The sequence below is a fragment of the Myripristis murdjan genome, chromosome 21 (assembly GCF_902150065.1).
Source record: "Myripristis murdjan chromosome 21, fMyrMur1.1, whole genome shotgun sequence".
NCBI lineage: Eukaryota > Metazoa > Chordata > Actinopteri > Holocentriformes > Holocentridae > Myripristis > Myripristis murdjan.
The window spans coordinates 16,273,843-16,395,738 of NC_044000.1; the positions used below are offsets into that span (position 1 = coordinate 16,273,843).

A 121,896-nucleotide genomic window follows, 5' to 3' on the forward strand; every position below is an offset into this window, starting at 1 on the left:
ACAGCATAGCAGTTAGTAATGCAAATTGCTTGTTCTGTTTGCTCTCTTTTTAGAAACGTCACAAAAGGCTACTGGCTGTTTTGAACATTTCTTAAAGCTGTCAATACAGCAAACATGCAGTGTGAATGAAAGAATTAGTGTGGGCCCCATTGAGGTCAAATGATTCTACACTGGGACATCTGTCCTGACAGAAAACGACAGAGCCACCCCCGATGATGTGGTCTTCAACTGGTGGTCGTGGGGGAAAGTGACACGACTTGTAGCACAGAGGGAGTCAGGGTTTCTGCAGTAGTGTTCAAATTTTAAATGATCCAGTAAAGCAGTTGGGTTGGTTTCTTCTGAAAAGGTGATAAGCACAAAATCACTTCCATCTCTGGTAGCTTGAAAATGCAAAGGCAAGACGACGCCAGCAACTGTTTCACCGTGTTCAAAAGTAGAGCGCCACTGTAGGAACATAGTTTGCAGAATCACTGATATTCAAACTGAAATGTGATGGCTGGCTTACTGTCTGTGTGCCACTACTTACTGTTCTGTGTTGACCCCTGAGTGTTCACCTTGTTAAGGGTTTGAGTGCAGCTGGCGTAGAGGTAGAGAGTTAGGGAGCAGCAGAGTTCAGGCTGCATCTGAAGAGTGTTTGTCTCTGAGTGCATGTGGACTGTCTGGGTGCAGTGCAGCTGGTGAGAGAAGAGAGCTAGAGACAAGGGGAGGGAGAGATAGAGTTCATGCAGCTGCCACTTTGATACGAGACTCTCATCAAAAATCACCTTCTCCCCTCCAAATTAGTCAAAAACACTATATTGCTGGACTTCTCACAGTTAGCGTTGTTTTAGGCCCAGTGCTGCTGCGCAAACTCTAGAGTGTAGTGGGAAAAGCCTGTTGTTGTTGTTGTTGTTGTTGTTGTTGTAACCTACAATCATTTATTAGATGCATAAACTGTATAGATTTGCTAGTATTTATTTAACTTGTTAAAATCAACTTCAGAAAGAATGTCTACAGTTGTTGGTCGCATTTTCATTTTAGCATGGCCTTTGTAGTGAATTGATTAATTAAATAATTACCTGAAATATTTCAATTACAGCATATTAGATAGTTTATGCTCTCTTTGTATTCATTCTCAGAAATCAAAGAAATTTAACAAAATGTTCTTAAAAGTATATTGTTAAGTGACATTCATGCTAGACTAAGGCATCTATTCTTGAAGGTTGTGCAATTCAAAGTGTAGTATGTCGGAGAGTGCCTGGGACAATGTGACGTGTTTGTCCATGGTCTTTTAAGCATGCTCCTTGTTCCTTAGAAATGTGGCTGAACAATTACAATGGTTAAGTGGCATTCAGCTGCAGGTGCATTACTTCCAGTTGGATATTAGCTGATGTCTGAAAGGGGGGGAATTAGCAGTATGTTGTATTAGCCTTTTGTAGTGCATTTTGCTCAGACCTTCTTCATTTCCCAGTTTTCAATGCTGAGCAGCAAGGGTCTCTGTACCGAAATAATGCCCATCACGCATGTAAATGGTGTGAAAGGGCTGCTTAGCAAAGTGTTCTCATGTCAATCCTTCTGGAAATGGATACAATGCAAACATTACAGCTGAACTAACCACACGTTGTACTGAGTAAAAAGTCCAAGGGTAGGGCCTCTTTGTCTCCGAGGCTCTTTGAAAACGCAGGGGCAAATTCATTTGATTGAGTTCGCTTGGCAGGATTAGAGGAGAGGCCTCTATTATGGATGCCCAAGGTTTGTTAAGTTGAGATCAATTCATAAGATTTTATTGCCTAGTGAGAAGCAGAAATGCGTCATTGTGGCAACTTCATCACATATTCATGGTTTAACATAAGTAGTAAATGTATTGAATGAAGTGTTCTTTCACCAGAGGAGGGGGAGGGTGCTGCGGTCTCTGCTCAGCTGACAGTTTTAATTGCCTAATGGTTTTCTTTTCACTGGCACAAAAACATGTATGCTTCCACTTTTATTTTTTGTGTTCTGTCAGTCAGCGCTGCAGTCTTGCCTAATTTAAGGACAAAAATAACTGTGTTGATGCACATTTTGTGACTGAATGTTCAAGCTAAGGATACTGTGGCTGAAAATTAATGAAATTTACTGCTGCAACTAACCTAAGCTATTTATTTGAGGTGTCTTTTTAATGGTGAATGCTTCACTGGTCACTGGTCATTAATCACAGAAAAACCTCTTGAAACTTTGTATTAAATATTTTCCCTCTTCGTCTAAATATTGCTTGTTTGTGCCAGTACTAAACTGACGTTTCATTCTCCAGCCTGATGATGTTGAAGGGAAGATCAGGGAAATCATCCCTGCTGGGTTCAGCTGCAACACTGACGACTTCATCTCACTGTTGGAGAAGGAGGCCAATTTCAAGCCTTTTGGCACCCTGCTTCACACTTACAAAGTCCACAATGAGGAAGCAGGAGAACTCACATACCAGATTCACAAGGTACACATATTTCCTTTTTAATCTGATCTCGCCTTGTTCCTTCACTTGTGCAATTCTTGAAACCTAACAGTGTCTTGTGGAGAGGATGCTTGCTTCAGTTTTAATCCTTTTTTATGTTGCTGTCACCCAGCTTGTATGCGCTTTACACAGCACCTAAACCATCCAAAACAATGGCACAACAGCTTGCAACAATGAACCTAATCAGATGTTGATGTTTGGTGTTTCTGCTTAAGGTTGACATGACCTGCCCGGGATTCCGAGAGTACCACGAGCGCCTGCAGACCTTCCTCATGTGGTTCATAGAGACGGCCAGCTTCATCGACGCAGACGACGATCGTTGGGACTTCTTTCTCGTGTGAGTGTCCTCCTTAATCGACATCAAACTCCCCCCACCCCGGAGTCTTTATTGTGTCAGTGAAAAACAAAGCCCCTCCTTTGGCCGCTTGTGACCAATTACCAGGCCAGTTTGATTATATTTCCCCCATTGGAGAATTGTTGATCAGGCAAGAGCTCCCTTTGTGCCCAAAGCCCTTTTCATTTTTTCAGGGGCAAGAGCTGAATTGAATACTGTTGTCTTTTGAAACACTGAACAATGTCTAAACAGTAAAAAGAGCCTCTGCCAGTGTTTTCTTTACCCTGGCACCTATTAATACTGACAATGGGGAAAATGGACTGAAGTGATTTTGAGGAGCTCAATCCCTCCTCCAACCCCTTCTCTTGCTCTAAGTTGCAGTACTCCAATTAAGTGCATAATGTATTCAGGTTGTAGCAGGTGTACCAATCGGGCCTGGCTGCTCCAGCATGCTGACATTGGGGAATAAGGGGGGCAGGAGAATGGAGAGGCTAAAATGGACGCTGCATGGGAGTGTGCCTGTAATTGACCTGTTTGCCTTTGTGTTTTATCTGCAGATTTGAAAAGTACAATAAAGATGGGGAGACTCTCTACGCAACTGTTGGCTACATGACAGTTTATAATTACTACGTGTACCCAGACAAAACCCGACCACGTGTAAGGTAATTGCTAGGGTAGCACGTGCCTTCCCATTCTTTTGTATAAAAAAGGAGAGGAAAATTATACATTTCTTTATCCTTTCCCAGAAGAGCCCAAATTACTGGCTTATATAGCCATGCATTCAGCTAGATTTAGTTTTATTACAAAACCGAAGTGATTTGTATCTCAAAACAACTGTATAGATAAGCATTTTATTTGATCAATTAATGGATATCTATAACAATCCATTATTTGCTCTTCTCAGTTAAAGAATTCTTCTTGTATGCTGAGTTGTTGCATAGATTCCAGATCCAGTTTCTTATAGGAGAGAAATTATTTTAAACAAACCTATCTCATATTCTATTGTGCACTAAAACAAGACTGTCTGTCCTCTAACTAACCAGCCAAATGCTGATTCTGCCACCATTCCAAGGAGAGGGGCATGGGGCTCAGCTTCTGGAGGCGGTGCACAGATTCTACTGCACTCTGCCCAAAGTACAAGACATAACAGGTAATCATCTGAATTTATCCTATTTGTGCTTGTGCTGCTGCAGAAATGGGTAACCACTAAATCTTTGTTTGAGGTCATTGTGTGACCCACAAAAACTATTTTCAGGATTCTTCTCTGGTCGTTTCTAATGACCCGTGTCCCACAGCATTACATTGCAGTGGAGTGGGTGCATCCCAGGCAGGATTTGTTTGAAGGGACAGCATGTATGGCAGTATGTGCTGAGGCTCTATTGAAACTAGTTGGACAGAAATACTTGCTTTGCATCAAGACAGAGGCTGAATACTAAACAGGCATCCCAGGTTTTTTTTCCTTTCAGAGAGGAAGCCTTTCTAAGAATGGATTCCACTTTCAATTTGACAATTGAATGGGGAGGGAGTTTCTGCCAGCGAGGTCATATGCCCTCGATTAATATTTCCTCATTGTTATTTCGAAGCGAATACTTGGAAAAGTGAAGATTGCAAATATGTAAATTCCAACCATTTTAGCAGCTCCAAAAACCCTCAAGTCCTTTCACTGCACCCCTGGCACACACACAGAATAACACTTACCGTGTCAAAAAGAGTTAACCATGGAGTGAAATGTGCCATGTTTTTGAGGGATTTGAAGAAATATATTATGACTCATTTGAAACCGAACAGGCTTATAATAACCTCATCTTCATAGTTGTCTCATTTGAACTCTTTTGTGCTGTGATGCCTGTTTCCAGCTGAAGACCCCTCTGAGAACTACGTGAAGCTGAGAGACTACGTCCTGGTCAAGCTCTGTCAAGGCCTGCCGTCCTTCAAGCCTGACAAGCTGCACCTTGGTTTCTCTGACGACATGGTCAAAGAGGCTCAAGACAAGTTGAAAATCAATAAGGTGCTGCACCGTGCATCACAGTCCAACGCCAAAACAACACACAACATGACATTGTTAGTGACTGTGTATAAATCCTGTCCATTTCCCTGAAACATTAGTTGTCAAAAGCCTGTCATCAGCAGCTTGACATTCAAAGGGGGAAAATGTCAGTGACATCTAAATACACATGAGCGCTTGTCCGTATGTGCTCTTTAAAGTGGCCCTTGCTCGTAGCAGTCCAAAGGGGTTTGAAAATGGAAACTTTTCCAAATGACTACAGTCTGACTGAAGGTCTCCAGAGATGCTGATATTCGGTATAGAATGATTCCTTCATATCAATACAAAACATTGGAGGATACTTGTAAAATTCCTTACCATCAAAGCTGTTTGAGAGGGGCGCCCCGGTAGTTCACCGGAGAGCACGTGCCTCATGTTAAGGCTGAGTCCTGATCGCACCATCCGCCCTTCGAATCCGACCTCAGGCCATTTGCTGCATGTCATCCCCTCTCTCTCTCCCCTGCCTTTCCTTTCTCTCCTGACTGTGACTGTCAAATAAATTAGAGATGCCAAAAAAATCTTTTAAAAAACTGTTTGAAAGAACAAGTAATGCCTGTCACACCTCTAAAATTAAAGATTCATTCTCTAAAGCGCTGGGTACTATACTAGATATACTAGAGATTTTGAAAATTGCAATAAGACAAAAGTTTTTTGTAGTTGTGGGGAGGGGTGCTCCTTTATTACACAGACACAGGAAAGACAGGGTAGAGATAGGCGATGGCATGCAGCAAAGGTCCTGGGCTGATATTTTTAAAAAAGTAAATTATTAAAATGGTCTGTTATTTGCCTCGACCTCCTTCATCGTCATATCCACATTACAGTAACTTTTTTTAATCACAAATCTCTTGTGTGTAAATATCTAATGAAAGTACTACTAGTAATCCCTACAATACCATCATAATATTGATATTGACATATTCAGTCAGATAGTGTAATCTTTGATTTTGTCCATATATTAATGTGCATAAGATGGGCACATGGGGGAAAAATCATTTGAACAGGGAGTGTTGCATTTCCAGGTTCTGATAGTACTATGTCATCAAAATCAGTGACTTAAAAAATTGACAATAGTAGTTCATTATAGGTCAGTATATTGTTTGTGTCTCTCCAAATATTGACCATTTGTCCACCGATTTAAAACAAAAGTGGGATTTGCCTGATTAATGATACAATCATACAATCATTTTACTACTGGCAGCTATTTGTCCTAAAATTCTGCAAAAACTTTGCCTTGCCAGTTTCCCTCCTTGATATACACCTCCCAGTCATTTTGAATGGGCGGTTACTTTTTTCTGCTTTCTTTATATTTTGTCACATTTCTACTGACATAAATCTGCCCCTGTCCTAGTCCATCATAAATGAAGCTGTAGACTCTATTCCTAATTAAAAGATTCCTTTCTGCTCCTAACTATAATAAAAATACATTGTTGACGAAATACTCACTCCACAACGATGCCATTTTATTTTTGCATGCAGCTTTTCTGACCAAAATAGGGATTGATTCAATTTCTGACTTGTTTACACTTTACTAACATCATCATAGAGTCATAGGCTTTAAATTTATCAATTCCTGTAAAGGAGGGAGGAGCTGGGAGAATCAATAAGTTTTAGTTAGAAAGTTTAGTTTAGTAACTTTTATGTATCACTTTTTGACAGCAGAGACGTCACAAAGTGCTTCACAGATGAAATGAGCAGAAACATACAGACATTAATAAAAACAGAAATAAATAAAAACAGAAAATAAATAGAAAGATTACTCAAAGCCAAGTCTAAAGTCATGGGACGTAAGCTGCTTTTTAAATGCGTTCCCAGTTCCAGTGTTTAGGAGCCACAACCTCAAAAGCATGGTCTCCTTTAGTTTTAAGTCTAGATCGAGGAGCAGCCAGCAAAGTGATCAGAGAAACTTTGAGACCTGCTGGTGACACGGGGCTGCAGCAGATCTCGGATGAAGGCAGGTGGCTGACCATGCGCAGCTCTGTAGGTGGTCACAAGAATTTTGAATTGGATTCAGAAAAATGGGGAGCCAACGCAGAGCCATCAGAGTCAGTGTCACAAGAGGATCTCGTCAAGAGTTTAGCAGCAGCATTTTGAACCACTTCACAATGGGCCTGAGCTTTTCAGTATTTCTCATCTGGGGGGAAAAAAAAACAAAAAAAAAAACGAGTGGATCAGATGATTACCATGCTGGTCCAAGTCAGATCTTGGTCCATAGTGAAACCTAGACTTCTTATTGTGGACTTAACCAACAAGGAAATTGACCAAGAGTGTAGAATCAAGAATTTCCACATGAGCCAGTTTGAATTTCCTTTAGTTTGATGGTCTCCTCTCTCCTGCGATACAATTCCACCTTCCTGGCCTTCTGTGGCAGTTTCCTGAGCAGATGAAGCCATAATTGCAGTGAGCGACTGAATTTTCTCACTGTTGTCTGTCTTAAACTGTAGTTTGATTGGCTGGAATTTTTTTTATCATTATCTCTGCATCTTAAAAAAATCTCTGAGATCAAACAAAAAGTAAGTATTGTTTTGGATGCTTTTAGAGTTATGACCATCCTCTTTATTTGAATCTGTTTATTGTCATCGTCATAGTCGTCATTCTAGGTATGTAAATAGGCCTCAAGCATCACATGTTGAAAATTTTTCTCAGAAATTTCAGTATTTCCTCACTGATCAAACCCAGTTACAGTTGTGTCCATATATTGTCCTTGTATTTTTCATGCACCTTCCATAAAGCTAATTATCACAGCCTGATGTCTGTGGCATAAATGGACTAAATGGTGATTTTTTTCATCACACCTTGGCTCTCTCAGCAAACAGACCCCTGTAGGCCTGGAATCAGCAAGTGCTGAATAGCTCTAGCAGACCTGGAGCCGTCCTGCTGGGATGTGTTTCAGATCCCTCTTGAGACAAACCAATGACTTCCAAAGTAAAAAAGAAAAAAAAAAAAAAAAAGCACTAACGACTGGGTCTTTTATTTTTCTTTCACCACAGAAACATGCACGGCGAGTGTATGAAATTCTGCGTCTGAGAGCAACAGATATGAGCGATGAAGCAAAAGCAAGAGAATACCGTTTGGAGGTCAAGAAGAGGCTATTTGGACCATACAAGGTGCGTTGTCAAAATCACAGCATGAATGTAGTATACTTGCAAGTCGCTGTGGAGGCAAAATGTGCTTGCAGAATGAAATAAAATGGCAACGCGATTTCCTTATGTTACTCGCACACAAAGCAAAATGCCGACTTGTCACTATTGCTGTCCAACAAGAAGCCAGATGTAGTGTTCAACCTTTTGTCAACAGCTGCTCAGTGCTGGAGGCAAAATGGCCCATGTGCAGTGTACACTTTATCTGCTTACAGCTCCGTATTGTCACTGTTTATTATGTTACCTATCAAAACTAGGAGAAAAATTGATCTTCAGTCCTGTGAAAATTGATAGAATACCAATGCCTTATTGTTGTAGCCACAATACGGCACACCAGGCATCTGTGGTTTTGCTACTGCGGGGGCTTTTTCTATTCAGGCAAATGCCATTAGTCAGGATTTGCATTTCTTTGGGAGAAATAATTTTCATGAAAGTATGTTTGAAGCTCTTAGTCAAAAAGCTGTTTCTTTCTTTTTCAAAGTTTCATATTTTTACTAGTGTTTGCTGTCCTTTTCAAACTTCATCAGGCAAATGGCGCAATTTCATCCAATCGTCTGCTATTTTCTCATGTTTTTTACTTGGCAAGTTGTCTTGAGTTTCAGAAATTCAGTCTAACCGACTTGAGTCTGGTGAAACAGTATCATCGTCTACAGTGGACAGGCATACAGTGTATGAACCCATATAACACCCTACAACCTGTTTGCTTGTGACATTTTATATTTGAGCAGCTCGCTGAAACTCTGCATACCAACAATTAGAGGATTTGCTGTCAGCAGTGTAACCACATGTCTTGAAACTGGCAGTATGTGATGGGGGGGAAAATAGACCTATGCGGTGAAAAGGGAAGTAGGAATTCCTTGGGAGAATGGCAAGGAAAGATCTGGTGGCCAGATGCAGACCGTTGGTGTTTCTTTCTTTTTCTTTTTTTTTTCCCTCCCTGAGGAGGTTTGGTTTGTAGTGAGTTGAATGGCAGAGGCTGTTGCTCTGCGAATGCGAGGGGGATTATACATTTCTGCTCAACCCTGGGTTCTCTTACCTCCAGTTCCCCAGTGGCCATGTCCACGCACGTCTGTGAGTGCAGGTTTTTGAATGTAGCAGAAAGCACAAGACTTAAGGTGTATGTATATGTACTTTTTGTCCACATGTTTACATGTCTAATTACATTCTGTTGTATTTGTTTGCTAAATTTGATCAAACATTTTGGCCTAGTTGACATTGTTGCTGGATGCCTACTGTGTTATTATGTAACCTACCAGAGTTCTGGGCAAGATCTGTCCACAGGGTTAAGATTAGGGTCTGGTTCTGGTTATTTCTGGGCTTATGTCAAGCCTGTTTAAGCAAATGGGCAAGAGGCCAACATTTTATGACCAACTGCAGTCAATGTGGGCGTATCTTGCCCAGAACACTGGTGGGATCCATAATAAGGCTTTAAAGACATGTTGTGGAAATGTAATTTATGGCTTATTGATATTCTACTGAAGTCTTGTTGATATTTAACAAGTGTTACCAAAATTAACACCCTAACCAGTGTGTGTATTTGTGTTGTGTTCGCGCCATGCAGAAGAATCAGAGGGAGCTGACAAAGATGATGAAGTGCTTGCGGCCGGAGGAGCTGGTGTCCCACATCCGTCAAATGGACACTCAGATGCAGCACGAGGAGCTGGAGAAGAGCTATCAGGACGTCGTGGGAGAGTACAGGAGAATCATAGAGAGGCTTGCAGCGCAGGCCTGATCAAACTTTGACACGCCGCCTGCCTGCTGGCCCGGAGCCCGCCACCCTCCACAGCCATACGGGTGGTCTGCTCCGTCTGTACAAAATCCACATAGCCACAGACTTTGGTTCCAACTGAAAAGAAACTCCTCTGATGTGACTAATCACAGTTTTAATTGAGGAGTATCACGGATTTATGTTAGTGAGTCAGGTGTACCAACTCTAGGTTGTAGTGGAAAAGGCCGATGTCTCCCAGCTGACACTGATGCAGTTCAAGGATGAGCATGGTGCAGCTGGTGGGGAAGACTTGCTCTTTGTCCCATGTGTTTAATCACACTTTCTGAGATTCAGTGATTTATAATCATTCACAGGTGATATGAGTTCCACCACCTTGCAAAGAAATGTTTCCTCTTCATAATTGACAGGTTTTTTTTCTTAAAGATCTTTTGTCAAAAAAAAAATCTCGAATGTCTGTTTTGAAGCACTTCATACTGAAAATAAAAATGGTTTTGTATATTGCTCAAACTGTTTGATTTCATTGTCATTTAAGAGCCACTTAGAGGAATATATTATTGCAGTATATCTGCCTCTTTCTATTTGCACAGAGGATAATGGACTGGGTTACCAAGAGTGTTTCTAATTGTGTATTATATATTCAAATCATCTGTAAACTTTGTGGTTACCTCCAATTGACAAAAAGGTGATTCTTTTTTCATTTTTCAAACAGTTTCTCAAGGTTTTGGAATTGAACAAAGAACTTCAGCAACATCTATCAGCTTAGCCCAGCCCAGTCTAGTACAGCATGCACTCTACATCACTTTCTGATATAACTACTTAAGATTATTTTAGTACTTAATTGCGTAGTAAAGCTCTGAACTGGGTCGACTCCTGCATTTTTCCAGTATGCGTTGCTGTTTTTATTTTACCCATTTTAGGGATGTAATTTTTGTTGAGGCACCCTCTTGTGGGTAATGCAGCTTCTGATTGCCATTGACGTTGAGTGTTGGGCTAATGAGCATTATGGTTTTCAATTTAAAACCTTTGTGCTGCTGTATTGCCCCGCTTGTACAGATCACTGTGATGAATAGCCATCATTCGATACTTTAGCGCATTGTCACTAAATGAAGGCTGCCAGGTTAATTTTCAATTTTTTTTCTCTGCACTTGAAACAAGACAAAACCTTGGAACCCTTCACCAGCTCTAATTCAGATTGATTGAATCCACTCATGGCCACAAGGGGAGTCATCTCACTGTAGTTTTTTCTGTTTTATATGCTGTGAGTGCACACTTTGAATAGCACTGTACATGCTGAACTGACTGACACCGCTGATGAAAGTTGCTTTATTTTTATTAAGCACATGGCATTGCATATGGTGTCATGAGGTCCACCACGGGTGCAGAGGTGTTAATATAGTCGTGGACAGAATGCCATGCCGGTGCATCTGTCCGGTCCTGTGGATTAGGAGGGTAAAGGGTGTGGAAAGGGTCTGGACACTCTGCAGGCCTCAGTCTAGTTGTCAGGAGGTTGTGGAAGCCCATGCGTTCCTGCAGACCACACAGTTGTGTTTACAGAGGCTTAATTATTCCCCCCACTGCATGACTGCCCCACAGTTCACTCTGAGTCTACCATGAGCCCTCACATCCCACTGCACCTGTCTGCAAATACTCACACAATACAGAGCAGATCAGGGATTCTCAAACTTTTTTTTCATGTCGACGACCCCCAAGGCACATATGGCAGGCCGCAGACCCACATGACTTTAACCCAGGGGACCCCATGTCAGAAGAATTTTGCTATTAATTTAGTATTGGGTTATCTCTCTACACCGCATCGATAAAGTCATTGTTATACACTGAGATCAGGATCATTTTTAGTGAACTAAATTGTAAAATTAAACATTCCTAATTTTGGTGGAGACCACCTAGAATCCCCCCTGGGACCCCTGTAAGTTCCTTCAACCTCACTTGTAGCACCACTGGGCTAGATTAATCCAATGTCTATTTAAAAAAAAAAAAAATTTTATCCCAGGTATGTGGCTCCACAGTTTTTAAGAATGTGAGAAAACATGATACATACTTGAATGGCCCTCACTGCAAGATTGTGATCTCATGTGAAACATTATTACAATGCTATTCATTCGATTTTTTTCTCATTAACGTTAGGATTTCTCTGTTTTTATTTACTATAATTAGGCCCTGCCTTAGTTCAATGTGTGCTCTTCACTTCCGACATGAATGCCCATTACAAGAAGCATCAATAGTGATCTTATGTTCGAATGACTGTGCATGACGCCGAGTGACAAAATAAGCGTTTCCACATCAGCTGACCCATGAGGTAGATTTTTTCCAACGATTTCTGAGAGGCCATTTTTCATGGGCTACTTGAGTGTGCATTTCTGATGAATAAAACAAAATAGTTTCCTGCGATTTAAATATTTCTGTCCACCCTCTTGTGCTTTCAGTCCACCTCAGACATTATGAAAAAGCGCCCCGCTGTAGATGAAAGGTACGTGATACTTGAGGTCAAAAAGAAACAATTATGATGTCATCACGGCTTATTGTATCACCTGGCGTTACAGTGACACGTGTTCCCCCGGTCCACTGTGTTAAAATTGATCTGTTCTCTACATTCACGCTGGCGAACAAGCACAGATTGAAAAAGCTGCGTGTGGACTGTAAAACTAATATGCTCTGCGACTTGTCTATTGCAGGTTATTCTCTCTCCGCAGTCAGTCAACTATTCAGATGCAGTGAATTGAAATCTAAAGAAAGCAGTGCCGTTTCTCCCGGAGTCCAGGCTATTGCAGTGGACCCCAGCAGTCATTTGCCGTGCCTCTGCACAGGGGACCCAGGTTGTCTATTATGTAGAGTCAGGGTAGAGATTGACTGCAGGAGGCTGATTTATACCCGAAATTTGGATTTCAGTCTCAGCCCCGGTGCACGTTTGATATTTTGCAGCGTGCATGTGCATATAGGACATGGTTATTGCCAATATTCTGCGAAATGACAACAGTGTCCAATTTGACTTGAATATTTGGTTTCACCTGTTGGCATGTGTGTGCTACTGTTACCTTATGGCGCCTCCCCAGCGCTGCACGGAGACAGACAGACAGGGGGGTTTGGACTCGGGCCCAGCTGTACTGAAGGACCCGCCGAACATGATCCCTGTGTGGAGGAACTGCAGCGTCTTAGCCGCCGGGTTCCCAGGAGGGAGCGGGGCAGGGAAGCCGGAGTGGCCCACCACTGTTCTTCTTATCGTGTTCCCATTTCTTTTGTGCTCCCTGGTTACCCACATACCCCGCGGCTACTGAGCTCTCCTCCGCCATCAATGAACCTGGCCGCTCCCTTTCTCTGCTAAATGAGTCCTCTTTAAGATAATGTTTGATGCGCTGACAGCCAGAACCAAAACACTGTAAGAGAAACCGAGTTTGACATCTTTTAATTGTGTGTCAGAAAAGTAGTGATTGTGAGTCATGAACTGGTTCGAGATCATGCTGCTGATATGGTAATTTGCTTAAGTGAAGGATGTGATGAAAGTGGTGGTGTTGAGAGCTTAGTGGTAGGAATCCCAGGAGAGCAGCGTGTTAGTGGTTCCCCTCTTCCATAAACATGTCAAGATTCCTCACAGCAGTGCACATTTCAAGAACTATTTGTTTCGGTCAGTTGCATTCAGTGGAGAAGAAGCAACAATTAGCCACAATATGAAAAATTAAACCCTTTCTCTCTTTTTTTTTTGAACAAAATACTTTTCCCCTACAGAAAATATTTAGTCTCCTGCTATAAAAAAAGACATGGTTCTTCATCATGTTGTAGAATAGATGGCAGATGTGCATAAAATGAATAAGTGTTGGGGATGAATGTGCCAATGTTTTGCAATATTCATGGTAATTGATTTCCATCTGTGTATGAACAGAGCTTGTTGTTGTGATTGCATCTGTCGGCTAAATGATTTAGGACCGTGGAGCATTTTGAAATCAAACATGTATTAAGCTGGATTTCTATTTGGATGACATGAAAATAGATTAGTGGTGCACATAATGCACTGGATTTTGTTATAGTGATTGACAGTGAGTGAACAGCCCCAGTACAAGACTTGTTATTTTTGTCACAAGTGATGCGTGTTGGTATGGCTAAACATAGAAATTAAGCTTTCCTTTACTACAGCTCAGTAAATATCCGATTTTATAGCCACAAACAATACTTTGATGTTGAGAGACTTCAGTTCTTTGTCATGTTAATCTGATTAATTTATTGTGTCTTTTTGACCTTTCCTCCTTGTTTTATGTTCTGTTTTTTTTTTTTTAATTGGCTTGAACAAATGCAAATGACCACATGCTATTCGAGTGAACATATGTGATTATTAATGACTGCAACCTGCAGTGACATTTGGTTTTGATTTGCTCGATGTGGAGTACACACTGTACTGCAGCGTGACCTAAGAACATTTATCAGGGTGCTGGGGTTTTTTTGTTGCTGAAATTTAAGCGGGCCTGGATTGACTTAATGTGTACTGTAAATAAAAGTGGGGTTGTGGAAAATTATTAGGTGCATGAATGTGAAATGTGCACCATTCAGGATACTGTAGAGGTGCATGGAGGCTTTGATGGCAACCTAGTTGTGAGTTTTGGTGAGAAATCAGCAGAAAACACTGAGGATGGGGCTGCACATGAATGGCTCCCTTGACCAGCCGCCGTTTATCAGGACCTGCTTTCCTGTGCAGGGCCTGCCTGAATATTAATCTCTTAAATGAGCCATGCTTTGGACTTGGATGAACACGTACTCACTAGATGTAGTTTTCTAATTAAAACTGTCCCATTGGGCTGTAATTGGTGCCATGCTATCTGTGGTTGCGATGGAGCCGTATGGGAGGGGAGCGAGGAGGGGTTGGTGTGAGATGGTATCAGGCCGAGGAGACAGGAAGCCTCTGTGTAATCTTGTCAGGTTGGAGATCGCTGCTGTGATCAGGCTGACTGGGGTCTTCTTGTCTGCTGCAGCTGGAGCTTTACGACGGCTACAGTGAACTGCTGTGAACCTCTCTCATTTGACAAGTTTATCTAACGTTGTTTCCACCGCAGCCCCAACTTCACCTGGCTGCTCACATCTCGGTGTATATTCAACCTTGAGCAGAAAGAGAGCACAGTGGATCGCCTGTTATGGTTTTGATCAATTCATACTGTGTGTCTGAGCACATAAAAAATACAGGGATATGTTTGTTTTGCTTTATGTCAGACCTCAGGGGTGGGTGGTTTAGGGCAGTGGTTCTCAAAATGTGGTCCAGAAACCCTCAGACGTCCCCGGGGGGCTTCTAGCCGTCCTCAGCAAAATGAGGAATAGTTTAATTTCCCTATAAATTAATTTACTAGAAATTCATACAAAACCCAAAAAAACTCAGTAGTGATTATTTTAACATATGCTTTAATCTCAAACCTTGCCAGTGTACAAGCATGGTATCTCAATAATTTAATACTTAACACAAAGCAAATAATCTTTTCCTATCAGGACCCCTGCAGCAAAATCACTTCAAATGAAGGCCTGCAGCTTAACAAAAATCAACATGGGGGGCCTGGACCTTGAAAAAGTGTGAACACACCCCTGGTTTAGGGCCTCACAGGATAGCATTAGGTACGTCTGAATACAACGTTTTTTCTCTGCTATGGCCACAGGAGCAAGAATTCAGTTAGATCAGATAGTTTGCACAGTTTTAAATTCTGTTTTTCCTCTTTGTCCGATGTTGTCAGTTTCATGCGAAACCCTGAACCACAAGAAACGATTCCAATGTTAGAACTGGCCAGAGGGAAGTCTGACTGAGAAGATTATCTTTTCTATGCTGATCGTCTGAACAAGTGAAGTAACACAGTTAGACAGCGGCGGTATTGAGACTTTTAAGCCGGTGTGCCTTTATGCTTCATGCTTTACACCAAGCTGGATAATTATGAGAACATCCAAATCGGTAGCAAGGATCGAGAAAAATTAAACAAATCCACAAGAGGAGTAGTTTCTCCCCTACAACAACAGTAATAGTTGTGTAAGGGGGCGTGTATGTGACCATCAGAAAATGACAAATGCTCAGTAAACCTGAACTGTATATAAGAATCAGGGGACAGTGAGAAGAGTACTATTACATTACACATATGTCACTCACAATACAATAACAAAACACTCGCAGGACCCCAGTCTGAAAAGCTGTGAAGCTCTCCCAGTGTATTTTCCAGCTGAACCCAAGCTTAGTAAGTAAATAGGAATGTTGCATACAGACACACACTGACATTTGCCAGATGCTCTGTGCTAATTAGGGCCAAGTATTCCCTCTTGTATGGAGTGTGTGAGAAACCATAAGAGCACCGCTGCCCGACCTATCAGACCTGACTCGGGTGGAGTTCTGTGTTTGCACTCCAAACATTTGAGCATAACAAACTCTGCTTTGTTATTTGCTTTGTGGACCAGGACTGTTGTTCTGTGCAGGAATTTGTCATTTGACTTTTCCGACGTGGGAAGTGCATATGTTGCAATTTTCTTTTGGTTTTATGGCTTGTTAAGTAAGGATCCCCTTTAATTGGGGTTTGAATGAACAAAAGCACTGTGATAGCTGTAAATGAATGTGCCTTACTTAAAAAAAAATACAAGTTGTTATTACATTCTGTCTTAAAATCTTGTTTTTCGCAAAACAGTGGAAAGAAATTTGCCGATGAGATGAGATAATCCCACTTGTTTCCAATGCTAATCAACTTGCTTTCAAAATTTCCTTGAATCAGGAGTCATTTTCTTTATCAGTAGAGTGATCTGACTTTTTCTGCTTTATTTCAACATATTTATCCTTTTTCCCCAGAAAAAATCCTGAAACAAGTGATACTGCACTGGAAACATATGTGATTATCTCATCCCACTGTCAGATTTTTTTTTCACTTGTTTGAAGAAAAACAAGATTTTCAACACTTAATATGAGAGACTAAACAGCTTGTTAAGATGACATTTTTGCAGCGGGGCGGTCTGTCTTGGTCTGAAAATCTCCCTATGATGACTGGAACAGAGACTGGGTCCTCCTCGAAGCTACGATGCATAAGCAGTTATTGCTCTGCCTCCTGCTGTATGCACAGCCAGACTGTGTGATTAAAGATCCTTCACGGCTTTAAAGATGAACTGTTCAGCAGGTTCTTGCTGTAGACCGCTGTGCCTTTGTGGATGAGGCACAAACAAATGCAGCAACATGTGCTGAGCAGCAATAAGCCATCGCTCCTCTGGTGAACAGTTGAACATCCCTCCCACATATGAAATTTGATCATTCGTCAGCCAACCTGCAGGTGTTCAAATCTAAGCCCTCATACCACCTTCAGGTTTACCAATATAATCTATGCAAAGAATCGGCCCACTTGTCAGCGTAACGACCCTAAGCCCCCTCTGCAAGGTTGTGGTGGTGGGTGGGTGGGTGGGGATGTGGAGGCACAGAGCAGGAAGTGAAAGGAGACCTGAAAGCTCCAGCCACCCACAGACCCACCCTCCCTCCTCACCCTCCCAGGCTACAGCGTGGCTCTGTGTCCTGGCTCCTGTCCAGGTTCTGGCGCTGTGATGGGGAGGGTCATGCTTGTGTCTGACCCCAGCCCTGCATGTTGGATGTTGTTATTATTAGTGCTCCATGCCCCCCGGGCTGGCAGTCACCAAAAGCAGGAGGAACTGCTGGGCTCTGGAGAGGCTCTAGACCTGGGGAGCAGCTGTGTGGGTTAGAGGCTGAGGGGGCCCCCTACACCCCCTCGGTCCCATGGGAGCGCTGCACCGACCCGCCAGGAGGTAGAACTTGGAGGAACTGTTTTTTATACATACTCACAGCATAACCTCATCATGCACCTCTGCACACCAGCACCAGACTTTTTCTTGCTAGGAGGACCAACATGAACAAACTCCACTTTGTGGGCACATTGCACAAGTCCCTTTACCAGTGACGGCTCCAAGTCAGTACATTTATTTATAAATGTATTTCTGAATGTACCTGTGGATTTTAGTCTCAACCCTGAGGCATATAGGCTGAACAGTGCATATGCTGTAGACTTTTTTTTAATTTGTGCAGGCCATTGGAGGCTTTGTCAATGAATTATAATCATAGGATGGAAAATTCCTCACTCCCGTAACACTCCAGTCTTTAAAAGCCTACCTTACAGTTGTACTATCTTAATTCTGCCTATTCTTGGCAGTTCTCGAGGGGGCCTTCTAACTGTGTAAATAGCTCTGGAAATTGTGCGTGGCCTTTGACTGTCTCTGTAATTGCAAGCCTCTTGCAGTATTTTGCTTGGCAGTCTGAGAGGTTAACCCCTGAGGGCTGCAGGCCTGGAGCTCTCAGTCTGACTGGCAGAGGGCTCCTCAAAGCCCTGCTTGTTCACCTCCCAGCCTGGGCAGCACTAAGCCGCTGCTGATCCTCTGCTGGGCGAGAGCTAGAGTGGGAGGCTGTTACATTCAGAGGCTCTGCAGGGTGAGCGTTAAAGCATCGCCGGCCCACACAGAAACCACGCTTGGGCTCCCTGTGAGTCTATTGCTACACCTGGACAGTCAATAGCTCTCATAGCATTATCACCTCTGCCAGAGAGCGCCAGCAGTCAGCCTGGGTTTGAGCCATAATCAGTTTATATGTACACGGCTGCAATAAGTGGTTGATGACCAGCTTCCCTGACAACCTTTTTGCCATATTCCCATGAAATTGAAAAGGTGGGCTGTTGCTCTGCTTAATGACATGCAGATGGATACACTTAGTTCAGTTATATTCAATTTGTGTTTGATGTAATTGTGCACTTCTGTTTAACCCAAGTATTTCAAATGTCAGCCCATCAATTCAACAATGTATCATTGTAAATTTACAGTAACACTCATTACAGATTTGCAAAAATTTACATGGCTGCACAAAACATGAAGATGAAAGATTAGGCGACCAAATGCAGAGCATGTAAAAGGAGCCAAAAATAACGCGCTATGCGAAACTGATTTGTCTGACAGAAAAAAAAAAACAGCTTAATCCTGCACATTAATACTGCATTCCAAAGTTTTTTCTATCTGATTTTCAATGTCTTCACCCTCAGAAGAATTCAAGGGTCAAATTTGGGATGTATAGTGAAGGAATGGGGTAGAAGGTGCAGTCTGGCCTGTCTGTTGTGATTGATGATGTTGCCATATGAAATGGTCTATAAAGATGCAGCCTCTTTTGGAGTCACAGCAGAAACTGTGGAGAAAAAGGCAACATGTGCAGTTTCCTACTTGGATTCCCACATTTTTCTCCCCAGCTCTGCTCCCCTGGGCCTGAGAACTACTCTCTACACCCCAGACAAAAGTACACAGGCAGAAAAGAAATCTCAAGGCACAAAAGCTCTTTATGTAATGCTGTCAAGTGGTATTGATTTTTTCATATGTTTGACAGACAACATAAAATCGTTGCTTCATGTCATGTCAAGCTAGGCCTCAGAGATAGCATTCGCGCTGCCAGTATCATTCAATTCTTTGGTACAACCGTTTCTTGGACTAGACATCTTGGAGAGACATTTACTGTTGGTAATTGATTTGTGTAAACTGTGAACATTTTTAAGCAGGCCTCTGCAAAAAAAGCAGGCCTTTATACAATAACACAAAAACAAAATGTTCCGTAGAGATAGTCAACTTCAAGTTCAAATTAGTTTGGTTTGGTTCATTCTCAAGTTTGTGTCATCGACCAGAAAGCAACATGAGTTACAGGCTCCAAGAACTGTTTTTTTTTTTTTTTTTTGTAGCAGTGGGACAAAGGTTGGATAGATTCAGTGACTGGACAGACAGTAATGAGGTACTGGTTTGTCTCTAGGTGCTTTTAGAGGATCAGCAGCTGTGTAATCAGACCTGGCTGTGACCCTACCTGCCCGGAAGTTCCTCCACACCCTCCATCATGTCTGTGTGTCACACAGCCACTGATGAACTGGTGGTCGCGTGCAGCCGCCAAGCAGACTTGACCTTGAGTCTCATTTAGGGAGGATGTGCCACAACAGCCAGCACTGTAGGAACTTTAGCCTCTTCATCCTTGCTGCTCTCCATTTGTCATGATTACAAATGCATGCTGCACAGCTGATCTTTGTTCAAACGCACATAACTTTATTTTAAATTCCACAGGAAATCCCCAGGTTTCCAAAGATACCTAACATGTCATGCTGAATTACTGGGAAATGTGTATAAAATGGTGCTCAAGACATCCAGATATTTTCTGTTTGATTTTATGGAGCAGCTATAAAACAATGACATGTTGAGTTTGAATATTCCACTCATATACGTGTGATGTATAGCTTCAGTGAAGCGTTGCAACCAGCAGATACATAATATGTACATAACATTGTCTTACAATTTGGAAAAACATTTTCCATACCTTTGGAGGACCCTTAAGGCAAAATCAAGTGGTCAAGGATGTATATTTTGCTTTGTCTTAATCATTCACTATAGCTTTATTTAGACTCCCTGTAATTTAGTGTTAAACTGTGCAATAACTCAAACAGATAGATAACACATCATCATGACAACACATTGGCTCCATTCATCATTGAAATAAAGCATATTGTCCTTTTCATATTCCCCACTGAGGTTGTATATTGGATAATTTAGCTGGATTTGAGACAACAGAATAAGCAGCCGGTGTTGCCCATGTGTGGATATGTGGATGCTCTGTGGTCCCCATTGAGAACACTAAGCTCTGTATTTGCACTCCTCTTGCTGAGGATAACAGCCTCTCCAGCCTAGGTTAGGAGTGGGGCTCCCTGCAGCTGCTGCCTCTGAGGCTGATTAGTGTGGTGATGAGCGAATGAGGGCCAGGGGAGCCGCGCACACACTCTGAAAGGGTTAAGCAGGCGGTTAGGGAGGAGACCTGCTCTATGTCCAGGATGTTGAGTGCCACAGTGCAATGGTGTGCTGTTACACTGCATGAGGCCTCGGCTCCACTTGGGTTCTGATTGGGCCTGTAAGATCACAGCCTCCCCCCCCAGCACCCACCGGTGCCCCTCCACCCCTTCCACCCCCTCTCCTCCCCGAGGGTTTCTCTCTCCACATCCTCCCTGCTGATTATCACCACTGCCAGAGCTGCCTCTCGCACTCCAGCTGCTGTCCACACTCTGGCTCTGGGGCTAATTTAACCAGGCTGCATGGAGGGAGAAAACTTTCTCACACGGCCCAGAAAAGACGATGCTGCTACACCGTGTAGCTCCTCCCAGGCTTTAGCTGCTTGCCCTCTGCAGCACCCTCCAGAGCAGCTTCACAAACAGTACATGCCTTTCCGTCAGGCTTTCCCTAGTGGTGTGTTAAAACAATGTCCAGAGCTACAGCAGTGAAGATCAAGGTCACAGTCCTCTTTGCTTGGAAATAGTTCATCAGTGAAAAATAGACAGTGGAGGTTTCCTTGCAGATGAGGATTAGCCCCAACATGTGGTGCTCTCTGCAGGTGTTTCCTCTGGATGGGGTCGAGCAAAGCCAGGGCAGAGTAGCTGCCTCCGCTGTCCAAAAGGTGACTATCAGCAGTTGTCTCCAATGTGAAGTGCAACCTATGTGCTCCCAATAAAAAAGACACTAACCTTCTCACTGTCCTGTTTTGTCAAAGTGTTGTGCTTTTATCACTAAAAAGCCATGAATAACCGAGGTGAATAGTATGTGCAATGTCTGGAAGACGTCGTTACCTCAGATAAATGAAGGAAACCGAAAAGGTTTTGAGTTTGTCCATAAATTGATATTTCCGCCTTATGTTATTTCAAGTTTCATTGATAATATTCACCCTGTTATCTGATAAAGGCAAGACTGACGAATCCCAACAAACATTGTCATAAGACAAATGTGAAAACATCTATTTGACTTTGTAAGGGTGTGAAGGAGGAAAACATAGTAATTGACGAGTCGGACAAGTGACTTTGGAATAGGACAAAAGAGATGGATCTCTAAGAAGACGTGGATCAGAATAAATCTTTGTTTTAAGATTTGTGAGAAAATTTGAATTTGAAATGTGCCGTGCAGAACTTTTTTACTTATATCGGAACTGACTTGTCAAATCCCTGATCGGTTTCTCAACGACAGATTTTCCACCGTAATGACAGATTTGCACTGAAAAAAAAAAAAACAACAAAAAACAGATCATTCTTGTCAGTGGGGAAATAACTATAATTTTCATCTGTTTTTAATTCTGTTCGACAGTCAACAATTAATACAATATGTATACCATAAACATTAGATCTATCCTCTTCACTGGCAGATATCCATACTGCCATTTGGACAAATGCCAGCATTGTTGGAGCTTGGAGTAAAGTCTTGTCTTATTTGTGTTTCTGTGCCAGAGCAGCATTATGTGCGGAGCAGGGAGTGCTGGTGGGGAGAGTCCTCTGTGTGCCTGCAGGGCTCCGGTGTCTCTCTGGGCTGGGCTATAGGACAGAAAGGGCAAGACGCTGCTCGGGCTCCACAATCCCAGTCCCCCCCCTCTATATTAAATGGGTGCATTGTGACTGCAGACCTGCTCTCATCTTCATGTACAGTTTCTTTTCTTCTTCTTCTCCCAGTACATAATGACCCCAGACTATGTGACGACAGGCATTGTATCCGACTGGGCCGACCACATAGAAATTAAAGATGAGGATCTGATTCTGAGGCTGCTGCAGGTCTTTTTGCTGGTATGCTGTATTCTTTCACTGGGCTCAATGATTTGTCAGGGGTGTGTGTGTGTGTGTGTGTTTCTGCGTGTGCGCACGTCTGTGTACATGTGTGTTTGTGCGCATGCATGTGAGAATATGTACGAGTAAAGATTTCTTGCACTGTCTGTTATATGTAAATCAAATTTTCTGCCCAGAGCTACAAATCAATTATGTCATTAGAGCTGTAATTTGATGCATTTTTTCACTCGGGGGTTGTGTAAATGTTGCCATTGTGATACATCCACAATAATAATCCCTGTAATTTAAGTTATTCGTGGTAGCTTAAAGCATCAAAAAGATGCAAGGAGGTGGTGCAGAGATCAGGCCAGCTGTTAAATGGACAGATAATCTCCCTTGAAAGGATTAAGATTTTATTATCACATGCATAATGGCTTCAGCATGCATTGTTTGGACACAACAGGAGCCTGATCATAAACGATACAATTAAGAGGGCACAAGGATTTAAAAAACATGTTTCCGTTTGTTAATCTTCAAGACATGGTATGACACTTGTTCAAACAGACTTTGCCCACAAAAAAAGGAATCAGAGAAAGCTGTATGCCTTCCCAAAATCAATCTTTACCTCAGTGAACAATGTGGTCACAGTACACCTGACAGGTATTTACCCTCTTTTAGCCATGCTATCTGGGAATCCCCTCTCTTTCAATTATGGAGGTGCAATTTAGAAATCAAACCCAGGAACACTGATGGTTGGCAGAAGAGTTATGAGAAGATCCTTTTTCATTCAACTAAAACGTTCTGAGTAGTGAAACAACGAACACACAAGCCATTGTGTAAAGCAGTTGTATAGATAAGTCTTGGAACTGTTCCCCATAGATAGGGATGATGTTTTCCTTTGAAAAAGGTCATTGATCTTCTGTCCACCAGATGCAAAAGATTACAAATTACAAACAGACGGGGTGTATGTGGATTTGTATAAATAAAGTATCCCAATAAAAGCTGCCTAGCATATGAGGAATTTATGATTTCTTATATGAGATGGAATATGTTACAATATTTTGCTGAAACCAAACCATGCTCAGTCTAATCCTGACATCTTTGAATGCCCTATTACATTAAATGGAGTTCTACTACGCAAAAAAATCCTGTCTCTTTGTCCCATTTTCATATTTTTTCACTCTGATAGCTTATTTGTTGTTTTAAAAAAATGATTCTCCTTGGGTTTGTTTGGTGAGGATAAAACACTTCAGCTTTGGGCATGAATTTAACATAGTGCTTCTTTGCATTTCTACCCTTTTTGTTGATTTTCCTGCTAAGTCATGCTGCCCTGAGAGATAGCATCTCAGGTCTCAGAGGGCAATTAAAAAGAAATTAAGTCAAATTGTGGCTAATTTTGTGTTGTCTGCTATTTTCTGTGTTTATTTTCAGGATGGTTTCTTGGAAACTCCCACTTTTTTAATTGCAACAAATGTTTTTCTTTTTTTTTTAACTTTTGGATTTCCACTGGGCCGCTTAAAGCCCTAGATGCTATCAACAGTGATGTCATTCTGTCTTAAACATTCATATACATGCTGCTCGGGTGCATGTATAAATAATTCACACAGGTCAAGCTTTGATCCGCTTTGATACAGCCTTGTGGATTGCAAGTAGTGGCAGGAAAAACAGTAGATTGAAAATGAGGAATGCACCGAGGGGAGTGCTGTTTACTTGTAGTGCGGCAGCTGGTTAGCTGCCCCCTCTGCCATTTTACACCCCCTCCCTCTCTTTTCAATTCCAGCCAGACCCCAGGCTTAGCTACTAACTGGGGGCTGGAATATTGTGCACTGGGGATCAATGCAGTCCTGAGTGAAATGTCAACTGTGGCCCTGCTATGTGTCAGGCTGTGAAGGAGTTGTAATGGCTATTGATCCACTGTGCGCTTAATGCAGAGCCGCCTCGCCACGGTGTGGGCCAGCTGCAGCAGAAAGATATATGTATGAGATGAGCTAAAACTGAGAAAATAGAAAAGAAAGAGCCCACAGTTTTCCCCTGCTTCCATCCCTCCCTCTCTGGCTGCAGATTGATCTTCCTCTTCCTGCTGATTCTAACTGGGGTCTGTCATTATCTTACTCTGTCATTAGGGGCTCCATTGACAGCCTTGGCCTGTCTGTGTCACTCCATTGAGACAGCAACACTTTTCCCATGCCGTGTTCCCTACATTTATTAAAATCTCTGACAGCCTTGCTGTGGCTTTCCCCATAGATGGCTGAGCTTTAGGCGATGGTGCTGCAGTATAATTGGAAGACAAGGCGTTGTTCCCGGCTAGTAATATTTGTGAGGTGTAGCTGTGGGTCAGACTGGTTTAAATCAGGTGTCTGGCTATGGAGATCAAAATCAGACCACCTGTGTCGAAGGGTCAGTGCCGTCTGTGGCTTGCACCGTCCTGTTGGGGTCAGGGAGGTACAAGGATTCCCAGAGATGGTTGCACGGTTACATGCCCGTCGGTGGATTGTGTATGCATCAACATGGTGTTTTCATATCAAAACTATTATCTTCAAAAAGTCAACTTTTATGAAACTGAGAAAAACAGGGCTTTATTTAACTTGACCACCATGCACTTTGAGATCATCCAGTGGGCTTTTGAAAAGGTTGCATAAGGCAAAGGGTGGTAGAATTTTCTCATCCCATACATGAACATGTACTGAAAACAGACTGAAATGAAAATCGTGAGGTTTTCACATGACTACAAGGCAATATTATTTAGCATGGCTTTTTTCCCAGTATACAAGAACCCACTGTGAAATCTGAAACCAAACCGTCAGTGTTTATCTCTGTCAAACTGAATAAACTTGCAATGCCTGCATTTTGTAAAATCATGTTGCCGACAAATATCACAACAGCTGTTGCAATTACAAAGCAAAATATTTTGTGAATTTGTTTTACCATCACAGTGATCAAACAGCAAAAAGACTGTGACAGCTCTCAACCTAAAGCGAAGTCAAAGCAGCAAAAGAAGCAGTGTTGGAAGCCTGAGAGAAGCAACCTAAACAGTCGAATTTTGCCGTTCCTGTGCTCAAATATCTCAATTTCTGATTAGTATAGCTATTGTGTTGTAGTATTCTCTGTTCCCGACCTATTACCATGGTGACTTGACAACTTGAAAACATTTCTGGTGGCTGTCAGGAAGTGCACAGTGGGGTGCGGCGAGATTGGAGGTGGTTGTGTGTGTGTGTCACACAAAGCATCGCTGAGTATGGGTTGGTGGTTGGACCAGGCTATTGGTGCCCACAAGCTGCCTCTCCATGTTACAGGAGGCACAATCAGGTAGGACCAGGGGGTCTCTGACTGTCTGGCCTCGTAACACACAGCCTGCTCAATGGGACGGAAGTTATTGGGGGTTGGGGTGAAGCTGATGACATGGTGTGTGACAGAGACTCATCATTTGAGTGTGATACAAGTATTTGAGCAGCAAGGCTGTAATGTTGCTCGCCTTGTCTGGAGAGATTTATTCCAGATTGCAGGGCCTAACAGGTCAGCAGCCGTACATGTGGGAGCCTTCGAAGGTTTGCCTGAATAAATTGCACTTTTAGCACAGGGTTTCAAAATTGACAACATCCAAGTATCAGTTAGTTAAGGGGGAAATGGCTAATCACCGCTTATAAAACGTGCTATTGAAAGATAGATAGATAGATACTTCAATATCTATCTATCTATCTATCTATCTATCTATCTATCTATCTATCTATCTATCTATCTATCGATCTAAAACATCATACTGACTAAGTACCCATTGTAAAAAGTCCTGTAATAATTCTTCTTAACATTTTAATAATCTTTTCACCAAAACTGGTGTATCAAAGCATATGGTAAATAGTGAATTTAGAATTTACTTTTATGCAGATGTATGTCGGACACTTACTAGAATACAATGAATTTCTGTCTCTACAAAGGCTGAAATTATAGGCTGGCTCCTGCCTGGTAGAAAAGAGGCTTTTCTTTTTTTTTCAGTGAGAAGGAAATGTTTAATCCAACACCCACTGTGAAACGAAAAAGTAATGCATATCTCACTATCTCTCCTGTCTCCCAGCGAGATGAAATTGAAATTTTAATGCATTTCAGAGTTTTTTTTCCCCCCAAATGGAAGAGCTGATAGACACAGGGACATCATATTTATGAACACCCATGGTTTAATGCACTCTACAATACTGCCATCTCTAAGTTCCATTGAACAAAACATGTTCTTGAACATAAAGGAAAGGCAAAGAACAAAATTATTCCTCAAGCTTTCTATCAAGCTTCTGCATTCATGGCAAAGTCTAAAGGGCATGTCAGTCCTCCTGCCTCTGAGAGAGGTAATTATCCTTTTCCTGTCAGAGAACAACAAATGATAGCCAACTACTGGGGTGCATTTGCAGGAGCTGAAATTTGTCAATAGGAAGGAGAAGGAGGTTTAATTTTCTGGCAGCTGCATATCTGCTTTTATCATGTTGTTATTTTCAATGGTCATTTGTTGCGTATTTTTTTGTATATACATGTGCTTGCGCAGGGGAGCGGTGTTTATTTATGTCTTTGTGAGCTTCTGAGGGTGTATTTATGTGCCCTGCATTAACATATCTATTTATAGTCCTACACTTTCTTACAGTCATCTTTTTTTTTTGTTGTGGCCATTTCACACATTATATATTGTCCAAGTAATTTCCCTTTCAGCATCTCTGTTTTTTACCTTTCAGAAAGAGCAGTGAATGGAGGGAAAATTATCACAATTACTCATATAATTGAGCCGTCTTTGTAGCAAGTGCAGCTTCAGTAGCCTTTTTTCCATCAACCAAAATGGTTTCATTATATGGGTTTTTCATATTCCCTGACACGGGGCTCTGCTGAGGGCCTGGCGCGTGGATGAGATGCAGGGGGAACAGAGCGAATCATTAAGGTCACAGTAGGAATAATTATCCCAGCTATGGAAAGAGCATCTACAGCCTTTTCTCTCCCCCAGCACAAATGCAATGTCCACGGCTTTTAGTCACAAAGAACTTTGTAACAAATGGAGCTTCCACCTACTACTTATACAAAGAAGAGAGGGGGAGAGCAAGACTTGTATCAACATGACAATTTTCCATCATTAAGACTAATGACAGGCACGGACTGTGGGGATCAAGGGGAGCACAAAAAAGAGAGGCACATTCAGGTGTTGGCTGAGTGCTGACCTCCTTCCTGTCTTTGTTGGCGACTTAACTCTTAACAAAAACTAGAAAGGGGTTCCAGACTAAAGGCGCAGTGGCAGCTGAACTTCAAGCAGCCAAGCTCTCCATGGGCAAATGACTTAATTGGCAAATTTGCATGTTTTCCATTTGCAAGGAAATTAATTCAATGAGACCTACATCCAAAGATGTTTAATCAATCATTGTTTCCACATAGGTCAAATAATTACATAGCTTATAGCTGCAGTGCATTGACTGGATTTCTACAATACAGTTCTCCCGCATCAGGATACAGTCGACAGTTTATTAAATTTCGATTATAGTTGTATTTTTACAATTGATTTTCTGATTAGATGACAATTTGATGCCCAGTTCTGCACTCCGCACTACTATATAGCATCAAAACGTATGAAGTGTCAATGTAACACTGGTTTCTTTTACAGTTTAGCTGAATTAAGTAAAAGCCATATTTTTCAAAGTCCTTTCTCCCCAGCCTTCACTCAGGTAATTGGTCATTTTGCAGCCAATTTCAGGCAGGTTGGAGGCTTGCTGCCACGTCCTGACCCCTGCTGCTGCTGCTGTAATGGGGACAGCATTTCTACCAGTCCACTGGGGGCTTTCCACACCGTGACCCCTGCTTTCTGAGGGGAGAGCTTCTCTGATCAGGGAAGGGAAAAAGGGAGTTGAAATATAACTTCACAAGTCTACGCTGGCTGGTTTGGAGCCCACCGCAGATGTGTTAGTATTAGCTTTTTCTTATTTTCAACTTTTTGTAGTTTGTTTCAGCTGTGGTGAAATGTTCTTAGAACAGTCCATGTTCAAGGAGAAAAAAAAAACAAAAAACAAATGTGCAAAAAAATACATATATTTTATTTGTATATATTTTTTTCTCTCATCCATTGTCTCTTTTTTCCTAATACCATCAGGCCTCCACATCGATGAGGGACATGTCACGTCGTCTAAAGAGCAACAAGTCCAGCTTGGGATCTCAGGTGCATTTGGTCAGTACTGCCCTCAAAGCCTGAAATTAAATAAATACATAAAAATTAAATTAAGTAAACATTATATCCAACAACATTACCCCCCACCCAGACAGTTTCAGTGATCAGTATTGTTGCATTGTTTAACTGCACTGCATTACATTTAAAATATTTTGTATCAAAAGAAGGAAATTATTATATCTATTTCCTAGTGTGCACTTGGAAAAACATTAATTCTTATTATACTTTAATTCCAAAGAAACCCCATATGTGGCACCTAATGATTATATGTAGTTAATAATATCCAGTGGGCCTAATTACTGCCTGATTATTACGCAGAAAGACACACACAAACTTAGTTAAATTATTGTGAGGCAAACTTACAGGCAGAAAATTTGTCTTTTGCTGTCCACTCCATTAACAGAGAGGACTTGTGGTAATTTGTGAAAAACAGTTAGTTGTTGTTGTTGTTGTTGTTGTTGTTGTTGTTGTTTTTTAAAATATTGTTTCTTCCAAAAACAATAACAACTTAAAATAATTAAAAAATTTCCCTCTAGGCTTTTTGACCTTCATGATAATCAATTAATCTGTATCACAGTTTTGTTTTCCAGCTATCATGATTTGCTTTTTGTTTACATATTCCACTTAGTAAACAAAATCAATGCTCATTTTGATGCTACATTGAACGTGAAAATAGACATTGAATTGAGTTAATTGTAATGCATCTCGTTTGCGTTCAGTGAAGCTGCAAATTGCAAGATAGCAACAACGAGCAGCAAAGTCAGAGAGGAAGCAGAACAAAAGGGGAATCTTTGAGCATTTCAGCTCATTATTGTGAAGCAAGCCTCAGTGTTTCAGTCACTACAATTGATGATATCTCTGTTAAATATAACTCAGCAAATTATTTATTTAGTTTGAATTTTTATGTTTGGAGGTAATAGTGTCCATACAGGTTGAACTACAAACCTAAAAAAGAGTATCATACATAAGAACAATTTATTTCCTAAGTGTGATGCATTTGTGAATTGAAATGGATTTTGCAGCATTGTGATATTGAATGCACATTTCTCCTAACTAAAAATCTTTTTTTTTTTTTTTTAACCCCATGAAGATGAAGCAGTAGCCTACATCTTAAACCGAAAATGTGAACTCATTTGATGCATGATGAGAGATGTGGGAACTGAACGCAATTTAAATAAAATTAGCCTGTTGTTTCTGTAAATTCTCATGAGCAAATATTTGTAATTGTGTCAGTCATTTCCTATCAAAATGCTCAAACTTGAACCTGGAGACGAAGAGAGAGGGGGAAAAATCAGCTTCAAACAGTGTAGATGTTGTATACACCAGACTTGGGTAGTTAGTCTCACTTCTTGTAAGGAAATGAAACCAAACACAGTATATCCTGTGCCACCAATAACAATAATTAATCACTGGCATGCACTCCCTCATGCACTGTCTAGCCTTTCTCAGAGTGGGTGCACGGAGGGGATTATTGTTGGAAACACCTCACCCATACATGGACCCACTAATATTTTGGGTGACTGTTAAAATGTAGGTTGGCATGGCAATCGAGGAGGGCTTTTCTATCACTGCACTAAAAGTGAAGTCTGTGACATCTTGGCCCGTGCACCCCACCCCACCCCACCGCACCCCTCTCCCGCCACCCTCCACCCTGCAGCCCTCCCCCCACCCCACCACCCCTCTCCACCTCTGCACTGGCTGCTAACCCTCAGGTGAAGAGCAGCAGGTGTTAAAACACTCTCAGCCACAGAGCTACTCACTCCTAATGAGTCCTGCCTCCGCACTCCATCCATGCGTGGAGGGCTTTATTTTTAGTGTTGGCTAGTTAGAGCCCTGCCAGGATTCAGTCAGAGGATGTCTGCAAGATGGACCAAGGTGGTGCCATCCTACCAGGCGTGACATCTGAGCGTGAATTTAGGTGGCAGGAGTCAAATTATATGAATTAAATCCCCATTTTGAATAGGAAATACACAAGCGCATCAGACGCCTTGGTCCATCACCGCTTGTGGCAGAGGAGTCCCTCATGCGAGCAGCTCGTCTTTTTTGTTGCAACAAAACAACTCAAATTAATTTTTTTTTTTTTTTTTTTTTTTTGGAACAAGATTAAAATAAATAAATAAATCAAATGAAACCTGATGTATGCATGGCTACATTTCAGAGGTCAAATAAAAAAAGATGTTCAGACTTAAATTATACTCTCTTCAGCAAAACGGCTCTGATTATTATTGCTATTTTTATTTTTATTTTACCCCCCACCCCCACCCCCCCTTGCAAATTCACCCTTTATTCTGTTAATGGTTTTGCTCACAGCCGCGTTTCAGTTTGCAGATACTATAATCGTGAGAAAATAATGACAGTTATCAGTCGCACCCACCAAGTACCCATAAAAATCTGTCCTCTGTTCTGGAAGATGATAATTATTGGTTGTACTACCATTATCATTGTCATTGTTGATAGAGGAAATCTTGAAGCATTTTTCGAAAGTAATTCCAGATAAATCACTTCAAATTGGCCTATTTCAGGGGACAAGGGAACAGCTTTCCTTATAAGCTAATATTTTACAGAAATCTTCAAATTCCCAGAGCCACAGTCGGTTGGCACACTTGATATTGCGCACAGTGATGTCAGCGCCTGCATTTTGATAACACATTTCGCAACTTGCTTGTTCTGTTTTGAGTTCAATTATGTAATTACATTGATAATCACAGTGACGGAATTTAACTGCCTTTAATTTGTTATTCAGGTGGAGATTGTGCGAGCAGCGGATGGAGCAGCCTGGCTGTGTCTCTGCTCAGCACAGACACCAGAGCAGGGACAGCAGCCTGCAAATGAATCCTAAAAACGAAGAAGTGGACACTTTCTTCTCCGGCGAGCTGCATCCTGTGGACAGTTTCCCACATCAGCTGTGGATTTATTTTCTTCTTTTTTCCCCATCACGTGGTGTTTTGAAGTAAGTGCACACACGTTGTTGTCAGTCTTCTGTCTAGCTGCTGATTGAACCTGGGATCCCTTTTTTTACTTGAACTAGTTGCTGTGATCCTGTGCGGGCTGTTGTCTCAGATCAGAGTCTGTCTTTTAAGCCCAAAGCTATAGGAAACTGTCTCTTGTTTAGTCACTCGTCAGTTCAATTAAACCAAACGTCCAGGGATAATTATTCTTGTTAGGCTGTGGGAGACTGGCCGCACCCCCATCCACACTTAGATCCATGCTAATCAAAGGAGCCAGTGTTTAACAAAACTTACTATTAATTGATTACTATAGAATAAGGCGGGTAAAGTCGTTTGAAAAGTATCCCAGTATGACAAAAAAAAAATAATAATTACAACCTATAGGCTACTGGCTCCATGATAAAAGATGCAGCAGCTCTTTGACTATGGCAGTAAATGGGAAAATCCGTCTGAACAATAAAATAATAGGATAAAGTGACCGCCAACACTGGTCTTAGAATAATATTGGAAATAAACAAACAGCAAAAAAAGCTTCTGTATTATTAAAAAAAATAGCCTATTGATTTAAATATATTGGCCTGTTGAAACTCGGTTTGGCCTACTTACAAATTATGACATTTGACTGTCCAGTTTCTCATGTTTTTGTCTGCATCGTCACACAGTTACAGTGATCAATTAGCCTAATAATAATGATAATAATAAAAAAAAATCTGTATAATTCTTTGTGATGTTTCAAGTCGGAGTCGTGGCTGCATAAAGTTGGTAATGTGCCATAAATGATCACCAGGCCTCCATGAATCTACAAACCTTTTCATGTCGCTGTGGTTCGTGTTGTTTTACATCCCCACTGCCAGCTGTAAGTGAGACCGCAAGTGTTAAATATATGGCTAATTACACTTTTTCAACTGAACGCCAGTGTTATGCTAATAAACCTCGCCTCAGAGAAAGCGCGTTAGGATTTAATAAATAAAAAAAGGGGCCAGTGAACATTATAATAACCATGTGAGCCCGGAAACACTCAATTGTGTTTCCGGGCTGGTTTTAACCGTACAGCCCGTCCACCGTGTTCAGGGTTTTAGCCATAAACAAGGCAGATGTTTTCTAGAAAGTTACATGACCTTTGCATGACATGCGGCAGGTTTTACCTCCAAGACAACAGGCCTGATTTTTATTTATTTTATATTTTTTTTACTGCAATATAATCGAACGCTGCCAATAAGAATATTAATAATAACGTTAACACCAGCAACAAAAACAATAACAGTGACAATTAGCCCAGATTAAATAACAGAGCTGCTACTGAGAAGAAGAGGTGGGTCAGCACTTATGTAACGAGCCTGTTTACTGCAAACCAGTTAACAAGTAACTGATAAAGTTAATAACAACAACAGCACTGATAATAATAATAATAATAATAATAATAATAATAATAATAATAATAATAATAATAATGAACATTTTAATAAAAGTTACGTTTTTTTCTAACCCTTTCCAAACTTCCTATGGCCAGAGGAAATCTGAGGTTTTGTGGTTTTTCTTGAGTTTATCAGGTTCTTCGGACCCAGCCCCAGCGTCGCCAATCGGCTTCACTCTTGGAGAGAGTGGACCAATCAGCGACAGTCTTTGATGAATATTCATGAGTCCACGATTCAAACCTTTGAGCGAGTTTGTCTTGATCCACAGCATCATACCTAGGACTTTTCACAGAGACAAACTACATTTTCTTATGAATGGAAAGAGAAAAAATCAGTTCGGCTTAAATTGGGACCCATCCTTCACTGAGATCATAGAAGGAAAACAAAAAAAGCAAGAGAGGGGGAACCGCCAGAAGAGATGACAATGACTACAATACCAGAAAGTCTTAATAGCCCTGTCTCAGGAAAAACCGTTTTCATGGAGTTTGGACCCCCAAGTCAACAAATGTCGCCTTCCTCAATGTCTCACGGACACTATCCCATGCACTGTTTACATTCTGCAGGTCATACCCAGCACGACAGCTCCTACAGCCCAGCCTCGTCGTTTCCCAGATCTTTGGCTTATCCATACGTAAACTCCGTCGGCAGCCATTCCACCAGTCCATATCTCAGCACAGTACAGACCTACCAAAACAGCTCGGCACTCGCACAAACACGGTTAGAAGATACAGGTAAGTGTGGAACAACGTCCCCATGGTTTAATATTGACATTAATGCTTGCCAGGTTGTCTTTTTGTCGCTGCTTGCATGCATATAGTTCTCCTTGCATTGAAAAGCCGTCCCAGATGTTGGGGAATTAGGCTTGGTAATTATTTATTGCGTAATGCTATAAACAATGTATGCAATTAAGGGTAATTATACCTAAACTACAGCCTGTAAAACTTGCGCTGGAGTACTCATTGCTGCGCAGCACTGTTGGCTGGAACTATCTCCTCAGCCCTTTTCTCTCTCTTTTTTCTCATTCTTGTTTTTTTTTTCTCTCTCTCTTTTCTCTTTTTTCCCCCAGCACCAGAAGCGGAGAAAAACACAGTAGTGGAAGGCGGAGAGGTTCGGTTCAACGGAAAAGGGAAAAAGATTAGGAAACCAAGGACTATCTATTCGAGTTTACAACTTCAAGCTCTGAACAGAAGATTTCAACAAACTCAGTATTTGGCGTTACCGGAGAGAGCTGAGCTCGCAGCGTCTCTCGGTCTCACCCAGACACAGGCAAGTCCGCCCAGAGGTGCAGCCTGCAGCTCAACTGCTCCTCTGCCTCCCTACGAGAACTATTATTATTATAATTATTATAATTATTGTTATTATTATTATTATTATTGTTATTATTATTATTATTGTCTGTTTTTCTTTTTTTCTAACAAATGTTGTGGAACATCATTCATCACATTTGAGTTCAGTGTTAGACATCCAATCAAAAAAGCATTTCCTTCTTCAAATGAACAATCTGTGAATGTTAATTTACTCACTTCAACGTTAATAGCCTTACCCTGACTGCTCTTGACTTTGTGTACTCTAACTCACACAGCAGTTTATGGCGTCTTCCTCATGCGTAAAGCTTTTTTTTTTTTTTTAATTATTATTATTATTTAAATAAATGTCATCGACTTTGTCACCCGGCACCTGTCATGCATTCCAGTTTTCTAACCCCAACATGTTCCCCCTGCGTTTTCAGGTGAAGATTTGGTTTCAGAATAAGAGATCCAAGTTCAAGAAACTGATGAAGCAAGGCGGTGGCACGATTGATAGCAACGCTTTAGCTAATGGCCGCGGACTTTCCACCGGTTCCCCCTCGGTGGCACCTGTTTGGAGCTCGCCGACCACCGTGAAAACTTCAGTGGGGACGCCGGGGTCTTACATTCCCAGCTACACCTCATGGTATCCAACCACACACCAAGAGTCTATGCAACAGTCACAGCTCATGTGAACAGAGACTTGAGCGTCCGGCCTCAGCTCCGCCATGGCTCCTATCAGGAACGCAAAGGGCCAGCAGCGGCCCTGCACTGCTAATGCACACAAAGTATCCCGGAGTTTGCTCCCATGTTGCCAGCTGACACAATGGCCTCCTCATACCGGATGACGGCAGGCAGTGAATCAGGGAGCCGAGAGACTGAAAAGGCACCCTGTATGCGCCCAAGGGCACCCAGTCCTTTGAGTCCATGACAGTCAGCGGAAATCGTAAACAAATGGATCCTTTTTGGCTGCTGTTTATCATTTCTGTGGCATTTTTTTAAAAGGCTAGCGTATTTGTGAAAGCAGATCTATTGAGCTGTACAATATCTCTAAGAAAACCCACGTGTTAGATTTATTTACGTGTTACACTAGCCTGGCTGTCACGTGCAGTGTCAACAGAGCCCTGCAGACACCACGGGCCTCACAGGCACATATGGGCTTAGTGTGATGAGACCTAAAACTCCTGATCAGCAGCTAAACATCACTCATAGAGCTGTTTCCTTAACCAAATAAATACTAATAAATCGAAGCAAGCCTCGCCCAACAGGCTGTTTTGCTCACATTCTAGTAGAGAGCCATTGTGCAAAGCCTCAAAATGCTAATATGTTGTTTAATGTGTGTTTGCTATTTAAGTTAAATTATTCAGACTAGTTTTTTTCTGTTGAAGTCAGTATGTGTTCAATTTTTCTAAGTGTATTTGAGATAACAACAAAGTGTTGTTAATGCTGCACTGACGCAAGCAGAGCTTTTCTATCACCGTGCCCCGATGTTATGTGAACATGTAAAAGGCCTGACGATTTGCTGCTTTAGACAAGAAGATGATGAGGAAAAAAAGGAAAAAAAGAAGAAAAAAAAAACATCCCGAGGGTGAACAGCTCAGTTGTCACTGTATTTTTGTACATAAATAGACATTTCCAGATTTGGTTTGTGCTGTACTCGATACGCTGTGAAACAGGGTTTTAGGCTTTCTGTATTCGTCCAGATGTGTTTAGTCAACATAGAAATATTTAGTTTTGTATTGACCACTTTAATTTATTTCTTTGTTTCTGAAGTTTATGTACATAATGTGCAGTTTCAAAAGCAGTAAAATAATGATTTAAATGATGTCAAGAAAGGTGTCTGATTGAAAATCATTTCCCACCCTCATGAGAAAAAAAAAAAAAAAAAAAAACATGGTGCACCTATAATTCGAGCTGACTGCTGCTGGAAATTAATAGTAATAGAATGAGCCGGTTTTGTACATGTGCAAAAGGTCCTTCAAAGATTTGTTTTAAATTTATTTTTATTTTTATTAATTAATTTATTTAGCATTTATTTACATTTTGTGCTACTCCCTATAGGTTTCAAACCCACTGAAAGGACTATGGAATTAAAAATTAGGGGTTACATCAGATATTTTTGGTTTATAATGACTCATTCATATATACAGCTGTGCAGAAAAATCTTTTAATGTGGCTGAGTTAAATTTAATTATAAGGCTTACATGTAAAGAATTTTGAAACGGTTATAGTATTAGGCTACTTTTTCGTACTTGAGGTAAAATCGCATTATTTCCAATAAGTCTCTATAATGCTCTTTTTTCTTTATATTTCCAGCGTGGCTGTGCGGGAGCCGCCTCAGTAACATCACAGCTCATTCAGCAATAACGCTTAGCCTGTTTCTTTTCACTTTGCCGCTATAAGACTAATCTTCTTTCTTCTTGTCTTCCAACAAAACCAGTTTTCCTCCATGAATAGAGCGCAGTAATTGTGTGGGTTAAGTGAATAATTGGGGAAGAGGCAGGTGCTGCAAAAAGACTGCGAGAGCCAACCGGACACAAGGCGGATCAGATACACACAAGTGAAAAGTTCAAAGGCCTTAAAGTTTGCTGCAAAAATAAAATATTCATCTCCGCAAGTCATAATTCTTAATTTACTTCGTTCAGTCCTGTGACAACAATTTCCGTATTTAACCAAGTTTTTTTTTTAATTACATTGTTATCGTTTTATTGTTAGTATTATTATTATTATTTTGTCCACCACAGATTATTTCAACAATTTATTTGAATCGTGTCATTTACTTTGCCCTGGAGTGCTTTTTTTTTTTTTTTTTTTTTTTTTTTTTAATGAGACTGCATTAGAAACAAGTCAAATTATAATTTCACTCGTCGAAATTTTTATTTTTAGGAGAAATGACATTTTAAGATTGAAATGGTTTGTTAAGATGTGCGTTTTATCAGAGCTGATGTTGTGAACAAATCCAACAAATTGGCTGCAAGACAAAGCAGAGCAGGGACAAACATGAGAAGACAGCAAACACTTAATAGTTAATATTTTCATTCATCATTAATATTATCAGCCTATGCGCGCGTGCCTGTGAGAAACCGAAAGCAAGTGTACATGCTCGCGCATACGCGTGCGAGCGCGCTCTCCTCCAGCTGCAATATCTCCATGAATATACAAACGTTTTGCAATTAAAATGACAAATTTGATGCAATTTGTGTGGCCTGCACGGCATTATTTTAAAACCGACTTAAGCAAACAAGACGTCAGCTTTGCGACAAGGGAGAAAAAAAAAAAAAAAAAAAACTAAGCGAATAAACCAAAACATCCAGTTATTGAATTCATGAGCTGAGCCAGGCTTATAATGTATTGTTTTCATGGTACAGGCCTACAATACCGTCATAATAACCGTGATTGAAATGGAAAACCAACCTATCACAAGTAATTTATAACCTCAAAATCTCCACTATCATGTCCACTGAATTTATTATCATTATCATTAGGCTATTATTATTATTGTTATTATTGCTGCTGCCGTTATTAATATTTTTCTTCTTTTATTTCTTATTGCAAAACAGTTATTCCCCTTGCTGTGTTCTTACAGCCACCATCACACATCAAAAAATGAATTATCTTCAGAGTGAGTAAAATGGTGACGCCCTGCCCTTGTTAACTGGTTTGCTCCTTGCAGACTCCTTGTATAACATCTTCTGCTGACCTACTTTTGTCTCAGAAACATCTTACACTGCTAACGTTAAAGCCAACAGGAAAACAGCCTGTATATAGCCATTTGAAAAAGGAAAAGTACAATGGAAATATGTGTATTTCCATACATCGAGAAAGAATAGGAATTGTGTGCTGTTGTAGCAAACATAAATCCGTCATCTCTCTCTCCCTTGGAAAGGCGCAGCTGCACATCCAAGAGGGTCAGTGTTATTTCGCTGTATTCTCCCCTTGATTACGAGCTGAGCCCATCAAACCCAACATAATTACAGTAATTTCGCCCTTATTTATTCTAATGCAGTTTCCTATCTCTGCGGTAATTATGAGCAATTTTTTTCGCACAGAGAATCTTTCTGCGTTAACAAAAGAGATAGTGCTCTGAAAGAAATTTGCTGCTGCAATAGAAAAAAAAGTGAAATAGGTGAGCTGCCATTTCGTCACTGTTCCCTTAGACTTAGCCTATGTAAGGCTGGCAAATTGCTTGCAGGTGTACATCACGGAGCTGTCAATGCGAAGAGGCTTCAAAATTAGCAAAGCACAATGTAAGAGTAATGAAAGCAGCGACTAAATTACAGAACAAGTTTTGTGTCGGCTCCATCCTTACATTTCCTCTCCGTATAAACGTAGATATCTGAGCTATAGGACTATTTCAAAAACACATTACAAGATGATAAGCTCTCGGGTTCGCCTGGGTGGAAGATAGAGAAATGCGCTCTTCCTGCTTTTTTACCAGAGTTTCAAGGTAAAATGAGAATTCATGTGTGAGGAAGTAGAGCTGAAATTAGCTTGAATGGACGCACAACCGGACACTGACACCGCAGCACTGACCGTCTTAAACTGACAACAAGTCAAAACAAACACGTGTTGATGGGCTGCTATAGCCTGGAGAGAATAGGAAATTAATCCTACATATACTGGGAAAAATAACCAGCTTGCTGTCTTTAACGATCTTCTGGTGCACTCAGACTGCACATGTCAGTCTATTTTATTGAAAATGAACAAACAAATGAGAAGACATACCTTTGCCTCCAAAGGGAACAGGCAGCCTCTCTCCCTGGGTTTAAAAAAAAAAAAAAAATCCCCATAGACGCAGATGAGCAGCATCCTGAAGCAGGGACACAAGCTGAGCGCTTAAATCCCATAAAATGCATCCCATGTGTTGGTCTGAGCTATAACAGCAGAGTTCAGAATATGACTGAAAATGTCTGCTTTATTTCCCCTCTTTATAGCTGATGGAAAAAAAAATGTAGATTATTAGCATAAATGTTTACTCCTCATTACGCTGATGACATTGTGCACTCGAGATCTTGGTAATCTTTGGGGAAATTATGAGTAATTTTTTAAAATTTAAAGCAGCAGTTACCATGCAATTCAGGCTAATTCTGCGTAGGCTCCACACGGATATAATTATCGTTGAGTCAAGATGTTATGCTAAAAACTATGCATTGATATTCCCATTTATTATGTACATACAACTTTGACAATGTTGATGCTTGAAATAGCGGGAAATTGTCTTGCGTAAAAATTACAGCCCATATTAGGACATCTAAAATTGCGAAGAATTATATAGTAATTGCAGGCTTTCAGATTTGAAAGCCAGAATGCTCAAACCAGAGCAAATGTGGATGAAATTACAGATCAGGGTATAAATTAGGATAGGGGGGTATGGCATTTACAAGTTGCCGAGAGAAATCCGGAAGTATAAAACCACATCATTTCTAATCCATGTAAGACACACAGGCACATGGAGTAATATGGGAAATCAAGTTTGATAATAATGGTGCTTTATATTACAGACTTGGCTATTTTTAGACCAAGAGCTTGCCTGCAGTGAGAATGAGGGGGAATTAATTATAAAGCCTCTAAAATCTCACGTACAAGTGTTGCAGCCTGTCTGGGGCTCAGAGGAATGTAGTGGAGGCTGCATGCACGGATGAAAGACACACACAACTGAATAACTATTAGTTTTGGGAAAACCACATCCTGTTTTATTCAGATGAGGTCCATAAGATGGTGCTTTTATTGCAATAATGCAAACGGCTGTTATGCACGCAATTGCTCGCCTTGTGCTTAACCCAATTCTTCGCAGAACATGGTTATGAAGCATGCAAATGTCCAGTGAATTCATAAGGATTTCTTGGGTAGTTTTGGCGCACGGCAGCCCGCCTGGGATCCGTCCTCCTCTCCACATGAAGACAGCCACAGGGAGACTGCTCCGTCATGTTCCAGCAATAGCTGACAAGGTAGCCTACATCCCAATTATGCAAAACGAAATTATTCCACGTTATATGGCCCATGGTCGTTTAGCCAAGGAAAGCATGTGGGATAGACAGTGATGATCATGAGATTTAGCCTGCTGTCAAGCCGGCAGCACGCGCAGAACCAAACCTAACTGTATCTGTCCTATTATTGATAATAATGATAATTATAAAAATGGCATAAAGAGAAGAGAAAAGACAAGAAAAGAAAAATAGTTATGTGGTTTATACTTAAGAGGTGAGTCAAAAATAGGCCTAAGCCAAATAAAATGTGGCCTATACTGCTGACATTATTGCAGTAATTCTGTTTTTGGACGTGTTTATGACACAGTCCTGCCTCTGTTTTCTGTGCAGCCTATAGGCCTGTGCGCCTCATGAGTCACATAAATAATGTAGGTCAATCTGCTCGTCCTGCACGATGAGAGACTTTGGTTGTGAGTGAGCAAGATGTGAGAAATGTTTCCATGTTGTTATAGCTCTAGGCGGTCTTGGATCTCTTTTTTTCCTCTCTCTCTCTCTCTCTCTCTCTCTCTCTCTCTCTCTCTCTCTCTCTCTCTCTCTCTCTCTTGTTAGGCTGGCTTCATAAAACGTCTGGAAAGTGGCTCCCTGACTCCACAGAGTCTGAGGAGCTGAGCTCAGTCTTACGTCCTCATCTTCCCCTCTCGCATGCCAAGGCGTATTGCGTGCCTCCCCGCAGCTCCGTCTGTGCCCCGGGCTCTGCGTCCCGGCCCGGCTAATCATCTGGACTGTGTCGTGTTCCCGAACAACGCTGACTGAACCGGGATAGGATGGCTGTGACGCGCCTAAAGCATGAGTCAGGCGTGGAGATGCGCTTGTAGCTAACGGATAAGAAATCACTTGTAATCAGTGCCTGGTATAGGCTGGGGTAAATGTTGTGTTTACGCCAGGGAGTGCAGATAGGCCTAAATAACGTGGTTGGTAAGAGACGCAGGAACAGGCTACCAATATGAGTGGTGATTTTCGATTAGTGTATTAATATTTAGCCTATTATAATTGTTATGCGCTCGCAGGTGCGCCTTTGTTGCGTATTTTCCACGAACGGTCTGCCAACTCCCTTTTGTCACTTCAGATCCAGTGGTTTAATTTTACGGTTACATCATAGACTATTAAGTTGTAATATTATATGACGTGGGAAAAGTAAAATCGTGACTTGAACTCATCTAACACCAAGGCTCTACATGCAAACTGAAAGTTACATGTAAAAACAAAACAAACAAACAAATAAACAAAACTCCATACCATAATTGATATGAATAAACCTGAAAGAGCGACGCTGTAATTCCCTTCTTGTTGTAGGCTGATCATCCATAATGTCATACATTAGGGAAAAAAGTGATGCATGTGCACAAAAACATTTTATTTAAATAACGTCTGTTCATATATGGAACACTGCTAAAAATAAATAAGACAAAAAATACAATTAAGTGTGATACAGGTAAATGAGAGGGTAGGACAATCAGTAGCTTACGATATTTAATGGGTTTTGCACCAAAAAGCCTATAAAAGAGTCAAAGCGACATATCAAAAAGCTGTGGCAAAATATTTACAAAGATGGATTCAGACACTTACCCTTAGAAAGCAAATCAACCAATGATATGAGGAATGGATAAACGTAAGCTGTTTTTTTCTTATCGTACAACAAAATGAGGTCATATTGAAAAGGCACGATACAGTTAAATTGTGCTACATTTGTGACAGTTATTCCTGCAATGAATATTTTAGTCGCAGGAATGCAAAAAAGTGACGTCCGCATAAAAGTAGGCTTGGGCCTAGGCTGTGATTGCTTTGGGTAATAGTGGTTCATTCATCCCTCGACATAAACAAAATAAATAAATACAAAAATAACTGTAGAAATCTGTGTCTACCATTTTTGCCAGTGCGAAAATTGGCAAAGTCCATGAACCTGTCTGGCTCCATTAACTTGTCCTAAATGCTTGCGTGTAAAGTTCGCATGGTACACACACACACATCCACACACACACGAGGTCTGTCAAATGAAGGTATTGGCATTTCTCTTTTTTTCACCAGTATTGTCCGATTTGAACCCAACAGTTTCTAGAATATCGTCCCAGCGCTTATCGCAGAGTTGTGGTGGTGCTGGACCAGGGGCGGCTGCAGATGCGCCGTAGAGTTCGTAGTTGAATACCAGGAGTAGTTTGCCAAAAAAGAAGAAGGCGCAGTCGTGTTGGGGGGGCTGCTGCTCTGAGGTAAACTGGAGTTGACATTGTTCATTCTTTGATTCTGTGGAAAGTCCCAGGCAGTAGTTGGCGGAGAGTTGCAGGGGGGAGATTCACTGGAAGCAACATGTTGCTCTGGAGGGATTTCTCCACTTTTCCACAACTTCTTGAACTTGGAACGGCGGTTTTGGAACCATATTTTGACCTAAATAAATAAAATAATAAAATAAAGAATAATCAGTGACAGACATTGCAAAAAGTACACTTTTGGGGTCAAATGGACAGATGATCTGCAATCTGTGAATGCACGTTTGACAGAATCTGGACGTTGTGAACCCACCTGTGTTTGCGTTAGGCCCAACGAGGCTGCCAGCTCGGCCCGCTCCGGTAGAGCCAAATACTGCGTCTTCTGAAACCTCCGCTGAAGAGCAGCCAGTTGGAAGCTTGAATAAATGGTTCGAGGTTTCCTGACCTTCTTTGGTTTTCCATTAACCATCCGGATTTCTGGCTCACTCTCTTCTTTCTCTAAAGAAACATTCGAATGCGATTTGAAGCAATGCATAAAACATCTTTTTCAATGACATCCGTTTACGCATGACATGGGCGCCGATTTTGGTATGGCAAATGTAAGTATACCTGAGCCTACGTGGGTTCACACTTGATCTTGGAGTTGCCAAAAATTGCCTCATTTATTTGAAAGCCCTGGCTTAGACAAATACACCAAATACACCTTTCAGGACCAGTGTTCCCACTGTGTGCGTCTGTGATAGTTCGGTGGCGCACAGGCCTGTATCTATCCATGTATGACCAGATAATAATTTCTCATTGTTTCACCGACATGTCATCATATAAACTAGTTTCAAAGTTTCTGGCGCCACTCATATAAGCAGAGTCCATTGTAAGGATTAGTGAATGGATTCAATCAAGGGCATATTTACCTGTTTCGGCTGGAGTAGGCGAGGAGTTGGAGCCGTAGGAGCTGTATGCACCATAAGATGAGTTGAAACCAAGGTCGTATGACTTGGCGTTATACGGGACAGAGCTCATCGCGCTGCCGTGGTACTGATAGGAGCCGAGTTGGCCAAACGGTGACCCTGCGCAATGCCCAGGCTGCTGGCTGTTGTAATAGCTGCTGTCCGTCGCCGTCGATACCGGCAGAGTTGGGGACTCCTGCGATTTGTGCAAGCCGTGGTAATTGCTTGAGGTAATCTGGTTCGAATGCATATCAGTATTTAAATTCTCAAAAACTCCAGTCATTTTAGCCAGAGGGGCAGCCGCGTAACCTTCGCGCAAAACTGCGAAAACTGCAAACTAAAGACACGATTCAGATCTTGGAATAATAACAACACGTCTTCGTGAAGCAAAACGCATTCCCATAAAAACTTTACCGAAAACGACGGAAGGTGTGTCCTTCTCACAGTGACCTGTGATTGTCTGCTACCGTCGACAGTAGTGGGAGCGCATTTATGAGAGAGAGTGAGAGGCAGAGCTGCTGTGTCTGAGGCGACCAATGAATAAGGGCTGCATGTCTGACAACTCCCCACACCGCGTCCACCCTCCATTATCTGCCCAGGCCTATCTGGCTCTGTGCTCGCAGCAGAATCTTTCATCAGGGCATATATGAACAGAGATAGAGGAAACCTATATACCTCCAATAAATAATATACTCTTCTTGTGAAGAGAGGGAAATTCACTCTGGGCGCATGGATTTTATGCGCAATCACAGAGGATAAAACGTGCCTCCAACAACAGGATAAGACATGCATATTAAAAACAGAGACTAGCTATTCATTTTTAACTAGATTTCATATAATCCTATCCATGCATTTTAAAGCTGTGATGAAACCATCTATATCTAATTTATTTTAGTCAAATTTATGCCAAAAGTGAAACTAAATGACAGAGAGGGGGGCGTCATGATGACTGAATAGCTGTTAAGACAAAATCAGATGTATGAATAAATGGCGTGGGTGGTGAGGGTGAATTCCCTTACTAAGGGTGCTGACAAAAGGCAGCGGCAGCGTCCCCAGGTGTTGGAAATCTGACTTGTTACCATTTACCTTTGGCACAAAGTGCTGATTTATTTGTGCCGCATTTGGTTTGGTGGGGAAGATGGAAAGCACTGCACAGCATTTATAACAATCATTAAAAGGACAGCGGAGATATGTTAACATTAATTCGAAAAGGACGCTTGCATTCTTTAATCACAGGTAGGTCAGTGTGAGCTGACTTTGACCCCTTGCACCATAGTGGACTAAAACAGGTGCAGGGAAGGACTATCAGCCAGTGTAATTTTATATGCAACCCTGTGCTGGGTGTCCCACATCCTGATGCATTTATTTCCACATCTATATTTAGCAGTAAGTACTCTTGACTGGCCGAGGAGCTGACGCGCCTGCTTTTATGACCACTAGATGGCAGCACAGCTCCTTTTAGTCACACAGGGGCCTGAGCTCTCAACTGTTCTCTCTGTCTGTGACAAGAGGAAAATTATTACAAAGCCCGTGTATTTATCGATGCAGATGACTTTTTTTCAGATTGCCAAGTTCCATTTCGTCTCCTGCAGGAATGAGTGCATCACTACATGAGATCACAGGACTACTGAGCCCTCCAGCAGTAGTAGGCTATGTCTTGGATATACATACTCCATTGGACCTGACTGTATGAGCCCTGCCAAGCCTAATGGATACTCCACTCATCTTATTTTTTGATATTAATGTTTTTTTTTTCTTCCAATCAAACTTCTTTTGTCTAAGTAATGGAGAAGCCCCAGAGCTTCGCTTATGTTGCCAGCACAAGATGTTGCATTTGTTAGATCTTACAGAGGATAACTTGAGGCGAGGGTTGGTGCAGGGGCTGGGAAAAGCAGGATCACTGTCACCCACCACCAGTGCACAAAAGCCCCCTAACCCACATTTAATCAAGTGGAGCTTGACCTCTCTCAAGTAAATTTACATATTGGTGATTAAATCAACCGTTCAACCAGTTGACAAAATCCTGCTTAATTTCTGTAGTCAGGGAAAGCTCTAATTGGTGGCTATTCTGTTTCAGTGGATCATCATTGGAGATTATCCTGTTCTACATGTACCACATGTTGTTGAGATTCTCCCTGTGCTGCCCATTTTTCAGTGAGGGCATTGGGAGTTTACTTTGCCGGCTTTCTGGCAGAATCCCTAGCATGGGCTGCGGGTCCAGGGTAGTTTCTATCTGCCCATTGTTTCCCAGAGATACAAGCGCTCCTCTCCCACAGAGGACCAATGGGAGCTGCATGTCATTGCTCATTAGGGAACTACACGGTCTCTGTATTCAGCTGCCTGACATCAGAGCCCAATCATCTATTGCCTGAACAAGAATCCCCCAGTTAGAGCAATAGAAGCTGAGGAAAACCTTTGCCTGTAATTAATTACGTTCAAAGTTTTCAGTGGAATGTCTTGTTTAATCAGCCGCAGCAGTCATGTGAATAAATTGTCCTTTAGTCAGGAATCTTTTCCACAAAGGTTCAGATTATGAGGTTGTTTATGAGCCACTATAAAATAATTTTGAAAAGGTGTTCTTTGCTGCTACATGACTGTCATCAATTAGAACAAACAAACAAACAAACAAACAAACAAACAAACAAACAAACAAACAAACAAACAAATAAATAACAGATAAGCTGTCACCTTCTTTGTAGCTGATTGCCTGAAAAGTGCCTTTTCTTGGAACTGTAGTTCAGGCTGGTTGTACCTCATAGCTGTTGCCATATAGATCTTTTTCTGGATGGTAGCTTATAGGGGGCTTGAGTGTAAAATATGCAGACATCGCATGTGGAAAATGTAAATTCTGTGAAAATCGACTGAAAGGAGCAGGTGGTTCCTCTAGGGAATGCATGAGTCATCACTTTCAGATTGTGGATAAGGACGATTTCACACAACAGGTCCACAATCTCAGGGCATTCAGCAAACCCAGGGTGTGTATTCCCAACAGCACAGACTGGAGTCTGTGAAACATGGTATAGAAACATGAGAAAACACTAAAAAATCTCCACATGCAGGTGCAGTTTGTATCCATCTCTGATTCTGACTCCTTCAGCACTGACTGGGTAACTTAGCTCTCAGTAGTGTATACCATTCCTTTTGCCTTTTTTACTGCTCACCTGAAATAGACATGTTATTACTCCTGCCTCTCATGTTCTGGTTTCATCAAACCTTAGCAGTCCTGTTGTCATGGTGACGATATCCAGTTAATTGATTTTAATTTCTAGGTTTTTTCCCCCCTCTTCTACAGAGCAGCTGGTATAGTGGAGCTGCTCAGTGTTCACTGACATGAAAATGATGTCAAAGGACAAGAGACAGATGCAAGTGGCTCTTAGTGTGCTTTCCAAATGCTCATGTGTACAGGAGCGTCCCTTGACCCAGCCTGTGGCACACCAGTCAGTCAATTTGGAGTATCTCTTATGATTCAACACCTTTCCTTCCAGTTCATATTTCCATGTCACATAATAATTTTCTGTGTAACAAAAGGCATCAAGGTTTGAAAGAATAAAAATGTACATAATAGAAGTGCTTTTCCTCCTCTTTTGCTGTGCTATCAATTATTTAGCCTAATGCTTATCTAAATGGTCATCCATTATTAATTATTTCTTTATTGCTGTCAGAAGAAAAGTTGGCAAAGCTGCCACACAGTATCACAGATATATGTAAAGAATAACATGATATATTTTTAAATTTTTATTTTATTTTATTTTTTTTTTAGCAGCATGCTGGTCATTTGCATGGATCCCTCATACACTATACACTGCCTTCAGGAATATATTCACACTTTGTGTGATGAGCTGAACATAATGACCTAGACATGCTGGTGTTCATCTTTTCCTCCTTGAGACACAAAGCAAACAAGGTCACTGTGTAACTTGACTATCTATCTGCTGATTGTGCAGTTGAGTGGCCATGAGGATACGAGAGAGTTTGACAGGTCTGACAAGAATGAACAAAGTACAAAAACTTGTGAATCGTCTCTGCACAAATATTGCAAATCAAACGACATTCAGCACCTTGTTTCTGAAGCACAACTTGAACCTATAGAGAGGTGCAAGTTGTGCTATTAAGCTCTGGTTCTGGTTTCTGTCAACAATCAATTACAGATCATACACAAGATTAACTTTTCTTTTCCCCATAGAGTTGTTTGTGAGACACACAGCATGCTCTGATAAGGTGTTCACACTTGCTGATACAGTGATATTTTGTGACTGGGAACCAAAGTGCAAATGACAGGATGTGTTTGTGACTGATAACAACTTTGACATTTTGAGGGGATCTATACATTTTTCTTGAGCATCGCACACTTTTGCAAGCTTTGTTGCTAAAGCTCTTAGTGGAGAAACAGAGGCTTGGCACTCAATGTGAACAAAATAGCCTGGCATTTTTCCACTGCATGCATCTAATTTGCTTTGAGTCTGATTTGAACTTCTCCAACAGTGATAACAGCACTTGTAATTCTACCACACACACTGGAGGAAATTAGTTACTCTAGGGGCCAATGGAGCTGCAATGAAACATATTCAATCATGCTGACTCTAACTTTGCAGAACAACTCCTTCAGTTGTCAAAATTCCCAAGTAGTGCAAAGACAGTGCAACGTGTCACATATACCGGGGTTCTGCATACCAGAATATCAAAAGAGTGAGGATATTAGATGTTATTAACTGAAACAGATTAAAGCATTATGCAAAACACTGTTGAATTTATTATTGTCTGTATTCATGTCAAAATAGTAAAGCTTTCCCTAGAATGATAAAGATAAACCTTAGGTAGCAAGAATCAGAATGAGGTTAACTGTAGTCAGTGTGTCAGTCCTGCCAAAGAACTTTGACACTCAAACCTTGAAGTTGGTGAAGGGAAATGATACATGTTCGAGATTAATCTGAAACGCACAACACCATAAACCCAACCAACAGGCTCACATGGATCTGAGGGAGCAGAACTGTATGTTACACATCAAGCAATGGAAGGAATGTGGCTATGAAAAGTCACCATGACATGAAAAATTACTTTTTCTACCTGTTAAATAATTTTCCATTCCAGAATATTCAGCTATTCAACAATAGATATGAAAGAATTTAATGAATGATTTTTATTCTTTTTTTTCCTTTTTATTCTTGCATTCAAATCTCATTATGTCTACATCCTGTCTAACAGTGCATCTTCATTGGTGACATTATGCTGAACCAGTGGGCATGAACACAACATTTAACCAATGAAAATATCATAGTTTTGAACAGTCATGTCCCTCCCATCAAGTAAAATTCCCCCTCTGTTCCTAACTGAGATGAGATAACTCATAGTTTTACACAAGATGTCTGTCTTAGAAATACATAAAATAAGAACACAAGAGGGTCTCAAAATGATGTTTCACAGAAATCAACAATGACCAACTTTCACCAGCTATTGTGACTGACCATGTAGATATGTGTAATGACTAATGACACTGTGGATGAGGTGCTGTGGTGCAAAGTGCAAACAAGTGAAGATGTTGTCACCCACCCAGGGGCGCAGTATATGGGGGAAAAGTTAGGACAATTCCAAGGGCCCTTGCCTGACAGGGGCCCCAAAAAATAGGTAAAAACTAATATAAAATTATTAAACCATCATCGAGTAAATATATATATATATATATATATATATATATATATATATATATATATATATATATATATATTTTTTTTTTTTTTTTTTTTTTTTTTTCAGAGTCAGAGGACACCCCACAAGGCCCACTTTAGAGAAATTGCTTTAAAACAAAAACAAAACAAACAAACAAAAAAAGTAAGTGGGCATGGCCTTGGAGGAACTGGGCGTGGTCCAATCAGTGTTTGAAGTCAATATGTTTTTCTTTAGTCCAAGACAAAAGTTTGTGGTGTTATGGAAATCCATCTGACAGTTATATTTCTTTGTGGTATCCCATGCCCATGTCTGGCTGAACAGCCTAAAAATGAATCAGTTAACCACTCCCATTGTTGTTTTTTTGTTCATGGAACACTTTTTGTGGACATCACCTCCATTGTTGAAAGAATATCTCCTTTTGCTCACATAACACTCTCTTTTTTGGATAAATCATTCACATTGTTGATGATATACTCCTTTGTTAGTGGAACACTCACTGTTCTCCAGTGTATCATTCCCTTTATGATGGAACACTCTCCTTGTTGAGGAAAAACACTCTTTCATTGATGGATCATTCCATTTTACTCATGGAATACTGTCTTTGTTAGTGGAACCTGCCTTTTATTAATGGAACAGTGTTTATTAATGGAATATGCTTCCTTTGTTGACCGCTTTATTCATGAAATATTCCTTTTGTTGATGGAGCACTGCCTTTTGTTAAGGTCAAGTTCATTCATTTATTCATCACATTTAAAAGGACAGCGAGGGACCACCCAAGCGCTGCATTAAGACTTAATTAAAACACTACAAGTAAAGTGGACATGGCCGTGTGTCCACTAACTTGTTGGCAGCTACACACCAAGTCAGAGGGCTGCAACCTGAGTGGGTGTTTCCTCAGAGGAAGTGAGCGTGGTCAATGTGTGAACTTAATATGTTGCTCCTAAACCTTGGGGCAAAATCTTATGGTGTGCTGTTAATCCACTGGGCAGTTATGTTATTTTCTGTGATATGTCAAACCCACTGCCATGCCCCGTTTTGACGCAACAGCCTGGAAATTTCAGTAATCAGGCCTTCTGTGGCCTATAACATACCTGCTCAAAGTGTTGTGATGACGTGTGAATCCTTTCAGAGATTAGAGCTTTTTGTGACGGCCAATGGTGTGAAAAGTTAGCATCCACTTCCTTGGCCCATGACTAACTTTCCCACCAAATCTAAAGGAAATCCAAGCTTCAGGTTGGAAGTTATGCCACCAATTTATGCCCCCCCAACCCTCTTCTCTCTGATTTCATCAGGTTAGGTACAGCTACAGGCACTGTTTAATTCCAAGATTTAGTAATTGGATGTTTCCCTCTGGTTTTCCGGAGTCTTTAGCCCACCATGAGCCTGATGTCATACAGTGTAACCCAGTTCATTATAATATGTTCTGTGTAATACATTCTGTGTAGACTGAAGCCCACCTAACATGTATGTACAGGGTGGACAAGGCCAGGAATGGTTCAAGTGTGTGAGTGTAACCACTGTGTGAAATGCGGGCAGGTTTCCAGCTCAGTAGAGTGATTTGGCTGTTGTGGGATTCTCTTAGCTGATCTCCTGCTGAGAGTATTGGAGCATTCATCACCTTGGCAACTCGCCCTCAGTGAAATCACATTACCATGAGTTTTCTCAGCTTTGGCTCAGAGGTTGGATACCTCCATGAGATGTTTGAAACAAACCAAAGCAACAGTAGGTGGTTTATTTGTACTTATATTGTTTGCTTATTTTTTCAAGTATCAGCCAAAAGAGGAAAACGCCAAGGATCCACATGGATCACAGTGTTCATTAGAAAATAATATGTGTTCTCTGTTTAAATTCACTTTGTGTGTTTCTTGTAAACATGGAAATGACCTACCAAGTGTTTCTTAACTTATCCATTTCAAGTTGTGGGCCTCATCTGCAGGGATCCGGATGTGAATGAAGTTTGTGTTGGAAACCTTCATGTTGATGGTCATGATTGAGCACAAGTTTCCTCAACATTAGTCATGGTGGATTTTCCCCTGATGAGAGGGTATTTTTAACTACAAAGCTGTAATGGGAAGACACTAACAATAACAAGGAAGTCTTCACTTTGGGGCTCAAAACAGATGCAAAGGTTATTGTCTCAAGGACACACTTCACGACGGGTCAACCCCAGTTTGAAAACACTAATATATTTGATTCAAAGCTGCTCTTCTGACAAAACATTTTGTTCAGACTGCAATATTTAATATGGTTTGAAAAGGTGGAAAATGGATAACCTTAAGGGGTAATGAAACCCTTTTAAAAAACGCATTATGTTCAACCTGAAAACAATCCTGTTTTTATTTTCTCTCCATAGCGACGCTAAGAAAGTCCAAATTCAGGTAAAATCATTACCTTCAGGCCGTTTGTAATGACATAATGCTAATGCAACCTAGAGGGCATTCCTTTGTATCAAAGCAAAACGATGCTGCACTTCGCAGAGACAACAAAGGATTCCCCAGAATTCCCTGTGTCATCTGAACGGCCAGCCTGAGAAAGAATTCAGTGAGGTCTGCGAGGTCCCACTCCCTTCATTGTTGATTCAGTGGCACACCCCCCACCCAAGAGCCATAAATGGAAGCAGTCCTTTGTGAGAGAGGAGCGGAGCAGATTTACTGCGACTGCTCTCTCTACAAAGGACCATGCCACTGTCACAACAGGAGCAGGATCAGGAGCTCTTACTTTCACACAGTGTGATTTAACGCCATGCTTCACACAGCCACTGATGCAGACACAACTTCTACAAAGTCACTCAGTATTCATGCACTTCAACTGTAAAACAGTGAGCGGGCTTTGTGTCCCTGATTCTAGATAGAGTCACTGCTAAGCTGGTGTTATGTCTGTGTCACAATCTGGACAACTCACTCTGTATTTGAGGGTGAAGATGACATCAGCCCTACAGTGTAACACAGCAATCTGCATAGAGAATAGTACATAGGTCTGTTGTAATTCTATGGTACAAACCAATAAAGTCCAGCAACACAGCATCAGCATTGCTATTATAGTGGCATATACTGTCTTGAGTTTTATGGTGACATTTTCTCAGATTGTAGTTTCTATACTAATCATTTCAAGTAAAATGAAAGAAATTCAGTTTTTCACCACAAAAAGAAAATTCAGTCGCTGCTTACTTTGTAAAGTGGTGTGCTGACACTACTAAGTCAGCTTTTATCAGTGCTTATAAAAAACAAAAAAAAAACAAAGTGAAGATGAGATCTCTAACGAGAGGACAGTGAGAATGAACTGCAACAATTTCTTGAAGTCAGGATTATGGATTAAAAAGAAGTCACATTAATCCACATCATTCTTGGGAGCTGCAGTACTGCAGACTGCCTGTAGATTGTTGATAGACTGTAGATGTTCAAATTTACTAACATCTTTTATGTTTGGGGTCAATTTGACCCCAGCAGTTTAAACCTCCACAAAATTATTAAAATTGTTACCAAAGTTTATGCGTCAGGTACTTTATGTTTCTTTGTTGACTACCTAAATAGCCCTTTAAATAAAACATAGCCCCCAACCATCCCCACTTATACATCCAGTATTCCTATTAGCAACTATGGAAAAATATGCAAATCACCATAAAATCTCACTGATTGACCTAAAATATCCTTTTGGTGTTTTAATGGCTTTACATTATTTCTAAGTACAGATTTTAGGGTAACGCTTTACAATAAGAGTACAACAATTAACGTTGGTTAATGCCGTAATAAACATTAAGTAACAGGTAATAAACATTAAGTAACTGTTAACTAACCGTTAACTAATGTGTCTAAGAATCATGTACTAATGCTGTTCATGCTAGGGTATTAATTTATATGTTATTTAAGGGTTATTGTAGATATTATTAACATTAGTAAATGCCATAATAATCATTAACTAACAGTTAATTAACCATTACGGCATTAACTAACATTAACCAACGTTAATTGTTGTACTGTTATTGTAAAGTGTTACTGATTTTTGTTATTTATAACCAATGCGTACAAAGTGTGTACAGGACATTGAAAATATATCATCACGTGAATTTCATGTTTACCCGGTAGTATCCATTAAATTCGCAAAAGTCATTAAATATGAAGGAAAAAAAAAATGTTAATTTTTTATTTAGAGACATTAAACATTGAATGGGATCAAAATGACCCCGAACATAATAGAAGGGTTTTTTTTTTTTTTTTTTAAAGTAAGCGTGTACATTTTGTGCACATTTTGGTACATGATCACTTTTCACCTGGCTGTATGTGCTGAATAGACTTCATGGTTAACAGTATCAGGGCCCAGCCAAAACCTTATGTAAGTCCTTCACTAAAACAACAGTTTCATCTGTTATTAATGCATTGCATGGTGGTGACCAACATAGTTTAATGCTGGCTAAATGCCCATGCCAACTGTACGTTTTGGGCATGTTTCCCTGCTTCTCTGATAACTTGTGGGCTTGGTTTCCTCCTCCGGTCCCTGTAATGTTGATTTCTTTACAGTGAAACTTGAGGAACTGGCCCTCCAGTCCCACCAGGGGTTTGGGTTTCTGGGCCTCTAAATCCAATCCAATAATTTCAGCATGAAGGTGTCAAATCTGTGAAACCCAATCATTAATAATACTGGGGCATAAGCTGGTCTGAACAAAAGCTGTGTTTGCACAGGGAGTTAAAGCACCTTAACTGGAACACGATTTGTAGATTATGATGGCTAAAATTACAGTGCTGTGTCTTTAGAAGTGTGTCCACTGGATAAAGGAGCACTGTCTCTACGCTATGTTTATGTAGAGGTATTACATTATTTAAACTGACATCACCTTTTTCTGACTACGATATTTTTGTGCAAATGTGACAAAATGAACCTCTGCCCTGCTGATACTAAATTGTATTAACTGAATAGTAAAATCAATAGTTTTAATACTGCTTTGTTTTATTTGATTGAAAGGAGAGGATTAGCTAGAGCAGTAGTTCACTGCAGTCCTCCTGTGCATTTAAACTGGTAATCTCTTCCAAAAATCAATGCAATAAAACTGTGGGGAATACTATGTATGTGTACAGCATTACAAATCAGATCTCATTCTTTATCCACTGAAACAAGAAAGATCTTCAGCTGTGATTTGACATATGGGCAACAGAGACCACTCTTAAATCAGTGTTCATTTTTGTCCCGACAAAAGTGCAGCTAATCTGTGAAGAAAGGCCTGGTCACCTGTGGGGGTCCACCTGCACCATCTCTCCGGTTTCACCTTTCCCACTGACCTGAGACAATACAAAGCCAGGCAGCTTCTCCTCTGACAGCTCAGGTTACACAGCCACCCAGGGCAATAGTACGCACAAAAGTGCTGTTTGTGTGGTCTGGTGAGTCCAGGTAATGGAGTTTACACACCTTATTGGTCACAGATCCAGGTAGGAGACACACAGACCACACCAGAGTATGCGGGCAATATACTGGACTTCTATAGTATTTTCCAAGGCTATGAGAAGAAGAACTCACCTGTGGAGAACAAGCAGTGAATAATATCTTACATCTGATAGACTTATTAATATAGTAACCCAACTATGAATAATATAATAATATTTCAAAGAAGGAAAAAACTACATGTTTTGCACTCATATCACCGTAATCAGACACAGAGAGTACAATATTGCAATACACTATCAAATCACATATTTTTGAACCGACACTGACACACTGCATGTCTCCATTTGAGCAGATTATTTTTCTGTCATTACCAGCTTTTTTTCTCCTTTTTATGTGTGTGTGTGTGTGTGTGTGTGTGTTTTACAGCTCAGTATCCTGTGTGAAACAGTTTCTGTGCTGACATGCTTGCATCGCAGAGACAACACATCATTGTATATTATCAAGAAACAATCAGTAGAAGCTTCATTGGCTCTATTACATCATAATGCAACCAGTGTTTGCTGTTAAATAACAGGTTTCCCCTCACACTGTGTGCTAGGTACATATTTCAATGTAGTATATTTACATGTCATATGTAATAAGTGTAATGTACAGTTGTCTGCAAAATAGTTCTGATTTCACTTTATGGTCCATAGCAAGTGAAGAGAAGAAAGTTAGATAGACATTTGATTTGATCGAAGACAATGTGGTTGTATGTAAAGAGAAATGTGTAATTGTGATTTTCTACTGTTGAAAACTATTAAACCCCCCACATCATTGGTACACAACAACTACAATTAAAAAAAGGAAGTGATCAACTAGGCTGAAAGGCTGTTATCTGAGAAGAAGATGGGGAGGCACAATTGTGCAAATGAGCAGAAATGTCTTTATCATTGTAAATCTGATTCCTGACTCCTGGCTTTTTGTGAAAACAATAACTGCAGTCGGCTCATTACGCTGAGAGGCCTGGCTGCTTACATTCCTATCTGTCTGGTCACCAGCGAGTATTTAACGACTAGTCAGGGCAGTGGATTTACCATGTCGTTTAGCAGGATGGAGATCATCAGAACATGCTGTGGATGGTGTATTGTCCTGGATTACATCGGTACAGAGGCCATGTATCTGTGACTGAAATCTGTCAGCTCTGGTACATCTGTTACCAAACCCACAGCAACAGAGATACCATTCACATATCTTGTACTAGAACCTCCCCAGTCATTTGTTGCAATTAGGAATGTGCTATGACAGCCGCCCCCACCCGCCCAACCCACACACACACACACACACACACACAAACACACACACACACACACACACACACACACACACACACACACACACACACACACACACACACACACACACACACACACACACACACACTCACTCACAAACACACACACACAGACACAGCTTTCTTGCTTCAACAATGCTGGCTGTGTTTGTCATGATGTGTCATAATAGATCAAGTGGGTTCAAACTTCACACCTCGATCAAACACTCAGATACACTAGGAGAGGTGAGAGAGAGATTTAATGAAAGTGTTTACTGTTTGTTTCTTGGAGGCTGTGGGAGAGAACGGGGCGTAGCTGCTGGCACATGTCACCGCTGCTGCATGAAAAGCGCGCATCTCCAAAATGCCAGCTTTTCAGAAATGAAGAAAAACTTCATTCAGCCGCGTTCATTCCACTTCTTTTGAAAAGAATTTCAAGCCTCAAAGGTCACAAAATTTTCTCAGCAAGTAATCTTTCATCTGAGGCAAGAACAGGAACATCAGTAGTAGCTGTGAGATTTTCACATGACAACATAGACATGCAGGGGTGTGAAGACAACCGAATGGCTTGCTGTTTGAAAGGGGTGCTGGTTCCTCAAAGCCCTCTCCTCAACACAGTGAGAAAAGTTACCATCATGAGCACAGAAACCACATCTTTGAGAAGTCATTATTTATTCATGAACATGGTGACTGTTTGATCACTTGGCAGATGTTATTAATGAAAGCGTGCATAAATATTTTATTCCTATTTTCTTGGATGGATGATCAACCCCCAAAAACCATAATGTATTGCCCCTGCACAGAAAGCAGTAATTAATTCTCACAGACTTCTTTCAATCACACAACACCTCCAGGGTTTTCCCACTAAATCCTGAAACACTCTGAAATTTCAAACCTTTCACAGACATTCAGTGTATCAGTGTGCTCCTGCTGCTTGTCTCATTGTCTGTTTGGATTTGGGAGGTTTATTTGCTAGGCTGGGTTACACTCTTCCTCCAGCCGACTAAAAAAGCCTGTAGATCTTCATCGATGTTCCCTTGTTCATGATGTTTCCCTATGCATGCATGTATTCACCACTTCATATTATGGGGCAGGGTGTGTAAATAAGAAAACAAAACAACAACATTGTAACTTAATGGCAGGCGATAAAAGATGGCCAAGATCAATGTTACAGTAAAGTAAAAAAAAAAAAAAAAATGCATGTACATCAGAAAATAAGCTCCTGGAGGATGTAAGTCAGACAAACAAACATAAATACAGAGTTCATCACATAACATTTTGGTCTTTATGGTGTCTTAGACTTTCCAAATACTGCATGGAAAAAGTAAAGAAGAAATTTGACCCCTGGATTAAGGAAAAAAAAAAAAAAATCAAAGACTGGAATGCATGTGAAATGTGTATTGGGAAGACTGATAACCCAGTGCATTTTAGTTTTAAATTTCAGTATGGGTTTATGATTTTGCTCTGACGTTCTCGTAGTATCTTCTCTTTTTTGTGTGTGGGGGGGAGCACATCATAGTGTATCTATAACAGCCTTAACTTTTTTTCTGGGTGTGTTTTAACTGTAGTGGCACCTGTGCGCACTGAAGCCCATAAAGGCTGGTGGTGCAGCGCCCGGGGACGCCGCAGGGGGCGCTGTGCAGCGGGAGCGGAGTCCGCCCGGGAAACAGGGCAGTGTTCAGTAGTGACCAGCAGCACCGAGCAGAGAGGAGCAGCGGGGTCACTGTGGCACAACTTGGGACTACAGGGACTAGTTTTGGGCCGCACGGCGATGCTGCTGCTAAGAAGACACTCGGCTGTTTATGTAGCACTTTTATTTTTGCTGGACTCAACCTTCACATCTGCCTTCAACCTTGACACCAGTCATGTTATCAGGAAAGAGGGAGAGCCGGGGAGTCTGTTCGGCTTCTCCCTCGCCATGCATCGGCAGCTAAAACCAGATAAAAGAATGTGAGTGATACTTTTAGTTGCCCTATTTTATTGCTCCCTCTTTGTTTCGCTTCCCTTGTAACTGCAGCTCAGTCTTAAGGTGTGTATGTGTGTGTGTGTATGTGTGTGTGTGACTGTGAGTCTCCGTTACATGAAAGCACCTGACGGGGCAGGTTCACTTTTTACAGCCTGCCTGCTGTCCGGGGCTGAGGTTGAGCCGCTTCACCTCTCATATTAGCTACAAAACTTGTTGCTTCATAGCCATAATAATTACTAGAACTCCTAGTCTGTGATATAACCCTAAGAGAACTTATTCTGTTAAAATTTGTATACACATATACTTTACATGAGACTGTGCTGCAGAGGGCAGAGCCTGTTTCGATAGGACAGCAGCTCGTTTTCACCCTCTTCCTTGGCAACAGCTATGAATTGTTTTCACCAACTGGCCCTGATGCCAGGCGTTGTTGCCATCTATGAGATTCACTGTGTGGCAGCAACTAAAGAGCTGTGCCACTTTACAAAAGATGCATGTTATTGTTTTATTTCTCTGCGTCCCTGCGAGCGCATCACACAGGCCGGAGGACCCCTTGAATATGAAACGGGAGGCAGTCAAAGGACAAGTGAATCAACAATTGTTTTAATTGTCATGTAAATGTATAAGGTCAGCCGCTTTGGCAAAGTAAGGGACAACTCAGAGGATAGCTAGGCAGTATCTGAACTTTTCCTTTACTCTTTGCTAAATCTTACTTTACTACCCTTTCATTTTCTGCATTTTATTCCTTTTCCCCTCTTTTAATATCTTGTAGCATGATGTGTTAATGTTTAATCTGGAGCTCTAAAGCTCCTCTAACAAATTACTTAGTGGGAGTGTTCCTACAGTACAAAACTGCATGTAGTGGAGTTTGATTTTTAACAGCATTTTAACAGGGATAAGTTTTCACTCTGCAAATGTGACTTAACTGAGTATCAAAGGCGAGTTTTCTGATGTCTTCCTGCCACTCAGCTGGCACACGTTTAAGGCAAACATTCACATGTAACCTACACAAGCCAGCCAGGCCCGAGTGTTTTCCAGCTTGTGCCACGGTAAAAGCGGGGAGGCTTTCACAGTGAAATTTTTAAAACATTTTTCTCCAACATGGCATCTGAGGAATGCCTGATGATGAATAGGATAGGGGGTTATCCATGCACAAACTGAATCATTTCCTCTGGCCGGCCCTGAGGGGGCACAAAAGTTGTTGTCAGTGCAATGAGCCAGTCTGTGGCCATCCATCCCTGTGAGTGAGGCGGGGGTTTCTGTTGCTTACAGTGGGGGGTGGAAGCTGCATGTCAAAGCCTGTGACCAGGCAGAGGCTCAACAAGCTGCCACACACTGGTTGGCAGCCACGGGACACTGCAGCAGCATGTTGAGAAGCAGAGATATGGATGGAATTTAATCTGGACGGTGTTTTGTCTACTGTTAGACCCCCGTGAAAAGGTAGCTCCTGTTGTGCTGAATGCACTGTGAAATAAGTCCTGAAAAGTTGGAAGCAGTCTTTGAAGTATAGTTTCAACAAAGGCCCTCTTGTGCACATCATTATTTGCTGACGTTTCATGCTAAACAGAAGCAGTAACAGGTGACAGGTCTTTTAAACGAGAAAAGGTAGTGAAACTGAGCAATATTTGTGGGGCAAACAGAGGCTTGGAATTTGACAATGGTCTGATAGCTGGAGCTCAGCCAGTAAAATCCGAGGAGAGCAAAGATTCGCCAAGCTTGACAGACAAGCTGATGTATGAGAAAGCTGCCCTAATTCTGGCACAGATTCTGCACACATGGGCCTCACATATACAAGTTTAGGACAAAGTTGGCTTCTTCCAGGATGTGGACAGAATAGAAAAAAACAACATATTTTTTTCATCATATATGTTATTTTTAGTCCGAGGTGTTAAAGATGACCAATAAACACTGAGTGAAAGTATCCTTTATCAAGAGAAATTTACTGTGCATCTGTCCCAATAAGGTTATAATTATCTGAAATGCTCTGCACTGTCTAGACTGCACATTGTTGTGATTCGGGAAAGTATGGAAACAACAGCAACTCCCCCCTGCTCGGCCATGATCTCAGTTCTAAATCCTCATGTGACCCTGAGATAATCAGCCGACCAAGTGAAAGCTCAGTTGAGCGAACAAGTAGGTAATGAACAGCCCTGGCTAACGTGGAGCTACAAGCCACATTAACCAGGTATCTAATTACAGAGCTCAGGAAACCACAAGTCAGCAAAACAAACAGCACAACACAGTCAGTCATTCTCTTTTGCTCCTTTGTGTGGAGAAATGTTTTTGAATATTAGCATAATTTAAAATACTACATGCAAATTCAGTCATAAACCTAATTGTAATGCATTAAAATCAAATATTAAGATAGTAGATGAAGGATTAGTTTTACTGAGTGGTAGACAGTTCTACGCATTTTTTCTGAGTGATGCAACTTACAATCGGTCCACTTGCTCGGTGAAAAATGTGTGACCAAATAGGCTCTTTCCCTCTCCAGTCAAATAGGACTGAAAAATGATTTGAAATCTTACTGAAATGGCATAATGGCAATATCCAAATCCCGCACGCTGCAATTTTTGATAAAGGTTCAATTTGACACACTACCATTATCAAGTACTGTGGTGCTGGCCTGCAAAACATATTTGGTACCGACTCCAGAAGAAAAATCCCATCATCATTTTACTTTTTTTCAGTGAAAATGAAAATCACAACAAGTACAATTCCCACTAAAATCATGAATCGTATCGTGGTCACAATTTCTGTCCAAACAATTGCAATGTGATTTTACACTGCAATTGTTAACAGTCAAATCCCATCCCTCCTTTCTAGTTAAACAACCTGCTGATTGGGTAAACCAGTGCCTGTGATGTCTCCAAGTCTTCCAGGCTTCACCGCTCCTGTCTTTGTGCACTTGAAAAGGAAATCTGCGATGATGAAAGTGTTCTGTTGTTGTGACGCTCAAGCCCATGATGTAACTGTACCTCTTTTTCTTTAATGGCTTCATGGAAAACACAGCTCCGATTAAACGTGATGCTGTTGTTTGTGGGGTTATTTGTGGTGCCTTCCTTGTCAACATATAGGTTTGGCCATATGAGTGAACATATTGTGCGCTCTTAGCACCAGTGAACTGGATACCTCTTCCATGAGAAATCTGTTGAGTTAATGATGTGGTTATAACATACTCCCGATGAAACCAGAGAAAAGGCCATTTGAATGGACATGCCAGGCCATCTGTGCATTTGTAACCTGATAGATTCAATGCAGCAGTTTTTTTTTTTTTTTCATCACTGGAGACATTCCAGGCACACTAAGCATCATCACTGTGCGAGTTTGACACAGGAATAGGTTGTTTAACACATACAAATACATCAATCAAGTGGATTGACAAGCTGCATGTGGTGGCTTTAAGTCTTTTTCACTTGATCTTTCAGGTGACGTTGAGCTTTGAAAGTTCATGCCTAATTCTTTCAGTGACGTGTAACCAGCCAATCAAAGGTCAGCGGCAAACAAAGTGTGTGTGTAAACTGAAACAGTTAGAACAGCTGCAGTGGCTCCGGTGGCTTTGAGTGCACAGCTGTGGGAGCGCTGGAGCACATCTGTGAACAAAGAGCAGTGAGGTCACTGTGTGCACCCACACCGGTCACTGTCCATCCCCGTTTACGCTGCAATGAAAGACGTGTTGCGTGATGTGCCGTGGCTTCACACTGGCTCTGGAGCGCCAGTTGTCTTCCTCTGTGCTCGCTGTTCGCAGGTGACTGTCCTGGCAAAGAGAATCACCTGCAGCTTCTTTCACTTCTTTACTGTCACATATGTAATTACGCTCTTGTCAAAAGGGTTGGGTGTTGCTTTGAGTATTATATTTCCGGCTGTGCTGTAAAATTTACATGCTGGGGGAACATATTCCGGCCTCTCTTTAGTCAGTTTCACACAGATTAACCTTTCAGTCTTAAGGTTTTAATAATTTCAGTGAAAAAAAAAATATCCATGAGCAATTCATCTTTCTGCAAATTGAAAAGCCTGTTCATATGTCTGCTAGAGTGAGGATCCAAAAGGCTGGAGTGTTGCGTGTAAATGTCAGTGTTACATTTCGGCTACTTGCTAAATTCTACAACTGTCACTGTACTGAGTAGCCCTGCTGTTAACTTGGCGGCTGTTTTCCTTCTCTTTACATATGTTACAAGCTCTGCATGTACATGTTGTTTTCCTGTACGTGGCCCTGTGAATTTTGTGATTGAGATGCAAAAGAGACAAAATGTAGCCCAGAAATAGAAGCCTGGACAAGGATCCAATCCTCCCAAAATATTCTGTCTTATGTCTCCTGTCCTCTCAGCCCCTATCATGTCTCAGTGATTATAATTTTGCAGTACATCTTCAGTTGCTGTTGTCACCTTATAAAGCATGTTAGGCTGAATCAGCTCGGCATCTGAAGTGTGAAATCAAAGTGAATTTTGCATTGACTTCTGTTTGTATTTATTTGCATTTCACTGGCTGTTGATTGAAGGGAGGAGTTTGAGCTTCTGGGCTTCAGTCTTACAGCAGACCTCCTCAGGAGAGGCCTTCTTCAGCAAATGAAGAGCGACAGCGCTGTCCCCAAGATCAATAGATGACTGACTAACAGAAGGGACGGAAGAAGCACGTAGGGCAGAGGAATCGGTCGGGAAGGATTTCCTTCCGGCCCTATGGGAAAATTCCTACAGGCAAATGTGTTAGGCAGGTCATTTCTCACACTTCTTTATATATTTAAAGAAAAACGGCCTTAATCCTTTGTCAGAAGTCCTTCCTCTTTTCACACTTCAAACACTGACAAATTGTCACCAAGGACAGGGATTGTTGAAGGAAATTCTCTCTGTGACTAGTGGCTGTAACTGTTCAGACTGGAAAATGTGACCCAGACAAGTTTTTGTGCTCCCCCCCTCTCTCACCTTTCTTTCACACTGCTGTCCCAACTGAAATTCATCCTCATTTTCTCAACTGCCAAGTGCAGCCCAGTCCTGAAATCCTGATGAAGAAAAATACTTCACAAGTGCGCTTCACCACAGCCGCAGCTTCAGTGAAGTGTTGTTGACTGTTTAATCCCGGTGGCCGCTGACATTAATCAGCCCAGAGACACATCTCCCCCCTCAAGCCTTCTGTGAGAAACTGGGTGTTTTGGAGAAGCTGTGGTTAGTGAGCTAATGTTGTACAGAACAATTACATTATTGAACGAGCTCCAAATTAGTGTGTCTGCTCCACTGCTCCCTTGCCCCGTGCAGAATGTTAGGACAGTGCTCTACTGTCCTGCTGTGGGGTTTTGTATTTTGTTTCTTATCACAAAATAGCCCTTTGAGTGCCTTGTTGAGCGCCACTAAAAGCACAATAAAACTCCACAGGCTGGCGAACAGACGGCTGCCTGGCTCTGAGGGGCTTATGACAGTCAAAGGCATGTTCACTGGCTCTTGCATGAAGAGAATGAGCCTTATGTCTTCTGTTTTGGCATAATATATAATCCATAGTATGTATGTGTGGTGCTTGGAGCAGAAGGTTTACTACATTTTGATAACAACCTATAAATGCAGCTGTCATTTTTAATTGCTTCAAATGTAACAATTGTACTACTGATTACATCAAACACACTATTGCATTAATAAATAAGCTTGTGTGACAGTATATGTGAAAAGACAGTTGCAAGCACATAAGTATCAAAGGAAAATCCTCATAAACAGTTAAAAAAAAAAAAACTGCTACTGGAGATGCACTTTCCATTTTTGGGTCCATGTCTTGTTTGGTGGTGTAGTTTTGTAATAATAATAGGCAACTCACAGGATGAGACGTCACAATATCAACAGCACACCAAACAGTGGAGTTTCATATTTTTCAGCTATGAAAAACATCAATGTCAGTTTTTGGTGTCAAAGAGCAAAAGCTTCTTTCTAGACTTAGCATTTTGAACAGAAATCCAAAATAACTCCTGGAGTGCGCTGAACTTCACATATTAATAACATAATTGTCAGAATAACTCAGGGTGGATTATTGCTGTATTACTGTTTTTATCTACATAACACCACGACTGTATTGTTTTCGTTCAGGCTGTTGATTGGTGCCCCCAGAGCCAGAGCTTTACACAACCAGAGAGCCAACATCACAGGAGGCCTTTATAAATGTGAAATCACTCAATCCAATAACTGTGAGCGCATTGAATTTGATAATGAAGGTGAGGAAATTGATTTTTACCCTATCGACATCCTTCAAAACATCCTTCTTCATTGTAAACTGGGCCATTCTTCATGTTCTTTATCAGGTTATCAGTTTGAAATTGATTTCATGTTAGCGTGCTGTAAAATTCTTGTCTTCTTCGGTAAATTTCCAAAGAGGACATTCGTATCGAGAACAAGGAAAACCAGTGGATGGGGGTGACGGTCCAGAGCCAGGGACCTGGAGGGAAGATCGTGGTAAGTCATGATGTCAGCTCATGCTTTGAAACGTCATCACCGGCAGCTTTGTGTCCTTGTCCTGTTCTCATTGAGGTTTAACCCACTGGTGTTTTTTTATTTTCAGACCTGTGCTCATCGCTACCAGAGGCGCTTGTTTGTGAACACGGCCCAGGAGTCCCGTGACATTACGGGGCGATGCTACGTTCTGAGTCAGGACCTGACCATCGACACCTCCTCCGATGAAGACGGGGGCAACTGGAAGTTCTGTGAGGGCAGAGCCAGGGGCCACGAGAGGTTCGGATCCTGCCAGCAGGGTCTGGCTGCCACCTTTACCAAGGACTACCATTACGTGGTGTTTGGAGCACCAGGAGCGTACAACTGGAGAGGTCAGACCTGAGTGACCCTGGCTAACCAGAAGCCCAGTTAACACTAAAGTGAATGTGTCATGCACTGTTGTTGCTGCCAAGGTGTCCTGCAAGCCTCGGCACTTTATTTTTTAATTTAAGCATCATCTAGAGGCCAAGGAAGCATTTGCCTGGGATATTTCATCAGTCACAGTCAGCATTTTATATTCTGATCATTTTACTTTAAGCTTCTCACTGTGTCACTAAGCCAAATTATTATTATTATATTTTATAGGGTTTTTTAGGGCATCGCGATAATTCAGTAGTATCGTAAATTTGTCTTTCAGTCTAGTTGTATTGTGTGATAATATTTTGATTATGATATATTGCACAATTTTTTTACTGAAAAGCTAACCCTAACCCTCACATCCAACATCTCAATCCAGTTCAACATGCTGAACATTAATTTGATCATTATTTGTGATTTGGCATTCAGGACTCGTGTAGTTACATAACCTGATATTGATGAAAATCCTTATGAGTGTTGTGATGTTGATTTCAATTTCGACCACATCGCCCAGCCTGATGTGTTACCCATTTGTTCTTTGTCATTGTTTCAAATCTGTTTTTTTTTTTCTTTTTGTTTTGTCTGTGTCAGATATTTTCCCCCTTAATGAACATTTCCTGTCTCCTCCCTTCACTCACTACCTCTCCAGGCGTTGTACGTGCAGAGCAGAAGAACAACACTTTGCTGGAAATGGGATTTTATGATGACGGGCCTTATGAAGTTGGAGATGAGAACCTGCTGGACCCCGACCTCGTGCCTGTGCCTGCCAACAGCTACCTGGGTAGGTGTCCGGTCATGGATTTTGTATTGTGATGTAATGCTTTTATCTTTTTCCTGTATAATAAATGTAAGTAAATGGGGCAGGCACACTGTGTAAGCTGTGCTGTGTGTCCCTGTATCCTGTTTTTGATCAGGTTGTCAACTTTTTGTGGCCACTTTCATTGCAGGTCAACACATAGGAAACTCTACATGTCTCACCAAATAGTTATGTAGGTTTGTGACCCTTGGACTTCATCACTATTTAAATTCATAAAAGGCAGCATTAATTACAAAGAACTGTCATGAGTTGATTTTCACTGCACAGAGGTGGAGTTTTTTTTTTTTTTTTTTAAATTTTATTTTGTTTTTCATAGGTTTTGTGTTGAAATGCTCACTGAACATGACATTTCATCACAGTTTCACATCACTTTTTTTTCTTTTTGTTCATCATTTTTGGTTTAAAAAAGATGTCTGGTCTGCATTCTCAGTCGAAGGAAGGTTTGTTCTAAAATATTTCTCACACACACTTTAGGATTTTCCCTCGATTCGGGACACAGCATCACCAAGAGCCGTGGCTTAACAATTGTGGCTGGAGCGCCCAGATCCAATCACAGTGGAGCCGTGGTGCTGTTGAAGAAGGAAAGCGAAACCTCCACTCGACTCTCCCCTGAGTACGTTCTGCAGGGGCCGGGACTCGCCTCTTCCTTCGGATATGATGTGGCTGTAGTTGACCTGAATGGTGATGGGTAGGCAACATCTCTTATGGATAACTTTTAAGATTTTTCAAAGGACTCACAAAACAGCTCCTTTCTGCTGATATCATTTTGTCATAATGTCATTTTTGTGTGGTTCTGATATTAAATGATTCCCTTTCCTTCTGTGATCTAGATGGCAAGACATCGTTGTTGGAGCTCCTCAGTTCTTCATGAAGGACGGGGACGTCGGAGGGGCTGTTTATGTCTATATCAACCAGGCGGGCAGGTGGGACAAGGTCACTCCTGTCCGTCTGAACGGAACCAAAGACTCGATGTTCGGACTGGCGGTGGAGAACATCGGAGACACAAATCGGGACTCTTACGAAGGTAATTTAGGTGTTCTGGATTAATTTGCTCGCTGGACAGTTTCTCTGTTAGTTTCCATTTTCTCCAGCTGGTCTCTCTTACAGATATTGCCGTGGGAGCTCCCTATGATGACGGCGGGGCGGGAAAAGTCTACATTTATCATGGCTCGGCGCAAGGGATCAACACCAAGCCTGCACAGGTGGGATTTTTTTGGTGCCTTTTGCCAAACTTTGTGGAAAACCTTCTGTTTTTCTTTCAAATAGCTCTTGTAGCTTTCCTTATGCATGTCTGTGTATGTTCTATTTGTGTATTTATTGGTTTCTTCTCTTTAAGTCATGAAGCATGATAGCTACAAAGTTATTCTTATTCTTATTATTAGACCAGCTCCATGAGTAATGACCTTGCACCTTACCTTCTCTGTAGAGGGGGGCAAGCAAAAAATCATTTTCCTGGAGATTAGTAAACTATCACATTATTGGTATAATTAAATTAGTTTTGCCCTAGAACCTGGGCTCATTAAACCATAGAAGTTGTTGTGTGGAGACCCATTTTGGGTTCCGACCTATAACTCAAGAAATACTGCCCCAGCCATTGAACCTGGACCACCCAGAACCAGCCCCTAGAGATATCCAAGTGTTTGAAATTGTGCACAAAAAACATAATTGTCTTTTTCCTCTGCTGTAGATCCTTTCAGGAAGACAAAACAACATAAGATTATTTGGATACTCTCTGGCAGGAAACATGGACTTGGATAGTAACTCTTACCCAGATCTGGCTATAGGCTCTCTCTCAGACACAGCTTTCATTTACAGGTAATTATCTCATCACTTATTATAGTTTAATTCCAACCCCACTGACTTCAATGACGACTTTATTTAACAACCTTTCTTTCAGAGCACGGCCAGTCATTAGCATCAAAAAAGATGTCAAAATAACTCCGAGGGAAATTGACCTTACAAAGAAAACCTGTGGAAACAGCATTTGGTAGGTATTGTAATATTTCATGGGCTCTCGTAATTGAAACTCCCTGTGTTATAATTGAATAATAATCCATTTTCTTATCCATAGTTTCACTGTGGAGGCATGCTTCACCTACAAAGCAAACCCTGCGTCTTACAGTCCAAAATTAAGTAAGTGAACACCATTTCTTTTTGCCCACATTGAAGACTGTACAGTTTTCTTCTCTAACATGCCTTTTCCCCACAGCTATCAGCTTTTCTCTTGAGGCAGAGAAGGAGCGAAGGAAACAAGGGCTGCTGTCCAGAGTGATGTTCCTGAACAAGTCCCGCAGTGACAAAGACTATGAGTTTTCTGGCACGCTGGACCTCCGTGGCCAGAACAAGAAAGCATGCATCAAGACCAAAGTGAAGCTGAAGGTAACTGGTCATGAAGCTAAAACACACCGGTGGGACAACTTCAACTCCAATCCAATCCCCAGTCATGCTTTACTGTCCTGAAAGCTGCCAACAAAAAAACAAACGCTTTGTGTGATAGAAAACTGTGATTGACATGCCTCAAAAGACGTTGTTCAGATTGCCACAATAGTCAGTCAGATGCATCAATAGCCGATCATTGGAGATGTTCACAAGGCAGGAACATTTTGACAGTCTGCCACAGGAGGTTTCCCCACAGATTAAATCTTTGTCATTTACCTAAAAGCTACACTCACTAAACTCTGGCTGCAGACCGTGTAAAATCAACCATGATACAGTTGCACTGAATTTGGACATGATGTGCCTGTCCAACACTTGTGATAGGAGAACAGACTCACCTCTGAATAACAATGTCACCAAGCTGCGGGCACAGAGATGGTTTCTAACCAACCATAGTTTTAGACCAAAGCTTTTAAACCCGGCAGAGATGGTTTGGTTAGGCATGGGTTTACTCTGCTTAGGGTTAGGGATTTGGGCCTGAGGTGTGGTTAACTACACCTACATCCTATTGTATCCCCTGTATGTCCATATTCAATGTACTGTAATTGTATTGTGGTTGATTTTACATGATTCGCATTGCAGTCTCAGTGAATGCAGCTTTAAATGTCCCATATTACTCAACTTTTGTGATTTTATTCATTCATCAGTAATACATTATAGTTGAGGATAGGAATAAACACTCGATAAGTTAAACTTTAGGAATGTGTTTCTTAAGCACTGTGACCACACATGTATTTAAATGGTGGAAAATTTGAATTCCTATCGCAGGGCACCTTTAAAAGGAGTCATTATGCTCTGCTTCTGCTTCACTCAGGACAACATTAAGGACAAACTGCGCAGCATTCCCATCGAGGTGTCCGTGGGAATTGTGGGTACCAAACGCCAGAAGAGACAGAATGCTCTTCCTCAGCTTGTGCCCATATTGGACTCCTCGCAAGCCAGTAAAGTTGTCACTGAGGTAAAGACTCAGGCTACAGCAGTTATTATGAAACACAGGATCTCATTTAATCATACTGATAAAGTATTGTTTATAGCCCTCCAAATTACGTATGACACTTTGTTGTTATTTGTAATTAATGCAGGTCAACTTCTTAAAAGAGGGATGTGGAAGTGACAATATATGCCAGAGTAACCTGCAGTTGCAGTACAAATTGTGCTACAAAGAAAACAACCAAGATGTCTTCCCCCCACTACCCATGTGAGTACACTACACACATTTGAAATTGTACAAGCCACATGAGTTCAGATACAGTTTTGTTCACGTAGGACAAATTGTGGAAGCAAAATGTTGCTTGGGTAAGATTTTCAGTTTTCATAGTTTCAAGTTCATATGGAGGAGAATGATGTGCTGGGTGGTTATTGGTCCCCTCATGACTGGGACGGGGGTGTCCATTTAAACAACTATCTTTCTATTTCTTAGGTGGGAAATAGAAAAGGAGGGATGTTTTTCTTCACCTTGTCTGTGTAGATGATAAGTTACTTTTTTTCCCCACCATCCTAAACCTGACCGTGTAACGCTGGTTCATATTTGCTCTGTCTGCAGTGAGAACGGCGTGCCTGTGTTTTCTTTGAATGACCAGAAGAAGGACCTGGCTCTGCAGGTGACGGTGAAGAACAAGAACGGAGACGACGCCCATGAGGCCAAACTAGTGGGGACGTTTCCAGACACTCTCTCCTATTCTGGATTCCGCTCACATAAAACAACGGTAAAAATAAATACATAAGTGAAACCGTTTCAGTGATGCAGAGGCACAGATGGTGCTTCTGACAGTCAGACTCACAACTTAGACAACATCCAGGCACTGTAATATTATAATGTGGTCTTCTGCAGAAGGAAAAACGAATCATCTGCATTGCCAATCAGAACGGCTCTCAAGCAGACTGTGAGCTGGGGAATCCGTTCAAGAGGGACTCAGAGGTACGGACTTGCCTTCAGCATCAGCCCTCACTGTGCTCGTTGTGCTTTATGTGATCTTTTAAAGGTGATAGATGTTTATTTGTCTTTCACAAGGCTACATTCTACATCATCTTGAGCACGGTGGGCATACCCCTCGACACCACAGAGATCGACATTGACCTTCAGCTGCAAACGTAAGTGCCGCTGCTTCAGCCTCGTGTTCAGGCCAGGCGTGTGCTCTGCAAGTGAACGGGAATGGCAATGCGGCGTGTCATCATGCTCAACAACAAATTGTTTTGTATATATGTTTTTTTACAGGTACGAGGCTATGGATATAATTCAATACATTGTCTTTTCTCTTTTAGGACCAGTGTCCAAGAGCAGATTGCCACTGTGAAAGCAAAGGCTAAAGTGGTCATTGAACTGTCTCTGTCAGTCACAGGGTAAGTACCCAAGAGTAAGCAGTTATTTTTTGATAGCTTATTAATATGACATAAGAATGCAAAATTATGTTTATTTATTGTTTTTTTTCAGGGTAGCAAGACCTTCGCAGGTTTATTTTGGAGGCACTGTGAAAGGAGAGAGCGCCATAAAGACAGAGGATGAGATTGGCAGTTTGATTAATTATGAATTCAGGGTAGGTTCAAGCATCGGACCTACTTTTACATATAATTATTGTATCATTACTGGTGTATACAGCAAGGTGAGAGTGTTGAGTGTATGAAATAACCAGACTCACACGTCCCACCCCAGATAAACAACTTGGGGAAGCCGTTGAAGTCCTTTGGCACAGCCTCACTGAACATTCAGTGGCCCAAAGAGAATGTGGACGGGAAGTGGCTCCTGTACCTGGTGAAGATCACCACCACGGGCCTGGAGGACGTCCCCTGCTCCCCTGAAACTGAGATCAACTCTCTCAAACACATTCAGGTAGTGTTTATGTTCATGTACTTGTAGAAACCTTGTCCTTCTCAGTTCCAATTTGAAGTAATGATTATGTCTGGGCTTTCAGGAGTCCTCTGTGATCAGGACAAAACGAGAAACCGGAGAGAGGAAAACATCTGGTACCAGGATTTCTTCACTACTAGAGCAAAGAAAACGTAAAGTTTTGGTGAGTTTTGTTGTGAACCTCACCAGAGAGAGAGAGTTAAATGCCATAATAGCAGCCAGTGTCTCTGACAGACTTCTTTTTCCTCCTTCCTAGATGTGCGGGAACGGGTATGATGCCAGATGTGTGGTGATCAAGTGCCCCCTACAGGATTTAGACAGTACAGCAGTGATTGCTCTCAGATCCCGTCTGTGGAACTCAACCTTCCTTGAGGTAAATTTCCAGGCACATGTCCTCGTTTTGCACCGCTGTTTGGTCGTATCCTGGAATTAAACCTCATGACCTGTTTGTGATTATCTTAACTGACCACCTTTTTTGTTTTGTTTGTTTTTAACAGAATTATGCTTCTTACAACTACCTTGATATAATTGTGAAGGCATCGCTCAGGCTTGACACTCCTGCTAAAAATATGATTCTGAAAAACGCTGAGACTCAGGTAAGTGGCTCCACAGGTGCAGCAGTCCAGCTGTTTTGGTGAAACTCAATCACCTGATCACCGTTTCCTCCCGTTTTCCACGCTCACTTCAGGTGAGAGTGACGGTGTTCCCGGAGAAGACCGTCGCGCAGTACGGCGGCGTTCCCTGGTGGATCATACTGGTTGCTGTTCTTGCTGGCATCTTGATGTTGGCCCTGCTGGTGTTTCTGCTCTGGAAGGTGAGTTCACAGCGAAGGCATCTGCATGTTAACCCTGTCCATGCCTGGTCACATTACATAAGATCATATAAGATGAACTTTGTTGATCCCTAAGGGGAAATTGCATCATTGCAGCAGCAAAAAATAGAGGTTTTGGTTAGTAAACAAAGAATAAAAGACACTAAATGATGTGGGAAAGGTATTAAAGTCACAGTTTAATATAAAACGATCTCTTTCACCTTGTTTGTTAATTATCCGTATTGTAACATATCCCCATTTAATTATTCGCGCAAATGTTTTATTGTCTCTTTTTACAGTGAAATCCCAGTTTCACTTATCTTAAAACTTCAGTCTGACATGAGTGATAGCATGGTGCGTTTTTGGCAGCTCATCCCACAAAACATCGCTTTGTTTTGTAAGACACCACGGTTGTGCTCCAGTGACTGGAATTTTTTCATTTGTCCGGAATTTGTGATGGATCAAGATTTGAACTTTTGAACTGCCCTCCGCATGTTGTGTCCTGTCCTGCTCAGGCAGAAATGCACCTTATTGGAAAGAAAGACACCATCAAAATACAGTTTGTGTGTCACTTTACATGCTATACAAATATAAAAATATGCAAGTGTCTTATAAGAGGTTGCCTTCATAATATTAATAGAGAGTTACTACTGGCTGAAAACAATTTCAGTATGATAGATATTGATGAATTTAACATGATGGTAACATAAAAATACATTTCTCTGGTGTTTGTGGGAGGATGTCATATTGACTGCACATTCTGTATTGATTCAGTTTGTCATCCGTAATGATTCACGACTCTTCCTCCCCCTCAGTGTGGCTTCTTCAAGAGAGCTCCAAAAGACCAATATGATGCTGCATATCACAAGGCAGAAATCCATGTTCAGCCCTCTGACAAAGAGAAACTCTCTGCTGAGGCGTAATGCTTGAATTGTGCTCTCAGACCCAGGGTAAAAAAAATATAAAATAAAAAAAGCTGTCAGCATGGAGCGACAGAGACTAATGGACTCACTCCTCTCTGAAGGAAATGCCTAACTGCAGAATCAGCAGACCTAATGTACAAAATTCAACTCGACACATATTGTACTAAGTGAATAGAACAGTTAAGATTTACATTAAACAAACGTTTAAGCACGCAAGTGAAAATGATCACTGGATCGATGTGGGAGTACATATTTTCTGCCATATAATATTGAACATCAGATATTATTGAATATAAGAATATTGTAGTTTCTGGTGTTTGTACAGTATGTGTCTCTGAATTTTGTCAAGGAATCAGTTATTTCTCCAAATCAGCAGGCTAGATATTTGCATCTTTGTTCAACCAGCTGGTTATCGTCTGTGCTCTGCAGGTGCTTTTGGCTGACTTCACTCATCCTGCTTGGCTGTTTCAAAATGGCAAATTAAGCACCTTATGTACCTCTTCTCTCCTGCAAAGCATGCCTTTTAACACCTGTGCTACTGATTGTATACAGTGCATGTGAATACTGCATTTGTTCAGCCATGTTAGTAACGCCCGGTTTGATGTCTCCCATCCCAGTGTGGATTCTTCAGGCGCTCCAAGCGTGATGAGTGTGTTCCTCGCTACCACGCCGTACAGATAAGAAAGGAAACTCCACAGCACAAAGATGGAAAAGTCAAGCTCGACCCTTTTGAAAAAAAGCAATGGATCACAACTTGGAGTGAGAATGAGAGCTACTCGTGAAACATTTCACTGCTGAAATGATTTGTAGACAGGGATCACTGTAAATGTTGCCAAGTTGCAAATCCACTGATTTTTTTTTAATGTTCATTTAGTGAACATGATGCTCAGTATTTTTTTTTTTGTTGTTTTTTTGTAGATAATCACTGTGCTTACTTTGAATTAGTCTGATCAAAATTATGTCTTTGAATTTGGCAATGTATAGAGACAAAATGTTGTAACTTTTGTATATATTTAAATACGGAAGCACACTGTATATTTATTTTTTGTTAAAACCGATTTCATTTAGCCAAAGAGTTTTTTTCTGTCTTAAGGCTGCTTTTGACTGGAACAATAACGGGCAAAGTTTACTACTGTCTTTCAGGAGTTGCATGGTCCTTAATAAGAAGTAGCTACAGGTTGTAAGAGCCTCAGACTCTCTCCTTACACGTGACAAAATGGTGTACAAATTATTTAAATAGTTGCATGGCACAGCATTCAGTTTCTTCCACAAGTCTATGCAAAGAAGGTCCACCAAACTCCTTGCTGATATTTGTATTGACTAAGATAGTCTGTTCAGCAGCCTGTAATATGAATGTAAAGCAATCTATTTTTTGATGTTGGTGTTTGATGTTAACCTTTACATATTTTTGTTTGGGAGTACCGAAACAAAAACCTCAAAGGAAACAAAAGTCAGGCTATTTCACTTGTTTGTTGGATGATGCTTTGGTACATAATTACTTCACAATAATGAAACGTAGATGGGACCTGACCTTCTGTATGTAACTGGAAACAAACATGTGGTCTAACTCTTACTCCGCATGGAAAAAAGGATACATTCTTCACCTCTTCATCCCATTATGGCATTCAGGTAGCATCCACTGTGTGTAGTTACTGAAGTAAGAATGACTTGTGTTTGTCTTTCTACTTAATAAATCCAAAGGGAAGATAGAGAAAAGCAACTGAAACGTATGGCTGACTTGAAAATTATGATTCAAAATGATTATTTCGTGTTTGAGATGTTGGAGGAAATAAAATTGCCTACAAAAAATTAAAGCACATTTGGGGAAATTCTTTTCTTTTAGCCTTAGTCTGAAGCTCAAAGGCAACCCAGTGACTTTCTGACATTTGTTTTCTTTACACATTAACAGACATGTCTTAATTAAGTTCAATTTTACTTCTGCCTTTTCAGGACAAATTCTGCAGTGCCACTGGTAACCTAGCCCTTGTCTTTATAAGCTGATAAATAAAAAAAATAGCCTTGATTCCAACAAAGATTTATTTATCCACATTAATTAATATAAGCGCAGTGTTATCAGGGGAACAGATTTGTTTTTCATTTTTCTACATAAGAAATCAATGCTTTATATGCTATTGCATTGAAAATATACATCTTTCTGATCAAAACACACAAAGCAAAAAGATGAACAGCAAATTGTGATAAACTGGATGTACATTCGAAAAAAGAAAACAATCTGAGAAGACATCCCTGTTTATGACTACTTGAAAAAAGACTTTGAAAATTAGCCAAGTATCAATCAGTCAAACGTTAAGCGAAATGTTTTCTCCTGTTCCTTGCGTTGGTTGTCACACTGTTTGGACACGTCCTCCACCCTCCTCTGCAGAAGAACTGAATTCTGGTCGATCCACTGAAGTGAATCCATGTGAGCGTTGAGGATTTTGCAGATCTGCTGAAGCTAAGGAGAAAAAAAAAAAGAGATAAAAGTTAATATTACATGCAGCCACAACTGTCAAAGCAGCTTTAATGACAAACTGCAGCAAAATCATAAGTCTCTTCTCTTCTTACTGGGTCACTGGTATCTGCTGGGCCACTGGATGTGTTCAGGTGTTCGATGATCTCCTTCAGGTCCTGCGACATCCTCTTCAGTTGTGCGTCCACGTTCTCAGCAAGCTTGTACGTCCTCTCTCGCTCCTCATCTGCATTCTGCATGTAGATGGTCCCGCTCTGTTCTTTCACCGACTCCTCAAGCGGGGAGAGCAAGTCCTCCAGCTCCTTCTGCTGGGACAGGATGAAGTCCAGCTCCTGGTTCAGCCGCCTCTGGTCCAGCTTCACCTTCTCCATCTCCTTATGCAGGGATGTGATCCTCTCTCCATTCTCCACCAGCATGCGGTCCCAGGCGTTCACCTGAGTTGCCTGCTGCAGGAAATGTCTCTCTTGATCCTCAAGCTCCAGACTCCACTTGTTGATGAGGCCTTCTATTTGGGCGTAGGACATGACAGGGGGAGCGGTGCTGGTGATTGTTGTGCTGGCTGATGCAGTTGCTGTGGTGCTTGTGGTGGCAACAGGTTTGAGACCACCCAGTATGAGGCCTGTAGCAGTGCCCACTGAGGCAGGCGCAGCTGCAATTGTGGCTGTGGCGGCAGGGACAGAGGTGGTGGTAGCTGCTCCGAGAGGTTTGAGCATGAAGCCCAGGCCTCCGCTTGCTGCTGTGGTGGTCGCAGGGGTTGCTGTTGTGGTTGCAGCAACACCCAAAGCAAAGCCGGTGGGGGCTGCGGTGGGAGCGGCTGTCGAGACAGGGGCAGCGAACAGTGAAGGGCCTGTTGCTGGGGCGGCCTGGGTGGAAGGAGCGGGCGTTGATGAAGGTTTGATTCCAAAGGCAAATCCTCCTCCACCACCACCCTGGACTGTTGTTGCTGCTGCAGTGGTTGCAGCTGGCTGGGTACCCATGGAGAGGTTAGGGGTAGCACCGCTGGCAAAGGAGAAGCCTCCCCCTGTGGGAGCAGTGGAGGCTGCAGCTGAGGTCACCTGGACTTTGGCACCAAAGCTGAACCCTCCTAACGAAAGGCCGCCGGATGTTGCTGCTGCAGCAGCTGTCGTTGTTGCTGCAGGCTGGGCTGGAGCTTGGGCAGCAGTCCCGAAGCTGAACCCCCCTCCGGCTGGGGGGGCGGCGGTGGTCTGAGTGGACAGGCTGCCACCAAGTGTGAACCCTGCACTGGCAGCAGGCGCTGCCGCGGAGCCCAAGGTGAGCCCTGCTGGTGCTGCTGCTGGCTGAGAGGCTGGGCCCAGGTTGAATGTGGAGGTAGGAGTCCCGAAGGAGAAACCCCCACCGGCTGCCGTGCTCTTAGCAGGGGTGCCGAAGCTGAACCCCCCGGTAGGGTTGGTGCTGGCCTGGGTGCTCGCAGCTTGAGCCGGGGTCCCGAAAGAGAAACCTCCGCCTGGGGCTGAAGGAGCGGAGCTCGGCACTCCGAAGCCCGTGGTGGGAGCCGCTCCAGCGGTGGTTTTAGCTCCAAAAGTGAACCCCGTGGTAGAGGCTTGACCAAAGTTGAACCCCCCACTCATTGTGTCTTCCGAGGAAGCGTAACAAAAGCAAAACTATAACGAGCACTAGCTAGAAAACACTCACTTCCGAGCTAGTGCCGCTGCTTGGCTTTTGGCGGGTCCCAAGCACGAGTTGCTTCCACAAAACTCACCGGGCGACAAGTTCGTGCCGCTCGACAGCTTTCCAAACGTAAACAACAAACAAACACGACCAGCAGCTCGCTAACGTTACGTTACCGTGAACATTGGCGAGCAAAAGCTAAAAACACATCCTTCAGAAAAAAAAAAAACGTGGCCCACAAACCAGCTAACACTTTGAACAGGCACTTCTGTAGTTGACTAAAGGAAGTGACGCAGTTCAGGACCGTCAAAGATGTTGAATTAATGAAGAGCAAAATCCTCACAGTTTAGCGTAGAAACATGTCCGGCAAACACTGCACATGCGCACACAACAACAACCTAAGCTCGAAAAGAAAATTGATTAACGAATTTTATTTGATAGAAACAGCTCATAATTGACATCTGCCGTGTAGCTGCTCCTCGGAACAACAGCTGAACATAAATACTGATTGGTAAAAATAAAAATAATAATAATACAAGATGAGGCTGGCTACCCCGGATCCCGAAACAATAACGGAAGTAATCACGAGCTGTTTCGGTGCGTCGCTGTTTTACTCTTTGACGCTGCAAACATCCTGATGCAGCAGCGCCTCTTGCAGCAGGCTCGTTGTCTAAATGACTGATTGCTAATTGAAACATTGAAGAAGCGCATGCTTTGGCGTATGTTTTTGATAACAGTAAACATGACTGCGTTGTTGTCACGACTCCGCCTGGCAGAGCGCTAACCCAGTCTGAGGAGCGCGTTGGGAAGCTTCAGGAGTTAGCTCCCTGGCTAATGTCAACACACGTAAATACTGTGTGCTGGGGTTCATCGCTAATGCCACCCGTGATCACGCATATGTCGGTCTTTACCCGTGGCTCGTATTGAATAACAGCAGCGTCAGTCCGAGCGGCCACCATGAGGATTTTAAGGTTTCTGAGGAGCAGCGTCTCCATAGGAAAAGACGTGGACTATTATTCCAAATTTTCGCCCTCCCCTCTTTCAATGAAGCAGTTTTTGGATTTCGGTAAGAGATCACACAAATACACACACACACACACACACACACACACACACACACACACACACACACACACACACACACACACACACACACACACACACACACACACACACACACACACATGCAGGTTGGGACATTCAGACCCAAAACACAACACCTCAACACTCCTAATAATTTTTATCATAATTATTTTCTGGAGGTTTACTGGGGTTAAAAAAATGTTGTAAGTATAAATTTGAAGGCAACAGGAGGCTTAAATGGTCCCCAGATTTTGTATGACCTCACTACTCAATTTGAGACAAATATGTTAAAGAATGAATAATAATGACACTCATAACAATATTTCCACCCTCCAGGCTCAGAAAACGCATGTGAGAGAACCTCCTTCTCCTTCCTGAGACAGGAGTTGCCAGTGAGGTTGGCAAACATCATGAAGGAGATCAACTTGTTGCCGGATAACCTGCTGAAGACCCCGTCGGTTCGGCTGGTCCAGAGCTGGTAGGCAGGTTCACTCCTCACCTTTCCTCTTACCAAGCCATGTGCTGCCACTGTTGTTGTGCTGATACTGAAGTTTCTCTCCATGCAGGTATGTGCAAAGCTTCGAGGAGATTCTTGAGTTCAAAGACAAAAACGCCGATGATGAGAAAGTGACATATGAGTAAGTTAAAATACACATCATCCCTGCCTAATTTAGATTTTGCACCACCGGTTTGTTTTCCATGCCAAGCTGAAACCCCGGCCTGCTCTGTCCTCATGTAGTTTCACAGATGCGGTAATAAATATCAGGAACCGTCACAATGATGTCATTCCCACCATGGCCCAGGGAGTGGTGGAGTATAAGGAGGCTTACGGCACAGACCCGGTGGTGAGCCAAAACGTCCAGTATTTCCTGGATCGGTTCTACATGAGCAGGATATCCATCAGGATGCTGCTCAACCAGCACAGTGAGTGGATACACTGCAAATACACACTTACTCGAATAAAACATTTTCTTTTTTTGGTCTCTCATTAATCATACACGATGTCTTGCTGCAGTTCTACTTGATAATGAAAGCACCAGAAGTTTAGTATTAGGGATGTAACGATTCACATTTCGATTCATGATACAGGTTTCACGGTTTGATATTCTCACGATATTTTGAACAAAATTTGAATTAAGAAAAAAATATGATTGAAGAAGATTCTTTTGTCTAATTTCTTGGGCATAATCAGTGCCTTTGTCAATGTTTTTTTCTTGTCTTCGTAACATTTTCTCTTTAGAGCCCTGCTGTAGGGAACTGAACACCTGAAACAGAAGTATAAAACAATAACAACATAAAACATAAACAAGACAAAATCTCAAAGTGCTCCAGGCTTTATCTTTGTGTAATCCTATCAGCGGTTTGGCTGTGTACTGGCTGCTCTGCTCTCCCAAATACATTGAATTTTAAAACACTTATCTTTCATTTTTACAGTAATTTCAGGTGTTTCTAACAACCAAGCCAAGATCCCGCTGAACACTGTAAAATTTCATTTAAACGCCGAGTCAACCCTATCAGAACAGTTCTGCATCAGGCTGTTTGACTAACCTACTTTGCCCCTCGCTGTTGACAGATTATATCAGCCTCGGACACTTTTTAGAGTTTTTCTACCACAGGCAGTCTTGTCTGCGTGAGAGAAGTCGCCTCCTCGTTAATGCCGTTTTGCATTACCCGTTTTGAACAGTCAGTTGGATGTAAAGCCTCAAACAAACATTGAATCAGTCTGCACTCAAAGTCATTTTCAAAGGCACTGCCAGTGGAACAGTGCCAGCTTTTGTCTCTGCCAGGTAGATAAGTGTTTCAAATGGACCTGGTCTCCCTTCTCTTATCTACACCTGTGAGGGAGTGAGCCGCTTATTTGTCATGAGTCGAGGCCGAGGGCAAGGGATGCTCAGCCCATGTTGGCTCACAGAGCACCAGGAAGCACGGGCAATGTGAGCACATCAGCCAGTTTCCTATTTGCACACTGGAGCCTTCCTACATTATAAAATCAGCATATACTGTAACATGTCAGAGTTTGTCATATACATTTAATGATATGATTTACGATAGTAAGTGGAAAAAGTGTGATTTCAGCTCCGAATGGTGTTTTCTCATATTCATTGTGTGAACGCTACTGAATGAAGTGTTGCCAAGTTGTAGCTCGGGTCATCTCCCTGATCCCAGCTGAACTCACTCCTGTGAGACGGAGCACACCCTGACGATACACCTCCCTCACACTACTCTCTGTTCTCTTGTCTTCTTCTTCAGAAACCTTAGAGTGGGAATGACACTGTCAGTGAAGTGCAGTGTTACCCCCAGAACTGTGTTCCTGTGAAACACAATCATAGGACACTAAAACTGTCCACTGAAATCTAGGGCTAAGCATATTGATATCATATCGATATCATGATATGAGACTACATATGGTCTGGGATTTTGGATATTGTGATATGGCATTAGTATTGTCTTTTCCTGGTTTTAAAGGCTGCATTACAGTAACGTTATGTAATTTTTGTTTTGTTTTAGTTTCTGGGGACATATAACTAATTTATTTGTCAGACAGCCGCCATATTCTCATGTTTTGTGTTGCTGACCCCTGTGTTGTTGTATTCCAGCGTTGCTCTTTGGAGGAAAAGTGAAGGTGAACCCAGCGCATCCTAAACAGATCGGCAGTATTGATCCCAACTGCCGTGTCAGTGAGGTGGTGAGGGGTGAGTATGTTTTTAAGATGCACTATGTAAAGTTGCACTGAAGACCATCTCAGCTGACAAAAAATATATGGAATAAGCACAACATTTGCAGGCTAAGTCTACTCGGTGATCATCATTGAATCACTGATACATTACATGATTATTCCGCTTTTTTTTGCTAGGTAGATCCTCATTTCGGTCAGTTTTTGCACAATGCACACGATCATGATCTGATGAGTAACATGCTGTTACACATTAAAATATACTGTCATTCCTGTGGTTGCCTGTCACTGCTTTCTGTAAACACATACCTCTGCCTTGTAGATGCCTATGAAAATGCACGAACCCTCTGTGATCGGTATTACATGAACTCCCCAGATCTGGTGCTGGAGGAATTCAACGGTAACTTTGTTTGGATATTAGACAGCAGACATACATACACTGGTGTCATTTCCCCGAAAGCTGTTTTGGTATAACCTTGTTTTTATTCCAACAGTTGCAGAACAGGGGAATCCCATCACTGTGGTCTATGTTCCATCACATTTGTATCATATGGTCTTTGAACTTTTCAAGGTAAGCCTCGTTTTCTGAATGTCCCTTCCAATGCACAGCACATGGTGTTATTCTGATTTCACAGGCAATATTCTGAATTTAACTTGTTGACAAAAAAAAATGTAAAATTTTGCCTCCCTGTTGTAGAATGCCATGAGAGCCACCATGGAGTTATATGGGGACGCCATAGAATATCCTGCCATCCACGCACAGGTTGCACTTGGAACTGAAGATCTGACCGTCAGGGTAAAACTGCACTGCTGCATTCACACAAGCGTGCTGGTATGAACTGTTGTCTGAGAAATCAAACGATGTCAGGTGCATATGCTGTGTTTGTTCAGATCTGTTTTGCTCCTCCTCAGGTGAGCGATCGTGGAGGAGGCGTGCCGCTGCGTAAGATTGACAGACTGTTTACCTACACTTACTCCACAGCTCCTCGGCCCAGCATGGAGGCGTCCCGCGCTGCTCCTCTGGTCAGTCCTCCTCGTTTGCAGAAGTGTCGGCCGTCTTTCAGTGTCTCTACTGCATTTTGTGTCACAGCGATAAAACAGGACAGAAATACAGACTAAAAGCTTTTACTTTTGAAGTTTTTTTTTTTGGCCCTCGTGTTTTAATGTTCACCAGGTCTTTTGTAGTATGGCAGATTATAAGTGCTAGACTGTGACCCATTCCTTTCTTTGACATTTTCCACTATGACTCAAACACAACACTGTATTTACCGTAGTAAAGAACAGCTGAATCTATTAAATAAATATATCTACATACTGACTGTTGAAAAGAGCCAGGTCAGTTGTGGGACTCATCTAAACTCATGCTGAAATATTCAGTCGATTAATGGAATAGACTGATAGAAAATTAATTGATTCTAATTTCGAAAATTGGTTAATCAATTTAATCATTCATCAAGTAAAACATTTGTTGCTTACTTACAGCTTCACTGAGATCACTACAATACTAAAATCTGATTACTTTTTCATTGTAAAATGAACACCTTGGGGTTCTCTTGGCTGTTGTTTGGGCTCTGCTAATTTCCCAAAATCATTTGTAATTATTAAATGATTAATCAATTGATTGAAAAAAAATAACAGCAAAAGAAATCAATGATTAAAATAATAATTTCTTGCAGTCCTACTCGGGGCTCAGTGTCCTGCAGAACTTACAGAATGCTTCTGGGCTGTTAAACTGTGTAGCCCCAGACACTTAAATGTTTTACGCTGTACCAGAAAAAATAGGTGAATTTCTCCCTAAGTTTGCTGTGCAGGTTTCTACATGTAAGACTTGACATGTGGATTGGCCAAAAAGTTAAACCCCTTGGCACAACAAAGAGATCACCAAGAAATTCTTGTTTTTCTCAGTTGTTCATTTGTCTGAGTCATTAGTCTCACATCTAACTGGAGGAGAAGAAAAAATAAAAGGAGGTAAAGGTTGACTGTGAACTTCTGGCATTCATTTTATGATCTTAGATGAAAAAAGTCTGTTTCTCCATGTTCCATGTTGCTTAAGTTAAGTTATGGGGCTTTAGACGGGGTTGGCTTTGCGGCCGGAGAAATGAGGTGTGCTGTACTTTTTGCACAGGCTGGTTACGGCTACGGCCTTCCCATCTCGCGGCTGTACGCCAGGTACTTTCAAGGGGACCTGAAGCTGTACTCCCTGGAGGGTTACGGAACTGATGCTGTGATCTACATTCGGGTAATTCAGCATCACATAAACCCATGTGTGTGAATTTCTCAAGAGAAGGTGAATGAACACATCCTTTATTAACTTCTCTTTCTCGATCACGTGCAGGCACTGTCTACCGAGTCCATCGAGAGGCTGCCCGTGTACAACAAGTCGGCATGGAAACATTACAAGACGATCCACGAGGCAGACGACTGGTGTGTGCCGAGCAAAGAGCCTAAGGACATGACAACATTTCGTAGTTTCTAGCTGCACATGGCTGTATCAAGGTGGTTGTTTTACAGGATTTGGTTGGTGTGCTGTTGTGAATGAACGATTATGTAAGAGTATTGCAATAGGAATTACATTGCAGGAATGGTAACTTGAGAGTTTGTCTCTTTCGTATAGAAAGCTTAAAAAAATAGTTGTAGAACAAAAGTATAGTGCCATATATTTCATGCAAACAATAGATGTTTTTTTTTTTTTTTTCAGTACACAGCAGCTTTAGAGGCCGATCTTAACTGATGTTTCTAATAACATCTTTTTATGCTCTGCTGGTTTTTGGCTTTTGTTTGATATGCTTTATTGCATAGCTGCTTTAATTTTGCTGAAAGTAGAACTTTATTCCTCTGTGTATGTAGACTGGCTTCTTGTCTATTCCTCCATCCACTCTGTGTGAGGTTTGCTGCTTTCTTTGGGAACACGTTACTGAATTGTCGCAGCTCAGTATTCAGCTACTTGGCTGTTTTTAAGGGATGATGTTTTAACAGATTACAAATGGCCATCAAGGCTAAAAGTGTATGAACCAAGAAAAGCAGGTGCCAGGAAGATGAGAATGTACCTGCTGAAAATGATGTTTATACAAAAGCATGTTGCATTCATCCTGGAAAAACATCTTTACCACGTTTTCTCATAACAGGATATTCTGTCAGAATTATTCAGGGAAATCGGAGGCATGAGAAAATCATCACTAGGCTGAAGTTGGCAGCTAATTTGCAGCTTATTGGAAAGTTAAGGGAAAAATTAAAGGGAGACCTCGACCTTTCTAACCCTAGAAATATGTTATACACACATTTTCCACTTCATCTGTGTGGATTACTGCAGTTGCCGTAATTTTATCAGTGTTATCAGTCCAGAGTTACAGTGATTTCAGTCACTGGTTTTTATGTCACACTTGTGACTCCAAATGATTCAGCCCTCGATAGGTCAAACTTTTATTTATCATATCTCTTAGGCGTAACTTAAATGTCTGTTTCCTGCGAGAGAAGACAATCTTTTCGAACCAAAGGAGTTGGAGTATACATGGCACAAAGCCTTTAACCCTTGAAAAGCCCTCGTAAATTTGCACACAGCACCAGTTTTGGCTCCTCATTTCAGTGGCAAACAGTCCTGGGCAAGACTGGCAGCAATGCTTGTATGTACAAATTTACCTTTCCCCTTAAAACTTGCAAATTAGAAGCTGTAAACTGGACACTGACTTGAGCCCACTTATCCTTTTCTCATGAGAACATCTTTAAGACAAAAATCTTGCATTTCATTGCAGTGTGTGGTTACATATTTAGATCTCACCAGTATTGTAAGCTATGATCATTTTCAAACTTAAATTGTATTGTGGAATGGATCTCCATTACTCAATTTAAAAAAAAAGAAAAAAAGAAAGACATGTAGCAAAATTTCACATTAAAGGCTATGCAGGTAGAACAAAGGAGAAGGATCGAAGGTGAAAACTCCATTGAAAGAGGAAATTTGAGGAAGTTCTATCAACTAGACCTCATGTGAATTGAAATTTTAGCAGTCATGTAACATTTAGTTCTGACCTGGGGCATTTTCTAAGAGCTTAAATCCAAATTTCCATTAATGTGACAAACATGGAACAAATTTCAAATGGGAATTGCATTGTATGTTGCTCTGGAGGGCAAAAGGTCTACACACTCTGTACAGTGACCACTGGTGTAAATGGTTGAATAAATGATGGGAGATGAGAGAGCATTTGAGAAATCAGTCTCACAATCATTCTACTTACCTATGTTATAACATCGGTGGTTGTTCCTCTAAACTCATTTCCTTTGTGAACTATGTGGAGAAATGAGGTGAAGTGTCTGGTAGAGTAATCCCAGTCTAGTTTAGAGCTCTGCAGCGTTAGTAGAGTGTATTGGGGGATGTTCAGGATCTTGTTTACTTGAGCCAACCATGTGTTGCACAGGCTGCTGTAATTCATTTGGAGCAGAATACAGCCCTCAGTTGAATTCCCACAAAGGCACTGATATTGAAACAGGCTGTGGCATTGGCTTCAAGTGCAGATGGGGAAAAAAAAATACCTGTTGATTATGGATTGCAGATTCCCTGAGGCACTTGTCAGGATTCATTTTAAAAGTTAATATTTTGTTATCTTAACTACAAATATTTTACATCCTTAAATACAAAGACTTTAATAAAATATGTCAATGTTCATCTGATAATAAACTGGATATAACACACAAAACAAATGCTGGCTGACTGGGGCCTTTTATAACTAATGTTGCCTTTATTTAGATAACTGGCATCAAAAGAATAAAGTGCAAAGCCAAAACACTGACACGTGTCTGTCCAAACACCTTAATGTGTGTGAACTGAAGAGTGAAGTAAGAGCACAGTACAAAGTGAAAATTAGTTTATTGGTGCTTTACAGTATGTACCAAGAAATCTGTTTCTGTGGAAAACATCATTTTCTTGCAGTCCAACATGTTATATTCCATGAAATATACAGAACATTGAATCATGCTTGAACTGCAACAAGAAAAAGGAAGCACTTCGGTTTGGCTGTGAACACTCATGGTGCACCCTTACATTCATAGTCACATGGAAGTACGTTCCCTACTTGAGGCACATCTGACTGACTATGGACCAGCGAGGCGCGGCAGACCTACATGCTGTGTATATTTACATGGAACATCATGGTACCACTTCAGTGACGCAACCTGCAAGTTCATTTGGACCACAGCGCAGTGCATCACCAACCCAGGCACAGTCAGGGACAGCGGAAGCAGCATTCACCTCGTCCCCACTTGTTTTGTTGCTTTTCATTCAGCAAAAATGATCTCATCCTTGCTATTCTACTTAGTAGAAAAAAGTAAATAGTATAAAATGAACCTCAATATTTCTGTTTTTAAAAAAGTTATGCAGTTACTAGGCACATGTATAAAACGTATTTATACACTCAAAACCTTGTCGCCCTTTGAAGCTTAAAAGACATAGTGCTTTTATCTGAACTGTACAATAACTGTTTCTGCAAAAGATTTTGTACATGGCTACAGGCAAGTTAAACTAGCAAAAATAATATAAAATGTTTAAAAAGCTTTGCTGTATACATTTGACTTCCATAGGTAAATGTGTGCATTACTTGCGACAACTACATTAGATCTGAAAACAGACTTTTTTTTTTTTTTTAATAATAATTATAATTATAGCTTCTAGCTTTATAGTGGTAAAAAAATGTTAGGTTACCTTTTTGGTCACATACCCAACCGTGGTCGTTTTTTATGTTCCCTCTTTCTCTCACAAATTAAAAGGTTTGATCCGAGGAACCGTGAAGAAATGTTTTACTAGCTATAAAGTTTTGAGAGAAACCAGAATGAGAAATGAACCAGGAGCTACAGTATGAAGATAAATCATGACTGGCACTTCAATCAACACAGGTGCACTCCAAGCACAGTCATGGTCTGTGGTTATGTGTGGCGTTTATTTGTGTCACCATGAGCAGTAAACTGGATGACACTGACACAGAATGTGAAACAGGATAAGCTGCTTGAGTTTAGCCTTCACAGCTTCTACCTCAGCAGACAGAGTCTGAACTGACCGGCAGTCTCCCACTGCGTCGAGCCTCTTTCTCTCTTTTCTCTCTCTGCTTCTCCAGCTTCTCCTGGGCCTTGCGCATGTCTTTGAGCTTTTTCTTGATGGTTGAACGGTCGCTCTGACTTGACACACCCAGCGCCTGAGGGACAACATCCATAGATTTAGGGTAAGAACACAACAATATTTCTTGCCTAGATATGTCTTCCATTAAGAACCAAAGTTGCTGTTCCAGCCAACGTCTTCAGATCAGCATGGGAGAACAAATCATCTTTCAAGTAAACCCTCTCAACATATTAAAATTATATACATTTCTTGTTGTGTCAAGGTTTTCAATCAAGTCTCTGGTCCAACTCTGCGCTTAAATAAATTTACAAAACACTGTGTTTGTCCATGACAAGAAATGACCAAATTTGCAAGGGGTAAATTTCTTATGAATTAAGTATTTCTCTTCTTACCATTTCCTTTTATTAATGCTCTTAATACTCATTTACATAGAAAGTTAAAACATGACTGGGAAAAAAAAGATTAATCTCTTGATAAAATTCTGAATTTAGAGAGAAAAAAGTTCTAGCCATAAGGTGGCAGTCAAAGACTGGCAAACCCTTTTTGGAAAAGAGAAAAGTCTCTTTTACAGGAGATTAAACCTGAAAATGTCATTATATATCTCTTATCCAGTCATAACAAATACAATATCTTTTAAGAATTTCAATAATAAATAAATAAATGAATGAATAACTGTGTTGGTTTTTCACCTTCAACTTGTCACTATCAAGGTGCATGAGCTGCTGGCCATCCACTCCTTTGGCTGTGAACTCAGCTGTGTATTGGTCCATGTTCATGCCCATCAACCAGTGACAGACTTGCTGATTGGTCCATTCAGACACAGGCCGGTTCTGCCACTGATACTCCTTTCCTGTGGGGACTGGCTCATCGTCCAAGGTCTACAGAGCACACACAATAAATAAGCAGTTACCAAAAAAACACTGCTGCTTACAAAGTATTCACCCATTTGATGATGTAATTTCAAAATGCATTTATCTGGCAATTTCTGTGCAAGATTCTGAAACCCTGAGTAGCTTAATCAAATTTGAAAAATATCACACTTAATTTCAGTAAAAACTGCTACAAAAACTGTTATACCATGTGCTGTATTGAATTTCTTAAGGAATAAATCCTGATTTGTTATTCATGAAAAAATACTATACCCTAAAGCTGTAATATGATTGGTGCCAACAATGTGCCTGATCCATAAATTGCTAGGAGTTGTACATTTTTGCTAGTCTGAATCTGTGCATGTCAATTTCATTATCCAAATCAATTTTGACAGTGAGTAAAAATTGGTGAAATTCAGACAGTTCTTAGGTTTATCCACTTGAGAATGAAATGCTTTGACTGGATTCTTAACAAATTTACAAAATAAATGGCATTTTGAAAACCGGAAGTGTCATTATGTCTAGCCAGGTGAATACTTTCTGGAACTAACTACATCAAAAAATGTTTGTACATTAAACTGCTGAGTAGCAGTTCAGGTTCCGGGCCCCACTACATCCAAAAAGCAAAGCCAGCTAGTGTGTGTGCAACAAAACCTCTGGGTATGGCTCGAAGAAGTGCATGGCATGTTTTAAGGATGAAACAACAGCGTGCAGTGCACTAATTCACCAAGTCAGCACTGAGAAAGTCAACATGCACATGGAGCTGCCAGCAAAACACCCACAACATTCTAAATCTCTGAACTGCATGTCAATGTATGTGTTCATGTGTTTTGCTGAGAATATAACTTTAAAAAAATCATGTCGGGAAAAATGAGAAAAATAAACAAACCAAAAAAATATGAAATTGAAACATCAATAAACAGGCAGCAAAGCAGTCAAAGCTGTTCTGTGCTCTGCCAAAGGTCGTAAAGAACATTACACACCAGTTGACAATTCTAATAAAGGTTCAAATACAAACTATTAACATCACAGCTGACTGAAAAAGAGCTAAGACAACACAACAACGCAACACAAGGCAGCCTTAACACACATGCAACTCCATTCTTTGCTCTTTCCATTCATGATTTAATCACAGCTATGAAAGGGGGAGGCTCAAAGAGCATGCTTGAGAAACGTCCCCTTTCAGCCGCATCAAGGCATCCCACACAGCTTTTGTGGCTGTGTGACAAAGAGAGCACTCACCTCGGTGGAAGAGAAGATTAAAGTGTGTGAGCGCCCAGACAGATTGGGTTCAGCAACTAACCCAGAGATGTCTGAACTGGGACTGGCAGGGTTAGAATCATCTATGACTGACAAACTCTGGAACAAGTGGAAACAAGGAACGCATTAACTGGACAAACACATGACCAAACAGCAGTTCTTTTCTAGGATGGGAAAAAAAAAAAACAATGATACAGGGTGCATCATTTAGGGCTGAAATTGATTATCATCAAGCAGTAATCCCAGTGCTAGTAATTCAAAACAGTAGCCATAAGTGTTACACTAGATCTATGTCAGTCACCATTACCATTAACATTGGAGGGGGGAAGACAAGATCGTGTCTCATACGTTAGTAAATCTAGCACAGTACTCAAGGTACTTCACACAAACACCAACACCCATCTACCAACAAAACTACATCAACAACCTCTACACTAAAACGACAACAGCACTATTTCTAATGGAGGAACACAAACATGTAACACAATATTAGGTATGAGGTAATGTTTTATATTAAGTAGTTTTTATTAGATAATAAATGTAAGTGAATAAAACAGAACGTTTACATGTAATGCAATTTTTCAATTTAACTAAGGCTGGTTTTCCAGACAGATTAAGCTCAATCCTGGAATCCACAGAATAGCACCCACACCAGGACTACTGCAGGCTTAATCTGTTTTCTCTAAGCAAACCCATCAGGTTTTCTCAATGGGATTTGATCCGAAAATTATATAATATTAAGATGCTGTAACACTACCGCATACCCATTACAACTGGAACACAATGATTTATTGATATGAGCATCTAAATGTCAAGCTACAAATCACAAAACTACATTTGTTAGTAATTATCTATCATCTCCTCTAAGATAAAGGGTAAAAAAAGATGCATATACTGTACCAAATCTAATGAGCGACTGAATAAAGAGGACCAGGAGAGATTTGTCTGTTCAAAGGAAGGGCTGTTTAGTAAGAGGTATATCCCCTGAGCAGCAAGCAGGCACAAACTTTTAAACTGATAAAATATGAAAATACAATAGAACCAAGACCTTTCTCTCAGCAGTCACTCCTTATAGGATTAGCCAATGTCTTGAACTCATTAAAAAGTACCGTGGGAACCCCCAACCCAAGCCACCAACCCACAGCAAGTATGATAGTTAGCCAGGCATTTAACTAGATGTATTTGATGCTTCACCATTTGCCAACTCATTGAAAAGCCACTGAATCCTTCCCAACTTGCTCCTTCTGATGACTAACATATGGAGAGAGTTACTGTAGTCATTGTTTTGGTGCAGCTTTCAGAGTTGGTCACCGAAAGCACATGCCTGGAAACAAATTAGCCTCCTGTTATGTGTTTACTGGTTTTACCCTTTTCATAGTGACAGAAATATGCTGTGATAATGGAGCATAGACAATGACTGTCTCACAGCTGGCCAGCTCATCAAGAACAAGAGCAAGATAACTGAAAAGGCTCAATTTAGTGACACAGCGAAGCCAAGCTTTCATCCCACTCAGCTGACGAATCATCACTAGAAATGATTAAATCAGTGTTTCACTAGCCTTGGATTCTGTTTTCTAGCACCTATAATCAGTGTTATGTCCAAATGTTTACTTGAATTTCTGCTACATTTCAGGTTTATTTGAAGGCTGAGGCAGATTCCTTCTTTTATGTAACATTCATTAGATTTGAGATTCCCAGTTATGTAGTAGATCAACTATCTTCAAATGAATCTGTTTTACGGTAATACAGTCTGTTGCTTTTTATTGGTTGGAAGACTACAAAGACCACAAAACATGACTCTTGTTGGGTAGTGATTTAGGCCTCTCATGCCAACTTTCACAGAAGTAACTGAAAATTGTAAAGGGAATGTAATCCATTTGCTTTCACTTGCAGTTTCAGATACATTTGAACTTCTTTGCTTCTAATTACAATGTCAAGTTAAAAGACTATTTACTAATTTCAAGTGCTATCAACACTTACAGCTGTTATCAACCAACATATGAAAAATGATGCCATGTCAAGCATCTGAGAATTTCAAAAGAAAGTAAATACTCATATATTACATGGACTAGTATCTGGTACACATACAATTTTACATAGTCAGTGTTTCATTTGAAATTAATTTCACCATAAAGCAAAGCTAATTTATTATGATAATTTCATACTTGTGAAACACTCAAACTGTAGTTGGTTTTGTAGAAATTACCTTGATGTGAAGCCAGATAATTCTTTAGTTTAATTTTGTCATCTAAGTGGTGTATGTCCTGTGTTAATTTTCACATAAGATTGCACAGACCTTGTTCTTGCGATCCTGGCTTTGTTCACTGCTGGTTTCCGTGGCAGCGTATGGCAGACTACTGCTGGAAGAGGATGGCTCCTTGTCCCTGTCCTTATCTCTGTCCCCAAACCATGAGAAGGGCATACAAGTAGGGATGGATGTCATGGACTCTGAAGGAGACAGGTTCCCTCCAGACTCCTCTAGTAGCTCTGCAGAGCCCCTGGGCATTGGGAAAAGAGGAGCATAAATAAACAGACAGTCAGGGTTACATATGTGACTGCTTAATACAAGATCTCTTGCGTAACAAACAAGTCAACAGATGAAACAATGTACTCATTTTTAAAAAAATAATCCGACGTAGACTGTCAGAGGTAACTGGCATGAACAGAAAGCATACACTGACAGGTTAAAATAACAGACTTGAGCCAATCCATGGCATGGTACGGGCAAACATAGGATAAAGCTGGTCTTGAACAGCTTAATGGCTATGTTTACATACACAGAATAACATGGCTATGTGCCATGCTCCAGTTGATGTCGTTTTGCAGTTAAGCTGTTCATGAGTCTCCTAAACTCTGCGATTTGAGAACCCTTATTGCCATAAACCACAGAAGAGAATATTCTGCCCGCAGACAGCCAGCCAAAAAGTATGAAAAAGGTGGGGCTGCCAGTTGCCCAGTTTAACTGAGTAGTACATGAGTACAGTAACACTACATATACCCCTGGTACTGTGAGGCATAATGAATAAAAGCCTCTACCAGATGTAATGCTAGAAAACACGAAAACTGGCCCACAGAAGGCAGCAGATATTTGGAACCTCTGGTACTTCTGACTGTTGTTTAGTATGATATAAAAAGCAACACAGTACCTGCTGTCCAGAGATGCTCTCATTGCCTCCTTGTCATGTTTCTTCCCTTTGCCACCTGACTTCCGGAGGCCCCTGTGTTGGTTACCACTAATATTAGATTAAGCACTAGTAAAATGTTGGTAACATGAAAACAAATTGCGATCATTACGTTGCAGACTTACCCAAAGTCAGGAAATCGTCTTTTAGATTTTCCAGCAGAGGTGGACTCATTGGCATCCTCTGGAATAAAATAATATTAAGCCTCCAGAACAACATATGAGAAAGTCAGCTGTTACAGCCATGACTTTTGGGTCTTACATACCTTTGAGCTCTTTGCCCTTGCCTTTTGATTCCCTCTTCTTGACGTTGCGCAGGAATCCTGAGGGGGAGTGTGGTGAAGAAGAGTCTTTTGGGGGGGAAAGAGAGGGGCTACCCCCGCTTTCAACACTATCTCTCTGGGATGGTGACAATGAAGGGCTGCTGGAGAGCTCCGCCTTACTCCTGGATCTATCTCTAGGCTCGACTGGATCATCTTTCTGTCCATTTCCAGGATAGCAGACAGGGACTGGCAGAGACAGGCTCTCCTGAATGGATCTCCTCCTCTTGGGAGTTTCCTGTTCCTCCTGATCCTCCTCTTCCTCTGTCTCCTACAGGAACAGACTAGTTATTTACATGGAAATGCTGACCAATGCTGTTTTATGTAACTAACAGCTCTGGTCCTCAGCTCTGACAGGCTGGGTCATGTTTGCACACACCGTGCATGATATACACCTGTGACCACATAACTGATGATTCATATGCTAATCAGCTAATTCATGTTGGTATTTACATGTCGCTTGGCAACCGCATTGTCAGGCTACTGTTGAAGACATATTGTGCTTGGTGGAACAGTAACACATTTTTAGTTAAAACTGGTTCTTTATTACAATTGTATACTACTGCAATGTGAGCAAAGGAGAAGAGTAAAAATATAATTTGCTTGGCAGGAAGTAGCATTCAGTTGTAACTATTTAATTGCTACTGATTAATCAAACACTTGTTATTTATTACAATGGTGTTACTGCCATTTTATACAAGTCTCAAGACTGTGTTTTACAGTGATTTTGGGACAGCTATGGGTGTGTTAACACTGTTCTGCTTTTGTTAAGAAAGTGCTGCCTCAACTGCATTTTGTGCTAATGAAAAAAGAAAGAGAAAGTAGGTCATGCAATGCAAACTTTCCATAACATCAAATGGTAAATGCATAGCGCTTTATGTACATTATAAAATAACTGTAAGTTACATAAATGAACAATTAATACATGCATTCATGTTGCATAGAGCACTGGCCTGACTTTATATTGTATGAACTTTGTATGAACATGACAAATAGAAGATTGCTTGGACTAGCTTTGGTGATGGCTCCTCCTAGCTTTGGTGAGGCTCCTCCTTTGGCTGATCTGCCTGATCAGCCTGCTGATCTGCCTGATCAGCCAGAGGAGGAGCCTGCAGTATGTGTCAGCTATGTATGAAGCATAAAATTCCACCTGATCTTCACTGTGATTGGTTAAGCTCCCAAAAAAATGTTATCCACGGCATATGTGCTGCTCTATAAAGTGAAAAATTCCAAAAAGGCACTGCATGTTTTTCTCTCCTTCAGGTGTGACATGAAAAAAGTAGGTTAAAAAAAAAAATCAGAGTACTCTCAATATGCCTTAATTAGGTTTTAGGCTTAACAATGTACATAACAAAGCCTCTTAATCTTTCTGATATCCCTTTAAAAGCATGGCCTCAAGTGGCTTGCTGTTTAAATAAATGATATCTTCATACTACATGACTATATATTATCAACTACTACCCACTGACCTGAGAGTGACTTGAGGCCACTGCAAGGCTCTCCTTCAGTTTGGTCCGAGAAGGGGGCTGACGCTTGGCTTTCTGAGCCAGCAGGCCTTTTGCTTTATGTGCACTGGTGTCCAATCGCTCAGTCTCAGGGACCAACTCACTCCAGTCTTGGTCTAAAAATAAAAACAAATACACAACAAATTTGACACTGCATTACAGTCTTCAAGGACAATTCTAGCATATTTTTTTTTAATGTAAAATGTGATAATTACTACATGTATGCAACAAGATTAGCGATTTTTTAAAAATCAGATTTGTCCTGCTTGGGTAATTTTTCAATGTTAATGACTGTCAGCTTTGGTTCGGAAAATTAAAAGGAAAATAAAAATTACAGCATAAAACTAGCATCATTTTCTCTATTGGATGTATCTCGTAATGTTAAGACGGTGTTCATTTCATTTTTTTTTTTTTCATTTTGAAAAACAACTAAGACAATGTATCAAACCAAGGGAAAACTAGCAAATATCTTGTTAAGTGATAAAAGCAGTGGTGAGCAAAAACTCCAATCATGCTGGATGGTCCTATAATAATTCACTGAAGTTTATGATGTGGACTTTTCAATGTTTTATGGAACAAGCTAAGAGGACTTCTATTGTCTGATTCATATGATCGCAATACTATTCAAAACAAACTTTCCACAGCCCTTTGTCATGTACCTAGTAGTGAGTCAACAGATGGTGTGTTCGTGACTGGGCTTTGGCCGCACAACCTCTCCTCTGCTACTGGCTCCTGACCAGACTGGCTCTCCACTGGCCCTCTGGACTCCAGGGCAGCTATCTGTGGACAAAATGATACAACTCTGGCTCATTTCAGTGTCTTCAACACAAGTCTGTTTAGATGGTTGAGTATTTTTCTTCAAACTAGAGTCTCACCCTGTCCTGCAAACTCTCCAGTTGCTCCTTGTACCATTTCTCCTTCTCATCGAGAACTTTCTTCAGTTCCTCCTCTTTCTTCACAAAGTCTATCTCTCTACAGAGGAAATGGGAAAATATGGCTTCAGATTGGTCAACACAGTCTAGTTAGTATGACATCACTAAACCATTTGATAGAACGGCATTAATCCTTCCCACAGTAACTGACAACTCAGGTCACCCATGCCAACCACAATTTCAAATACTCAAGTGCCGCGTGACTAAAAACCAACTCACTTTTGCTGATAGTCCTTGAGCAGTTTCTTAGCCTTGTTGTACTTCTTGTCCAGAGTCTCATATTGGGACTGAGCCTCAGCTAGCTGTTCGTTGACGCTTTTACACAGGGCTTGAGCCTCCAGCCAGTAACTCTCCAGCTTCAGGATCTTCTCATTGCTGTTCTCAATCTTCTGCTCCAGCGCAGTCTCCCTGGCATCCCACAATGATTTGTCCTCCTCAGCTGCCCTTAGCTTTACAAAGATGGTGTTAATTTAATTAACTGAAGAGCAATTTGTTTATAGTTGGACCACTGCACTGCTGCTGCAGACCATGCACGTTTTGTCCATCTTACAATAAATACTGCTTAAACACACCCATGCAGTGTGACTCCATTGTTTCAAACAACTAAAGCACATTAACATTTCACATAACATTTTGGTATAAGATACACTTTGACAATATACCCTACCAAAAGTAAATATTATATATAACATTAAAATTACATTAACATATTGGCATAAATAAGTTCCTCAACTATCTGTCTTAAAACACAATAGCCAGATCATAGCCAGTTTTCATTAGAAGATGCCAATTTTACTTTCATCATACCTTTTCCTTTAGTTGATTTATTTCAGCTGCTGCGATGCTGTGTTTGAGCTGAAGCTGTGGGATACAAACAAACACAAAATAGAGGATAATACATATTATGTATTCAATATTTTACCCTGATGTCTAAATAGAATTTTGATAACTTGAAATGATATTATAATAACATCAATACAATAGTATTACAATATTATTAGCACATTATTGATGGTCATAGTGGAAGTGATACCTCTTTGAACTTGAAGGCCATCTGAGAGGCGTCCATGTTGGTCGGCATAAACAAGGCCTCTGAATCAGGCAGCTCAAACACCTCTACATTCCTTCCTCCACAGAAACTGGAGCTCAGAATCCCCTCCTCTACTCCCTCCTCCTCATAGTGCTCCTCCTGAAACATGACATCACACATGGCATCACACATTATTTGAAATAGTCACTCACCCACGCCTACAACATGCTTGGCATGTGTCGGCAGCATTCCCAGTGGTACAGTTCATCATGGTCTGGAGGTGAGATTGCAACAAAACTATCATATTCAAACATCAGTGGGACGCTACAGTAAGAGGGCACATCTCAGCAGCACATAAACATGTTCAACAACATCAAATACATTAAAATGTGCTGCATGCGGAGTGGAAAAGAAGCCCGCCCCCACACCCCTACGCGTGCGCACAAACATGCTTTGCATAACCACAGAGCGATCAAAACCTTGCCCACTTTCCCTTGCCAACTATTCCTTTGTGAAAATGAATGGGGAGAGAAGAAATTTCATTTGTTTATCCATGTCTGTTCCAGCAAGCCCTACCTACCTCCTGACTCTCCACAGTAAAAACACAGGCCTGTGGCTGCTTGTGGACTGGAAAGCAAACATTTCACAATCCCAGCAGACAGGCGGGTGGTCAGATCCACACCTTCCAAACTCAGTGGAATTGTGACACATGGCTTGCTCACAGCTAGCGACTCATTTCCTGAACAGAATGGGACAGGGCCGGGTATGTCACATTGGACTGGATTGGCAAGGCCTGACCAGTTAGCTCACCTCCTCTGTGGAGTGTTCATAAGGGTCATCCAGGTGTTGTTGCTGTTGCTGCTGGTTCTTCTCCTGCTCTAGGGTTTCACTTATGAGGCGGGCTACCTCACTCTGTGTCCCTGGCTTTTCCCGACCAATCAGGAATCTGTTTGCGAGAATGAAATGAGTTAGTGTGATGCATAATGAAGCCAGAGTTATACCCACCCTACCATTATAAAGTTAGCATGCTCTGCTGCTAAAATGCAAACTATAGCTTCTCTCATTTCTGATGCACACTACAGGAAGATGCAAAATTTGGGATTCAGATTAGAGCTGTTATTCCAATGTCTGCACATTTAATTTGCTTATGGTAAATCATTCACATATTCAATGTTCATCTGGGTTGCCCTCTTTCAGTCAGCTAATAAAAAGCACCTCTTTCTCATTCAGGGCCTGTGATGTCGAAGTACATAAACAGTCTTTAGTCTTCAGCCTCACCCTTTTTACAGTTCTACCTTATCAGTATGAGATAACAGTGGTTCATTCTTGTCATCGCTAAAATATTTTCAATCAGGTTAAAGGGTGAGCGAGACGGACTTTGAGCTGACCTGACTGTGCCTTTAGTGTTCTTCAGGACTGTAGCAGCAAACAGCTGGGTGACTCCCACCAGACTGATCCCATCCACCTCCACTATCTGGTCATTCACCTGGATTCTGCAGGGACAGTAATAACAGGGAGAGCTTTTGAAGACATTTCTACTGAAGGATTAAGCAGTGCCTTTAGTACTATAATACAGATTAAAGAGAGAAATGCTGTAGCCTGAATGTGCATAAGCATAAAACTGGCAAAAATACAGATATGTATTCCCTGGGAAACGGAAATAGCCAGGCTATTTTAGCTGCCTCAGAGGGTTATAAATACAACTGGTTGTTTGGAAATTGTGTCTCTGGGCCCTGGGGAGATGAGGCATCCCTAGTGTGTGACCTTAAAAAATGCTGTGGTGTCATGTACAGTGAATGCATGCAATGTTTTCAGCTGTGTAAAACATAATATAACTAACAATTAAAATACCAAATGCTTTTGTGAAATGCAGAGAGTTAAGTGTGGGGTGTGGGGCGGGGTAGTGGCATTATCACTCACCGTCCATCTCTCTCAGCTGCTCCTCGCTCTGTTATGGTTTTCACAAAGATTCCCAGCTTCTCCAGACCCTGGTCAGCTCCAACTCCCATTCCTATGATACTGATGCCTAATCCATTGTCTCCTGGATGCACAGAAATCATCATAAAGAAGATCATAGAGGCGGGATGTAGCCCATTCTTATACGCTAGACCCTACAAATAAGTAATTGGATGACTAGTGGAACTGAGAAAAATGACTTCACTGTTTATTTCAACTCCTGACAAAAAGTAAACAATAGAGTAGCTATTACAGGTTGATGCCAGGTAAACGTTTCCACCCCCAAACAGGTTTGTTTCCTTGGAAGCCTTCTCAAGGTGTAACTGTTAACACAGCAATAGTGAGGGAGAGAGGTGTGAGACAGGAAGGAGAAGTGTCCAATGTTACAATTAGCCTTTTTCTCAGATTAGCTGCGTTCCATCTATGCAGTTAGGTGTTTTTTTAAAATGTTCTTGTCTTGTGCAACAACAATTGAGAGCTTGTCAAATACACCTGTTTGCTTCACTAGTTTCTGTTTTTTAAAAAAGAGCTAAGGCTTACTAGAGAATACAATACATGAGAAAAAAATGTTTTCACCATTATACTGGATCATTTAAGTGTGCTTTGCCCATAAGTGCAATATTCCAGACAGTATTTGAAGGCAGCATCTGCTTGCTACTGTTGTGACCATTGGCAAGGTGCAGAACAAGTGTGGAGGAGATGTCTGGGAGATAAAGACATAAATCTGGCACTTCTGGGCTTGCATTGTGATTGTTTGGCTTCAGTACACTGGGATTACGCTTAACGCTGTTTGCAGCAATTTTTTTTTTTTTTTTTTGCTGATTATGGAACTGTGAAGAAATACTTTCCAGCTACTTGTTTTTAAAGCAGATACCATGGCGCTGTACTACAATTTGATTGTATATTATATGGACACACAAACTTCAGCAGCGTTTTGACTGACATGAGGGTGTATCCATAACGCACCCACACTAAAACACTGTTGATTAAGAAGTGGACTGTACATCATGTGACAGTTTAATGGGTAAAATTTATGTTTACATGAAATCTAAACCAGTCACAACCTTTAACCCTTAAAATACACCACATAAAGTACATACTATCTGTGGGGCAGCCAAGTAGGTGCAGCTTGGTGAAAATTTTGCTTTCCCTGTGTGAAGTACTCTTCACAGGTAGCAATGACTCAGATTTGCTAAACTTACCCTTTTCGATCTCCACAGGGAACACGTCCATCTTCTCCACTCTTTTCTCCAGCTCGTACTCTGCCGATGCTGCCACTGGGTCCACCTCATCATTGCGCCGATCGTAATCCTCATTTGAATAGGTGCTGAATACCTGTGTTGTGGAAATATCAAATGCACAGCTTCAATACAGTACCTCCTGTGTCCTTAACAGCCGGTTTATTATCAAACAACTTTATGATATGGGTATCAACAGGATCAACATAGACAGAAGATTTTTTTTCTTTTATGCTATTTTTAACCCTTATTAATCTCGACAAGTTGACCAAGAACACATTCTCATTTTCAGCAATGGTATGAGGGAAAAACTGCAAGGGGAGTGAGAATTTATGCTCTACTGGGAGAATTGGTGGTTGAGTGTAATGCTCAAGTGCTCTTTAATAGCAGTTGCTAAGGGACAGCAGAGAACTTTGAGGAAGATTTGGACCACTGAGCTTCCAGTCACAACTACACTTCTCTATTCATTAAAATGTGGCCATTGTTCTCATCTACATGATAGTGTCTGGCTCTAACATGACGCTGCAAATTCTTAAGATGGTTAACTGTCCCTTTTAAAGCAAATACTAATGAAGAGCTACAGAACGCACAGTTACTACTTGTTGACAATCTTTTTTCATCTTTAATAAAAGAGGAAACTGTCAAGAGAGGGTAATAAAGTGTCACCAGTGTTTACTGCAAATGGAAACACATAGGCAAGATGGATGTACACTAAAGACATATGGTTGAGGATTTTTTTCCAGAGGTTTTTCCAAGTTTCAAGAAGCTGTGAACTTTGCAGGCAGGCCTAGCAAAGCACTGGATGAGTCCCACAGGCTGTTTCCTGGTTGGAATTATAAAGAGCACACACACACTGTGGCAGAGCACAAGCAGCATTGAAAGTAGGGCACAGCTGGGAAGAGCAAAGCAGTGGATGTAGCAAAGATCAATGCTTGGAGGCGACAAGTGTTCATCCCAGCAAAGATGAGATAACATGAACAGCATTACAGAGGGAAACAAAACTGATTCTGTAGTCTTCAGTCAACTGGCATGAGCCAGTGCTCTTCTCCAGCCTTTTGAGTGATTAAACACAACACCACTGCCATTTACCTTGCATACCACAAATATTGCCAAGCAGAAATAGCTTGTCTTCATAATCCAATCTGTAAAACACTCCCAGGGTCAAACTAAGGTAAGCACTACAATATTCTGCACATAGGTGGAAGACCATCTGTTTTGACTCAGTTATCACAATATATGAGGTGCCTACAATTCATTACATATTAAACCGAGTTTAGAAGCACTGCAAGATCTTGTGTATTCTCTTCAAAGCCAGCTGGGCCTCCTGGGATCTCCATGTGTATTTTGCCAGATTTCAGTAGATTTCCTATGGTCTGCTGGATCACTGACCCCAAGATCTGAGACATGAACAGGTCATCCGACTTGACATAATCCCAAGAAACCTCAGCTGTTAGATTCGTGTAAAAAACCTTCAATGGTGAAGAGTGGGTCAAGTCATTTAGATGCTCTTTCAGTAAAGACTTAACGACACAACTAGACACAGAAATATGTTTTCAGTTTTGCAAGGGAAACCTGAGGACATAAATTCCTGACTCATTTTCCACTTGTGTCTTGAGACAGAGGGTTAGACTCAGTGAAATAACAATGTGTTTCCATATATGGGAAAGCTGTTACTCTATACATGCATTACAGCATCTAAAGCCCTGACCCAGTGCCTTCAGTAATATATGCGTTCTGATGAGGAAATTTCAGCTAATTCTAATTCAAGCCAGATTTGCTAATATAAACTATTGACTATCAATTTTCCTCAAGTTTTATTTACATTAAATGCGTTTTTAGGCATGCAGTAGTGAAGGTAACCTCAATAACTGATTGATGACCTACCTACTTACATGGTGGAATCTACACACATAAAACATTTATACATCTGCATCCTAAATTTGTATTCAAAGATCCGATTTAGATATGCATGCCAGTATTTGCCAGTATACAAGTTTACACAAGTTTAAGCAAAAGTACAACTCAGTGTTTACAACTTCTCAAATCTGCTGTTGCAACAACTCATATGCTGTCTTGAGCAGCACAACTAGCAGGTCTGTACACTATTCATCAAGCTGTGCAACTTCCATGCAATTGGTTGCATGTTGTAATTTTTTTTTTTTTTTTTTCTGTTGCAATGCCACAAACCCAAAATGGGAGATTTCAAATGATGATGCAAACCAAGTTCATGATTTTCACTGGATGGAAACCCCAAACTCATATGCATGGAACCAAGTTGCATGAAAAAGTTGCACCTGTAACATTGGCCTAAGACTCATACAAACAGGTTTGTTCAATTCCCCTGAGTGCCACATCATCTGTACACTGGCACATCTGTATTCAGATGTGCCAAATGCCAAAGCTTGGATATCTGATAGAATTTAGTTCCTGTCCCTCTGGCAAAGGTTGAGGTTATACTCAACGTGCTCCACAGATGTTGAGAAAGGCAATGTATGGTTGAAAGGATTAAAACCATTCTTGCAGCAGATAGAAATTACCACTTGCCAAATAAAAAACAAGGCATGGAGCTATATAAGATCAGGTGATTCATCTAGAAACTTGCTGTAAGGAGCTATGATGCAACAGAGTAAACATTTCTACTTCGGGCAACAGAATCTGAGGTCTAGATCCTGCAGCATGTCAGGACTTGAGGAATCAGCCACAACCTAACCTTCTCCTTCTGTCTCTCTATCTCTGCACTATGTAGACTTTGGACAAGTTCCAAAAAAAAGAAGATAGTGGGTTTCCGGGACAACTCAAACCTTTTTGTTCTATATGGGACTCTGTTCAATTTGTCAAAGTGAAATACTACAATTATTTCCGTTTCAAAATATCCTGCTATTTTTTTCCCATCCACACAACTGTGCAAGAATTTAAGAACAATGCAATATGCTAGTACCTCCAAATAGTATTTTAGTGGACTTCAGATACAGATTGCCAAACCAAATAAGAGAGATAAGGATCTTGGGGATTATGCACACTACTGCACCTCTGTGGTAAAGACAGGAATGCTATTAATGTGGCATCAATGGGACACTGATGCAACAACTAGCTTATTGCCATAGGTTTTATAATCTACTCCTAGTTCAACACTAGATCTCTACACCCTTTGGCCTCACCATACGTTCTGCTTTTCTTTTTTTTCCTGTGGGAAGATAGGTGGTAGCTATAAGACACAAAAGGCAACTGCACAAAGCACTTAAGATTAAAACCTTTTTAAAAGGCCAACAGGCCTGTCAAAGCATGTTTGCCCAGCTTGCATTATCTTAAAACCAAATGACTACATCTCTGAACAATGAGCTTAGAATAATTCTATTTATAAGAATCATCAGTCTTATCAAGTTGTAATTTAGCAGACAGTTGAAAATGGATCCGTAGAACTAGAGCAGACAGAAATTTCATTAAGGATGAAACACTTTTTAGTTTGGACTTTGGAGACTGTTGCAATAAAGTGAAGAAAATGTAGGCTAATAGAGTACAAGAACATTTATGCTTCCTGGGTCTCTGCTGAACTCATAGTTGTGTGGCAGCAGTTCAGTTTTGCTTCTCCACTCCACCTTTCCCCAACTCTCATGTCTGACTTTCCTGTTGCCATGGACGCCCTGGGCTTTTTGGAACAATGTTCTGTTCTTTTCTAAAACCGAATCACTCAAGCACTGTCTTCCTCACAAGAAAGACAGAAATCAATCTCTTTATTAGCCTAGTCTCACACAAAAAAACAGCTCACAGTTGTTATCACTGTCTCCAGTTACCAGACCACACACCCATTTTCCTTTATCTCTCAATACACGCTAAGCTCACCAGGTGAATTATCCCACTGGCTAAAACCTAAACACCAAACTGTCAATCAGGTAAACTGCTACAAACGAGACCAACCAAAAATCCAAATTATTTTCAGTTACACATACAGAACAATATTGCATTTTTATTAAAATTTATTCCCCTAAATACTTTAATACATTTTCCCCACAACTCATGAAAAGTCTAGGTTCATGTATTCTTTTTAGAAAACTTTCCTCTGTACCCACATGCACAGATATACAGTATATGAGCACACACCCAAACTGGAATCCTTTCCCTCGTTTTCTTGTTCCCTTCCCCTCAAAAAAATACTAGTGTGGGAAATGAGTCAGCAGCTGGGAGAAAAGCAAACCCGAGAGACCCCTTGCCAGTGCAAAGTGAGGGCCGACCATTGGATTGGGGAGCTTGTAATGTAAGCAGCTCTTCAAAAGCCAACAAATCAAAATACACTGTGAGAGCGAGATGGGGCAGGGGTGGCGGCCTGGCACAGATCATGGAGTAATTAGGAAAGAAAGCACAGAGCCAAGTTTTTTAGTCCTGGATAAACAGACCAGTAAGAGAATATGTTGGCTACTTCCTGCAAGGATGCTTTTAGTATTAATGTTTTGTGAATTTCATAATGATTAACCATGACTGAAACAATAATATTTAAATTACACCTTAAACTTTAATATTGGTAATGTGTGAGCCTTAGCAGGAAGAGGCGGAGTTTGAAAGGAACAAAATTCCATCATGGAATCAGATATCCAAAATGGTGCCGACATAGACAGGTTCAGCAGGTTTGTTTGCATATGGCCTACAAGAGCTACTTCTTTTGTCCTGGTAAAAACTTTTTAACACAGACAATTAGTGTTAACTTTCACTGAAAAACACACAGCACCCACTGATGTGCTTATTTGTAGTCACATAATGGAACAGTTTGAAGCAATCACAATCAGCCCAAGACACAGCCCATGCCAAGCGGTTTAATGACCAGCTTTGAGCAGACTGCATTAGTATTCTGTCCCATCTCTCCAGATAGTCCCTCACTAGCCCAGGTGTCTGGAGGGAACCCAGATCCTGCTAGGGCCTCTCTACTGGCTGGATGAGGGTGGAGTCTTGTCAGACACATTCCTCTGGCTACCAGAAGACCCAATGCAGATAGGAAATGGAAAGCATAACACTATGGGGATGGCTGGGCAGCAAGGCCAGAGTCCATGCAGGGCACGATGTAGCAAATAAACATTTCCACACAGAGAATATAGGCCAATTTTATTTGTACTAGTTGAAATACAATAATAGTAAGAATAAGAAATTAAAAAAATAAAAACAAAAACCTGAGCATTTGTTCCTGTTTGTATCTACTAAACAAAATCCAGGTAGGCCCCATGGCAGAGTCAAGCAAGTCCCTTTTAATTTTCACAATTTACACACACACACACACACACACACACACACACACACACACACACACACACACACACACATATATATACAGTACAGGCCAAAAGTTTGGACACACCTTCTCATTCAATGCGTTTTCTTTATTTTCATGACTATTTACATTGTAGATTCTCACCGAAGGAATCAAAACTATGAATGAACACATGTGGAGTTATGTACTTAACAAAAAAAAGGTCAAATAACTGAAAACATGTTTTATATTCTAGTTTCTTCAAAATAGCCACCCTTTGCTCTGATTACTGCTTTGCACACTCTTGGCATTCTCTCAATGAGCTTCAAGAGGTAGTCACCTGAAATGGTTTTCACTTCACAGGTGTGCCTTATCAGGGTTAATTAGTGGAATTTCTTGCTTTATCAATGGGGTTGGGACCATCAGCTGTGTTGTGCAGAAGTCAGGTTACTACACAGCCGACAGCCCTATTGGACAACTGTTAAAATTCATATTATGGCAAGAACCAATCAGCTAACTAAAGAAAAACGAGTGGCCATTATTACTTTAAGAAATGAAGGTCAGTCAGTCCGGAAAATTGCAAAAACTTTAAATGTGTCCCCAAGTGGAGTTGCAAAAACCATTAAGCGCTACAACGAAACTGGCACACGTGAGGACCGACCCAGGAAAGGAAGACCAAGAGTCACCTCTGCTTCTGAGGACAAGTTCATCCGAGTCACCAGCCTCAGAAATCGCAAGTTAACAGCAGCTCAGATCAGAGAGCAGATAAATGCCACACAGAGTTCTAGCAGCAGACCCATCTCTAGAACAACTGTTAAGAGGAGACTGCGCGAATCAGGCCTTCATGGTCAAATAGCTGCTAGGAAACCACTGCTAAGGAGAGGCAACAAGCAGAAGAGATTTGTTTGGGCCAAGAAACACAAGGAATGGACATTAGACCAGTGGAAATCTGTGCTTTGGTCTGATGAGTCCAAATTTGAGATCTTTGGTTCCAACCACCGTGTCTTTGTGGGACGCAGAAAAGGTGAACGAATGGATTCCACATGCCTGGTTCCCACTGTGAAGCATGGAGGAGGAGGTGTGATGGTGTGGGGGTGTTTTGCTGGTGACACTGTTGGGGATTTATTCAAAATTGAAGGCACACTGAACCAGCATGGCTACCACAGCATCCTGCAGGGACATGCCATCCCATCCGGTTTGTGTTTAGTTGGACGATCATTTATTTTTCAACAGGACAATGACCCCAAACACACCTCCAGGCTGTGTAAGGGCTATTTGACCAAGAAGGAGAGTGATGGAGTGCTGCGGCAGATGACCTGGCCTCCACAGTCACCGGACCTGAACCCAATCCAGATGGTTTGGGGTGAGCTGGACTGCAGAGTGAAGGCAAAGGGGCCAACAAGTGCTAAACACCTCTGGGAACTCCTTCAAGACTGTTGGAAAACCATTTCAGGTGACTACCTCTTGAAGCTCATCGAGAGAATGCCAAGAGTGTGCAAAGCAGTAATCAGAGCAAAGGGTGGCTATTTTGAAGAAACTAGAATATAAAACATGTTTTCAGTTATTTCACCTTTTTTTGTTAAGTACATAACTCCACATGTGTTCATTCATAGTTTTGATTCCTTCAGTGAGAATCTACAATGTAAATAGTCATGAAAATAAAGAAAACGCATTGAATGAGAAGGTGTGTCCAAACTTTTGGCCTGTACTGTATGTATATATATATATATATATATATATATATATATATATATATATATATATGTGTGTGTGTGTGTGTGTGTAAATTGTGAAAATTAAAAGGGACTTGCTTGACTCTGCCATGGGGCAGTATATATATGTATATATCTATATATCTATATATATATGTATATATCTATATATATATATATATATCTATATCTATATCTATCTATCTATATATAGATATATATACCCACACATATATATATATAGATATAGATATATATATATATGTGTGTGTGTGTGTGTGTGTGTGTATATATAGATATCTATATATATAGATATCTATAGATATCTATATATATAGATATATAGATATATAGATATCTATAGATATCTATATATAGAGATATCTGGAGGAGCAGGGAACTACACCCTGAGAAACAGCATTAGGTCTAAATTTTCATGCATGAATAATGACAAAACTGCTTGTTGGTTTCAGGATTTCTGTAATAGTGCAGTCAGTCACTGCTGGAACTCTTGCACTCCAGCATTAATGATTACCACCTGTACACTATGTGACACAGGTGCATTGTCTAGACAAAACAACAGGTTTACTGCACGGCGTGGTGAGCCCAACTGACAAAATGAGTTGCATGCTTTTACAGTTAAGTGCACAATAAGGGCAAAGTAATTATCCACAGTGCAAACACGGTTAAATAAAAGCTGAATTCTTTCACTTTCAAAAGAACTCTCCAATTCTTCGCCACACCCTGTATGTTAGAGAATGGACAATGTCTGTGTTTGCTTGACCGAGAACTGTCGCTTGTGCTTCCTGTGACAGCTTGGTGGGGGTGGGGCAAAGCAGCAGGTGCAGATCCTGGTTCCTGCCATTTCCTTTTCTGTCATGATTAACTGGTTCTCAACTCCCTTTCCAAATGTCCTCGCGTGCCAAGTGATGCATAATAGCTGAGACAACCTCTCTATATCGCCAAGTTACCAAACAACACCCGGAAAACCACTGCACAAACTGTATCCCCAAACATTATAACAATAAGACAATAAGACAAGAACAACAAGAACAACAACAACAGGTGTGCCCCAGGGAGTAATTATAATTCAATAATTCTTGGCTTATGGTAATATTCTAGGATTCAAGGTGAGTGCCAGTTCTAGTGCAAACAAATACTGTAAAATACCTGTGGTTTAAAATAGAGACATAATTTAGTGTCACGCCACTTTTTCCTGGGATTAGAGCACGCCTATATAAATGATTTCAACCTTACAGACCAGGTTTTCATTTGTAACAGCTGCTTTTCTGTAAAGACCTATGGAAGATACAATTTTCAACATTGGTGTGTTATTTATACCATTCATATACCCATGATGATGGAACAGACTTATGTCCAACCACAGCAGCAATCCAACTACAGCAGTTCAAATGTCTACTAAGGTGTCACTCACACAGCATGTATAGCCAAGAAACTTTTTATGGGAGATAAAAAAGAATTGCAGAACTCTGTGCAACAATTACTAACAATGTACGCTTTAGCTACATTTTTTCATTTCAGTGGGGAAAAACTGTTAGGTTCACAACTAGATTTAATGTGTCCAGGACTAGGGATGTCACAAGAATCAATACTAAGGCATCTCATAAATACCAATATGAATGGACAGAATTGGTAGTACTGACACTGTAACTCAGTGTTTTTATTGTAATGCAGGCTCACCTATATGTTTAAATACCTGAAATACTTAAAAGTTGTGATCATGCTTACAGGACTGTCAATCAAAATGAAAGCACATGATCCTACCAATGTTTGCACTGTTACAGCAGGACATTTCATACAGTTCCTCCTACAGCATTGTTAGGGTGCTGATACTTGAAGGCTACAGGCAACATTGCATTTGTAACTGTGTTTTTATAGTTACAAATAACACCTTTATTTCACTACTAACAATACACATCCAACATTTTGCTTGAGATCCTGACATAAAAGCCTAACTTAAATTATGATGAAATTATAAAATCAGTCTGCACCAGTCTTGACAGCCTGACAACACCCTCTTCATTCGAGTTCGTCCTTTCAACCATGATAAGGGTGATACAAAGGGGACCTTTCTTCCACACACAGGACACCTCCTCTGTCAAGACTCAGGTTACTAAAGGCCCCAGTATACGGGGCCTAATCCTGTTGTGAGGCAGAAGCACAAAGCGCTTCCTCTCCTAGCCGGCTCAGACTCAGGCATACTTGATCATAGTGCCAGCACAGACTGGCAGACTATGGAGAGTGGTGTAGCACTGGTGAGAGCCTTTTGTTAGACAGGCCTCAGGTTAAAACGTTGGTTGATGACATCTCAGAAACTTGGCCTGCTAACACACATCATGCCGTAATCTTGACTGCATGGGTGTGATTTGCAACTCATGATATGTCATGAATTTGACTTATCTCTCTGCATTTTTTTCAGTCTGTTTATTGCATGCATCTGCAGTGTTTGGAAAGCCTTGACTTTTTTGGTTGACCATTCATCTTTACCTTCCACTGGTCCCACTGAATGACACAGTTTTATCCTCCACATTCCCCAGAGAGTTGTCCTGGGTGCTGAACAAGAATTATACTCATCAGCCTTGAACAAAACAACAACTACAACCTTGTGTCAGCCATTTCTCACTGGCATATCCAGTTGCCCCCTCACTGCTGTTATGATCAATATGTGACTGTGACAGAAAGGGAGACCCAGTCTAGCATATTGTTGTGAACTTAAACTCTGGCTTTATCTCTGTCACATCTCAAATAGGGGAACAAGAGGCACACTCTTGTTTGTGTCCATCTCCAGGTCAGCTTGTGGTCCCCTCTCCCAGGACCCCCTGCCAGACTAACTGGGGGCGGGTGGGATCCACACCCTGAGATAACAGCACATTTTGGGGCCTGGATAAACACTGACCCGTTCACAAGCTGTGTGGTATGCACTGAAGTGATTTGTTTTTCTCTATTCTGGCAAAATGATGATTAGATAATAGATATGGTGATGATGGAGGATGTCACCCATCATGATCCAACCCCCACCACACCCCCAAAACACTCCAGTGTGATGTTTACAATGCTTGATGAGGGGCAACACCAAAAGAAAGAATAGACCAAAAGCAAAAATGAAAATAGAACACAAGATTGCGAAACATTTTACAGCAGTGGGGAAGTATTATACTTTTGTGATAATTCTCAGGAAAAAAAAAAACGATAGCAGAGTGCCGGATTGCTTTTTTTCCCCCCTTCTTGTAAAATAACTAACTATAACTCACTGCTATAACTAACTAAAATCAATAATTCACCAGCCACCAGGAGATAACTTGGCCATGGTCTAGAAATAAGATACTGTGGATGAATTAATACCTAAACTTGTGCCAGACGAGTTGGCCAGGGGCAAATGACTTTACATGTGCAAACACAGGGATGACTCACAAATAAAGAGGAACTTCTCTAAATGAATTTAACTACACATCCACATCCACAACAGTCTTTCACTGGAGCAGCCATGTTTTCTTACAGTGAAGTGCATTATTGAATTTCACAGCCACTCCTGTTTACTCCAGAGTTGCCTTCATTCAGCTGTAGCTCAGTCAAACCTCTTATGCAGTATCAACAATATTTCCAAAAATACCACATGCAGCTTTCCTAACATCCCCAAACTTCTCCCCCAACCCTTTATTGAACAACCAGCTTGTCTTAGCAGTTTAAATAGAACATAGTTTGGTCTTCAAAACAGTAGCATAATTTGTCTGATGACAGTGCAGTAGCTGTGACGTCAACATGCCCGACGGAAGCGTTAATTTTGAACGTCTACTAATCTGTCACGTGTCTGTGAGGAGACACCTAGGAGAGACATTTGCTGAATCAGGTAGACAGTGGCTTAGGATGAAAGTGCTGTGCAGTAGGTTTTTTGAGCCTTGAGGATGGAAACAATAGTTTACATGTAAAATAGTATAATACCTACCAGAATAGGCTCTGTGGAGAACTTGATTTTCCTCTTTGGGGGGGGATCCTCCTCATCCGACAGCCCAGGGGCCTCCTCATAGTCCTCATACTCCCTTTCCTCCTCCTCTTGCTCCTGCTGATCCTCTCCTTCCTCTTCCTCCTCCTCTTCTTCTTCCCTGAGGACCTGGTCTACATCCCTGTCATCCACAAACGCTGCGTTCTCAATACCGTACACGATCGGAGAGGCCCTCTCCTGGGTAACCTGGCCCACCTGCTCTTCCTGCTCACTCTCCTCCTCAGCTACCTCATCATCTTCCTCATGATTATCCTCACTGACTTGACTAACCACTAGGGTCTCTTCCTTCCTCTCCTCTTTAAACCCAAGCTGCTCTTTATCCTCTGGGACCTTACTTGCACCCGCTTTCTCTGATACAATTTGTGCCTCTTTTGCAGTATGTCCTGCAGTGACATGTTGAGCAGGGCTACCACTCTGCTCTTCCAACAGCAAGTTTCTTTTTAGGTCTGTTCGCAGGTCTTTGGGGCTTTGTACCTTCTGCTCCTCAAACACATTATCTTCAACATTCTCATCCTCGTTCTCCTCACTCTCTGAAGACTCATTCTGGACTACCACCAGCTCTGCCCGGACCATGCCCACCCCCTTGGAGTCCAGTGATGAGGCCTGAGTGGGTGGCTTGTCCCTGGTGGGGCTGGGTGCCGCACAGCCATCACTCTTGGTCCTTTCAGAATATTTGGCCCTGTTTGTGATTTGAAAGCTGCTCGCTACTGGAAGAGGCTGCTTCACATCCCTCACTGGTGAACTACAGGGACTGCCTTCAACCCCTCCGGCAGATGGTCTACCAAAGTTATCACCCGATGAGGATGGGCGCTTGTATCCGTGGCTGACCGGGACTGTTTGCTCTGGTGACAGGGGTTTGTGAGTGACATCGGTTGTTGGAGACACAGATTTGTATGCTACATTTGTAACTGGAAAAGTTGGTTTTAGAGTGATACTGGCCACCGGGGACGATGGTTTGTTAATGATACAGGCAGTTGGGGATGTAGGTTTGTTAGTGGCGTCAGTTACTGGCAAAGACGGGCTGTTAGTGGCTTCTTTGACAGAAGTAGGTTTGTGGAAGCTGTCCCTTGTTGGAGAGGTAGGCAGTGAGTGTTCATTGGAACTGTATACTTTAGAAGAGACTGTTACACCTTTTGAACTGGCTCTGCTGGCATCCTCCGAGTCATTCTCTGCCATGAAGTTCTCTAACCTCTTGGAGATTGGTCCAGCATTCAGTGACACCCAAGACACTTGCCTTTTCTCCTCAGCATCAGTCTTCTCATCAGGTCGACCTTTAGCTGTTGACACCGGAGTCTGCTCTGGTCTGATGCTGGTCTCGGAGGATCCTGACGCTCTCCTTGTGTTTTTCCCTTCATCAGAGGCCCCACCAAGGGATACACGGTTCACTACTCTGTTTGGAGACTGTTTTTCAGCTGCAGGCTGATCTTTGATGCCCCTTTCAAAGAGTTTTCTGGTCACAGAAAACTTCTCTGCCAAAGCTGCTTTGTCAATCTCAGCATCTTCCCCTTTGGGAGTTTTATCTAAATTATGTGATTCTGGGTTTGCAGCACTATTGAAGTTAATTTTGTGTGTGTTGACAGGAAACTGAAGCTTCTGTGGGGACACTTGGGCTGCATCGGATTTTAAAGTCACTTTCCCATCTTGACCCTCTTGTTGACCATCCATTTGGAGGAATATGTTCTTTATCTTGTTCACTCGATTCCCAAAAGGCCTCCCCCTTGTTTCCTCCCGGGTGTCACTGGAGCCATTTGCATATGACTTCGCGGCGCCCTCGGATTTTGTTCCATCAAAGGAGCACTTAATGGCGTGGAAGTCTGACTTGTATGCATTTCTGTGGGGTGACGCGCTCCGCAGCGTCCTCTCTCCTCCTTTGCTTTCCGTTTTAATCATTTTTTCCACACATTTAATGCGCAGCACAAGTCGAAAAGAAGTGATAAGTTAACCTGGGGATATTTCCTTATTTGTTGGTGAACTATTATGCCCCCCACCACTACGCGAACGGTGCCATGGGTCCGGCGGAGCCTCTCCGGAGCATTGTCTCAACTAAGCACGGCGAGGTCATCTAAAGAGAGGAAAAGCGAATAAAACCTCTCAATATAAAACCATGCACTAATCATTTTCCATCAAAACAGCCACATTCCACTAGATTTAGCTCACTTGACACCTAAATATGTCTACTAACACAGGTAAATCAAAGTAACGTTGAATGTAAAGCTCGAGTAAAATGTAGGTTACTAACTTAGAAGGCTAGTTAGCCCACAAAAAATCTTTCATGCATTTCATTCTTGGTTGACTGCCTAGTAATCACTAAACAGTACATCGGTTAAGTAACTTCACCCAGCTAAACACTTACTGAGGTACTACACCGTGTGTGCACATCGAAACAAAGTTAAACTCACTGGCTCGGCATTTGAATACAGTCCTGGCGTCTGATTTTGAACAATTCATTGTAGCAGTTTGAAATAAGTCGAACCGTTGGGACTGTAAACACCGGTCCAACGGACACACACCGTTCAAAAGTAAACAACTTTGTAGGCTCTCACCCTCTACATGTTTCATTGTGTGAGGCGCCGAAGATCGCCTGCTCTGGCCCGCTTTACACTACCAAACTTGCCTCTTCTTCTTCACCGCCATCATTCCCCAGTCCTGCCGTTTTCATGCCTCCTTGTACTCCAGACCTGTCGGGTACTGCGCGCACACGAGCCTGGCGCGCCACGAAATCAGACAAAACCGAGAGCGCGCACACATTCCAGGGCTGTATTCTCCCCCTCCCCGTCCCTTTTCCCGAGCATGGCGCAGGCACGTGAGAGACGTGGAGAACGGCGTGGGAAAGAGCATTACTGTACATCGGCATTACTTACCTAGACCCCTCCACTGGCAAAAACCCAACCCTAACCTTTGAAAAATTAGGCCTATACAGAAGTACACACAAGTATGATCTGTGGTTCGTTTCCAAGGGGCCTGTTTTGCAGACAAGGCTTAACAGGTTTCAGAGAGGGGCCCTAAGCTACCCCCTTTTCTCTACTCCACTCACTGCTTTTACTCTCAGTCAGCATTAACTGATGAAATTAACTCTTGATTATGAGTGACAAGGCCATAATGTCCATATACATTGAGAGGTACAAGTCCCCCCCAATGTTCAGGCACTGGACCCCCCCCCCCCCCCCAAAAAAAAAAAATATTGCTGGAATATATTAGCAATTCAATGTTCAGGCATATCTGTCCCCCCCCCAATGCTGAAATGATGGTTTTGGCCCTGATGAGTGATGTAGCCATGCCACACTGGTGGGTGTAGTGAATGAGGTGGGAAGATGGTGATGATTCCCAAGCCTTAGGGTCTTAACTCACTGGAGCGGTTCCTAAGGTTGCTTGGTCTGTCCCTGTGTCACATCTTGTAAAGCAGCCCAGAAGTCTTTGTAGCACCCCTAGGTGCCAGTAAAACGCAAACCACAGCCAACTAAACTCTCTTTACTGCAGTGTAATCACAGTGAGATCACACTGGTGATATAAGTGCTGATGCAGGACTGGTCTCACCGATCAAGGCATAGCACAGTTAGTTCGTGTGACTGACTAGTGAACCTGGACTCGTATTTCTATAGCCTACCCCCTTTTTGTTGGTCAGATAAATCTAACACCAGGAAGACAAAATCTACTCTAAATAAAAGTAGGTCACAGGCACTAATCATATAGCCTATTTGCGCTGCTTTTGCTATGCAGCAAACATACACTTAATTTTAGATGCAGTACCTACTGTAGAGTTTTCCAATGTGTCCTTCACCCACTTTGTACATGTTTAATCCTTTTCAGGGTTGTGGGGAGGCTTGCAGTCTGTCCCAGCATGCATTGGCCCGAAGGCAGGGAAACACCCTGTACAATTGCCAGTCCATCAGGGCTAACACAAATACAAAAAGGTTCATATTCATACTTATGGGCAATTAAGAATCTCCAGTCCATTTACCTGAATGTCTTTGGAACAGCGGAGGAAGCCAGAGGACAAAACTCAGAAGAATATTTGATCTCCACTCAGAAAGGACTGGGAATCAAAACTGGCTTCTTCTCTCTGTGAGAATACAATACTAACTACTGAGATACCATGTCACCCTGTATGTTTTTTTTTTTTTTTTTTTTTTTTTTATGAAGAAAAGGTGTAATGAGACTTTTTAAAAAATCTACCCTTAGACCACCACCAAAGATATCTGCTATCGTAAAAGTGAATAAACATTAAGTCTCTCTTTCTACATTGGTACCTTTCCAAGTTAATTAATAATTGAATGCCTGTCATTAAACAAGGCATTCTGAACTTCACTTTTCTGAATTTCATGTGTTTTCACAGAACATTGGCGATACAAGTGATATTCCTCCTTGTGTTCATGAATGTGCAGTATGCAGTAGCTTTAGAAAAGTACAAATATATGCTCTCAAGGCCATACTTCATTTTCACAGGACTCAAATAAAAAATCTACTTACCATGCACATTTGAAACCAGGTCCCCTCCTCAGGGAGGAAATATACAGCAGCATACACGTGTACACTCATTTTTGCCAAACTGACATCAACAACTGTATATGACCTCTTGTTTGATTCAAAATACAGAGATTTGCTGATTTCTTTGAGATCAGCACCAGTGACAGACTGAATGTGAGTTAAGTCACATTTCCTTGGTGGCTGAACCTAGATTTCAAAAATATCACCCAATCAAACTGAGGTTAGAAAACGGAGGCCAAATCAAACAGGACAAAATATGCTTTGATCATCACTCTCCATTTTAACCGACATCAGTGTGATTTTACAAAATGATGATAAAAGTTCATTTAAAACCACTTATGAACAAAACTTAGATATATTTTCATACATGTTCACAAAATGCATCTTGACTTCACCAGTTTTAAAGGTGCTGTGTTTTACTTCATATAGAATCTTTTTTCCATCGTACTTTTGAATATACAGTCTTTAATAACCATGAGTGCGACTAAACAAGAGCAGAGTTATGTAACAAAATGAGAAGAGGGTAGTAATTATTGATAAAATATGAACCAGACTTGGCAGCAAGAGGCCAGAACAGATGGTGATCTATTTAGCAGGCCATCAGTTTGTTGTGAACATTACCATTTTTCAACTGCCTAAAGTGTAATCCCATCTACATATTTAATTGTACAAAACATTAAATATTGAATCTTTATCAACACCAAGAGTTTTTTTCTTTTTCTTTTTAACTTTTTGTCCTCCAGTCTCAGACTTGTAGTATCTTGAAGGGTTGTAACAAAACACTGCCAGGTTTTAGGCTAGCTCAGTCTAGCTTATCGAAGTTGTAAAACTGTTGTAGGCTTTCAGGAGAGGGTCCGATCCTCAGGCATTTCCTTGGGAGTTATCTGCTCTCACATTCCGTTTGAGGCATGGTTATCTGATGTGCAGGGTTTTATTTTTGCCTCTTAAAGTCATTAACATACTGCCCATTATGTATTTTTTATTGTCCTTTAAGTTCATTTGCTTTGTACAAATCCATTGACATTTGGCTGCCACTGGGATGGGGCTCAAACTAGGAGTGACAAATCTTTGTGTTAGTTAAGGAGCACATTAAACTGTTAAAAGGTATTTCCTTTCACTCTTTGGAATCAGCGCTTTATTCTTTTTCTGTAAAAATATGACTGATGTCTTCACTAAGAAAAAAACCCTCAATACTTTTATTTGACAAGATGAAACATTTAGTGGGACTGGAATTGGATCCTGAGTGCTTTTTGTAATTGCGTGGGATCAGAAGAGCTCCACATACAAGCAGCAACAAACATCTTTCCAAATTCTCGCCAGCATCTGAAATTATGCTGTGCGTGCACATGAGGGCTGCATGTGTGTGTGTTTACCATTTCAGGCTTGCTGGATTATCTCCTAGCAACTGTAGGTCTTGATAGCCATATATACACAGTCAGTAGGCTTTCTCTCAGGGGTAGCATGGCAAGCCATAGTCAAACCCACCGTCCCTATAGCAACAGTTCAAACAATGCCTAATGAACGAGTATGCTTAAATCAACTGGAAACGGGAGCAGCGGAAGATATGTGGTCGACACAGCCAGTGGAACCTGTTCGAGAATGTCTTAAACTCAATCCATCCAGCCAAGCAGAACTAATAGCTCAACATTTTGTATTACGTCTGTGTTTTTGTCCTAGTGGCTCAAATGATAACTCTATTTTAATATTAACTTGCGCCAGATATTTGCCATGAATTCCAAGAATCCTTCAGAGACTTCATGGTGCAGAATTTTGACACACTTTATAAAAATGTCAATTGCCTTGCCAGCTATGCTGTCACCTAAAATTTCCAACTATATTCAGATGTTCATGGCTATCTCTGAAAGACGTAAGTTACAATGGCTGAAGAAATGATAGCTACTACAAAGGAAAAAAATTGTAGTAGTGAAGTATGGTAGTGCATACTGACAGTTTTGTGCTTTGTTATGGGTTGGTCTGCTGCTCTTGGTGTGTGTGTTGGTGGTATGCAGTGTTGGTGGAATGTGTGTTGTGTGCTGTGCATGCCCCAGCCTGAGCTCGAGAGTCCTTGCATCTTTACCATCTCTCTCTCAGTGAGGGGGAGAGACTGTATGGTGGCATGTGTGAATTCTAGTCATACCAAAAAGCATTTGCATTTACCAGACTGTAGCCCAGTACCAGCCTTGTCTGAATGCATAGTCCTATTCTAAAAAAAGAAGAAGAATAGCCCAACCAGAGGAGCCTACATTTTATAAGTTTAGAAGTATGCATTGAGTGTGTTTAATATGCTTTTACACATTTAATTCTTCAGTTTTCCAGTCTGACTGGAAGTTTAGACACAATTCACAGTGACTCACAGTGATTTTACAGAAGAAATGCTGCCATCTTCTGACAGATAAATGTAATGGACTTTGGACGTCAGAAACAATGAAAATTTGCACATGCACATAAGGGGTAAAAATCTTGTTTATGGATTCCATGCAAACTTTCAAACAAGCAGAAAATGTTTTATAGTATTGTCAAACAGCATATTCATATTGTTTTTATTCCACTTATACTTACAGTAAAAAAAAACAAAACCTCTATTTATTCAAGTAGTCAAACTTTCAAAAAGCTGCTTAATCGTATTTTGAGCTACATAAACTAGTTCTCCAATGTTAGCATGATCAAAAAGCAAAAGCAGCTGGCATATAAACAGTTTGTACCACAGTTTTGTCAACACAGAAGGTGTTGTGGAGCTGCACTTTTATTGAAAGCAGTCTCTGTTATTCTCTCTGTGTAGCAGTTTGTTGCCAAGGTAACTGAAGGAGAACAAATGTCCCTTTCCTATATGTGTCCTCTTATTACAAAACATAATTTTCCCTGGGCTATAATGGAAATGCTCCTACTTGAGAGCACAAGCCTTTTCCCTCCTATACTGAAGTCAGGGTCAGGGTCTACTGTTTATGCAACCATTCAGCTATGGATATGAACTAATATATATGCAGTATATAAACTGTTTGCTTGAGTCCCTGCCTGTTCCTGACAAGCAATTATGTAATATGATTCTAGCCACATAAGGTCACCACCATGCCTGGCTGTCCCTCTTCCAAGACAGCATGCTAATATCCTGCAGCAGAGAAGTCCTGAGTGTGCTGACTGGCCACTTTATTCACGCCGTGTGTGGCACGTCCTCCTCCCGCAGCTGCCATTTGCTCCACGGGCAATACAGGCAACACAGTCATGCACCATCTGCATCTCAAGCTTGAGATACATCAACAGTTTTATGTCAAAACCCTGTTAGTTTGAACACGACTAGCCTTTGGCAAATACAGAGTTCTGTGCCTTGATTTAGACAAGGGTACTAATATGAATTGCTACATATTGGGAGTAGCAATAACCATTTGGGGACTTCAAAAACAAAGCAGAAACAAATTGGCTAAGTAATTACAATAGCTGGCATGGGCTGCTGCAGTGCACATTACACTCTTTAACACAAATTGTTTCTGGTATTTTCATGCTCATTGTCTTATAGGTCTCTGCCATTGCATTTAGGCTATTTCTGTTTGATTCCATGTGGCCTTAGTGGTTTTTAATGGTTTCCTAAAACCTCTATGCAATCTCAATAGTTAATTCAAGTACTTGGTGGAAAAAAAACTTGAGAAAAATGTCTGCAAACAATGTCATTCCATGTGTCATGTCGCAAAAAGAGACACATGTGCTAACACAATCCAGCAAAATGCATTGCCACCATGTGTTGGGGGATGAAAAGACAAGCAAACCATGACCTGCTGTGAGCATCATATTGCAGATAACCATCAGTGTAAACAAAAGTGTGTCATATTTTCAGAATGTCATTATTTTGAGCCCCCTTTAAAAGATTGTATCTTTGCATGGCACTGTAGCACCAATTTCATACTAATTGGTATTATGTACACTCAGAATTCATGTAGTAAATATTCATGTAAGGTGGCTCCACCTCATCTCTGCCTGCCACAACATGTCAACGTGCTGCCACATCCATGCGCGTCCACACTGATCAGCATCAGTCACGTCCTCTCTAAAAACAACCTGTAGATGCCTTTTCCTCTTTGATTATCTAGTTTTCCCTTCGAGTCCACCGGTTAATGCCTGTCCCGGGGGAGAGTTTATGATGTTATTGCTGGCAGGTGAGAAGCAGGCACAATGCAGAGAAAGGTCACCTTAATGAGCAGCGGGTAAAGCAGTGAAGGAGCAGAAACTGCTGCTGCTGCTGTTGCGGCGGCTCCGGCTCTCCCTCAGCATCAGGACCCGCTCAGCTGGGATTTCTCCCAACATGGTAGCAGCGCACACTTCTTCGCATTCGTCTGAGTCTGCTGAGTGGATTATTTGTCTAGATAAAAGGTAATCCGAATTTTTATACCGCCTCACTGCCAACACGAACTCCGTGTATGGGTTAATCTACCAGATCACGGATAACTGAATAATACGTTGTTTTTGCCCCTGAAGGAGCGTGCCTCTTGCTGCTTTGTGTTTCATTAGGGCTGCATGAAAACACTAACTATCCTGTCGTGTATCGCTACTAGTTGTTTCCCCTCAGGATTTATCACCTCAGGTCCTGAATAAGGAAAGGCTCAGAAACGCCATAGCCTATTAGCCAGGCTACATTGTCATCACCCATAGGCTGCTGGCATAATTTTATAGGCTATATATTTGATCAGCATCATCCTTCTGTTAAGTCTATATTTTAGTAGCTTTAGGCAAATTGGTGGGCAGTTAATGATAGAGCAAGGCAATAATGTTGTTTTAAAGGATAATAGGCTATTACCTGCATATTTTTGATGCTTTTATACAAGTTGCCACCAACAGTGTCAGCAGTGTATCCCGAGGGTCCATGACTGAAACCAGTCAGAAGTCTGTTTTGCCTGCAACAGTTTTGTACATAATAAGGATGAGGAACACTGACAGATGAAGGCTCTAATAGGAATCACACCCATTTCAGTTTTTTGATGCAAGGCTAGCAACTTCAGAAGAGAAAATGGAAAGGGAAATAAATATGCACGTTGTGGTATAACAGATTGCACCAAAGCCTTTTCCAGTTTTTCCCAAAGAGGCATGGTGCAAAGTTACAGTGCATTTCTGAAATGCTACCTCCAAAGCAGAGGAGGGAGGAGTGGGTAGCCAGTGCATTTTGGAAGCCTTCTGGCACTGGCTATAGTAACAAGAGCCCATACAGTTTTCCTCCTGACATTATGTACCTGCAACAAGCGCTTATAGGAGCAGGGCCAGCAAAACTCTTCTTTTATGGCCAATGCCTACATAACCAAAGAAGACATACTAAAATTTTGTAGAATTTTCTATATATCCACAGCCTAGATAGCCACTTATTCTAAATCACTGTGGATGTTTTATATAGTCATCAGCCACTGGCATTTTTTTTTTAAATGCTCAGAGCAGGGAAGCTGTTTCATTCTCATTATGTGCAACAAGAACCTCTCATAGTCCAAAATTTTGGACTATGAGATGCTTTATATTGAGGAAGAAAAAAAACTTCTACATAAACTCTAGGTCTATATTTTATAAAGATTTCTCAGTTAGCCAACAGATAATGTTATGTAAATATAATAAACATAATGATGTTACATAAAAAACTTTCAAAGAACAATACATAGATCTCAAGGATAGAGAACATTAATCCCTCATATAAAATATTGTGTTTAGAGAGTTCAACAATGTTTTTTTGTTTTGTTTTGTTTTGTTTTTTTTTTTGTCTGCGACATCCCTAGGATGAGGCCTTTGGCCTGTAAGTGTATGTTCAAGTCTAAAATGTCAGATTTTCCTCATAATGAAATATATTATCTGTAATCTAATCTGTCAAATATTTAAATGTGAAATACACTCTGGAAGTGTTAATGCAGTTTGAGGGTTTTAATGTTTTTTCTTGTACTTCCTTTAGATTTTAAATTCTACAGTGATTATAAGGTTTAAGGTACTTCCATTTGGGAGCCATGGCCTCTAAATTTCACTTTGCCAAAATGTTACCGGACAGATCAAGATTGTATTAAAATCAGGACTCAATATTAGTTGGCTTAATATGTCATGTGGACAAGTCTAATCAGAATGGAATATGCTATTTCCGATTGTTTTTCAGCTTCACTCGATCTAAATCTGTCTGTATGAGAATGTGTCAGTGGACTAAATTCCTCCCTAATTTACTGGTGTACAGCACATGGACTGATAAAGAACTACAACTACATACATGTTTGAGCTATCAAACAATCAAGAACCTACACAGGGTGACTGAAAATACTGACATAACATAATTTTGTATGCCTCATAATTTTGTGTACTGTCTGATTTTGAAGTAAAAATGCAAGTGGGCTTCTGGGAGGGATGAAAGGACAGAGGCAAAGAGGGGTGCGTCCAAGAGAAGGGTCCAAAGTACATCGGCTATAAACAGCCATGTGACGCAGCATGCCAGATGTCCTTTTGTTAGTTGTGGGAGCCACCTGTGTCGCTCAAATCAAATGGATTTTGTGTGACTAACCATGTTGCTGGCAAACAGTGTGATTCACCTTACCATTCTGCTGTTAATGTGACACTTAAATGCAACAGGGGTGATGACTGTACCACGTCTCTGTGATCATAGAGGGTAACATTTATTTAAAAAAAAAAAAAAATGTATACTATACTCTATTGGCCAAAGATAGCTGGTTGAGTGAAGATAAGAATAATATAGATTGATAGCACAATTTTCTTCATCTCAGTCCAATGCATTGCTTAGGAAGTTGCAAAAAAGATATTTCACTCATTCAACCGCAAAATTACACCTGGCTTTATTCCTTTAATGTGAGAATACGCTTGTCTTCACTTAGACTTAAAAGCTGTGCTTTTTCGAAGGCTGTTGCTTTGCTGGTTTTCCATTAGACACCCTCTCTTTTGTTGTCCTTACTGTGCGCTGTATGTGAAAAAGCACACAGTGTTGCAACACTGGATAGTAGACTTCTCTCTCTATTAAATAACCAGAGGCTCTCACACTGCAGATGTGGCTGCAGGCATGATTATACAAGTCACTAAATAAGTTCATTGGAAAGAGAAAGTGATGTGACTGTGAGGAATTGAAAGGCGCCAGGGAGTATATAATGAAGTTATTCACTTACAGACTATGGCTAATTGAAAACAAGTTTAATATTTAGGATCCAGTATTGTAGCTATGGTGTAGCAAATATTTGTTCCCCCTTTTGAATTATTTATACCATACAACTGTTTGTTTTCATTTTTAAGCATGGGTAGATAGATTCAAAGGTGATGTAAGATGTATCCAACACCCACATACAGTAGCAGATGCTCTGGATTTTAAATGTCAGGCACAAGTTCCTGCACGCAAGCAACACAGGAATAATTGGATACAAAACACATTAAAAGCTTGGTTCTGGAGGTTTCTGTTATGTGGTGAATGTGAGATGCATTTTTGTGTCATAAAGAGTCGACAGAGTCACTGTGAGTGATCAGCTTAAGCCTGGAAGCATTTCTATCCTTACTAATGTCTTTTAGGATGACAGCGTCCCCATCCAGAGGAGGAAACAACTCACTGAATAGCCTGCTGAGCACAAACCAACACTGTTTCTGTCATGTCAGTCCAAATGAAGACTGAAGGAAATTGTGGAGCAATGCCTGAGAGATTTTTTTAATGCACAAAACCAAAGGGCAGCATTTCTTGGTGACAAATTGGTGCCATGTCCCTCCTGTGGAGCTCCAGATGTTTTTAGAATCCAGGCCAGGGTGCACTGAAGCTGCTCAGGTTGATGAGTGTGCCCTAGCACCCTATTTAGATGTTTTAAGTACATGTACTTTTTCACTTACTTGTCCATTGTCTGTGTTTTTCTGTTTTGTTCCAGACCAGCCGAGCGCTCTGGGGAAGATGTAGACATAATCCTGGCACGTCTTAAAAATGTGAAGGCCTTTGAGAGATTCCATCCCAGTTTGCTACACCAGATATGCCTGTGTGGATTCTA

At 41.2% G+C, this 121,896-nt stretch overlaps 7 protein-coding genes across 11 annotated transcripts in view; 4 read left to right on the plus strand and 3 right to left on the minus strand.

The window, feature by feature from the left end:
- Nucleotides 1-10,215, plus strand: part of hat1 (histone acetyltransferase 1) — a 23,469-nt gene extending 13,254 nt beyond the window's left edge. Inside the window, exons 5-11 of the mRNA XM_030081576.1 lie at nt 2,270-2,446; nt 2,680-2,801; nt 3,356-3,460; nt 3,842-3,948; nt 4,655-4,806; nt 7,830-7,946; nt 9,541-10,215. Coding sequence (XP_029937436.1) covers nt 2,270-2,446; nt 2,680-2,801; nt 3,356-3,460; nt 3,842-3,948; nt 4,655-4,806; nt 7,830-7,946; nt 9,541-9,711 — 951 coding nt within the window. The 3' untranslated portion in view covers nt 9,712-10,215. The remainder of the gene's footprint in view (nt 1-2,269; nt 2,447-2,679; nt 2,802-3,355; nt 3,461-3,841; nt 3,949-4,654; nt 4,807-7,829; nt 7,947-9,540) is intronic.
- Nucleotides 10,216-32,941: 22,726 nt separating this feature from the next.
- On the plus strand, nt 32,942-35,982 carry dlx1a (distal-less homeobox 1a). The gene is made up of 3 exons (XM_030080734.1): nt 32,942-33,576; nt 33,912-34,111; nt 34,575-35,982. Exons 1-3 carry the CDS (start codon nt 33,264-33,266, stop codon nt 34,824-34,826), a joined length of 765 nt encoding a protein of 254 aa, XP_029936594.1. The 5' UTR covers nt 32,942-33,263; the 3' UTR covers nt 34,827-35,982.
- Nucleotides 35,983-41,490: 5,508 nt separating this feature from the next.
- dlx2a (distal-less homeobox 2a) lies at nt 41,491-43,706 on the minus strand. The gene is made up of 3 exons (XM_030080852.1): nt 43,231-43,706; nt 42,633-42,817; nt 41,491-42,497 (listed from the first exon to the last, which is right to left on the minus strand). The coding sequence occupies exons 1-3, from the start codon at nt 43,547-43,549 to the stop codon at nt 42,171-42,173; spliced, it is 831 nt and encodes a 276-aa protein (XP_029936712.1). The 5' UTR covers nt 43,550-43,706; the 3' UTR covers nt 41,491-42,170.
- Nucleotides 43,707-57,315: 13,609 nt separating this feature from the next.
- Nucleotides 57,316-74,062, plus strand: itga6a (integrin, alpha 6a). Of its 2 annotated transcripts, XM_030080834.1 has the most exons (26): nt 57,316-57,565; nt 63,641-63,765; nt 63,924-64,003; nt 64,110-64,371; nt 65,046-65,177; nt 65,688-65,901; nt 66,044-66,237; nt 66,321-66,415; nt 66,901-67,028; nt 67,111-67,200; nt 67,285-67,346; nt 67,423-67,592; nt 68,464-68,607; nt 68,732-68,847; nt 69,193-69,355; nt 69,481-69,567; nt 69,661-69,740; nt 69,912-69,989; nt 70,081-70,183; nt 70,300-70,476; nt 70,559-70,657; nt 70,751-70,867; nt 70,992-71,090; nt 71,183-71,308; nt 72,121-72,255; nt 72,846-72,977. In XM_030080834.1, the coding sequence occupies exons 1-25, from the start codon at nt 57,387-57,389 to the stop codon at nt 72,226-72,228; spliced, it is 3,228 nt and encodes a 1,075-aa protein (XP_029936694.1). In that variant the 5' UTR covers nt 57,316-57,386; the 3' UTR covers nt 72,229-72,255; nt 72,846-72,977. The 2 variants fall into 2 exon arrangements, with proteins under 2 accessions (XP_029936694.1, XP_029936693.1); XM_030080833.1 differs by lacking the exon at nt 72,121-72,255 and having other exon boundaries at nt 72,846-74,062.
- A 185-nt stretch (nt 74,063-74,247) lies between these two features.
- Nucleotides 74,248-76,605, minus strand: nup62l (nucleoporin 62 like). Its single transcript, XM_030080836.1, has 2 exons — nt 74,794-76,605; nt 74,248-74,683 (listed from the first exon to the last, which is right to left on the minus strand). Exons 1-2 carry the CDS (start codon nt 76,285-76,287, stop codon nt 74,525-74,527), a joined length of 1,653 nt encoding a protein of 550 aa, XP_029936696.1. The 5' UTR covers nt 76,288-76,605; the 3' UTR covers nt 74,248-74,524.
- A 331-nt stretch (nt 76,606-76,936) lies between these two features.
- On the plus strand, nt 76,937-84,279 carry pdk1 (pyruvate dehydrogenase kinase, isozyme 1). Its single transcript, XM_030080837.1, has 11 exons — nt 76,937-77,393; nt 77,747-77,888; nt 77,977-78,048; nt 78,150-78,334; nt 80,008-80,103; nt 80,407-80,484; nt 80,579-80,655; nt 80,782-80,880; nt 80,997-81,107; nt 82,210-82,323; nt 82,420-84,279. The coding sequence occupies exons 1-11, from the start codon at nt 77,285-77,287 to the stop codon at nt 82,558-82,560; spliced, it is 1,224 nt and encodes a 407-aa protein (XP_029936697.1). The 5' UTR covers nt 76,937-77,284; the 3' UTR covers nt 82,561-84,279.
- A 646-nt stretch (nt 84,280-84,925) lies between these two features.
- Nucleotides 84,926-112,118, minus strand: ppp1r9ala (protein phosphatase 1 regulatory subunit 9A-like A). 4 transcript variants are annotated; one of them, XM_030080829.1, is made up of 20 exons: nt 111,985-112,118; nt 109,385-111,503; nt 98,440-98,572; nt 97,202-97,322; nt 96,670-96,774; nt 96,092-96,227; nt 95,285-95,440; nt 95,059-95,112; nt 94,471-94,700; nt 94,195-94,291; nt 93,979-94,099; nt 93,284-93,435; nt 91,761-92,085; nt 91,621-91,678; nt 91,460-91,531; nt 90,610-90,811; nt 89,214-89,258; nt 88,296-88,412; nt 86,874-87,062; nt 86,102-86,260 (listed from the first exon to the last, which is right to left on the minus strand). In XM_030080829.1, exons 2-20 carry the CDS (start codon nt 111,329-111,331, stop codon nt 86,102-86,104), a joined length of 4,419 nt encoding a protein of 1,472 aa, XP_029936689.1. In that variant the 5' UTR covers nt 111,332-111,503; nt 111,985-112,118. The 4 variants fall into 4 exon arrangements, with proteins under 4 accessions (XP_029936690.1, XP_029936692.1, XP_029936689.1 ...); XM_030080830.1 differs by lacking the exon at nt 111,985-112,118 and having other exon boundaries at nt 84,926-86,260; nt 109,385-111,331; XM_030080831.1 differs by lacking the exons at nt 89,214-89,258; nt 111,985-112,118 and having other exon boundaries at nt 109,385-111,331.
- Between the last annotated feature and the right edge of the window lie 9,778 nt (nt 112,119-121,896).

Bases quoted from the DNA above. Each gene is read 5' to 3' on its own strand.
- dlx1a (XM_030080734.1), top strand. From the start codon at position 33,264: ATGACAATGACTACAATACCAGAAAGTCTTAATAGCCCTGTCTCAGGA. The intron at 33,577-33,911 runs GTAAGTGTGGAA...TTTTTCCCCCAG, and splicing joins AACACGGTTAGAAGATACAG to CACCAGAAGCGGAGAAAAAC. The intron at 34,112-34,574 runs GCAAGTCCGCCC...CTGCGTTTTCAG, and splicing joins TCGGTCTCACCCAGACACAG to GTGAAGATTTGGTTTCAGAA.
- dlx2a (XM_030080852.1), bottom strand. From the start codon at position 43,549: ATGACTGGAGTTTTTGAGAATTTAAATACTGATATGCATTCGAACCAG. The intron at 42,818-43,230 runs GTAAATATGCCC...ATGTTTCTTTAG, and splicing joins GCCTACTCCAGCCGAAACAG to AGAAAGAAGAGAGTGAGCCA. The intron at 42,498-42,632 runs GTGGGTTCACAA...TTATTTATTTAG, and splicing joins TGGGCCTAACGCAAACACAG to GTCAAAATATGGTTCCAAAA.
- itga6a (XM_030080833.1), top strand. From the start codon at position 57,387: ATGCTGCTGCTAAGAAGACACTCGGCTGTTTATGTAGCACTTTTATTT. The intron at 66,416-66,900 runs GTGGGATTTTTT...CCTCTGCTGTAG, and splicing joins TCAACACCAAGCCTGCACAG to ATCCTTTCAGGAAGACAAAA. The intron at 71,091-71,182 runs GTAAGTGGCTCC...CGCTCACTTCAG, and splicing joins TGAAAAACGCTGAGACTCAG to GTGAGAGTGACGGTGTTCCC.
- nup62l (XM_030080836.1), bottom strand. From the start codon at position 76,287: ATGAGTGGGGGGTTCAACTTTGGTCAAGCCTCTACCACGGGGTTCACT. The intron at 74,684-74,793 runs GTAAGAAGAGAA...TTTTCTCCTTAG, and splicing joins CAGCAGATACCAGTGACCCA to CTTCAGCAGATCTGCAAAAT.
- pdk1 (XM_030080837.1), top strand. From the start codon at position 77,285: ATGAGGATTTTAAGGTTTCTGAGGAGCAGCGTCTCCATAGGAAAAGAC. The intron at 78,335-80,007 runs GTGAGTGGATAC...GTTGTATTCCAG, and splicing joins GATGCTGCTCAACCAGCACA to CGTTGCTCTTTGGAGGAAAA. The intron at 80,881-80,996 runs GTAAAACTGCAC...GCTCCTCCTCAG, and splicing joins CTGAAGATCTGACCGTCAGG to GTGAGCGATCGTGGAGGAGG.
- ppp1r9ala (XM_030080830.1), bottom strand. From the start codon at position 111,331: ATGATTAAAACGGAAAGCAAAGGAGGAGAGAGGACGCTGCGGAGCGCG. The intron at 94,701-95,058 runs GTATGATGAAAG...ATCTTTGTAAAG, and splicing joins TAAATCAACTAAAGGAAAAG to CTAAGGGCAGCTGAGGAGGA. The intron at 87,063-88,295 runs GTGAGTGCTCTC...TGTGCTCTGTAG, and splicing joins TAATCTTCTCTTCCACCGAG to ACCTTGGACGATGAGCCAGT.